The sequence below is a fragment of the Crassostrea angulata genome, chromosome 8, assembly GCF_025612915.1.
Source record: "Crassostrea angulata isolate pt1a10 chromosome 8, ASM2561291v2, whole genome shotgun sequence".
In the NCBI taxonomy this organism is placed as follows: Eukaryota; Metazoa; Mollusca; class Bivalvia; order Ostreida; family Ostreidae; genus Magallana; species Magallana angulata.
This window is the reverse complement of record NC_069118.1, coordinates 53288462-53405015: the sequence shown is the minus strand read 5'-3', so window position 1 is coordinate 53405015 and position 116554 is coordinate 53288462. Positions and strand designations below refer to the sequence as shown.

Sequence of the window (116554 nt, the reverse complement as noted above, 5' to 3'; positions counted from 1 at the left end):
GAGAAATTATAAGTCTGTAAAATGTAATTTGATCAAAATGTGTAAAAGATGAATATTGTTTTCGTACCGGGTCGTTATCTGACTTTTTTTCGGTACATAAATAGGGTTATTTTTATTTGTTTATTTTTGCATGCTAAATACATACGTTGTATCCATGCCCCCATACCTATTTTATAGGTGTGGAATTTCGTATTTTCCATTTTATTATTCTAACAATATCAAATCAAACTGGGTATTTCGCTTTTCATTCTTATTTCATTTAATTCACAATGACAAACCTGTCTCTTTGATACCAATCTTTGATTCTTTCCTTTAATTTACTCACTGTACATGTATGCAAAATAGGCTGAATGTCAGAAAGTGTTGATCTTGTTTTAATATATATATATATATATATATATATATATATATATATATATATATATATATATATATATATATATATATATATATATATATATATACATCTGATGTTTGATCCCCCTTTAAATTAATCGCGGGAAATGTAGTGCGAGATCATTGTGACGTCATACATTAACCCCTATATTCATTTACGTATCTCGACTGAATACGACGGAATGGAAATATGTAAGAAATCTCTTGAGTCTCTCGTGCAGTACTCAAAACGTGTCTTCAAACCTCAAGGCACCGTAAATTACGAGTTATATGTCAGTAATTTTTGGTATTGCACCACGGGAAAAAACATAAGAGAGTATTATGGCATGCAGACCAAAAAAATTCCTGATGAATCTGTAGATTTATCTCGTTCTTTTTCCCGCGAGAAACTGGTTTACTGGTTTTTAGAGTTGTTTCACTAGCCGGCGCTGTGCGCAGACGAGCTGCGCTCTCTATAAAGTTTTATATCAAGAGTAACATTTGTTCTAAACACATAAAATATTAATGAATTGAATTATCAGTGACATAACATTCGATATAAGTCTTTAAGCAAAACAGAGGAAATTTGGACTAATTTTATTTGGACTTCAGATTTTGTCTTTTATTTGATATATTGTTGGCCGTACTATAACATTAAAAGTTTAGACTTAAATTATTAGTCAACATAATGTTGCATTTTTCTCTGTTGATTTTATTCCACTTCTTTATTAAAATATTAAGTATTGCACACACTTCAAAAATATCAACAGATGCTTAAAAATGATGAAAGACACATATCCTAAAATTTTGATCATTGACCTAATATAAATTTTATCCTAGTAGATCCCAGTAAAAAAAGATATATATAATATGTTTAATATTTTTAATAATAATAAGAGTTAACGTTAACATCATTCAATTTTCTGTCAAATTGAATAAAAAAAAAATGGGTATTAGGGATTTGAAAAACTAAAAAAGGAAATTCTGACTAGAATATTCAGAAGAAAAATGTCCATGAAAACTTGCTTTGACTCTATTTAGAGCCACTGCCATTCATAAACCGCATATTATTTTAAAAAGATTTTAGCAATTTGTATTATTTTCACAAATACGTAAAAATTTAGGGATTTTTCTTAAATTTAAAAAAAAATCAATGATTATTCCTTAAAAAGAAGGTCATTGATCTACTTTTTGAAAGAGAAAAACAACACCACAATGCAAGGCCTATAACACGCTACAGATGGTTTTTATTATCAATGCAATATCTCTCAGTTGCAGTTAAGATGTAGTGGACTGAATGACTGGCAGGTTCACTCATTTATGCCAAGTTTGGTTGAAATTCTCAAATTAGTTTTGGAGTCCAAAACTAAGACATTGAAAACGCTGATAAATAAGTAGGCAGTCTACATGTAATCATCAGACTGCAGGTGAGACAAAACAACAAATACAGTGTTTTATTGCTAGCATACACATTTTTAGGTTAAATACGGTTTTGGGTACGATTGAGCATTTTTTCACAGAGTTATGCTCCATGGACTTTATACTACCTATACTGTATACTGCCCATTATGTATGTCCAAGGAAGTAGGCATAAATGTTTCACAAACATCTTGTTTTTTTTAAATCTTTATATGAACATTTTTAATGTAAAAAACTCCCATTATTTGAAGTATACTGACCATTATGTATGTCCAAGGAAATGGGCATAAGTGTTTCACAAACATATCTTGTTTTTTTTTAATCTTTATATGAACATTTTTAATTAAAAAAAAATCCCATTATTTGCAGTTTCCGTTCATTTTCTTCGCAGATGTTTAAGGTTCAATATGTTAATTTCATTTCCATGTATACTGCCTTTAATGTATACTGCCCATTATGTATGTCCAAGGGAGTGGGCATAAGTGTTTCACAAACATCTCTTGCCTTTTTTTAATCTTTATATGAAGATTTTTAATTTAAAAGATAGCATAATTAATATTGCCATTAAGACATTTTTTATTTAAATCAATGAATTTATCATATTATCATTGAACAACAACCTATCATTAAACAGAATGATTTAAAATTTACAAAAGACAACAAAATAATAACATAACGTACATCATTATGATTTTTTGTTTCATTCGTCATGTTTATCTATCACAAAACAGTTTGGCACCTGTCATAACAGTTGGGTTAAAAAGAAAACGGATAATAAATGCGTACAAACGTTCATATAACTGAATTCCTACGGCCTCCTTCACAAGTAAAAACGAAAAAGAAAATCCTATTAGGAATATGAATGTAAAAGATGGCACTTTTCTTTAAACTTCGATTTGTGAAATATTTGCATTTTTCATCGATGTTTGGGTTTCGCTTCATGTTACGTGTTTTACATTTAACTACGAGGCACATCTACTCTGAACATTCTTAGTAAAAAATTAATTTCTAAAATCCTAGTAGAAAACATTCAGCGATTGGTTCGAAGACTTATCTGTCTGTTAACTGTAAATCTTGGATTTTGAATTTTCCGGCTTATTTTTGTGTTTGATAAATGCTCCAACACTGCGGATGAGTTACTATGACACCAGGGTGTAACGGTTGTACTAGCTGATTGAGCTCTGGGACTTTTACCCGGAGGTTTAATATACGGTAGTGTTGGCTCTTTTCTTAACAAACGACTCTGTCCCAAAATCTTCTGTATCTCAGCCGAAAACGAGGCCGGCGAAGACAAGGGCCTTCGGCGAGAATAAGTCAATTTCTTTGCAGGAATTGGTGAAGTCTGTGGTGGAAACGTTGAGGATATTCGAGCCACAAAAGGGATGCTCTCTTCAGAGTCTCTTTCACCGGAAGCACTTTTAGCGTGGTGCCATCTGCGACTCTCCCAGGCGTAACTTCCCACAGAATTGATAGTTCCCTGTAGGTCTGCACTTTTGGACTGTGCTCGACGCTTGTATTTGAGATCGTTGTGTGCTTGTAATCCCATTGAAGACTTTGTTCCCCGACGTAATAAACCAGGTCGTTCTTCGACTTTTTCGTTTTTGTTAATTTCCGAGCTATTAGTTCGTGGGTAAAATAACTCGCATTCATCATCTGTGACCTCAAGCTCAGCAACTCTATCTAAAGTGAGTTCTACTCTCTTGTCCGATCCTTTCGTGTCGGGATTGTCTGTCTTTATTTCGCTAGATTCCTCTACGTGTGAAAGATTCGATAATAAATCACTGTCCCCTCCGGCCAGTAACTCCTCTTCCTCGTCCTCTTCTTCGTCACTGTACATTAAACATAGCGGAGTTGGGGCGGGCGGCCGGCGCATGCGTGGATATCTAGGTGTGATTTTATAGTATTTATGAATTTGGTTATTTTTTACATCAATCATTTCTACAACATTAAGTAATCCTAAATCGTAAGCCATCTGCCGACAAGTTCGTGTGTATTGTAACAGTCTCTTTCCTGTCTTCTCACGGTCTTTTAAATCCTAAAGAAATGCAAAGAAAATGAATTGTAAGAAAACATTTGTTAAAATAAATTCTGATTAAAAAACAACTTATTCGAAAAAAAAACTTCAATTGGAAAACCTATTTTAAATTTATGTCAAGCTATGTCATTAATAATAATTTATGGAGATATTTTTAAAAAAGGATTTGGCCTAAATAAATCACATAGACTCCATGATAATAAAAAGATAAGTTTAATGCGAGGTTTAATATAATTTCAGACTTATCTCTCTTACTACATGTATTATTGTATATGTAAAAATGTTAAAGTGTAGATTTATATAGTAATTAATAATTATTTTACGAATCCTTGATCTGCAATTTAATCCTTGTTCAAGAGCTTAATTTCACAGGGTTTTAAAGTTTGTCAACTACAGCCCTTTTGTACAGTTCACTGCATGATATATGCACATTCCTTCCTGCGCAACACAAGAATGGAAATAAAACCTTGCCAAGTACAATAAATTAACGTAGTAATCTTAATTTTAGAATGTATTCCGGCCGAGATGTATCGTCACTGTAAATGCACTTACTATTAAAGAAAATGTACTTACTATTAAAGTAGTTTCATAGTTGTAATCCACTCCATTGTCAATCAGAAATTCCACCATCTCCATCTGCTGCGCACGCATCGCCACCATTAACAAGTTTTCCCTGTACTGTTTTAACAGAAATATTTTCAATTAGAGGTAAAGTAAATCAAGTCATTTACACTTATCAAAAAACGTTATATAAGTAGTCCACATACTATCTTCCCAAAAAATAGATATACGATTGAAATATGATTTAAAAAAATTATGCTAACCCAAAGCATGTTTATATCGGCGTTTTTCTTGTCCAGTAGATCTTGCAATAGTATGTATTCTCCATTCCTTACTGCGTTATACATGTCCTAGAATAGAAGCATTCAAAATAAGAGCCTTTGAAACTTAAAAGTGTGAAGATCGTGTTCGTGTGTATACACGTTCGGCCTCATCTTCCCTAGCCAAGGGTTTGTGAGAAGCGGTGCGGATCAGAAATCCTTGGTTAGCGAAGATGCTTCGATCTAGAATTAAACAAGAACGAGCTTATTATTATATCCTAATATTATGCAATATAGTATTTCGTAAAATCCTACGATAGTACAGAAGGATGGGCAGTATTGCACCTAACATGGTAGTTGTATGTTTCAGCCTTCAATGTGTTAAACCTTCCACTGAGACCATGTTATGCTACCAGCGTCGCGAGTACACCTTGCAAGACAACCATTACTGTTATACCGGTATCCCTTTTCTATTTTTCTCCGTATTTATTCTTCAATTAAGTCTCAAAATTGCACCGTTTACCAATGAGTCTCAAGTCTTAATCTTTACTAACCTGTAGCTCTTGATTCGCACCGTTTACCGATGAGTCTCAAGTCTTAATCTTTACTAACCTGTAGCTCTTGATTCGCAACGTTCCATCTTTCCCACAAGTTTCTCAATGAATATTTTTGATTGACGCGAAATTTCATTAACTGTTCACATGTTTTCAGAAATTTAAAACATTTTTGCAATGAGATTATGTAAATTATTGTTTTATAACTTTTATACACAAAATCAAATAAATCATTACTACCTCCTTCTCCTCTTCCGTCATTTCCGTAATTTCATCTTCCTCTTCTTCTTTATGCTTTGTTTCCTCTTCTCCATTAAACTTTGCTTCGTCATCGCGCACAACTCTTTCATCTTCATTCTCTTTGTGTATCTCCTCCCCATCTTCTCCTTCCATTAATTCCCTCTTCTTTTTAGGCCATCGCCATTTTTTATGCTTTTGCAGCGCATACCGTTCGTGCCACTTCAGCTTAGGTTGTTCCGACGCCTTTCTGAGCTCTTTGGTAGAAACGTCCTCTTCATCGTCTATTGTTGGAGTTTCGCAGTGTTCTATAATAATACGGACCTGGGACCCAGGGGATGGCTCCACACCTTTGTTGATATCTGGCAAAGTAAGACCCTCTTCACCGTTCTGTTTATCCTGTAAATATAACGGTAGGCAAATCATTGCTCTGCCCCGCGGCCGGAAGAATCAATTCCCGTCTAAATATGGTCTCCCTAAGCAATTAGCAATTATATATACGGCTCATGGAAACCGCCTTGTAATTCTGTGACGAAGCGTTTTTGTTATGTGATTTTGATCACTTCAAGGACGTGAGAGCATGAACTTTAATTACATTAAGTTTAATTAACTAATTCATGGTTTATACAGAGAAGAACGCCCTCTGATTTTTTCAAAGATTGTTAGATAGAAGACTTGATATCATTGTTTCTGGCAATGCCGTGATACGTAACACGTCATAAGAACCACTAGCTGTACTGCAGATCATCAAGTTGCTTGATACTGCACATTTATATCAAATCACGATCAGAATAAATGATTAACAACGACAAGCATGAGAAAAAAATTACTCATATTAGAAACACAAGAATAGGTCTTATTTAGATTTTGAAATCACGCCATATTTTTTGACAATACCTCATGGTCATCTTCCGTTTTTCGGTTATCCTCGGTCTTTTCAGGTCCTTTGCGCTTTGAGTTCCTTCGGGATGTCTTTTGATTTTCTATGACATCTTCCTCTTCACTCTCGATGCTTCTGTCCACAGTCTGTGTATGGGGCATCAACTTTTTCTTCTTCGTCCCAACAATGCTTTCATCGTCACTGTTTTCTACGTCTCCTTCAAACGCCCCTTCGACATCGATTTCTTCTGCGACCGACGCATCATCATCTCCCGAGACAACAGACACATCCTCAATCAGTTCCTCGATCTCTTCGTCACTCGATGCCATGGCTTCACTGTATCATCTGAAATGGTAGGAGAAAAATCATAAAGACTTTTGTTATCAAATCTACCTTTTGTAGGCGAAATAGGAATTAACTAGGACGGAATATTAGTCTGTATTCAATTTTATCTTCATCATGAAGGGGGGGGGGGGGGGGGTGCAGAATAATGGAAATGAATTTTTGAAAACACAAACTAATTATTGTATTATTGACTTAGTAAACAACAAAGAACTGATTAAATAATTGATAAGAAACACGTTCTGTTTGCCAAACAAAGGACGACACGCGCTTAATTGACACGAAGGGAAGCTGCCAGTTTCATTAGAGATTGCGACCTTGATTTAAATGATCTAGACATAAATAATTCACTGCATAATGACGATAAGTCATCTGTGCTACATATCACTGAAATTAACCTTGACAGTGTACATTTAGCCGTTTCACATATATTATTCTATACAAAGCCAAAGAAATCTGTTTATCGCAGAGTTGATTAGATCTTGAAAAAAAATACATTAACATTAAATACCTAATGATATCTGATCAGCCATTTGACTTAAAGCATAAATAAACTGAAAATTGTAATTGTAAATGCCAGTCCTGGAATTAAATGCAATTGCATGAATTTTTGATGATTTTACAAACAAGACCGTTATTTACTACTCATTGACATTTACCAGATAGCCTGGATTTAGTTGTCAATATCGATAACATATATATGTCTCTTTTACATGTGTTGCTACTTCATCCCAAAACATTCCGCAGTTTTTACGCCGCAACACGCTGTATAAACACTTGCGAAATTACTAATGAGCTTTCAAAAATACCCGCTGGCCCATAGAAGTATGAATCGTTTGTTTCAATTACATTATCAGTAAAACGCGATGGTTATAAAGGACTGGATACAAACTTTTATTATAATAACATTGTACACATGCATTAGTACGTATATGTTCAAGAATGCAAAAATGTAACTTAATTTCTTGTTTGATAATTTAGACTATGGTTTGTTACGGGTAATGAACCTATTACATTTTTTTTTTTTGGGGGGGGGGGTCCTTGAATAAGTCTAAATGGGGTTGAAAATCGTTACATACATTGAAATTTCGAAATTTAACAAGCTATCATAAAAAAAACTAAATTGAGCAATGTACGTCGACTCACAGTCCTTGTTTTGTTACAGCTAATCAACTCATCCTTAAACGCATTATATGTGCATGGATTTAAAAAAAAAAATGAATTCTTATTCAACAAGTTAAAGCCCTTCTTTAATGTTTTTGACAGACTTTGTCCCTTTTTACCACACAAAAAAGTGATAAACCACACATGATTATCTTTCCCTTTAAGTTAATTTCCACGTTGGGTCTCAAGCAATGACAAATTATTTAACAAAGTATATCAAACTGATAAAGGTGGCAAATTGAAAGGATTCACAGCAATTGGAGATTCCATGATTTAAACGATCATTGATGATTAAATGTTTGAAAAAAAAATCTATTACAGGTAATTTGAGTTACCCGGTCTGTATTTGTCGAGAGGATTTAAATATTCAGGCACAAAGAAGACCTATTCTCGGTATGGGTCTCACTGCAGAGCATATGACACTTGAACATACTCCAATACATAGCGACCCACAATCTGTATTGCAAGTGAAAAGCGTTGTGTTGTTCCCGATAATAGCTCCTCCAATGGCCGTTTTGCCAGATAGTAAAAAGTTTACCTTGCCAATTCTGAAGTTGTATGTAAACATTAAGGCATTGCTTGTCAAGAATGTACAGTATTTGTTAAGTCAAGGATTCGAACGTGTGATACCAACAACGGTGAAGATTTTCTTTAGAAAGAAACGAAAAGAGTTAAACTACCATTCCTTTGACGAATATCAGACTTTTAACTTTAATTTATTTTATTAGAGCAAAAGGATTAAAAGCTACATTAGCATTTTTCAAACTAAGTAACGCATTCTAGAAAATTGTAAAAACTTCCAACAATTCAAAATCATTAACGCCTCGCACCTAATTTCACCCGCGCTAAATAAACATGTCCTTCGTTTTAATGTTCTATGATTTGTATTTGATAAATATTACACCATATTTGGATTCCCGTTATCTAATACAAATTCATATTAGTGTTTAGATAAATAAGAATGTAAAGTTAAAAATATAGAAACATTCTATTTTAAGTGCATAAAGAATAGACTATTTTGTACAGCCATACCGAGGCCTAGTATCGAAATTAGTCTATTCTTGATTTTAGTTTAGAATTTCACTTACCGTTTTTTAAATCGTTCATAGCATAACTAACACAATCAAGTCAAATAGTAATCGTTTGTACTGATCTGTGAACAGGTATGTGCTAATCCTTGACACAGAATAACTATTAGTAAACACTCAGAATTCGAAGTCAACTTATTCATATCTGTTCCACGAGTAACACAGCAATTGAAAGATATGTACTTATAACTAACAGCGGTCAATTTTGACCGAATGACATACTATCTCTATATACGGGATGAAATTAAATATTTATGTCCTTTAATTACCGAAAATGAAAGAGGTTGTTGTGTTTTGATTACACTGTAGCGGTATAGAAAAGTCATTCCTACCGTTTCATTTGTAGCTGTGCCTCCGTGAGGTCCAGTCAATTACACGCCAATACTGCCGGTGAATTAGGAAGCGAGCAACGTTTATTGACAAATGTTATTTAGTTTTCAATAACTTTAAAGTGGAAAACTTTAAAAAGAGATCGATGAGAGAGAATTAGTCGATCGTATAAGAGCAGGAGCGACAGAGAGAGAGAGAGAGAGAGAGAGAGAGAGAGAGAGAGAGAGAGGTTGGGGATTGAGAGAGATATTCCTAGTGACGGAAACGTACCTCACCGTGCCCACATCCAATCTCCTGTTTTCCATTACCGTTCCCCAGGGTATCTGTATCCAACAGGTGCCCGCTGACACACTTTTATCGGAGGGGGGTTTGATTTTAGCCTTTTAAAACAACAAGCTAAGCATTGATTTGTAGACGAATGTGTATTGATTGCGAGATAAGCAGCAAACCGGTAGACGGACGGAGAATCCAAGGTGTAATACCACTGACAAAAACCCAAAGCTCCAGACTTTCTATAGTTTTCAATTAAAGTCTTTTTCTGTGTACTCTAGAAAACACCGGGTGCCACCATGTCGTATTTATCTTGCCGTCGGTGTGAATAAACATCATACGGGTTGGCAGAACGACTCTTAATCCTTAACACTGTTATCGTTAATAGTAAGCTGGTCAGAGATTAAGGCACACAATCCAAGGAAAGAAAAGACTCCCCCCAAAAAACTGTTCATTTAAATATTCTAATGTACGAGGACAAAAGCTTTATAATACTCGACTATTGATAAGTTTTAAACTCGGTGCATATAGGATGCCCCCTTTAAATGGCCCACTGTGAGCAGACGCAGGGAGCAAATTATTAAAGGTTACATTATTTTGCGCAATGGGTTCACGACAGATTGCACGCGTATACACTTCAAATCTTCAGTTGAGATCAAATACAGATTAGTGTTTTCATTATAGATAACGTTTGCCAAATAGGGAACGGATTATCGGGATTCAAAAAGTTCATTCAAATAAATCTTTATTTTCCCCCTTATCTCTAACTTGGTGGATTGATGTGTTTGAATACGGTAGTTAATGTAGCACTTTAAAAACTGTATTCTGATCTAATGCCACTTTGTTGAACTGGAAAGTAAAATATGTTATTCATTATCATATCGCAATACGGTTATACTAAACTTTAAATATTTTACATAGGATCAAGAGTTTGTTCTAGGCGTGTTTTTCTCATTTTTGGGAGTTGATTTTCATCAACTCTCCTATGCAGTTACTCAGGCAAACCGAAAGTGAAACAGTGTTTGGACCTAAGCACAAATCAACACTGCTGACAACATTTAGTTCTAATCAATAAATTCGATGTAATGAGTTCTTAAGCATTGTTCTTCCAGGAAACTCGTTTATAGATACCTTGTAAATAGTCAGATTTTAAATGGTACGAACAATTTAGATATTTTTTTGCAGAGTTCAATATAGTCTCGTTCAACCAGACGCTCGGCTGTCTCCATAAATCTCCGACAAGCATAGAGTCTCTCTTGCTTGTCGGAGATTGACGGATACAGCTGACAGTCTGGTTGAACGAGAGTAGAGTTCAATTTTGCTTGGATCCATACAATTTTTCATAACTATTTCGATTACTAATACCTAGTTTGATGGAATAATTCTTTGAGTATTACACAACATGATTGATATTGGATTTTCACGAAATTCCTGTAGGATTCATATTATAAAAATGTGCGTAATTCAAATACTTATAGGAATTTGCTTGCCATGCAAAATAACATATCGTTGATTTTAAAATAAATACATGTAGCAATCGATAAAATCTACTCCCGTCAGTACTTCAGTACTTTGATTCAAATAGCTCTCACCATTGTCCATGCTTCTTTTTCAGTCTTTCTATGTCTGCGCGTCTATCCATCTTTCTGTTCATATCTAGCTGCAATTGTTTTTGCCTGTTATATTCTTATATTTGTCACAAAAAAATGTTACATTAAACATTTAAAATCGAAGATTTCTCAACTTATCTATTGCAAGTTTAGAAATCTTTTAATACACCAAAATATAACACAATTTACGTTATGATGTAAAATCGTTTACAGAAAATATGTACGATGGTAAATGAAAATATAGGAAGACAATGCGTCTTTCAATGATACATTTTTCGTAAAAGTCATAACTGACAGATTAATCTATACACCAACATTTATTTTATTTGCGTAGTTTCATTCCATTTGACAAAAAAGTATTTTTGTGTTTTGATTTTAAAAACAGTATGTTTTGTCACCACGGAGCACGGTAACGATCAAAACGTGACGTCAAGATGACGTATGCACAGTTCTTAGATATACCCCATCTTTATATCACGCTTAGTCTCTTGTGCCTTTCACCTTACAATTTAAAATGACACTATACGACTTGCCATCTTATTTGCTCACATCTGTCCAAGAATCATAAGTAAGTTCTTCAAAGATTTCATTTTTTTTAACGTGTGTCTTTTCCTTTACTAAGAAGAACACTAAACGGCAAATGACGTTACTTATTCATATGACCAAATATTTACAGATATATATTTTTTTTTTCGTTTATGTACATCAATTTTTTTTGTTATGTTGACTTTGTATTTTCAATGTTTCTTCACTATTCTTTTTTTGTTGCAGTATTCAGTTTTTAAGTGATGTGAACATCCGACAATTCCGTCAACCGGAGATAGTCTATTAAGTTATTGAACAATTATAACTGCAATTTACCGGTATATATGGATAACAAGCGCCACATATAGGTGTAGTATACAAAATGTTATGGAACACCATAACTGCCTATGTGGCTATTTCATGTGAAGATGATGCTTTATTATATTATAATTTGGTTATATTATGTGAAGATGGTGCTTTATTACATGTATATTATGCTGGAGTTATTTCATGTGAAGATGATGCTTTATCATATGAAAATGGTGCTTTCTTATATGAAGATGATACTTTTTATATGAAGAGCACCATCTTCATATAAAAAGCACCATCTTCATAAAATAAAGCACCATCTTCATATGATAAAGCACCATCTTCATATTAAAAAGCACCAATTTCATAGAAAAAGCACAATCATATAAAAAGCACCATCTTGAATAAAATTTAACAGTTTGATTGTCATGACCCTTTAATTAAAATATATCAAAATAAAGAAAATTTAACCATTGGTTTAAGATTAATTAATGTTTAAGTATGTTTGACAGAGGTATTAATTGATAAAAAATCCTTAATGACGTCATTATATTTGACCTTTGACCTGTTGATATGACCCTGAAATTTGTTTGACATAAAACCTAAACACTGGTAGTGGTTGTGTCCAAATTTCATGTCTTTACTATGAACAGAACACAAGTTACGCATTTTTAAATGATATAAGGCTAAATTCCACACCATCCAAATGAATGTTTCAAAATATTCGAAATGCGTTGTATCCTAAATTTATTTAGACTTGAGTAATTGATGGGTATGATTTATATTTGTTTCTTAAGATAATGGACTGAAATTAATTTTTACATAATATTAAGTCATTATTTTGTGTATTTGAGAAAATATTTCAAATAATTAATTTCAGGGGTGTTTCGTACTACCTTAAGCACCATCTTTGCATCAAAAAGCACCATCCTCATATAATAAAGCGTCATCTTTACATAACAAGACGCCATCTTCGTATAACAATAAAACCATCATCTTCACATAATAAAGCACAATCTTCACATGAAATAACCACAACATAATATAATAAAGCACCATCTTCTTATGAAATAGCCACATAAGGCAGCAATGGCGTTCCATAAAATGTATTTACGAGAAACGTAAGTAGGTTTGCATTTTTTCCTTGCTGTTTTGTTTGTACAGTACAAAGCCTTGAGGTGGTATGGGACGTCTGTTGATATTTATGTGAATTAAAGTATATTAAAATTAAAATACTTTCACCGGTTTAGAATTTTCAAATATTACAAATTAATATTTCACCAAACATTAAAAAAAATTTCGACTGGTAAATTCTTTAAAATCCCCAGTGGGAGTCAAACTCATGACTTACAGTATCGTAGTAAATCTTCTAACCCACTGCGTTAACGCTGTTATATAACAATTCTTGAAAAAAAAACTATTGATAAAATTACACATGACTTTATTGTTTACTAGTATTTCGATATATAGTACTCACAACATGGAGGTGTCCCGTACCACATTAAAACGATTGGTTTGTTGATTGTTTATCATATATAAAACAGACAAATAATCCTTTGAACTTAGGATATTTAATTTAATAATCGACAATCAAACATTGAGCTGTTTGGGAAACTTGCATTTGCTTGTTTATGATCACTAATGCAGGCTATGCTATCAATCGATTGCACATGTTATAAAATTCGGTACATACCCTTTTGCAAATACTTTCTAATGAGAATCCCAACTTTGCATATTCACATTTAGTTGATAAATCGAGGGCAATATTTTTTTCATAGAGTAGACACATTTTCTTCTATAACACATGAAAAACGCGGGTTAAGTAAATTTTAGTTGCAATGATCGCTACCTTCATAACGCGCATGAATCATCAAAGAAAGTATTTTATTTTTTATATTCACATCTTTCTTTAACTAATTAATAAACTGATTATGAAAAGTTAGTAAAATTCACTAAATTACTGTTAATGTACAAACGTACGTTAGCTAAAAGAAACAGCCAAATCGTCTCCTGTGAGACTTTGAGTCTGGCATCGTTATGATTATTTCTTGCAGTCCGGGATTTTACTAAGGTCGCGGTAGGTTCAGACCAGTCGATAAACAGGGCGTGTCAATTTCAGTCCTGTCACTTTCAGCCGCTATAGATTTCGACTAATCGATAAATAGGGCGTGTAGATTTCAGTCACTGTTTCTATAGAGCTATGAATTAGCTATAGGTTTCCGTAGGAAATAGAGGAAATTTTTCTTGGTATATATATATATATATATATATATATATATATATATATATATATATATATATATATATATATATATATATATATATATATATTGCTACGTTTTTCTCTTTAGGCCCCCAGAGTCAACGCTAAGGGATCTCCTTAGGGATGCTCCAGCGTCACAAACGTTTGTGGGTTCTGTGTTTTACTTTAAGAACCAGTAGATGTTAATAAATCTATTGAAGACGAACACAAGTTTCTGTTGAATCAAGTGTATTATACGAACAAGTTGTAAATGTACATCCAAATGGCTCTCTCTCTCCTAGCTCTCTTCCTTCTGGCTCTGTCTCTCCCTCACATTTTCTCTCTCCCCCTTTTATACACTGCCCAGAGACCTAAAAATGTTAGGGCATTAGGGCAGCAGGCTCCGGTACCGAGGCCTGCTACACCATTAGGGCATTGGGGCAGCAGGCTCCAGTACTAGGGCCTACTACACCATTAGGGCACCATAATTAGGGCACCAATTATAAAACAAATTTCTAAACAGTAGTTATTTATAAAACAAGAATGCATAAAACAAAAACACTACATTGGCCCCTCCTTTTAAGACAAGACTTTCACTGTCTTATACAATCGAGAGAGAAAAACTGGACATGAAACATGTAAAATATACAAAAATAGTACAGAAAAGGTTTGGTAAAAGTGATCTTTAACTGATAGCTGCACGGTCCAGTAATTCAAAAATTAAAACAAATATTATACACACTATGATATCACATTGTTCAATGTAATAAAAAAACATACGCACACGCAATAAGAAAACCACTGACTTGAAATCTACACAATACAAAAAAAACCCCAAAATAACTGAACTATATATATAAAAAAAAAACATTCACATATATTAAAAGTCAAAGTCATTACACAAAACAAATATACAGTCTGGATACAGTAAGTCCACAGATTTTCATTCACAAGTATTCCGCCTCCTGGTCTTCTCTTTCATGTTTTTAATAATAACTTCTTCGGGTCCGTCATACTGGTAATCTTTTGGCATCTTACACTGCTTACAGATTTCTTGATCTGTTCCTGTAAGCCTAGACATTGCGTCAGCATTGCCATGCCTATTTCCTGGTCTGTTGACAATTTTCATGTAGAACTGGCTTAGTTGTTGTATCCAACGATGAATTTGACCGTCAGGCCCTTTGAAGTTCTTGAGCCATGTTAGAGAACCATGGTCAGTCCTAATGGTGAATCTTCTTCCAAGTAAATAATGTTTGAATTACTTGGTGAAATATACTACTGACAACATCTCTCTTCGTGTTACGCAATAATTTCTCTCTGTTTTTTTAACGTTCTACTCCTGTACGCTATTACTTTTTCTTTCCCGCCCTGTATTTGAGATAATACAGCTCCTATAGCGAATGCGCTGGCGTCTGTATCAAGAATAAATTCCCCTGTATCTATATCTGGGTACGCTAAAATTGGTTCAGATATTAACTTGCTCTTCAGCTTTTCAAATGCCCCCTGGCAATCTGAAGTCCAAACCCATTTTTCTCTTTCTTTGTTAAGTCATACAAAGGTTTTGCTATTTTAGAATAGTCTTTTACAAAGAACTATATATGATGATAATTAAATTTGGCCCCCATAATTCGCCATTTTTTAAGTGTTTCGGGTACAATAAAATGTTAACTAATTTTTTAGAAGAGTTGATATAAAATATATTTTTCATCTATTTATTTGATTTATTTGCACTCACGGGCAGTATATGACGTCAGAAATCACGCCATTTCTAAAATTCAATCAAAATCAGCCAAAATTTGACATTTTTCTTATCTATTTACGAATGGGAAATATAGAGCGCATGCTTGAAGAAGGAAATTTTTTTTGTCACTTATTAGTCTTGGCTAGATACATCTCTGATTAAAATATTTTATTTGTTCAAGAATGCGCTCTATGTTTTCAGAAGGAAAAACTGCCTGTTTTAAGCTAAAAATGCAAATATGGCGGGAAAAGGTTGTCTTTATAATGTCATATTTCTTAATTGTGGGCACTTGAACCAAAATGAATATTATGTAAACACATCACATACATATCTGTACTAAGAAAACAAAGAATGATAGTAAAATGATGATGTTCATTTTAGGGGGCCATTTTAGACCCTTATCATATACTGTGGAATCATTAAAATTCGTAGGGGCCAATTTTCGTGGATTGCTTCAATTTTACAGGTTCGTTGGGACGTAATTTCGTGTATTCTCGAATACTTACAAAAGGAAATATGACTTTACAATATATATGACGTCCTTATTTATTTATTCGTGGAGGATGTTAATTCGTGGATGAGCGGTACCAACGAATTCCACGAAAATTGAGCCACCACGAAATCTAATGATTCTACAGTATAGTCCTTTCTGTAATAGCCCGTTAACTTTAGAAACTCCGTAATTCCTTCACACAGGATGGGGTTCTGGCCTGTTCTACAGCTTTAGTTTAACTCGGATCAGTTCTTTGAGACTATGTGTCCAAGGAAGTTGATTTCTTTCTGTAGAAAACAGCATTTCTTTGGTTTTAGTTTTAGTCCGGCATCTGACAGTGTCCCCATAACTTTCTCCAGATTTTCAAAGTGCTCATCAAATGTTTTGCCGAATACAACAATATTGTCAAAGTATAACACGGCTGCATGCCATTGTAGATTTGTTAGAGCCTTTTCAATAATTCTTTGGAAGGTTCCGGCTGCGTTACATAGACCAAATGGTATTGTGGTATATTGATAGAGACCTCCCCTCGGCGTAGCAAAAGCTGTTTTTGCTTTGTCTTTCTCAGTCAATGGAACTTGATGGTACGCCATATCTAGGTCGAGGGAAGTAAACCATTCAGCTCCATTAAGAGACTCTAAATTGTCTTCTATTCTTGTCAGGGGATAGATATGCGTCCCTAATTGTTTGTTCATTAAGTTTAGGATAATCAACGCACATGACATGTCCTTCTTCTTAACCATGCCTATCTGAGAAGACCACGGGCTGGAGCTCTTTTCAATCAAACCCTTCTTCTCTAGATTTTAAACATTTTATACAAAGGAATTCGTCTTGGTGGTTCTCTGATTGGTTTCTCGTTATGTAGGTTGATTTCATGGTGTCCAAGGTTAGTTCTGCCTACTTCTCCGGGTTTGGCGAAACAGTGTTGTTTTCTGAGAATGAATTCTCTCAACTTTTTCATTTGTTCTGCATCAAGATTTTCACTACCTTTTTCATAAACATCTTGTAAATGTTCCGGCATTTCTTCTATTGAATTATGTTGAACCCCGACTTCATTTACATCTCTTTTGATGTAACTCATTTTGATCGTTGGTCTGACTTTATATATTGGGGTACTAAATATATATATATATATATACATATATATATATATATATATATATATATATATATATATATATATATATATATATATATATATATATATATATATATCACAGGGCGACAAACCATCTTTAAGCAAGTCCTTAAAGGTGGCTTAAAGGTGACTTAAAGGAGCTTAAAGGCTATACAACCTTTAAGCCGCCTTTAAGTCACCTTTAAGCAAGTGCTTATAGGTCCTTAATGTCCAAACTTCTTTAAGCTACCTTTAAGCCACCTTTAAGCCACCTTTAAGCATCTTTAAGTGGCACTTACGCTCTCTTTACACTGCCTTTACACTGTCTTTAAGTGGCCTTTAAGTCAATATTGATCAAGCTGAACAATAAAAACATATATTAAATGCAAAAGCTCTTTTATAGAGATAGGAGGGGGTCATCCGAGTGATAATATAATTTCCAAGGAAGGGGGTGGGGGTGTTCCAGGCGGTTTTAATCGTCGCTCCATTAAACACAGATCGCTATCATCAGCACCGCTCTGATGGACACAGATTGCCGTTATAAAATTCTTTATAATTTTTGGGGGGTTTCAAAATTATTGTAGGTATGAGCGCAGTCTCTGTATCTTAATATGTGCATAAAACTAATTAAAGTATGTTTGTTTCCTATTATAGATTAATCGGTGAAAAAATCTCTCTCTCTCTCTCTCTCTCTCAGTTCATCCGGTTATTAAACAAAATAAAGATAATGAACCAAAAATGCATGATTTAATTTGTTAATCGGTTTAAGGTTTGTATTTTTTTTTTAATTTTCATTATTTCTAACTGCTAGATACATGTTAAAGATGAAAAGACTCTCAACTGCCTTTGTTATATCGGGCAGGATATTATTGCTTTGTTTGTCTAGACATAGTTTTGTTCGTTTGTGTATATCTAATTAGAGTCTATTGTTTGTCCAACTTAAGAAAACCCTTGGAACTAACACAGAATATACAAGATATACACAGCAGTTGTGTCGTGTGCCCAGGTGCATGTTTGTGTATATCTAATTAAAGTCTATTGTTTGTCCAACTTAAGAAAACCCCTGGAACTAACACAGAATATACAAGATATACACAACAGGTGTGTCGTGTGCCCAGGTGCACGTCAGGGTTTCTAAAGGCGTTGAATCTTAGTATGTACGAGTATACGATAAGTCTAGTGAATAAAAGTTAATTTACATTTGTAATTCATTTTCAAAGTATTATTTCCTAGCTCTGGGTTTCAAAGATGTTACGTCTACAAATTAACGATACATGTATGTAAGAGTAAAATCTTGAGGCTAATTAATTAATGTACCGGTGATCATAAATAGGGGTTGATTATTTTAATATATGTATAAGGGTAAATATGTCAAATATACCCGGCCTGGCACATCATACAATTGTATGTACAAGTCATTTGCAATTGCCACATGCAGTAAATACGTCACCGGTAATGGGTAATTTTGTTTGTTATAGAATTGATAGTTTAAAAATCATGTACATGTACATACAATTACATGTAAATATTTAAACATATTGGAACGGCGCCGCGATCATGAAAACCGGGAAATTGCGGGAAATTGAACAAATACCCTAATAGTATCAATGCATTTAATAAAAGAAATGATTTCATTTTCTTTCTTACATTTTTATAGCTATAAATTAGATGAACGTATATCTACTCGGTTTAATTTATTAACTAAGAAAGCCTACTATAGTGAACCTAACGGTTTCCATTTAGGTATATATTTTTGTTCACTGAAGACCATGAGTTCCGTATTTCATTCTAAATACATGCATGCATGTAATTTATAAATTAGATATAATTGATTGTTACAAACTGAATGGTTTGTCAAAATCTTTTCAAGTAAACACATTCAATACAGTGATTCAATATCCACTGATATATAAGATATAAAAACGCTCATATATATGTAAGTTGCCGTGGCGCAGAGGATGTATGGTGATGCTTGTAAGCTAAGGGTCACGGGTTCAATTCTCGCCGTGGCCGGGTTTTTTTTGTGGTTTTTTTTTTCATTTTTCTTTCTAGAAAAAAAACCGTTTTTATACCTTTTCTTTCATAAAGTTAATACATTTTGTTGGAAATTAAGCACAATATTGAATTAATTTTTTTTTAATGGCTTAAAGGTGGCTTAAAGGTAGCTTAAAGGTGGCTTAAAGGTGTCTTAAAGAAGTTTGGACATTAAGGACCTATAAGTTGTCCTTAAAGGTGGCTTAAAGGTGGTTTAAAGATAGTCTTTAGGCTGCCTTTAAGCCATCTTTACGCTTTCTTTAAGCCACCTTTAAGCAATACTTATAGCTTAAAGGTAGCTTAAAGGTTGCTTAAAGATCGTCTTTAAGCTACCTTTAAACACCTTTAATCTATCTTTAAGGAGGACTTAAAGATGGTCATTCATCCTGTGTATATATATATATATATATATATATATATATATATATATATATATATATATATATATATATATATATATATATATATATATATATATATATATATATATATATATATATATATATTGTACATTTGTATCATAGAATGTCATGTTATCATAATTTAAAACTGATATATAGATGCAGTGATTTTTTTAACAGGAAGCGTGCCCGAAATGTAGACCCAGTTTCCCAATCAAAGTGTACCAGTATGTGAAATCGTGTATAATTCAATCTGGAATTAATGTTTGCTTAAAAAAGGAAATGGAGACAAATCATCCCTCTTTTGATAACTTTGAATTAAGGTAGGGATTCAAAAGGAGGGATAAAAAACTCCTTCCACATTTATTATTGCATGCAGTTTAAATGGCGGGTTTTTTTTCTGTCTTAGGAAAGAACCAACTGTAAATTCTAGATCAACAAATCAAAACTTTTTTTTTTATAATTATGCATGAAAATATATTTATTTTTGTTTTGTAAGGCGTGATATTTTTTAATTTCAATTTATGCATTGAAAAAAAATGTTTAATTGTGTATCAGCACTGGACCTCATGAAATTTAATCTAAAAAAAAACCCGTAAAAATACCACACTTTTAAATTATGTATATCCCCTCAACAGTATTGATTCTAAGTAGATTTTTCATAAAAACGATTGAATACATCGATATTCTTCCGGGATATTTATAAGATTTGAAGAGGCTTACACGGAAGGGGAAATTAAGCTCATCTCTAATATTGTTCGATTCAATTGTTGCTTATATAAGATGTGTCAGTCGTTAATTTTAAAATCAATTAGTAGCAGCCAATGTACATCGGTTGTTATATTTAAAGCTGTTAATTTGCTTGGTTTTGTATCATAAATCGTAAAAAACATACTCTTTTAGTCCAAATACGAACTATTTGTCAATATAGAAGACGTCTCCAAAGACAAAGATAATACTTGATATTCGGGCTTTCTATATATATTATAATAAACTAGAAATGTTAAGGATGCAATTAAAAAGAAATGATGAAAAACACGGAAGTAAAACATACTTGCAATATTTGCTGTTTATTTTCAAAATTCTCCTTTGATACAACAACAGATAATGAGCATTGTCAATTTCATTAAACGTAACCTTTCCTTTCTAGTTACAACTCGCAGGACTGGGATTGAGAAATCAAAGCTCTAAATAGTTTTCTATATTGTTTCTGGGCGTATGGGGGAGGGGGCACTAAAAATTAGGTAGATACAGCTGGAAAATTATTTACAGTTTGGATGTGAACACAAGTTCAAGACTGCATGATATACAAGGATAACAGATTAACAAAGACAACAGGTTTGAAGAAAGTCCATCGTTGCAAACCATGGTTTTGAGTCCACATTAAATAACACGTGGGTCATCGACGATGAAGAGAGTCATGTCAAATTATATGTCTCCATTAAACAGCCAAGTGGATTTCCACTTAAACCACTTCATCTTTGTCTTGCAGTTTTTCTACACACTCAACACGATGACATGTTATATATTATGCGTTTCACAACAAGCAAAACTTGTTTTGGATTTTGATATTCAATGAGAAGTGACCAAATTATGTATCTATTATATACAAATAGAATTGTGATTCTTAAATTAATCATTAAGTTTTATTAAAGCTTCCCCTCTCCCTCTTTTTCTGTGTATTTTAACACTTTCAGGGGGCTGAATGGTAAACAAAATAACCATCAGATCCTTCTAAACATTTAGAGATAAATTGGTGTGCTATAGCCTTTAATGTGGGAAACAAAAAATCCATATATTTTGCATTTAAAATTTGTGTATTTTTCTTTATTCATTTATAATGAGCTCTTCTTTCAAAAGAGATCAATACAGTCTAAAAATGGACACCACAGCCGAGCTCTCTTATAACTAGGACACCTGTCCTTTATTTTAAAGTACATGTTTCCAAGGTCAAGCTGATTTTTTTTCTCAAATTACAGCATTAAGATTGTAAAGCTTGCTGTTTTTGACTGTATTTGATCATGAATCTCTCCCCCCCCTCTCTCTCTCTCTCTCTCTCTCTCTCTCTCTCTCTCGTTATTTTTCCTAGAATATCGTAACTAAGAAGTACTCTTTTAACTTGGTCGTGACACCTGCTGTTCATTTATAATTAGTTTTAACACTAATATTGAAATACTTCATTTGACTGCAGATGTAGCGTATATTTGTACATAAATTTGTAAATCCTAACTTATAAAATCATTAAGCATCGAGTGTTTAACCCTTCAGTCAATTTATGCTTTAAAAGAATATCTGCTAGTCGTTTGTTGCTGTGACAAAAAATCCAAAGTTTGTGATTATGAACATGTTATACCTTTCGCTCTTGAATATTGTTTGATTATTTTGAAAAGGTAGTTTGTATTCTATACTTTATAATGGAGAATACTTGCACTTGGATACATGCTGAGCATTTTTAGATAAACTAATACAATACTTCCTGCATGTATTTTGCACCGTCGTGACGTTAAAGTAAAAAAGAGTTTCTGCTCTCAGTGAAAAACTATTATCAAAGTCAGATAATAAAACATATAGGATTCACAAAAGAATAGACAAACGTTATGATTTTTTTTTATATCTGATGATGAAAATTATGCGTATAAAAATTACAGCTTTAATTAGTCACATTGTGGCCATCTAGTTTGATTTTGGATTATAACCACAAATAACCTTTTATAAAGTACAATCTATAAAAAGTGTATGTTGTACAGTGGACCGGAATATCAACTTTTGGGGATTTGCATGATTTTTTCTTTTCTCCTTTCGAATCTGGTTTTAATTTGAACAAAAACAATTGATAAGACAGGAAAGATGTAGTACTTTCGTATTAGAAAGTCTCATATGTCATAAGAAAGTTTAGGAAAAGAACATATTTTAAAGGAAATAATCACATGTTGGTTCTTTAGTATAAATACACGCGGCAAAATTCTTGAGCCGGTATTTTAATTCTTTTTTCATTAGCATTCTTAGGATGAAGAATAGTTTAACGTTAATTGCTATAGCAAACTTCTCAAATCCAGTTTTCTGGAATAATTTTCTCTTAATTTAAAATAGCTACTTTGGTAATGGAAATGCCAAAGTCTCTACTTTGACACAATACCATACCGAAACCATGTCTAACAACTGTATCAATCAATTAATCATATTCAAATTGTGATAATAATAACGGATCAATATTCTAAAATAAATAATTCAATCAGAAACCTATCCAAAATAATACAGGCAAGTTTATTGGTTGCATATAAATGGTGGTCATTGCTGAAGTTTCTTCGAAAAAAAGCATATGCACATTTGTAATCAGTATAAATGATGATCACTACAACTTTGGTAAAGAATCATTCTGAATGAAAAGACGTAAATATAAGGCATGTAATATCTTATGCAACAAATGAAGTCTTATTGCAGATGAAGGAAATAACTATAATAAAACACAACAAACTTAGTTTTCTTTTGGTTCCCATTATACGAGTCATCCTTTTGTTTTGAGGACATGATTCATCGAAATGATTTCTATATTGTTTGTTTCAAGCTATTTTTGGTGTACTGTGACTGCGAAAAAAAAATGACGACCGTCTTTTGTTTAAACAAAATTTTCATGAAAGTAATGTTCTTAACTGTGGCTGCTCGAAAATAAGTACGGACAACACATGCCCTTATAGTGCCCTTATAGTTACTAAAATGATACATTTTCACACAACAAGGCATTGCCAAAATCAAATTATAATCAAAATCGAACTGGGACAGAAATTATGAAATACCAGTTTGACATTGTGAAAGTCTGAAATACCATATGTTTAAAATTTGATATTCTGAAACCAGCCTTTGCTGTTTTGATTTGTAAAAGAGAGATTATATAATTTATGTAACATTATAAATATGCTTTATATGTGCTTACTAGGTTAATTATAAATTATGTTATTTTATTCGTTGAAATAATATCATAAACCAAGTTAAAATATTAATAGAATCAATTTATTTTATTCATGAGTTTATTTAAAAGTTTGAACTTTATTTTTACCTTTTAAATTCTTGATCGGAAACAAAATATATATTTTAAACAGTCCTTTCCCCCCCAACTGCATTCATAACGCACTAAAACACAATTTGATATCTTGTATTCTTTTTTAAATTGTATTTTTTTTTAAATAGTATGAACAAGTGATTTTTTGTCTTTTTTTTCTAAATAAAAAACGAGTACGTACAATGGAATAGTTATTGCAACCATCTAAAACATATCACAAACTCAGAATTGTATGATTAATAGCAATTATTTCCAATAAACTTGGCATAAATTGCCTTGCCATATAATACACTTATTCTATTACTAAAATGTCCTCTTGTTATGGCAAGGGCTGTATATATTTGAATTTTTTCTCTCAAAATAACAATGATTTTGGAGATATTCTCTCTCTATCTCTCTCTCTCTCTCTCTGTCTCTCTCTGTCTCTGTCTCTCTCTCTCTCTCTCTCTCTCTCTCTCTCTGTCTGTCTCTCTCTGACTTTCAATGAAGTATTTCATCACAAACAATTGTAACATCTGCTGTTTATTTCGTAATAGTTTTATACACTATCATAAGTGACTCTTTCTATCTCTTCCTTTAAATTATCCTATCCGATGATTAGTGTTTTTAACATAGTCGTGACACCTGCTGTTTATTTATAATTATTTTAAAAATCATCAATACACTTCACATTACTCAAAATATAGCTTTGGTTTGTAACATAATTATGCATTCCATCACATGTCAAAATGTTTACACCTCGGTCAATTTCAGATATTCGATGAATTGTTGTAAAAACAAAAATGAATTTTTGTTAATATGTTAAATGGCTGCGTATTCTATTCTCTCTGCTTTTGGCGCAGTGCGGCTTCTGCTAAATTAAACGCATCGCAAAATGTCATATGTATACATGCATGTATGAGAATAGTCACGATCAGAATATGCTAATTTAAATCCACGCCAACTTGTTCAAAAACTTATTTCCACCAAATATAGTACATGCCATATAATATCTTTACGGTATGCTTCTAATGTTTTTATTTAATTAAGTTGGATGTATAAATCCTATGTTGTTGATCGTAATGTAGGACTTAAGTAATTTAAAGTATCAGCTAGCTAAAAACTTCAAACAGAATGTATTGGGCAAGAACCCGTTTATGATAAGTTAAGTCGTAGATGTACTAGCTTTGCTATTTGATAATTGTAAATTGTAGGGAAAGGGTTCGTGAATGCAAAAGCCAACATGAAAGTTTTCACATTTTGAAGACTTTTCCCCCTTCTTTATATTGTTTTAAATTTTGCATTCATACGTAAGTTTTCCCAAACCCGCTTTTGTCAAAACGGAAAAACCTTCAAAAGCCCTTCTTCTCTTTAAATATAGATCTTATGAGGTCCAATAAAGAAAAGTCAGTGCATGATTTCTATGCAATTATACGTAAAGGAATTTTTGTCAAATAGTACACATTATTGACTAATAAAAAGATGAACATTCTGCTTAAAAAGGTTCATGGGTATTAGAACTCACATACATGTTCACGTTTATCGTGTGCTACCAAATAAATCTTGATTCAAATAAAAATTCAGGGGGAGGAGGAAAATTGTTTTCAAGGAATTTCACTTCTAAAAAAGGAAACATCAACATCGTGAACACGATATATCAACCCTCTTAAATAGAAAATTTAATCATTTCAAATCGGAAGTTATCTTGATTTTAGAGCGAGATTTTCCGTCTTTTTATTTTTATCATCTGCCTCTCATGTCGGGATGTTACTTAATTAGATATACAACATTTTTCTGGATGAAACGGACGTTGGCTTAAGATATAGAACATTTTCTTGATTATAAATCTAAAAATTCTTGTCAGCGATTAAAACTCTAATAGCTCTTGGGTTTCAAGGTTTCTTATGAAGTCATATTAATATAGAGAGAACCTTTCTCCCTTCTTTAAAGTAGTCTTTTCTTAATACTAGTGTTTATTCCTTTTAATCCTAATTTTTTAGTAAAGATTTCAATTCAGTTCTCATATGTTCCATTAAGCTATGTATTGTAAACGTAATAGCGAAGGATAGCAAAAAAAAATACATTTTAAACAGAATCAAACTGAAAATATAAAGATTTATTGATTTAAACAAAAAATTAAAAAATAATATAATAATTCATGTTATGAAAGAAAAATAAAACCTATCACATGGCTCTCGGATATGAATAGCCTGTAAATTTCCAATGATAAAACATATATAATGTAAAATAATAATTGGGTAGCAAAAGCCGTACATAGATTTAATCACAAGAAAATTGAAAAATATAACTCAAAGTCATACATTACAGAAAAATAATAAACACCTGTTTTTAAAATATCACACAAAGTCTGACGTTACATTGGAAAAATAAACGTTTAGCAAAGTTAATCCAAATCTTAAAATCTAAAGATATGATAGTAGTGTTAAAAAAAGGTGGATAACAATATGTTATAGAATTCAACAAGTCAAACTACCAATTCAAAATGAACACATCTTTTTATAATAAAAACATAACGGTGATATAATTCACCATATAAATACAAGTGATTGTTTTGCAGGGTCTACAACATATAAATCTAATTAATGTTTCGCACAACACAGTGGAATGTAAATCCGTACATGTTTGGCATGTCAAGAAAAACTTATTGCTTAAAATTGTGTTTGTATAATAATGAAAACAACGTACCCGTTTTCTGTAAGAATATGTCATATATCACACAAAATATAAATAAATTACACATAAAACATATGTAAATGACTTTCCGATGCATCAGATCTAATGATCTTTTTAACTAACTGTTTATCCATGTAGTCTGTAGAAATAGTAGTCACTAAAACTTCATTTTGTTGAAAATACATTCTGGATATGAAGATGTTCAATTGTCCAGCCCAGAAGTATGGAACGCGTGTTCTTACGCAACGGATGGGACTAAATTGGTCCTCCTCTTTTTCCTCGAACTTAGAGACGCAGATATAAAGTCCAAGAGAATCATTGACATTAATGTATTGAACATCAATGCTCAGTGTTACATGTATTTCATAGAATCCAGCTTGCGGAAGAATAAAATATCCATGATCGTACTCCAGCTGAGCTGTAAATCCTATTACGTTTCCTGCGTGCTTCCATTTTAGAATGTCACTTTCGTCGTTAGAACAAACTTTATCAAAATTCATTTCTATTACAGGTTTGCTACTAAATCCTGAAGTTTTCGTCTTTGTCTCTGTGATTGAGTTAAAAGTTATGTCGGTTTGGCGTTGGCTTATGGGATTCATGTCTACTTTCTTTTCGTCGACAGAATGTGAAACTGTATCTTTGACTGCAAAGTGATAAGTCAGCGCAACACTTGATCCTAGGATTGCGATGATAAAAAGGACCAAAAGCAGACAATGGCGTCGTAAGAAGCTCTGTTTCTTCATAGGCAAAAATTCAGTGTTCTCTTCCAAACTTTGATGAAACTCACAAGGGTGAACTCTCTTTGGGCAAATACTTAGCTTAGGAGACGATATTGTACAAATGTCTGAATATTTTCCTGTACCAAAAAAATCATCAGGTTCACCCCTTTGAGTCACAATGGTGGACTGCGATCTTTTAAGCTGTCGTATAGACAGAAAACTGTTTTGTTCCATGCTGATTGTTTACTAATAGGCATTGTTTACTATAATCAAAATATATAATGAAGTTTACAAAATTTCGAATTCTAAATTTAGTTTGTGACCATTGAAAAACCATTAAGGGGGAAAAAGGAAAGGAAACAGTATCTTTCTAGGGGGCCCGTCAAGGGGAGAATAAATTGGGATTAAAGATGATTGAGCTTGAATTAAAACTTTCAATATGAAAAAGCCTTTATAATGATATCCGGAAAATAAACTAAAATTTCATTGAGCCTCATTTGATATTGTAATGCGTATAATCTTACTGTTTTAGATCATAGTATTATGATTTTTGTACGCTAAGCATCACGTCCGGAAACTGGAAAAACTCTCACCGGGTTTGTAAAGTGGTTCGCCGCGATTATTATAAGACCTTTTGAGAAGGTGATATAATATTTCCCGTTTAAAACCAGCATCATTTGACATCTGATTTTTAACTGGATAAAGTTTATTAATAGATAAGCTTGTAACTCTTTTCTTTCATTCGTTTTAGAGACTAAACGATAGAGTTTCAGTTCACCATTGACCATCTGATGATCTTTAATTTAAAGCATCCTATTAAAAAAATAATACCGGACGTGTTGAAATTTAAGAAACTTAGAGGATGGAAATTCGAATGATCTTGATAAGGAAATAATTAAAAGTAAAAAGAAAAGTTTTCTACAGAAAACAAAGATCCCATATATTGTGACACCCACGGAATAGTAAATATATAAATCTTAAAGTCTGTCCCAAGATATTTATGCAGCACATTTGGACAATGTTAATAAGAATATGCATACGTGTGAAAGAAGTGCAATTGAAATCGATAAAAAGGAAAATTTCCAAGATATCTTCATTGACAAATTATCACTTTTTCACTCCAACTTCTCAGGAACGAAAACTGATTTCTTACGGAGATTTATAATGGGGAATGTTTACATCATTTCTCCATTTGGAAGTCACTCGGAACACCTCGCACAATTTTTAAACGTTATCACTTGGGCTTGCTGCAATACAAAATCCCCGTAGACATCACATTTTAAGCCGTGTTTTAAAACCTGATTAGCTAAAGAGGGTGTTTCAACCGACAAATCTTGGAATTTTTTCATTCTTTTGAATGAACATCGTATAAACCCTGAGGTATTTATAAATATCGAATAATTAGGCAAAATTTCAATCGAGAATATCTTGGGACAGGGTATGAATTCGAAATAGTTAAAAAAATACCAGAATATTATTATGCATGTTTTATGTATTAATTGAAAATATGACAATTATCACTGAGTGTAGTTTCCCAGTAATTTTAAAAGTAATGAAGATTGTCAATTTTGTCAATGTGAACAGATTTGTTTAATATAGAAAAATGCAATCCACTTATATATTATACAAAAATTATACAATAATCTTGTTACGTCACACATTATTGGTTGGTTGGATTTTCGGGGAAAGTTGTTGGTAATTACATACTAGTTTTTTTTTTATAAATGGTATGTTTATGCTCATGTTGAAATTATTTTGTGCAACTGGGGAATAAGTTTACGCACTCATCGTTTATAAGATGAATCATTAACGATGTTTGATCTTCATCAAGAAACCTTTATAATTCAATCCCACAATAAAGATTATCCAAGAGTTAATTGACTTTGACTATGTGTTGTATTGGTATCACTGGTATGAGAGCTTACATTATCATCTATGATAATGTTTACTTAACAAACACTCTATGAAAAGTTGTGTAACGTGTTTTGGTCCGTAGATTTGGATAGATCCGTAATCAAGACAATGATTGAAGAAATTGATTGTATACTTAAATATGTGTATATAAAAACCGATCAAGCAGTAATTACTAAAATGATTTGTTAACAAGTACGAGTCAGTATATACAGATATTTAGACTTAGGATTATCTATCCTTAATTTATAAAGGCAAACAAATGTAATTTGGGCGACTGGGTATGTGTCCGGGCAGGTATGTATCCGTAGGCACCTGTCCTATGCGAGTACGGGTCTCGGATGTGTCCCGATCCAGAGATCTGTCCTGTACACAGATAGATCTCAATAAAAATTGTGGAAATAATATAATTAATTTAATTAAATACAAATCCCCTATTAACCAGTATACTAGACACCGTATACTTAATACAACCAGGGTAACTTAATAAACCGCACCGCTTCTGCTTCGATCTTCCCACTTGGAGCTTCCGCTGCAAAACTGTCGACTATCAGCTTAGCAGCGCCTTATATACTAATACGCACCCGAACTACCCTCGGGAGCTATCATTATACATAACGATAAAGTCCGGTTTACGTAATAGCTTGATACATTCCGAGCCCGACTCTTCCGAGCCCGACCTTTAATTGTCACATTACCCACGCCTCTATTCCTCATGCGTCCTCGCAGGATAAAACAATCAAAAGCCGATGACAAAGACTTAAATGAGGAGAAAACATGAAATATGGAAACAATGATAAACTGAGAGAAGCATTGTTTGATTGGACGTATCCAAACCAAATGGAACTTTAACTAAAGTTCACCCTTCCAGTCTTTAAAACATACAACAAATAACATAAGGTCAAGATGAATCTTGAATTAAAGGCTATCTGTCTAAACAGTTCTGTACAAAGTTTCAAAAATCAACTTTCTTACATATTGTAAAACTCCTCTCTCTCCACAATGTTCTCAACGCTCCTGCCGTTCTCATGATACTTGGTTATGGTAACCTCCTTTACTCGCTTCCGGTATCCAGCTGTTTGGGTACTCTTGTCTGCCATACCATTTACAACAGTATCTGTCTGTGTCTCAACGGTCACGCCACCTGGGACAGGATGCACTTCCGTCCTGCAGATGAATTTTCTGGGAGCCTGTACAGGGCTGGGCATAGTGCGTTTCCTATAGATACGTTCAGCCATCAGGTCATTGGTTTCAGTTTGAGGTTCCTCGTCTCTTGGAGTCTCCTCCAACCGCACCTCTGGATCTTCATCCCAGTCACTTTCACTGTCAGTATAATTCGTTGGTGAGCTGCTAGGACCTGGAATGTCTTTCTCAGACTCCTTGGACAGATCGATCTCTGCATGTTTCAATCTCATGTGTTTTGCCATATATTCCTTTTTCTTAAAGGACACATGACATTTTTCACAAACCAACATGCTGCCGGCACACTTTATAACATGAGCTGTCCAGGCATCTTTCCCTTCAACTTCTTTGAAGCACACTGGACATATCTCTTTAGGCTTCTTGGGGGTCACCTTAGTATTTACCATTGTAAATCTGAAAAATATGTAAAATGAACTAACCTTATACAAATGGTCTCAATTTTTATTTTTTTTATTTTTTAATGCAACAAGTAAAAACAAAACAATAGCAGGACTACTGGTCCTATGATGGATATACATACTCTGTGATCAATAATTTATAACATACTGTATATAGTTCTGAAATTCAGGTTCTAGTCCTCCACATAATCTTGTAACCAAGTTGGAGTACGCCTTTCACGTCTTGGTCGGCTCTCAGCAACCAATTCGTCTGTGAATTCAACATTTTTGTAGGATGAACCAAAGTCATCATCCTGTTCTTCCACATTTAGTTCAACATTTGGAGAGTCACTTGACTCTGACTCGATATCCTCGCCTCTGAGTATTTGAGCTTTACAGGCTTTCATCCTGTCGCATTGAACCATTTGTTCCTTTCCATTGCGCCAACGGTTGACCTTGTATAGGACTTCGGAGATCTTTGCCAGGACCTGGAATGGTCCTCGCCAATACGATGTTAACTTTGGTGAACAACCAGTTTTCCTTTGGGGAAAGTACACATAAACTGAGTCCCAACTTTTGAATTGTTCATAGGACATCTTCATGTTGTGATAGTGTTTTTGTCGTAGAATCGCTCCCTCCGAATGTCGCCTCACCAAGTGATGAGCCCGTTCCATCAGATCAAGTAGAACCCAGACCCAGTCATACTTTGGTACCTGTTTCCAAGATGAGGGCATATCATACACGATATCTAACGGGGTGGTGGACTCCCTACCCAGCATAAGCATGTTTGGTGTGAATCCTGTTGATTCATGCTGGGACGCTCTATATGCCATCATTACAAAAGTTATGCATTCATCCCAGTCCCGATGATTATCGTCTACATAGTTACTTAGCATGGTAGCTAAGGTTTTGTTGAACTTTTCTACCATACCATCAGTCTAAGGATGGTATGGTGTGGTTCTTGTTTTTCGGATTTGCAAATGGTGGCACACCTCCCTGAAAAAGACACTCTCATACTGGCGGCCTTGGTCGGAGTGTATTAAGACAGGGACTCCAAACCTACAGATTACTTCTTCTACAATTAGTCTTGCTACAGTTTGAGCCTCCATGTTCGGCACTGGGAAGGCCTCTGTCCATTTGGTGAAGTAATCTGACATCACCAGTATGTAGCGATTCCCTTTATCTGTGACTGGGAACTCCCCAAGGATATCTGTTGCTATCCTCTCCATTGGGTAACCAACTTACAAAGGCTGCATTGGACCTCTTTTTGTCTTGAGCGGAGCTTATCTCCGTGCACATAGGTCACATCCAGCAACATAACTCCGGACATCGCTTTGCAACCCTGGCCAGTAATAAGCTTGCCTAATCTTGTTCAATGTCTTGGTCACCTCAAGGTGACCAGAGGTCTTGGAATCGTGCATCTGCTGCAAGATAAATCTTCGCTGTGAGAGCGGCATAACAATTTGGTATGTTGTATTGTTACTTTCTTCAACTTCCCATATACGACAAAGCAATATATCCTTCAGGACCAATCTACTCCATTGAGCCCACAATGACTTGACCATGTAACTTTCAGCAGTGACTTCGCTGTAGTCTGGCCGCTTACCATCCTCCATCCAATCCTTTACAAGTCTTATATCCCGACTCTCATCTTGCATTTCTACAAGTGTTTTCGATTCAGCAGTGCTCGTGTTTTTGACCTCATGCTTTAATGTCCTGGCATAGTCCTCAGGCACATCTGCTTTCTCCCAATCATCAAAATATCCGCATTGGTTACAAGGAACTCTACTTAGCCCATCTGCATTTCCATGTAATCGCCCCGCTCGATTCTCGATTTCCATATCATATGGCGAAATCACCTCTAGCCATCGAGCCAATTGCCCTTCCGGATCCTTAATCCTAAGCAACCACCGGAGGGAACTGTGATCCGTTCTAACAAGAAACTTGCGTCCATACAAGAAATGCCTGAAATGTTTTAAAAACGTCACTACTGCAAAGAGTTCCTTCGTAGTCACACAGTACCTTCTCTCCGTCTTGCTCAGGACCTTACTGGCATAAGCTATTACCCTCTCTTGTCAATTTTGGATCTGTGACAAGGCTGCACCAATCGCATTTTGGCTCGCATCGGTATCAAGGATGAAGGGTTTACTGAAATCGGGATGAGTGAGGATAGGTGCTGAGGTAAGCTTTGCCTTTAATGCATCAAATGCTACCTGGCATTCATTAGTCCATTTGAAAGCAACTGATGCTTCTGTCAGTCGATGCAGAGGGCGAGTTATTTCAGCAAAGTTTGCAATGAACTTTCTATAATAGCTGCAAAGGCCAATAAAGGACCTTAATTGCGTCTTGTTTACTGGCTCTTGCCACTTCCTAACGGCTCCAACCTTTTCCGCATCCGTCTCAACCCCTTTTTCAGATATAACATGCCCCAGGTATTTGACTTGTTTTGAAAACAGTGTACATTTCCTGGCCTTTATTAGCTTCAAACCAGCTGCTCTCAGCTTCTCAAAGACCAGTTCTAGGTTGTGTAACATTTCTTCAAATCTTTTCCCATACACAATGACATCATCAAAATAGATGAGGCATACCTGCCATTGTAAGCCTGACAACACTGTCTCCATCAGACGTTCGAATGTTGCCGGGGCATTGCAGAGCCCAAACGGCATGACATTGAACTCAAACAAACCTTGCCGGGTCACGAAGGCTGTCTTAGGCTTGTCATTTGGGTCAAGCTCAACTTGCCAGTACCCTGCGTTCAGATCGAGAGTACTGAACCACTTGGCACCATTCAAGTGATTGAGTGACTCATCGATGCGGGGTAAGGGATAGGCGTCTTTCATCGTCACACTATTTAACCGCCTATAGTCTACACAGAATCTTTTGATCCGTCCTTCTTTTGTACCAAGACGATTGCTGACGACCAAGCGCTTGTTGAAGGCTCAATGATACCCCTTTTTAGCATGTCAGAAACGTGTTTGTCGACTTCTTTCTGCATATGAAATGGCAGACGTCTTGGTGGCTGTTTGAGAGCTGGTTGGTTTCCGGTATCGATCTTGTGCTGAACCACTGAGGTTCGACCGACATCCTCATCAGTCTCTGAGAACAAATCTGAGTACCGGATAAGCAAGAATCTCGCTTTGCCCTTATCGTGGTTTCCAAGAACTTTGGTGCTCACTACTGGCTCTAAAAAGTACTGAAAGTGCCATTTTTTACTGATAGTTTCTGATATTTACTGATATTGTACTGTTAGTGCTGAGAATTGCTGATATTTACTGATAATTTTACTGCTGTTACTGATAATTGCTGTTGGTTCTGATATTTACTGACATTTACTGATGCTTTTGCTGTGAGCTCTGATAATTACTGATATTTACTGAGATTTACTGTTGGTACTGAGAATTGCTGATAATTACTGAGAATTACAGGCAGGGGATTTTTAAGAGATTAATTTTAATTACTGTAACATGCAAATTATATTTATTTAAAATTATCGGTAAACAAATACCGGGTATTTTTTAAAAAGAAATATGTAAGATCTAACTAAAGTTTTATCAACAGTAACTTCTTTTTTACAACCACAAAAATTAGATTTGATTATTCTTCTTATAATCTGCTTATTTATTTCAGTGCATATTTTTTCTGTTTGTTCTTGTTCTAAGTTTTATTTTAGCAGATTAACACAATTCAGCACATAAATAAATGAATGTAGAAATTGCAGAATTGCTATACATGTATATCCCATCCCCGTGCGCCAATCCACTCGATACTACAGTGTTACATTGTATATATAGAACAATCCATAGTAAAAAAAATTATAAAGGTTTTAACCACTTTATGTAATTGATAAACATCTATTTAATGATTCTAAATTTTGAGCGATCAACTCTTTAATTGAACGTTGCTATAAAACAGCTCTTGTAAATGCTTTGGTATTTCTTTGTTACAGTTTGCAGCACCTATAGAGCATTGTACTGCCTTCATCTCACTAACAGGAGACAAGTTACCGACCACTGTTCCTGGCTGAATAGTCCTGTTAGTTGCTGACATATTCATAAGACGGAGTGGCACTCTTTCTTGGCGTCGAACCAAAGTCCTAGTCAGCATAGCAGAATCTGATTTTATCAGTTTTTCAGATGGCTCTTTAAGTCCAATTTTCACCGGGAACCCTCCATCCGGTCCTGCACAGATCTTGCCCTCGGTCAATATTTCAGATCTGGGGAGTATTACAACCCTGTTTATCAGTGCAATCTTGTATTCCGGTGCCGTGCCTTCTAAGTGAATAAGGTGTTCTATGCCCGATATAGAAACTTTGTGTGTACGCATGTTTATGATAGCCTTATACTTCACAAGGAAATCTAAACCAAGGATTCCATCCACAGATATATCAGCCACAATCATTTCCTGTAGTATAGATGTTCCATTCAGCGCAAGGCTGATAGATGTTTTACCGTATATCCCTACCGATGATCCGTTGGCAGACAGTATATCTCTGTCAACCTTTTCCATGCGCCAAGTGTCATTTCCTTGTATATTTCCATAGCATACCTTTGATAGCAAGGAAACGGTGGCACCTCTATCAATGAGTAAGTATACATCCATCTCATTTATTCTGGCAGTGACATAGACTCCCGACTCCTTGATAGAATGGATGGTTCTTGAGTGTTCTTCCCCTGTCTTGTATTCATTGCCTTGAGCCCGATCACATGGCTTATGCTCTGTCATACTCATCTTCTTAACGCTATTGTCTGACTGATGGGCCTGGTTAGACGAGTTCGAGGGACAATCTCTTTTCAAATGCTTGTCGGATCCGTACCTGTAACACTTTCATGTACTATTTGCATAAGTATTCCTGGTTTCATCTTTGGTATGCCCTGTATCAGGTCCCTTCTTTTGCATTTGAAACTTCCATTATTTCATATCCTTCATTTCCTTTTGAAGATATTGCATATTTTTCTCCATCGTCTCTATGAATTTATCTATCTTTGAACCATGACCAGACCCAGCCTCTTGATCCACGCTTCTTACACTCTCAGTGCGACGGCTCTCAGCTCTGTAAAACGCTTCAAGCTCAACGGCTCTCTGTATAGCGTCATTTATACTGTTAGGTCTGGCCTGCTTTATCTTCAGACGCATCTCCGCATTATGCAGTCCATCTAAGAACTGTTCTGTGGCCAGGATCTCACGAAAGTCGTCCAGAGCTGTAGGATAGGCTAGGTTAACCAGCCTCCTTATCTCCTGACCCATCTCCGGTAAGCTCTCCGATGGTCTCTGTCTCCTTTCTCTAAACGGAGTCCGATAAAGCGCTAGCTCTGTCTGTTTAATGGCGCAAACCTATCCTGCAAAGCCTTGACCCGTTTTGCATAGTTTTGCCTCCCATCCCTTGGCTGATTACCTAGCACACCTTGAGCTAACCCTCTAAGAGACGAAGCTAAATACAACCCCTTCTCCGTCTCAGTCCATTCATTTAACATACACACAGACTCAAAATGAGATAAGTAGTCATTCCACATGCCTGAACCGTCATAAGTAGCAGGTTTAACAAAATTCCTTGATTTTGCTATCGTCTGATTTTGGCCGTTTGCATCTATCCTTGTGCTTTGTGCAGAGTTCTGCCTTCCGCTTACATCCCTGTGGCTTACATTACCAAGTGCCCTATCCGGTCTCCCTGTAAACGATGTACTCGTCCGTGTTACTCGTCTTGGCATCGAGATGCCAGATACATTTTCCTGCAAACCTAAAAATTGTATGGACTCATTTATCTCTCTAGTGAGATTTTCTATTTGACGTTCTATGTATGTAATGTCAGCCCGTAGACCAGACATTTTGATAGAAGCATATAATAAACTAATCAATTAGACCTAACCCAAATCCCGCAGCTGCCGCCAATTTTGTAAGTGTTTGGGTCCGTAGATTTGGATAAATCCGTAATCAAGACAATGATTAAAGAAAGTGATTGTATACTTATATATGTGTATATAAAAACCGATCAAGCAGTAATTACTTATATGATTTGGTAACTAGTACGAGTCAGTATATACAGATATTTAGTCTAAGGATTATCTATCCTTAATTTATAAAGGCAAACAAATGTAATTTGGGCGACTGGGTATGTGTGCGGGCAGGTATGTATCCGTAGGCACCTGTCCTATGCGAGTACGGGTCTCGGATGTGTCGCGATCCAGAGATCAGTCCTGTACACAGATAGATCTCAATACAAAATTGTGGAAATAGTATAATTAATGTAATTAAATACAATTCCCCTATTAACCAGTATACTAGACACCGTATACTTAATACAACCAGGGTAACTTAATAAACCGCACAGCTTCTGCTTCGATCTTCCCACTTGGGGCTTCCACTGCAAAACTGTCGACTATCAGCTAAGTAGCGCCTTATATAATAATACGCACCCGAACTACCCTCGGGAGCTATCATTATACATAACGATAAAGTCCGGTTTACGTAATAGCTTGATACATTCCGAGCCCGACCTTTAATTGTCACAGTTGCTATAAAAACAATAGTGAAAGGTAGGAAAATGACAGAAGAAGCAAAGAATGCAGCCAATCTTGGACTTTCACTAATTCCAAGAGCTGACCAAGTTGAGTAAATGAAGAGGAAAAAACAAGCGTTATCACAATTTGGTTGTTTAAAAAAATCTACCAAAGTATTAAGAAAATTCTATAAATTTTGAATGACAATGATTGTTATACAAACAAAAATGAATTTCCTTTAGTTTCTGAAGTTAACTTGTTTGATTAAATCAGCTGTAAGTTTAGATGTTTAAGGGCCGATCGGCAGGCGGAGAGGATCGCAAAATAATGTTACTGCCGAGTTCAAGCAAAATCCACCTGATGTAACAGCTAGAAACAATCAAATATGGCGGCGATGTGTACCTTGTTTTTTTAAATATGGAAAAAATTCTTGTATACAACGTCAAATGCCTGTGTCTGAGTTATTCACTCTTTGTCAAAACTTAAAGTAAAAGCCAAAATGGCAAAGGAAATAGTTTGTTTCCCGAACATTGCCGAAAAAAATCATGCTTAATACCATATTTCAAAGAATGAGTGATGTACAATGGACATTCAAATGCTACCTTTGGTCATTATTGTGATACCAGAAATAGAAAACACCGCTTTCTAAATGGCACAAATTTTCTGTCCCAGCGGAGGGAAGCAAAAAATGAACAATTATCTGCAAAACCAAAAGTAACATGACTGAATGATTATGGTGTGGTTTGAACATTTTATATTGTATACTAGTATGATATATACAAAGGAAAAGATTAATCAAATGACTACGTTCTCACACTTAAATGCTTGTATTATCTCCTGTCCATTAAAACAGTGTCAAAACAATACTCAACAACTGGAAAAGTCATAAAATGATGAAATAAAAAAAGACATAAAATGATGTGCAGAATAGATATATGTATATACAAATGCGTTTACATCATCTAATTATGTTTCACTCTTGGGGTTTTGTAACAGTAGATAAAACCATTTTATACAAGATCTTGGACTTTCTGTAGGACGCAGCTACTAGTATTAATTTTTCTTGCGTCAAAACAAGTTCAAAGTGACGCTGGACTCAAGCCAAATATGCACTGATTGCGTAGTTTAAGCTCAAAAGCCAGACAGATCTTGTTTTTTTCCAAGAGCCATTGCTGATTGGCCAACAACGAAATAGACAGGTCTAAGTCACAGCTATGTTTGACAAAACTACCCAAAGTCCAAGCCCTTGGTAATATGGCTCTATATTGCAGCTAACGGTATGTGAAACAACGATATAGAATGAAAAAAGAAAGAATTGTAAGCTTTTGGTCAATGATGATAACACATAATTTTTCATCGTGTTTTTTGTATGAAGAATACGGATATTGAAATAGTGACAATATAATATACAGGCGGGCGGTTGCCAAACGGGAGCACCGTTTGTTAGGATACCTTGAAGTTCTCCTTATTTAGCATTGTTTCAACATTCAAACCTGCATGCAACTAGTCACAAAATTTACACCTGCTTCAGCATAAAGATAATCAAGATCAAATTCTTTATCTGAAGCTACCTTTATTTTCACGCCCATAGTCATCGCCCATAGTCATATTAACTGTTTTAAGTCTGGCTAGGTATGAACAGAATTTACTTCATTTCATAACAAGCTCCTAGAGCCAAACACAATTTGAGTTATTCCAAAATCTGATTCCTGTCTAAGCATCTAAGATACCAGAAATCAAGATTACTCTCTGTATCTAAAGCTCCCTCTGTGATTCATTTATATAGTTAAATCAACCATGTAAGTTTGAACTAGTACTATTATTTATATCAGCATGTGACATGTTCCAAAAAACTTAACCTTTTCCAGTATCCGAAACCGATGGCTAAGGTTCAGCATCCACGCCTGTGGAGTGCATCAGTATTACAAGATGTATCATCTGTCTAAATTCAGTGAAGATTGAACCTTAACCTCATCCATCCAGCATCCGAAACCTATGACTCAGATTTATCATTCAAATCTGTCAAGTGCATCAGTATCAAAAGACCCACCAGCCATGCAAGTTTGAAGTTACGACCAATAATAACAAACATATACATGTAGTTATCAAAGGACACCTGCTCTAAAAACCCTAACCTCCTTCAGCATCTGAAATGCATGGCCCAGATTCAGCATCCAAGTCTTTCAAGTGTATAAGTAGGTTCAGATGCTTCATACATGCAAGTTTGGTGAAGATAGGACAAGTAATAACTTAGATACAGGACCTGCAACACAAACTTTAACCAAGTCCGGACGCCGACGCCGGAAGTATAGCATAAGCTCCACCCGACTTCGTCTCGGTGAGCCAAAAGGGGATTTTAAAGACTTTATTTAACATGGAATGCATAGAAAAGTGGTATTGGAAGACTTTTAATGCACCGATGCACAGTGAAAAGAAGAAAACGGCTGAACTTCGACTCGGCATTAATGTATTCACTGAATCTGAAATCCCTGGAAGCCAAGCAAAATTTGGTATTTTGTTAGTCTAAGAGTGTTAACTAATATTTGTGTTTTCTAAATAATCTAATGAGTAATTTGCTGTATATAAACATAGATTTTTTATGTTTTGCCCGGGTAAAGTTGTGGATTTTCTGTGTAAGTGATGTTGATAACTTGTATATTCTATATATTCTATCTAGGTATTGTCTGTACAGATATTTTCAATAATTTGTACAATTTGTCTAGGTAATAATGTTAACAATTTGTATAGTCTAAGTAGTTACATGTAATAGTATTTTGTCATGTAAATGTCAGCATTGTGTAAGTTGTCCAGGAAATGTCAATACCATGTACTGTCTATTTTGTTAATACCAATGCTTTGTACACCATGTCCGGGTAGTATCAATTTGGATGCTTTTCTCTATTAAGTATATCCAGTCAAGTACTTTCTATTGTGTATCTGGCTCTTATAACTCCTACTCTCTTATTGGTATCAACTGCAATCAATTTTTTCATTAAAAAAAGTAACATATCGTTTTCAAGAAAAACACTAATTATAATTGAGCATTTGTTATCTTCTAAAAGTTTATTACTTTAAACTAAGTCATTCTAGATCTATTTAGATACATCAGGTAGACATTGGAAGATAAGAGAAAGAAACCTTTACTGTCTTATGTTAAGACATGTATCTATATTGTTCTGATATTTTTCCAGTCGACAAGCAATGTTCGAATACTGTTAATGAAGATAGAAGAAATCGGGAAACACGTACGAGGGTCAATCAAAAAAATACGAAGACTTTTGTCATAGCTATGTTACTTAACGTCATATCATTACTAAATTTGGTAGACATAATTTAGCAATAGTTTCAAACAATTTGCAAGAAAAAAAGTAAAGAAATTCCTTTATTTCTAAGAATTATTTAGAATCTATTCCTGCAAAAATGAGGTCACGGCGCACGATCAAAATTTGTGGTATGTCAACAATTAACCATATAATGTTGAAAGTAATATCTCTATAAATTGGGCTTAAAACCAAATAATATTGAAACCTCAAATGAAGTTTTGTCTTGGTATTCTATGTTCCAAATAATGGCGGGATATATTGTTTTGTCGAACAGATATTAGTTACTAAAGACAGATAGTCCTCTGTAGAATTGACTAAAAATATCGACGTCGCCGGACGTCACGGCGCAACGAGAGGTAGAAACAAAACGGAATTAACCCAGGAAAAAGCCGACAAACGCTGTGAAAATGCTCAATGGTGCAAAAAAAAGTCAACAATTATTTGCAAGTTTGTGTTTAAGTGTAATAAATTTTGTGGGGGTGGTGGTAAGTGTATTTTGAATATAAAATAGTCCGAAAGAGAGTAGAATATCTGTAAATATTTGGTCAAAAAATAAGTAACGTCAATCGACGTTCAGGGTTATCCTTACTGTAAACTAAGAGATACATGGTTAGAAAATAAAAACTTTGAAGAACTAACTTCTGATTCTGGAACAAATGTGTGCAAATAAGCTATTAAGTGGTTCAGTGCCATTTTAAATTGTAAGGAGAAAGTCACAAGAGACTAACCGTGATATAAGGACGGGGCATATCTATAAACTGTGCGTGTTTAATCTTGACGTCATGTTTTGAACATTACCGTGCGCCGTGGGGACAAAACATGTTGTTTTTAAAAAGGGGTAACAAAAATACCGTGTCATCAAATGAACTAAAACTTCGCAAATCAATAACATAAGCGTTGGTGCACAGATTAATCTGTTAAGTATGACTTTCATGAAAAATATATGATAGACAGCCACATTGTCTTCGTATTTTCTGATTGACCCTCGTATTTAGCAAAATATACAAGAGAAAAAGTAGATAAACAATTGTCCGACGTTTATTTTTGAAAAGGAAGATAATGTAATCCCAAAAAGGGCTGTAGTCCACATAATTTAGATACTTGGGTTTTTATTTAACTGCATGTAAGCGTACATTTTCATGCAGAAACAAATGTCTGTGTCTGGTATTTTTGGATATACTTGTATTTCTATAAATAATAAAAGCAATTATAAATGATATTTACAATTTTTGACAGAAACATATGTCATGTGATATAACAAGTAATTACTGCTATAAAGTGTAATTAACGACCGCTGGCACAATAAAAAGAAAACAAACTTAGATGTTTCAATATTGATATTTTCAAGACTTATTTAATTTCCTTTCATTAGCACAAAGTAAGGAATTTAGACAAGTTTGAATATTTTTATTACGATCCAATAAAACATTTTCACATAACAAATAACATGAAAATAAATGTTAAATGCATCATGCAATGCAAGCATTACATTTGTTAATTTACATAGTTACATAATAAAAATTGTATCTAATATCATACAATTTGGTTTCCGTTAACTTGATTATCTAAAAATAACATCATATTCTTATAAATTTCTATATATTTGATATATATTAATTTGATGTAACAAAATACACTGCATGCCCTTACACAGTTTTTAGCTCACCTCAGCTGAAAGCTCAAGTGAGCTATTCTGATCACATTTGTCTGTCGTCCGTCTGTCTGTCTGTCTGTCTGTCTGTCTGTAAACTTTTCACATTTTCAACATCTTCTCAAAAACCACTGGGCCAATTTCAACCAAACTTGCCGCAAAGCATCCTTAGCCTAAGGGAAATCAAAGTTGTAAAAATTAAGGACCACGCCCTTTTTCAAAGGGAGATAATTCGGAATTTATGAAAATTTTCGAGAAATTTTCAAAAATCTTCTTCTCATGAACCATAAGACCAGGAAAGCTGAAACTTGTGTGAAAGCATTCTCAGGTAGTGTTAATTCAAAATTGTGAAAATCATGATCCCCAGTGGTAGGATGGGGCCACAATGGGGCATTGAAGTTTAACATAGCAATATATAAATAAATCTTTAAAAATCTTCTCAGAAACTAATCAGCCAGGAAAGCTGAAATTTGTGTGGAAGCATCCTCAGGTACGGTAGATTCATAGTTGTGAAAATCATGACCCCCAGGGGTAGGGTGGGGCCCTAATGAGGGGTCGAAGCTTAACATATGAATATATAGAGTAAATCTTTAAAAATCTTCTTCTCAGAAACTAATCAGCTAGGAAAGCTGAAACTTGTGTGAAAGCATTCTCAGGTAGTGTAAATTCAAAATTGTGAAAATCATGATCCCCAGGGGTAGGATGGGGCCACAATGGGGCATTGAAGTTTTAAATAGGAATATATAGAGTAAATCTTTAAAAATCTTCTTCTCAGAAACTAATCAGCCAGGAAAGCTGACACTTGTGTGAAAGCATGCTCAGGTAGTGTAGATTCAAAGTTGTGAAAATCATGGCCCCCGGGGGTAGGGTGGGGCCACAATGGGGTGTCGAATTTTAACATAGGAATATATAGAGTAAATCTTTAAAAATCTTCTTCTCAGAAACTAATCAGCCAGGAAAGCTGAAACTTGTGTAGAAGCATTCTAATGTAGTGTAAATTCAAAGTTGTGAAAATCATGACCCCTGGGGGTAGGGTGGGACCACAATGGGGGGGGGGTCAAAGTTTAACATATGAATATATAGAGTAAATCTTTAAAAATCTTTTTCTCATAAACTGATCAGCCAGGAAAGCTGAAACTTGTGTGAAAGCAACCTCAGGTAGTGTAGATACAAAGTTGTGAAAATCATGACCCCGCGAGTAGGGTGGGCCACAATGGGGGATCGAAATTTTACATAAGAATATATGGAGTAAATCTTTAAAAGTCTTATTCTCATGAACCATATGACCAGGAAAGCTGAAACTTGTGTGGAAGCATCCTCAGTTAGTGTAGATTCAAAGTTGTGAAAATCAAGACCCCCAAGGGTAGGGTGGGGCCACAATGAGGGATCGAAGTTTAATATAGCAATATATAGATAAATCTTTAAAAATCTTCTCCTCAGAAACTAATCAGCCAGGAAAGCTGTAACTTGTGTGGAAGCATCCTCAGGTAGTGTAGATTCAAAGTTGTGAAAATCATGACCCCATGGGGTAGGGTAGGGCCACAATTGGGGGTCAAAGTTTAACATATGAATATATAGAGTAACTCTTTAAAAATCTTCTTCTCTTAAACTGATCAGCCAGGAAAGCTGAAACTTGTGTGAAAGCAACCTCAGGTAGTGTAGATACAAAGTTGTGAAAATCATGACCCCGTGAGTAGGGTGGGCCACAATGGGGGATCGAAATTTTACATAAGAATATATGGAGTAAATCTTTAAAAATCTTCTTCTCAGAAACTAACTAAACAGGAATCTGATACCTGCGTGGAAGCATCCTCAGGTAGTGTTAATATAAAGTTGTGAAAATCATGACCCCTTGGGGTAGGGTGGGGCCACAATGGGGGGTCGAAAATTTTACATAGGAATATATAGAGTATATCTTTAAAAATCTTCTTCTCAGAAACTAATCAGCCAAGAAAGCTGACACTTGTGTGGAAGTATCCTCAGGTAGTGTAGATTCTAAGTTGTGAAAATCATGACCCCTGGGGGTAGGGTTGGCCACAATGGGGCATTGAAGTTTTACATAGGAATATATTGAGTAAATCTTTAAAAATCTTCTTCTCAGAAACTAATCAGCTAGGAAAGCTGAAACTTGTGTGGAAGCATCCTCAGGTAGTGTAGATTCATAGCTGTGAAAATCATGGGCCCCGGGTGTAGGGTACGGCCAAAATGGGGGATCAAAGTTTTACATAGGAATATATAGAGTAAATCTTTAAAAATCTTCTTCTCAGAAACTAATCAGCCAGGAAAGCTGAAACTTGTGTGAAAGCATCCTCAGGTAGTGTAGATACAAAGTATGTATTATGTTTAATTGTACATTATCCAGATAGTTTGAATTATGACTCCATTAAGCTGATTTTATCATACCTCATGTTTCTCAGGTGAGCGATATGGCCCATGGGCCTCTTGTTAATACTAGTAACATTTGAAGAGAAAGTTTCCCATTGAACTTGTCTTTTTTCTGTTATACAATTGGATTATCTAACAGCTTTACTGTAACAACTTCATTAATATTCAACGGATGTCAAATAAGATCAAAGTATTTAGTTCAAACACTAGATTCAATTAGATAAACAACGAGCAACATTTTTCAAAACTGGCTGGATAAAGGTGATTGGGTGGTTAACAGGTTAACCATTAGATCTGCCTTAAATTTTGACATCTGATATTGTTTGCCATTAAGACTTTAGTAAAATTTAGTGAAGAAAAAAAATTCAAATACTTTAGCTTTAAATTTGAGCATTTCACTGTATCATTGCGCAGCTAGAGCTCTTTGTCCTCAGGAGGTAAATAAATTATCACGACCATTGAGCCGTCTTAATACATAAAAATTTGTTCAAGAAAGACAACAAATGAAAGACATGTAATTTGAAGAATCCAATTCTTCCATTGTTTAAGAAATGGTTTTAAACAATAATATATCGTTAACATCGCTGGATCTTCTTCTAACTTTCTAGCACATACATGCACATTTAACAACGACAACTAGTTAAAATCTAAAAATAAACAAACCCTCGGGACTCTCGTTCATGTTTTAACTTGTTCTTTCCTTGAAGATCATTCCATAACATTTCAAAAAAAAAAACTATACAAAATATGAAATATAATCTGTAGTACACCAAATATATATATGGTCCGGCATTTCTCACTTATAAAACTTTTTTCAGCGTAATAACATTCAGACGAATTATACGACAAAACGAACAAGGAAATACAAATTCAATTTGCCCTACCAGGAACAGGGCGTATTCCTGTCTTTGAATGTAAGTGCTCTACTGTACTAGAAAGAAATTGAAACAAATCATAGTAGAACAATTCGTTATAGGAAAAAAAAGGTAAAGAAATTGTATAATAACTACATTCAAGCACCACGTGACGTTGCCCTTCCATGTGATATCAACCATACCACTGCTTGTAGTTTGGAATGTTGCATTTCGATAGATGGTTTACCTTATTTAATTTCTCTATAAATGCCAATCATTAAATACACTTATTCCCAGATTTGATCAGAATATTGAAATACTGTAGGTATTAAGCTTTCGAGAAGGAAAAAATGCAAAGTTTATCACACAAACAATTTTAGAAACATTTAGGAAAACGAACGAAATTCCAAATATATGTTCAGTATGCGTGCACATTCAAACACTTCGTGAAATTCGCTTTCCCTAAATCCAGGGTTTTCGCCTTTTAAACAAGAATCAGATAAAATCCGAATAAAACAAAAACAGATTAGCGCATTGTAAAGAGGTCCCTGTTAGACATGCATGATTACAGTCCAACTACACACAAACTGAATTCAATCAACACCACAGCAACACGCACATGTGCAAAACGAGTAACATTTGCACCTTCCACAGCAACCTTTGCGCTTTTTCTTTTCTTCTGGTGAAACTTGATTGTTTGTAAAAGACAGAAACACTTGTTCTAAGGTTGTTTGATGCACGGAATAGTCCTCTATTCCCAGGGTCTCACTCGCCTTCTCCATGGCACCGAAAACACTGGACAGCGAAACGGAAGTGTTCGGAATCCGAAAGTGCAGATAATCTTGATGATCATCAAACACCTGACTATCCGGAAATTTCTCTGTGATGAAATTCTTGACAATCGCAGAATCACCATTTTCGGCGGACAGACGGACAGTCAGAGTGTAGCCATTGCCGAATTTGTCCTTCAGGTGTTGAGGGCTTCCGGGACAAACAAATTGTCCATTGACCATTATGACAAGACGGGTACAGAGAGCATCACACTCCTCCATACTGAAAAGAGAAAACAATTCATCAAGTGATAAAGCACCCCCAACTGGGCAAATACATAGCTTATGCATTCAATATACGTTAGCATATACAAACAATGATTTTTAACTTTTATCCACGGAAAAACCTTCGAAAGCCGTTCTTCTCTTTAAATATAGATCTTATGAGATCCAATAAGGAAAAGTCAGTGTATGATTTCTATGCAATTATACGTAAAGGAATTTTTGTCAAATAGTACACATTATAATTGACTAATAAAAAGATGAACATTCTGCTTAAATAGGTTCATGGGTATTAGAACTCACATGCATGTACACGTTAATCGTGTGCTACCAGATAAATCTTGATTCAAATAAACGTTCAGGGGGAGGAATAAAATTGTTTTCAAGGAATTTCACTTCTAAAAACGAAAACACCAAGATCGTGAACACGATATATCAACCCTCTTAAATGGAAAATTTAATCTTTTCAAATCGGAAGTTATCTTGGTTTTAGAACGAGATTTTCCGTCTTTTTATTTTTATCATCTGCCTCTCATGTCGGGATATTACTTAATTAGATATAGAACATTTTTCTGCATGAAACGGACGTTGGCTTAAGATATAGAACATTTTCTTGATTATAAATCTCAAAATTCTTGTCAGCAATTAAAACTCTAATAGTTCTTGGGTTTCAAGGTTTCTTATGAAGTCATATAAATATAGAGAGAACCTTTCTCCCTTCTTTAAAGTAGTCTTTTCTGAATACTAGTGTTTATTCCTTTCAATATTAATTTTTTAGTAAAGATTTCAATTCAGTTCTCATATGTTCCATTAAGCCTTGTATTGTAAACGTAATAGAGAAGGATAGCAAAAAAAATACATTTTAAACAGAATCAAACTGAAAATATAAAGATTTATTGATTTAAACAAAAAATTAAAAAATCATATAATAATTCATGTTATGAAAGAAAAATAAAACCTATCACATGGTTGTCGGAAATGAATAGCCCTGTAAATTTCCAATGATAAAACATATATGATGTAAAGTATTAATAGGGTATACGTAGCAAAAGCCGTACATAGATTTAATCACAAGAAAATTGAAAAATATAACTCAAAGTCATACATTACAAAAATATAATAAACACCTGTATTTAAAATATCACACAAAGGCTGACGTTGCATTGGAAAAATAAACTTTTAGCAAAGTTAATCCAAATCTTAAAATCTAAAGATATATGATAGTAGTGTTAAAAAACAGGTGGATAACAATATGATATAGAATTCACCAAGTCAAACTAACAATTCAAAATGAACACATCTTTTTATAATAAAAACATAGCAGTTATATAATTCACCATAAAAATACAAGTGATTGTTTTGCAGGGTCTACAACATATAAATCTAATTAATGTTTCACACAACACAGTGGAATGTAAATCCATACATGTTTGGAATGTCAAGAAAAACTTAAAATTGTATTTGCATAATAATGAAAACAACGTACCCGTTTTCTGTAAGAATATGTCATATCTCACACAAAATATGAATAAATTACAAATTAAACATATGTAAATGACTTTCCGATGCATCAGATCTGATGATCTTTTTAACTAACTGTTTATCCGTGTAGTCTGTAGAAATAGTAGTCACTAATCTTTCATTTTGGTGAAAATACATTCTGGAAATGAAGATGTTCAATTGTCCAGCCCAGAAGTATGGAACGCGTGTTCTTACGCAACGGATGGGACTAAATTTGTCCTCCTTTTTTTTCTCAAACTTAGAGACGCAGATATAAAGTCCAATGGAATCATTGACATTAATGTATTGAACATCAATGCTCAGTGTTACATGTATTTCATAGAATCCAGCTTGCGGAAGAATAAGATATCCATGATCGTACTCCAGCTGAGCTGTAATTCCTATTACGTTTTCTGCGTGCTTCCATTTTAGAATGTCACTTTCGTCGTTAGAACCCACTTTATCAAAATTCATTTCTATTACAGGTTTGCTACTAAATCCTGAAGTTTTCTTCTCTGTCTCTGTGATTGAGTTAAAAGTTATTTCGGTTTGGCGTTGGCTTAAGGGATTCATGTCTACTTTCTTTTCGTGGACAGAATGTGAACCTGTATCTTTGACTACAAAGTGATAAGTCAGCGCAACACTTGATCCTAGGATTGTCATCATAAAAAGGACCAAAAGCAGACGATGGCATCGAAAGAAGCTCTGTTTCTTTTTAGGCAAATATTCAGTGTTCTCTTCCAAACTTCGATGAAAGTCGCAAGGGTGAACTCTCTTTGGGTAAATACTTAGCTTAGGAGACGAGTTTGTGCACATGTCTGAATATTTTCCTGTACCAAAGGAATCATCGGGTTCATTCCTTTGAGTCACAATGGTGGACTGCGATCTGTTCAGCTGTCGTATAGACAAAAAACTGTTTTGCTCCATGCTGATTGTTTACTAATAGGCATTGTTTACTATAATCAAAATATATAATGAAGTTTACAAAATTTTGAATTCTAAATTTAGTTTGTGACCATTGAAAAACCATTAAGGGGGAAAAAGGAAAGGAAACAGTATCTTTCTAGGGGGCCCGTCAAGGGGAGAATAAATTGGGATTAAAGATGATTGAGCTTGAATTAAAACTTTCAATATGAAAAAGCCTTTATAATGATATCCGGAAAATAAACTAAAATTTCATTGAGCCTCATTTGAAATTGTAATGCGTATAATCTTACTGTTTTAGATCATAGTATTATTATTATTTTTACGCTAAGCATCACGTCCGGAAACTGGAAAAACTCTCGCCCGGATTTGTTAAGTGGTTCCCCGCGATTACTATAAGACCTTTTGAGAAGGTGATATAATATTTCCCGTTAAAAACCAGCATCATTCGACATCTGATTTTTAACTGGATAAAGTTTATTAATAGATAAGCCTATAACTCTTTTCTTTCATTCGTTTTAGAGACTAAACGATAGAGTTTCAGTTCACCATTGACCATCTGCTGATCTTTAATTTAAAGCATCCTATTCAAAAAATAATACCGGACGTGTTGAAATTTAAGAAACTTAGAGGATGGAAATTCAAGTGATCTTTATAAGGAAATAATTTAAAGTAAAAAGAAAGTTTTTAAAGAAAGACCCCATTCTTTTTGACACCCATGGAATTTTAAATATATAAATCTGAAAGTCTGTCCCAAGATATTTATGCAGCACATCTGGACAATGTTAATAAGAATATGCATACCTGTGAAAGAAGTGCAATTGAAATCGATAAAAAGGAAAATTTCCAAGATATTTTCATTGACAAATTATCACTTTTTCACTCCAACTTCTCAGGAACGAAAACTGATTTCTTACGGGGATTTATAATGGGGAATGTTTATATCATTTCTCCATTTGGAAGTCACTCGGAATACCTCGCACAATTTTTAAACGTTATCACTTGGGCTTGCTGCAATACAAAATCCCCGTAGACATCACATTTTTAGCCGTGTTTTAAAACCTGATTAGCTAAAGAGGGCGTTTCAACCGACAAATCTTGGACTTTTTTCATTCTTTTGAATGAACATCGTATAAACCCTGAGGAATTTATAAATATCGAATAATTAGGCAAAATGTCAATCGAGAATATCTTGGGACAGGGTATGAATTCGAAATAGTTAAAAAAAAACCAGAATATTATTATGCATGTTTTATGTATAAATTGAAAATATGACAATTATCAGTGAGTGTAGTTTCCCAGTGATTTTAAAAGTAATGAAGATTGTCATTTTTGTCAATGTGAACAGATTTGTTTAATATAGAAAAATGCAATCCACTTATATATTATACAAATATTATACAATAATCTTGGTACGTCACACATTATTGGTTGGCTGGATTTTCGGGGAAAGTTGTTGGTATTTACATACTAGTTTTTTTTTTTATAAATGGTATGTTTATGCTAATGTTGAAATTATTTTGTGCAACTGGGAAATAAGTTTACGCACTCATCGTTTATAAGATGAATCATTAACGATGTTTGATCTTCATCAACAAAACTTTATAATTCAATCCCACAATAAAGATCATCCAAGAGTTAATTGACTTTGACTATGTGTTGTATTGGTATCACTGGTATGAGAGTTTACATTATTATCTATGATAATGTTTACTTAACAAACACTCTATGAAAAGTTGCTGTAAAAACAATAATGAAAGGTATGAAAATGACAGAAGAAGCAAAGAATGCAGCCAATCTTGGACTTTCACTACTGTGGTTTCATTAATATTCAAGGGTTTCAATTTTCGTGGATATAATGAAAATCACAGTTTCAAGGATACGTAAATTCGTGGCCAATGACCCTATCAATACAAAATATTTATAGAAATTGAAATTCAATGAACAGTTTATTTCGTGGATCAATAACGAAATCCACGAAAATTGGTATTCAAGGAATATTGATGAAACCACAGTAATTCCAAGAGCTGACCAAGTTGAATAAATCAAGATCAAAAAAGCGTTATCACAATTTTTTTTTGTTAAAAAAAAAATCTACCAAAGTATTAAAAAAAATTCGATAAATTTTGAATGACAATGATTGTTATACAAACAAAAATGAATTTCCTTTAGTTTCTGAAGTTAACTTGTTTTGATTAAATCAGCTGTAAGTTTAGATGTTTAAGGGCCGATGGGCAGGCGGAGAGGATCGCAAAACAATGTTACTGCCGAGTTCAAGCAAAATCCACCTGATGTAACAGAAACAATCAAAGATGGCGGCGATGTGTACCTTGTTTTTTTAAATATGGAAAAAATTCTTGTATACAACGTCAAATGCCTGTGTCTGAGGTATTCACTCTTTGTAAAAACTTAAAGTAAAAGCCAAAATGGCAAAGGAAATAGTTTGTTTCCCGAACATTGCCGAAAAAAAATCATGCTTAATACCATATTTCAAAGAATGAGTGATGTACAATGGACATTCAAATGCTACCTTTGGTCATTATTGTGATACCAGAAATAGAAAACACCGCTTTTCTAAATGGCACAAATTTTCTGTCCCAGCGGAGGGAAGCAAAAAATGATCAATTATCTGCAAAACCAAAAGTAACATGACAGCATGATTATGGTGTGGTTTGAACATTTTATATTGTATACTAGTATATATACAAAGGACAAGATTAATCAAATTACTAGGTTCTCACACTTGAATGCTTGTAGTATCTCCTGTCCATTAAACAGTGTCAAAACAATACTCAATAACTGGAAAAGTCATAAAATGATGAAATAAAAAAAGACATAAAATAATGTGCAGAATAGATATACAAATGCGTTAACATCATATAATTATGTTTCACTCTTGGGGTTTTGTAACAGTAGATAGAACTATATATTATACAAGACCTTGGACTTTCTATAGGACGCAGCTACTAGTATCAATTTCTTGCGTCAAAACAAGTTCAAAGTGACCCTGGACTCAAGCCAAATACGCACTGATTGCATAGTTTAAGTCAAAAGCCAGACAAATCTTGTTTATTTCAAAGAGCCATTGCTTATTGGCCAACAACGAAAATGAATAGGCCTACGTCACAGTTATGTTTGACAAAACTTCCCAAAGTCCAAGCCCTTGGTAATATTGCTCTATACATGTATTGCAGCTAACAGTATGTGAAACAACGATATAAAATGAAAAAAGAAAGAATTGTAAGCTTTTGGTCAATGATGATAACACATAATTTTTCACCGTGTTTTTTGTATGAAAAATGCGGTTATTGAAATAGTGACAATTTGATATACAGACGGGCGGCTGCCAAAAGAGTGCACCGTTTGTTAGGATACCTTGAAATTCTCCTTATTTAGTATTTTTTCAACATTCAAACCTGCATGCAACTAGTCACAAAATTTACACCTGCTTCAGCATAAAGATAATTAAGATTAAATTCTTTATCTGAAGCTACCTTTATTTTCAAGCCCATAGTTATATTAACTGTTTTAAGTCTGGCGAGGTATGAACAGAATTTACTTTATTTTATAACAAGCTCCTAGAGCCAAACACAATTTGAGTTATTCCAAAATCTGAATCCTGTCTAAGCATCTAGGATACCAGTAATCAAGATTACTCTCTGCATCTGAAGCTCCCTCTGTGATTCATTGATAAAGTTCAATCAACCATGCAAGTTTAAATTAGTACTATTATTTATATCAGCATGTGACATGTTCCAAAAAACATAACCTTTTCCAGTATCCGAAACCGATGGCTTTCATTCAGCATCCACGCCTGTGGAGTGCATCAGTATTACAAGATGCATCATCTGTCTAAATTTGGTGAAGATTGAACCTTAATCTCATCCATCTAGCATCCGAAAACTATGACTCAGATTTATCATTCAAATCTGTCAAGTGCATCAGTATCAAAATACCCACCAGCCATGCAAGTTTGAAGTTACGACCAATGATAACAAACATATACATGTAGTTATCAAAGGGCACCTGCTCTAAAAACCCTAACCTCCTTCAGCATCTGAAATGCATGGCCCAGATTCAGCATCCAAGTCTTTCAAGTGTATAAGTAGGTTCAGATGCTTCATACATGCAAGTTTGGTGAAGATAGGACAAGTAATAACTTAGATACAGGACCTGCAACACAAACTTTAACCAAGTCCGGACGCCGACGCCGGAGGTATAGCATAAGCTCCACCCGACTTCGTCTCGGTGAGCCAAAAGGGGATTTTAAAGACTTTATTTAACATGGAATGCATAGAGAAGTGGTATTGGAAGACTTTTAATGCACCGATGCATAGTGAAAAGAAGAAAACGACTGAACTTCGACTCGGCATTAATGTATTCACTGAATCTGAAATCCCTGGAAGCCAAGCAAAATTTGATATTTTGTTAGTCTAAGAGTGTCAACTAATGTTTGTGTTTTCTAAATAATATAATGAGTAATTTGCTCTATATAAACATAGATTTTTTATGTTTTGCCCGGGTAAAGTTGTGGATTTTCTGTGTAAGTGATGTTGATAACTTGTATATTCTATATATTCTATCTAGGTATTGTCTGTACAGATATTTTCATTAATTTGTACAATTTGTCCAGGTAATAATGTCAACAATTTTGTATAGTCAAAGTAGTTACATGTATTAACAATAATTTGTCATGTAAATGTCAGCATTGTGTAAGTTGTCCAGGAAATGTCAATACCGTGTTCTGTCTATCTCGTTAATACCAATGCTTTATACACGATGTCCGGGTAGTATCAATATGGATGTTTTTCTCTATTAAATATATCCAGTCAAGTACTTTCTATTGTGTATCTGGCGCTTACAAAGTATAACTCCTACTCTCTTATTGGTATCAACTGCAATCAATTTTTTAATTAAAAAAAGTAACATATCGTTTTAAAGAAAAATACTAATTATAATTGAGCATTTGTTATCTTCTAAAAGTTTATTATTTTAAATTTAGTCATTCTAGATCTATTTAGATATATCAGGTAGACATTGGTAGATTAAAGAAACAAACCTTTACTGCCGTATGTTATTGCATGTATCTACATTTTTCTGATATTTTTCCAGTTGACAAGCAAGTAATGTCCGAATACTGTTTATGAAGATAGAAGAAATCAGGAAAACACGTATTTAGCAAAATATACTACAGGAGAAAGTAGATAAACCGATGCCTATTTTTGAAAACGAAGAAAAAATAACCCCAAAATGGCTGTATTCCACGTAATTTAGATACTTGGGTTATTTTTTAACTGCATGTAAGCGTACACTTACATGCAGAAACCAATGTCTGTGTCTGGTATTTCGGATATACATGGATTTTTATTAATAATAGAAGCAAATATAAATTTTATTTGCATTTTTTTTTGACAGAAACATATACCATGTGATATAACAATTACTATAATAAAGTGTAATTAACGACCGTTGGAACAAAAAGAAAAAAAACTTGTATGTTTCAATATTGATATTTTCAGAGCTTATTTTCTTTCTTTTTATTAGCACAAAGTAAGAATTTAGAAAAAGTTTGAATATTTTTATTACGATTTAATATAACACTTTCACGTAACAAATAACATGAAAATAAATGTTAAATGCATCATGTAATACAAGCATAACATTTATTAATACACATAGTTACATAATGAAAGTTTGTATCCAATACAGTACAATTTGGTTTTCTTTAACTTGATTATCAAAAATAACATCTCATAAATTTCTACAAATTTGATATATCAATTTGATGTAACAAAATACACTGCATGCCCTTACGCAGTTTTTAATACTAGTAACATTTGAAGAGAAAATATTTTTTATTGAACCTGTCTTTTTTCTGTTATACGATTGCATTATCCAACAATTTTACTGTAACAACTTCATTAATATTCAACGGATGTCAAATAAAATCAAAGTATTTCATTAGTTCAAACACTAGATTCAATCAGATAACAAAGAGCAACATTTCTCAAAACTGAGTGGATAAAGGTGATTAGGTTGTTAACAAGTTAACCATTAGATCTGCCTTAAATTTTGACATATGATATTGTTTGCCATTAAGACTTTAGTAAAATTTAGTGCAGAAAATATCCTAATATTTAGCTTTAAAAGTTTAACATCTCACTATATCATTACGCAGAGCTCTTTGTCCTCAGGAGGTAAATAAAGCCGAAAAATGATCACGACCATTGAGCCGTCTTAATACATAAAAATCTGGTTCAGGAAAGACAACAAATGAAAGACATGTAATTTCAAGAATCCAATTCTTCCATTGTTTAAGAAATGGTTTTTAACAATAATATATCGTTAACATCGATGGATCTTGTTGTAACATTCTAGTACATACATGTACATTTAACAACGACAACTATAGTTAACCTAAAAATAAACAAACCCTCGGGACTCTCGTTCATGTTTTAACTTCTTCTTTCCTTGGAGATCATTCCATAACATTTCATGAAAAAACTATACAAAATATGAAATATAATCTGTAGTACACAATATATATATATATATATATATATATATATATATATATATATATATATATATATATATATACATATATATATACATTTTTCATTTACAAAACGTTTTTAAGCGTGAGAACATTCAGACGAATTAAACGACAAAACGAACAAGGAAATACAAATTCAATTTGCCCTACCAAAGAAGGGCGTATTCCTGTCTTTGAATGTAAGTGCTCTACTGTACTAGAAAGAAATCGAAACAAATCATAGAAGAACAATTCGTTATAGAAAAAAAAACGGTAAAGAAATTGTTTAATAACTACATTCAAGCACCACGTGACGTTGCCCTTCCATGTGATATCAACCATACCACTGCTTGTAGTTTGGAATGTTGCATTTCGATGGATGGTTCACCTCATTCAATTTCTATATAAATGTCAATCATTAAATAAACTTATTCTCAGATTTGATCAGAATTTTGAAATACTGTAGGCATCAAGCTTTTGAGAAGAAAAAAAATACAAAGTTCATCACACAAACAATTTGAGAAACATTTAAGAAAACGAACGAAATTCCAAATATATGTTCAGTATGCACGTGTCCTATCAAACGCTTCGTAAAATTCGCTTTCCCTAAATCAAGAATGTCCGCCTTTTAAACAAGAATCAGATAAAGTCCGATTAAACAAATACAGATTAGCGCATTGTAAAGAGGTCCCTGTGTTAGACATGCATGATTACAGTCAAACTACACACAAACTGACTTCAATCCCCACCACAGCAACACACACATGCGCAAAATGAGCAACATGTACACAGTCCACAGCAACCTTTGCGCTTTTTCTTTTCTTCTGGTGAAACTTGTTTGTTTGTAAAAGACAGAAAAACTTGTTCTAAGGTTGTTTGATGTACGGAATAGTCCTCTATTCCCAGGGTCTCACTCGCTTTCTCCATGGCACCAAAAACACTGGACAGCGAAACGGAAGTGTTCGGAATCCGAAAGTGCAGATAATCTTGATGATCATCAAACACCTGACTATCCGGAAATTTCTCTGTGATGAAATTCTTGACGTTTGCAGAATCGCCATTTTCGGCAGACAGACGGACAATCAGTGTGTAGCCATTGCCGAATTTGTCCTTCAGGTGTTGAGGGCTTCCCAGACAAACAAATTGTCCATTGACCATTATGACGAGACGGGTACATAGAGCATCACACTCCTCCATACTGAAAAGAGAAAACAATTCATCAAGTGATAAAACACCCTCAACTGGGCAAATACAAAGCTTATGCATTCAATATACGTTAGCATATACAAACAATAATTTTTTACTCTTACTCAATGGGTAGACACAAAAAAAATCACTTAGAATTGCTTAAAGGACACTTTATCATGTTTTGAGTTCAAAATCAAAACAGTGTGGAAATTCATGATATTTTTCACAATACGAGGTATTTCATAACTTTTCAAGTCTTTTAATCATCAAAACACCGGATAATTAACCCGTTTGGACATACCTGTGAGAAGTTAGAATAAGCGTCCGTCCACTCTCTCGAACTTGTGACAAAACGTTCCACAACTGGCGCCGAGCCCCAGGATCCATTCCTGTTGTAGGTTCATCGAGGAATATAAACGGTGGATCTCCGATGAGAGAAATCGCTGTGCTCAGTTTTCTTTTATTTCCACCGCTAGCAATAGCAAAAACAGGATATTAAGAATGCCTTGTTAAAAGCAATACTAATTAAAGTCATAATAATACTATGATTATATTACTTGAATCATCGACATTCTTTCTTTAAATGATACATTTTGCCACCTCTTTCAATCTCTCTGTCTTCATCTCTCTCCGTCTCTCTCTGTGTGTGCGTGTCTCTCTCTCTCTCTCTCTCTCTCTCTCTCTCTCTCATAATAAATATTTGAACAAACCTGTACGTGCCACATTGCCTAGCAGCGTATTTCTGTAACATTAAAACTTTAATCAGTTCCGACACAACTCGACCAATAAATTGTTCCTGAACTCCGCGCAGACGTGCAAACATAAAAAGGACTTCTTCTCCAGTCATTTGATCAATCAGAGCGTCAAACTGTGGGCAGTATCCCAAACTCTGTTGGACCTGCAATCAAAGTTTACATTTGTCAAGCAGGACTAAAAACAAGCTTCAATTCGTAGATACGTCCCTTATTTTTAATTTTTATTTTATTCTTTATTTCAACTTTTTTAATAGTTATAAGACATACCTCTTTAATGTGATTTTTCACGTCATATCTATCGAGATAAGCGTTTCCCCCGGTAACTATCTCGTCTCCTGTCATCATTTTAAAAGTCGTCGTTTTACCGGCGCCATTTTGTCCGAGCAGACCAAAACATTCCTGCCGAGGTACTCCAATACTGACTCCTTTCACGGCTTGGAAATTCCCATAATACTTGGACAAGTTCTTCAAAATAAGAGCATCTTTTCCTTGAAGTGTGTCGATCTCATTGCCATTAATTCTTTTACGTTCATTCACGACGTCTTCATCCTCCTCCAAGACGTTGTCCCGTTCGGAGTCCACTTGGGCTGTATGAGCCGCTTTGCCTCTCAGTTTGTACATAACCCAGAAGAAGAAATTTAGCTCGGCCATTGTGACTAGCAATAAGTACACAAGTCCTTGGATCGCCATCATCAGTACGTACTTGCCGATGCCGGGGTAAGTCATGCTGAGGTAGTCCAGCACGAACCGAAGGCAACTAGTACCACAGTTATCTGTGAATAGTATTACACTTTTATATAGACATCCATAACTCAATTGTTATGCTCACATTTCTTATTGTGTAATTAAGATTTTGTCGCAAAATCATTTTTGACATGTTCAAAACAACAACAACAATGCAATCTTGGAAAACAAACACAATGCGAATAACGATATCATGTATAGTGTGTATATAATTAATTTAGTTTTTTAAGGGTCAGGGATACTATTTAATTGCTTGTTTCATGGCCTACCTTTTTTAAATTTCATTTTGAGTTGCTTATTCTTTTTTGTAAAAATATTTTTTGGGAAGATAACCGCATCTTAGTCTCTTTATTTGCTTGTTACAACATTTATTGCTGTTTTACTGTTGATGTCGGGGTGTTGGTAGTGTTAACAACATTTATTGCTGTTTTACTGTTGATGTCGGGGTGTTGGTAGTGTTAACAAGTAAATCAAAAATTCCAGCTACAATAAACAACATACCCATACAACAACTTCCTGAAGAAAGCGCGGGAATTTTACACGTGACCTGGTACATGCTTCTCTCGCACGTGTTGATATACTGGTAGTTGGTGTAAATGTTCATTATACTGGAACCCAGGTTATAATGGGGGAACACGATGGCAAACACCCAGTCCAATCCCAGAGCGATGTTTTGTGTTCCAAATGTTGGAAACATCAACATAAATACTGCCAGGGTAGTGGCCAAACCTATTGGAAAACAAACTCTATGTAAAATGGTTTTCAAAACATTTTATCACTTACTGAATTTTTTGTCTTCTTGCATTCAAATTTCTTTAACTTACAGTTCATTTTTTATATATATTGGCGTATAGAATGGAGAGTAAATTAACTTACCTGTCAAAATATTACTCATCGTGATGGTCACCATTCCCGTGGCCGGGGTCTTGAACAAGTAATGAAGGACATAGGTGTAGGGCAGAGACGCCCATCCAAACAGAATGTACACCAGAAAGATCAAACTGATTCTGGATGGATCGCCAAGATAATAAGCGTCTGGTTGGAATGCAGCAAAAACGACCACCATTAACACAGCGGGAATGAGGTAGTTGAAATAATCCCAGACGAAGTTGGCCGACCAGTACGTCACCGAACTGAGTCCACTCACCTAAAAAAGTAAACAATTCTTTTTAGTTCAAGTTAATCATATTAAATCGAAAACAGATCACATGCAACTTAATAATACGAAAAAAAGGAAATTTTATCGAGGCTCCAATTAAATAAGCCATGTTTATTAATAAAAAAAATCACCCCACAATATTCCGGGTTTTGCACAGATGAAATTCGTAAGGCTATCAAACAGCCATCCATTTAGAAAACCCAAAGAGAATGACTTTTGTAATAAGAACTACAACTATTTCAAAGCAAAGAGCAATGTTTGTAAAAAGAAAAAGAAAACTCATATATACTGCTGAGATTTCGGTCATGGACCAACCTTCTGCAGATGCTTCGCTCCAGACATCCGCTCTTTGATCAGAAACAGGATAAAGCTGGTGGTCAGGAAAGCGACCCCGAACAGGATGACAAACGCTATGGAAAATCCATTTCCGGCGAGACCAGCCGCCCTGTTGGAGTTGCCCTCCAGGTCCCGTTTAAACGGGTAGTTTTCTGTGGTGATGCCGTAAGAAGTATTTGACATGTAGGCCTTCAGTATGGCGTCCATGGTGTAGGCCAGGGCGATGCCGGGGCTGTGGAAGGGGTCGCCATTGAAGTAGGTGGTTGTGTTGGCAGCGGCGTCGTCATGGAGACCCACGATGTAGCTCTTACTGAACGTCGACATGCCCACCTACACGTGTAACAGGATCATATATACATTTACAAGAGGAGTAATTGAGAGAATACAAGTTATCAAGGAATTGAAGCAGTCTGGACAGCGACATCTCATTATAACTTTGGGTCGTTTTGTTTAAATAGAATTATTGACCTTAACATGTTAAAACATACACTTAAACACATTATTATTACAAGTATCCATACTACCACTCTGTGAGGAGTCAGATTTAGCCACGAAAGCATTTAAAACCCAAATGTAGCATGAAGTGTTTGATAGGCCTTTATTGGTGTCCAGATTACGCATCAGTTGTAATCAAACCAACCTGTTTCATCTTGTCTATAATGTATCTATCGAAAGAGGATGCCGCCGAGGTGTCTTCTTTGGTCGTAAACAGGTCTTTATACTTGGCGGCGATCGGGTTGGCCGGATTATCATAGAGGGCCACAGGGTTCTCAAACTTGGCCTGGTTTAGATTCAGGGCTGGTTCCTCGGCAAACTCTCTGGCGTTCGCTTCAATCACGAGTGCGAGGATCGTAAAGATGACCGGAAGTAATAGCTGGACGAACGTGACGATGCGGTTCCGCCATGAGTGGATGGCTTTCTTGATTATCATGCTCTTGAACTGTTGCAGGGTCAGCGCCATTCCTTTGTTCTTCACTATCTCTTTATTGAACTCTGAAATTGGGATTCAAGCATAATCGTATAACTCTTTGCAAATGTAACGATATGGACAGTATTTGACCCAAAAAAATATATATATTTGGAACCGCATATATACAACTAAGTGAAAACAAATCTCTATCAAAAGTTTTCTCCTTTTACTGAATCCAAACATTAGTTATTATCAATTAATTTCATTCTATTTACAAGAAGTCGTTCATATTTATTTTTTTTAAACCAAATCATGCTGCTTCATATGGTAAGCAATCGATACATACACCCAATATTCTCACTGAAGCGCACCTGTGTATTTAGACAAGTTTGAATCCTTTTTCACGTCGCCATTCTTTACATCAGTCATTTCAACGTCTCCATTCTCTTTTTCAAATGCCCCATTGACTGCGTGGACTTTGGTCGGCGATTGGGCTATCAAGTGCGCCTGCGCATTGAGTCTTTCAATTTCTTCTTCAACATCTTCCTTTCCGCTTTCTCCAACCCTGTTAAAAGGGTTAGGTATTCTTGTTACACATTAACAATAACTATGAATTGTAAAGTTTAACGTATTCACTTTCATATCATTTATAATTTGAGTTTAATTGGCGCTGTCTACCCCTACACTATATAGTTCATGCACTGACGTCACTAAAACCTCATAGTTGCGTTACATGTATATTGCATATTTGGATTTCATGTTCGGAAAAACGCCGGAACGTCCCAGGAACAATATATAAATAGTGCCTGTTTGGGAGGGTAGCAGTTGAAACTGACACCCCGAGGAAACCATTGTCAACCGACGCGAAGCGGAGGTTGACAATGGTTTTCGAGGGGTGTCAATTTCAACTGTTATCCCCCAAAACAGGCACTATTTATTTTATTATACTGAATGTCTTAAATTTATAGATTGTTTTACTGCTTTTATATAGAAATGATGTGAATTCCACAGCGAACCGTACGAGCATGTAACAATTCGTTGTGTTACCCGTTGCTAAGTGTGTTGCTAACAATGAGGGTAATAGAACGGATAATCAACTGCGTCTAAACCAATCAGATTTCAGTATTTAACATGAAAGTATAATAATTCTAAATATCACCTTTGTGAAGCAATAACGAAAATTCCGTTTACAATAAAAAAAAATTTGCATTTACAATAGGACTCTTAAACCCATGCATTTGTAACGGCATTTCGTAAACAGAATCGAATCACGTAACTACATGAATCACGTGCAATAAAGGTCGGTTAATAAAAAATCGCAGACGACAAATTTCCTGAAATATGTGTTTGAACTCACTTTAGGAAGACTTCCTCCATCGTGGTAGCGGTTGTACCGAAGCTCTGTATACCTAATGATGACTTCTTCTGTTCCACATCCGAAAAGAGATTGGCGAAGCTCTTTGACTGGTCAAACGGTAAGAGATAGGAGAGTTCGGCGCTGATCTCGCTCTCCAGTTTGGCTGTTGGCACGTGAGACTGAACCAACTCTGTCACCTTGGCAACGTTACAAGATGCGTCCTTCACCATAACAAGGTGGTATCCAGCTCCTGAAAAAAACACATAGTGGTCGGATTCATTAGCATTGACTGTAGATTAGAAAGCAAACCGTAAAGTGATAATAATGCACATGCGCGGATCAAGAATATTGTTCAAGGACGATGAATGAGTAATATTTTGGTTTGCTCCATGGACGAGGTTGTTCAAGGCATATTTTCGGTAACTTTACATTGTGATTTTAATAATTCTGAAATTTTCAGAAGATGGAATGAAGGATCACCCTCTTGATCCGCGCATCATGTTATTATGTGTTGTAACTAACAGCATTCTCTAAAAAAAATTTCAAATGTTTATCAAAGATAGAATAATTTTTTTTAATATACTTACCAAATGCCTTTTTCAGAAATAGGGAAGTGCCACAACATTTGACTACGCCCTCTGCCATTATAGCAATTCTGTCTCCAAGGAGATCGGCCTCGTCCATGAAGTGAGTGGACAGAATCATGGTTCGGTTGGCCTTGAACCTCTTTAGAATATCCCAAGTCTGACGACGCGCTGCCGGATCCATACCCGAGGTAGGTTCGTCCAAAATAATTATCTGCGTTCAAATATCAGATTTGTATATTAAAATAAACACACTTGATAAAAAAAAACCGTGTTCTTTAAAGCGAAACTTTAGATAAAATTTAAATGCAAAAAGAATCTTTTACCTTTGAATCTCCGATTATGGCAATTCCTACGGACAATTTCCGTTTTTGTCCGCCTGAAAGATTTCCAGCAGCGTAGTCAGTCTTTACTTCCATTCCTAAAACATTGATCATTTCTGTTACCTTGCTTTCTATGTCTTTGGACGGTGTTCCTTTTAACTGAAAACAAATTTTACATCAGAATTTCTATCGTCCGTATATTATCAAGATGGTTGTCATATGTGAAAAACAACATTCGGAGGTATACCTTGCAGAAATATCGAAGATGTTCTTCGACGGTCATGTTTTCAAACAGAATGTCGTGCTGGGGGCAGAGACCGATACTCTGACGGACCTTATCAATATCAGTCATGATGTCATATCCGTTTACTTTCGCTGTGCCGCTAGATGGAGCCAGAAAACCTGATAGCCGCAAAGAAGAAAAAACAGTAATCTAAATATACAGAACTGTTAATATGGAATGGCGGATCGTCAAATGTTTATTTGTGTAAATTCGTTTGTAAACTTTGGTTAGATTATACATTAGATCCAAGCGGTATCAGCTACCTGTAAGCATTGACATTGTTGTGGTCTTTCCTGCGCCATTATGACCCAGTAAAGCCGTAATCTGTCCCTCATAAATATTCATTGTTGTACCTTCCACGGCCACCTTCTTGTTTTTACCATACCCGTACACCTACAGAAAACCCAAAAGTTTAGTCTACATTGCCGTTGTCATATCTATAGACTTAATGTAATCTGAATCACTAAAATATTAACCCCACCCCCTCCCTTCGAAAGATGGGGGCATAATGCCTTTTCCCTGTCTGACATTATGTTTCTCTGTTGCAACGCGCTAACCTCCCTAGCTTATGCATACATTGTAGCTTTTGAAGGGAAAAAAAATCTGTCATTGATTTTGCGGTTGTCTCTTTATTCCTTGTGAATAGCAATACACTGCATTTCCCCACTACACCAGTGTTAAATTTGTAACATATAAGTCAAGTTATTCACTCTTGTTGGCTTATTATAATAATGCAACTTTTATTTCCATCATCGCCAGAGAAAAAAAACAACTTTAAAATTCAAAAGAGTACTTCAAGTTGAAACCCAGAAGGATGCAATAACTAATGAGGAACCAGTACAGTTTATCTGATTTAATAAAAAATGCAAAAAAAAAAAAAAATTAAACTCTGTTTAAATTTGTCATTACTACATCGTCCTACTACTGTCAACCTTTCACAGACAGGTCTATACCTTTCTGAGTTTCTCTATCGCGATTCCTGCTCTTAGCTCCGGTGGGTCGCGTTCGAAGAATTTTGGATTTCTTGTGTCGTGACGTAGATCTTGATCAAAATTCCTTTCCGTTTTGTCACAGCAACCCCAGTATGACTTCTGTGCACAAAATATTAAATATTTTCATCAAGAATTGCAAAACGTTGTTGTTAAATGAACAAAGAACATTTATTATTTCGGTAGAGTGATAGATTTTGATTTCAATATTTACCGTAAACGGGAAGTAGAAAGGTCGAGGAATGCCAAACTCTCCCGGAAACACGTTTCCGACGTACCACGTGATCAGTATATGGAAGAAGATGTCCATAACCAGAACCAACATGACCCCGCCCAGTGAGAAGTTATCGTCAACAGAGGGCGCTTTGTTGAAGTTGTTCCATTGCGCTCCCTCGCCTGAAATATTCCGCCAAGTATGTTGGATTTAAAAAAAAAATCAAAAATGTTCTACCAAATTCTCGGTTGATTTGACATAGAGGCATAAGGTACAAAATTAATACAAGTTAGGTTACGAAATAACTGACCAGTTCCTTCATGGATTCCGATGATGTTGAATCCCATAGCCATGGCTGTATTGAATGGTAGACATGAGGCAAACTTTTGGCCCTGGGTCATGGTTTCGTATTCCGAGTTGATAAAGAACCAGGGAAAGAAAAATCCAAAGTAGAGAAGGCCTCCCGCATAGGACGCAACGTTCGCTACAAAAAAGAATGGAAACATTTTGAGGCTGGGATGAAACACGTCGTAATGGAGTAACTTATTTGTGTACAAATACATTCACATTTTAAAAATTTTAGATTTTCAAAAATCATTAATTGCTGCTGATTACAACAATGCAACAACCGATGATTATAAGATATCATACCCAAGTCGATAGATTTAAGCAAAACTCACACCTAAGTCGATAGATTTAAGCAGAACTCACACCTAAGTCGATAGATTTAAGCAGAACTCACACCTAAGTCGATAGATTTAAGCAAAAATCATTATCATGACAGAAATATTGATAAGATTTAAAAACCTAAAGAATATATGACGAGAATTGACTTGTCATTAGCCACTGATAAATTAACCTGCATTGCCCATTATTTATCTTTTCGTGTGACTAGCCTCGTCAGAGAGTCTCAATGACAAACAGAACTCACCTTTATTGAAGAAGGTGCTGAGCATGATACAAAAGGTGATGAGGGCCACGTCGTAGATGATGAAGAAGACCAGGATGAGGGAGGGGTCGGAGGCGTTGAGGACACGCCCATTCTCCCCCACAGTCACAAACAGGCACAGAAGGTAGAAGACCGAAGCCAGGAACAGGAATACCATGGCCTTCACGAAGACGGCGCCCCAGTAGACGGCTTCACTCATCCCCATCAACTTCATGGATTCCTGGAATTATATCAAACCGTAAGATAAAGAATTACAGACTATTCTGTTCATTTTACTAATAGATGGTTTCACTCATCCCCATTAACTTCGTGGATTCCTGGAATTATATATTGTACCGTGATAAAAATAGAATTGAAGACAATTGTGTCCAATTTACTTATAGATGACTTCACTCATGCCCATCAACTTCGTGGATTCTTGGAATTATAGGTTATACCGTTTTATAATCATAGATTTGCAAACAATTTTTTTTTAATTTTTACTAAATTATGATATTATAATCGAACTCATTTCCATCGGTTTCGTAGATTCCTAGAATTATGGGTATTCCCTAGTATATTGTTGCAGACGGTATTGTTCATTTTACTTTGATATGGCTTCACTTACATACCCTGGCTTGCCGACAATTCTGGGTTGCTTTTTACTTAAATATAGTCTCATTAATCACCATATATTTTAAACAGGTACCGTTTTAAATGAAGTATAGACTTGCAGACAACTCTATTTACCATACTGTTAAGCTTTGCAGCGTATTTTTTTTTTTTTTTTTGGTTTTGGTTTTGGAATTTTTTGTTGCTTGCATGGTAAGGTATATATAACACAAAATACATATATGATTGTAAATGAGCTTGTGTAACGGGGGGGGGGGGGGGGGTAAACTTAATCTTTTATTTTTTGTGAACCAGCAATATTTTAACAAATGTGTGCAAAATATTGACTTGCTGTTCATTATTAAAATAACAACTAGCATGGTATTAATACATATTTTAATATAAAGTAATATAACCAGAGAAGTATTATCCCTCGTCAATGTTATATTTGATATATTAACAAAACATGCTTCCTATTGCTTGATTACAATGAATCAGCATTCCCGCTTTTCACGCAGATAGAGGAAATAAGACCCAACTCAGCCTACAGAGAGAGAGAGAGAGAGAGAGAGAGAGAGAGAGAAGCTGAGTTCGAAAACAAAGACTATAATTCAGTAGACACACTACTGTGAAAGTATTCGTATAAAACAATCATCGGATGTAACACAATAAAAGGAGGTTAATTTAGAATTACATCAATTTTGTATATGACGTAAAGAAAGGCGATTTTGATATAGATGTACATAATTGTACAATGCATGGAGCGATCAACAGAAAAGGAATGATTTCAAAGACCTTGCAAAAAGCTAATCTCAGAATTGCGTCCACTGCAGTTACCAACACTATGCACGTTTGTGGACAAACTGAAGCCACATTTGCTGAAGCTAAAAAAGCACATTTGATAGAGCTTTTTTTTTAAAGCGAACTTGTTTATGTTAGGCATGTGTACTTGTCTAATAGAAGTTATCCTAACCTAGAATGACCCAATGTTTAAAAGTGTGTGCAAAAGCACATTATCGTTTTTGAAAAGCATACCAATATCATTGAATCTTGCAACTGGGCATAACAAACATTTTGCCATTTTTTTTAATGATTTTGGGAGCAACTTTTGACTCTACTGAACATTTTAATCTTCTAGCTATATTCGCCATCCAGGATATGTCTGCAATTCATATTGCTCTTGTTTGTTAGCGTTAAAAAAGATACTGCAAACACTATATTTTGTTCGGCGACACCCACCCACCAACCCCACCGGGGCCCCAATGGCGGGCCTCTAATTTTTTCACAATAACTTACACATACACATGCGACGAAACCACAAGCACATAAAGTTTGATATTTTTCTTGTAATTAAGGTTGGTACACAAATTCACCATCGGATCTGCCTTAACCTTTGACATAGGATATTTTGGGCATAAACTAACCGGGGGGGGGGGGGGGGGGTCGGGGTATTCTGAGATTAAAACGTATGAAGTCCAGCCCATGTGCTTGTTCACAATCTCGTTTGATATGCTAAATGTAGCTCTGACCAAAACACGTTAAAACAGTCCTACAGTCAAAAGTTATAAGGTTTTAATTTTAAAATGAGATGACCCTCTCCATGGTTTTATAGTGAAGCAAAGTCTGCTCCTCGCTTTTTGTTAAAAATATTAAATTTGAACTTTATGCTTGAACTTTCGTCAATCGAAGACAAAACATTATCCTGAAACTGCCAATATGCATTGCAAAATGTTTCATAACATTCCGTTCCGCTTTTTAAACTGCTTTATTTTGCAACGAATTGAAGTAAAAAACACGTGATGTAATTTCATATGTTTGTGCCTATAAATCGATTTTCTTCGGGTCTATAGATATTATCGATGATTTTCAGGGGCTTTTCTTTCAACCTATTTGCTACACACAATTCTCAGATAAACAATTGTAATTAGATTATAACCATTCAAAAACAGAAATAGACTGCTAATGATATGTATATATGTTCGAGAAAAAATGGAGATTTAAAGTTTCGTAACAACATCATTTAGCTGCATGCTTATAATTGCTCAAGTCTTCAAAACGTTTCAATGCATTACCCCGGTATATGCATTCAATACATATCAAAAATAGAATGCAGTCTCGTATTCGCTTATGCAAGACAGGCCGCATGTTTCCTACAATGAGTGAGACGATAATTTGAGCTTACCTTATTATTGAATTCTCAAAATGTCAAAATATATGCTGCTTCTTTTCTCGATTTTTAACCTGCTATCTTTTTAGAAACGCTAAAATATCTAAATACATGTAGTATCTCTAAGTCAAACATATTTTGTAAAAATACACATATAAAACCATTTTAAGAAGACCTTGGACTTTCAGAAGGACGTAGCTACCTATTTCTTGCGTCAAAACAAGTTAAAAATGACGCGGTTTCAAGCGAAATATGCACCGATTGCGTAGTCTTAGCTCAAAAAGCCAGACAAATCTTGTTAATTTCAGAGAGCCTAGGCTGAGTGGCTGACAATGAAATAGACCGGCTTGCGCCACATTGCTGTTTGACACAAGTACCCAAAGTCCAAGCTCTTGTTAAAATGGTTCTATTTTACTTTATTATGATATTACATGTAAATATAATAGCAATAAATTGGAAAGGCAAGACTACAACGCTCAATAATCAGATTAATACTCTGGTTTTCTTTATCTTCTTTCTTTTATTTTTCTTAATTAGATCCTTAAAAAATTGAGTTTTAAAATTTCAATAGTCCTCTCTCTCCTCTCTCTCTCTTCTCTCTCTCTCTCTCTCTCTCATTTATTGATTTCCATTCATTGCTGATATGAATATTTAATCATCATCTGATGTTTCATTTGTTAAAGGTGTTGATGAAATAACGCTATTAACAGTCATGTGCTTTGGATTTGCGTTGTCAAGTATTTCCGGTACTTTTATGGTATCTCTTTCCTCTTTTGATTTTAATTTCACGCTCATTCTAGGTACATTTATAGAAAGTAATCACCATGCCAAGATCAAATGGATAATTCTAATAATCTACAGGGATTTAAATTCAACAAAGCCCTTAACGTAAACCATGTGCAATTGAAAAAATATTTAACTGGTGTAAATATAATGATCACCAATGTGATAATGTTCCAGTCTACACCTAGTCTAGTTATCATCGCTTGCAAAGTGTTCGATTCGTATTCCCTCATCTCCCGATTAGATTTGGATATACAAATCGGACACTTAGTAACCGAAGATGCACACGCCCCTGGGCCATTTAACATAAACTGAAAAGCTCATATACATTTTCTCATTTGTTCACTATGTATCCTGTAAGAAAATGAAACTGAGAAAAAAAATGAGTTTGTCTAAGTTTTATAAGTATTGGGCTTTCCCGCCATTTTCGTTTACCTTCAGTCTTTTTTCCTTCTCATACGTCACGCCTTTTGTCGTCTGCAAGGCCGTGATGATGAAGCTGAGCATCACAAAGAACGGCAGCCATATTTGTAGCACGCTCAGGAGACCGTCTTTGATGTAAGACTGGTAGGCCATCTTCTTCATGTTGAAGTTGAGGGTATCCAGGGTTGTGGTGCCCGATTGGATGTTTATTATAGCACGACCCACGAGGTACTGGAGGGTCAGGAATCCGGTGGTATAGTAATCTGATTAAAAGAAGAATTTACGCCGTCAAATTTCAAACTTCAGTGATATGTTCATGTATATATCCATATTCTTGGTGGTTAAGTTAAATTTGCCAACATTAGAAAAAAAGGTTGTTTTTTCAATTGGGTGGGGTTGGATTTTTTTTTTTTAAGAAAAAGGGTGGAAATTAATTTAAATTCAAAATAATCTTTATCTTCATGCGACGATACAGTTTTTACTTAAATTATCAGATAGCATAGTAATTCTATTCTATCTTATTGGATCCGCTACTCAAAGTTTGAGTAGAACTTCCGGATTCAGACAATCGAATCTAAATGAAATTGCTAATATCTCTTAATCCGAAGACTAAATAGCTTCTCTCACTCACTCGGTGTCCCTCCCTCGTTTGAGTCATCTCGTGCCCCGGGCGTTCGGAAGAAGGGAAAGGTGTTGGCTGTTTGCCAAGAATCTTCCGGGTTTAAGCGGGTCACTCTGAGCTTATAGTGGACTCGGTTGGGTATCGTGGCGGAGTAATCGTTGGAGGAGGTATCGAACACCACACCGGCCCAGACCTTGGCAGTGTTAATATCTCTGTATGACTCCAGGGCCGCCTCATTCGCAAAGCCTTGAACTGTTCAAAGGAAAGAAAAATACAAAAGAGCTCAAATACGGCTGAAATAATAATGTTTTAGATTTCACTCTTTAGGCACGGGATTAAGGCAAGTGAAACCATGCAAAATTTGATCTTATCCTCGTGTATTGTTATTTGTATTGTATGAATTTTCATTGGTATTGTATAATTTTCATTTGTATTCTATAATTTTTATTGGTATTCTATAATTCTCCATTTGCATTGTATAATTTTCTATTCGCATTGCATAATTTTCATTTGTAATGTATAAATTTTAATTCGTATTGTATGAATTCCATTTGTATTGTACAATTTCTATAAATTGCCTCTCTAGCGAATACAGTATTATAAATTTAACTCTTATTTTTTCTAATATAACGCAATGGGCCTAACCTATATTATATCATCACATGCTAGCATGTGACAACAGATCGGGTATACATGTACTCAAGCGCGTTTTGCAATACTTAACCGATATTTAAACCGCGTGCATTTATATCTTTCATTAGTTATCAAGAAGCACGTGTGTGCGCGTAATTCTAAATATTATGTTTTTTAAACTTTAAAGTACATAATCAATACAGAGAAAATTGCACCGAGAGGGTTATATGACGCATATATTGCACAATACCAGCTTAAGGAGTGGCAGGAAGCAATCTTACTATTTTTGCTTTAGATGTCTCGATGGCCGTGGCCATTCTTAGACTCTGTTGATCTCATTTAAAAGGAAAGCCTTATAATTATAAGAATATAGGAAAATACTCCAAATGGTAAAATATGTGGAGTTTTTCTTAATGTCATGTTGTAAATTTTGAATTTACCGGGTGGCAGTAAATACAAAATTTACAACATGACAGTAACTTAATAATAGTCAATAGCGAAAGACATCAGATCTAAAAAAAAAAAAAAAAAATTATGGAAAATCTGAGGGTTAATTTGTTGACCAACCAGGAAATTTATCAAAATCTATGTATAGTGAACTATACCTTAAACTCAACTTCTGCGAGAATATTTAAATACGATTTAACTACAGACCTCAATACATGTCTACCTTAAACGGGCGACATTACATAATACATAAACAATTATTTCGATACATGATTCAAAACTTTATGTCAAATTGTCAACACTTCAGATTTTTTCTGCATGTAAATTCTTAATGTAGAATACTGTTTATTTATTAAATAGTATTTTTTATTTTATTTTTTTTACCATTCAACATGTGCACAGATACTGTAAGACCGATCTATATATTAACCTTATCTTGATTCTGTGCACGTGCATTCCAAAAATGTGCAATAAACGTGATATCAACAGCCAATTGAAAAACAGTTAACATGCACGTAGCACCGTTTTTGAAAGTGGGCGGGGGGGGGGGGGGGGCAAACTCATCCAAAAAATCTTGACAAGCAAAAAAAAAGGCAAAAAGGTATTTTCCAAAATTCTAAAAATCCTAATCCGTGGGGGGGGGGGGGGGGGTAGTATACCTTTAACTTCAATTTCACCGGTTATTTCCTTATTTTCAATTCAATTTTTTACATTGTTAACTCAATTATTTGTATGTAAATTTAAGGGAAAAAAATTGGGGTGGGGGGGGGGGGCAGCCCCCCCCCCCCCCCCCCCCCCCCGATGTGCTACGTGTTTGCAGTTTACTATTGAGCATAAACCTTACATTTTCGAATGTTGATGGCTTTTTGATCTTAATGAAATAACAATTTTAATAAATCGTTTCTAACCTTGCTGCATGAACAGTTATTGTCATTTCTCCCTTTCATCTTTTTTCTTTCAAATTGATTTTAGCTATATATGCATGTATATGTAAACCGATATGATATTGGTAAAAATATTGGCTTTTTATCTGTCGCCAAAGGCAAAGCAATCCATGAAGATATAAACGTAAGTTTCCTTGCAGGTTAACCATCATTTTCAAATCAATTATTTTTTTTCATGGTTGTATTATAATATAATACATGTTGTTTGCAAAATCCTGTGTTCACTGCACATTCGTTCAGTTCCTTGTCAAATATATTGTCTTTAGAATTTTTTTTTTCAATCTATAGTTTGAATAAAATACACGACAAACTAGTCATGTCATAATTTTGAAATATTGATTACAATTCTAAATATACATAGCAAGTATCCACCACATACAAAAGTATCCACCACATACAAAAGAATCCACCACATACATAAGTATCCACCACATACATAAATATCCGCTCATTTATCCGCTCTTATTCATATTAAGTATTCGCCTAATACATACATATTAAGTATCCACCACAGGCAACTGACGTTATAAATTTTTGTCATAATAAAAAAAATACCATATACCGAATAATACATTAGGCATAGGGTATTTATTTTTATTATGTCGAAAATTATGACGTCAGGAGCATGTGGCTCATATACATGTACATAAGTATCCGCTCACATTTATAAGCATGTGTTCATGTATATGCTAAACAACAAATTAACTTACAATTTATAATCATATGACAAAAGTCAAGCTTATTATTTATTATTTAATTATCCTTTTTCTTGTATACAAAAAATATCAATAATATATCACTCTGTAAACTGGTAAATTATACTATATACTATATTCTATGATTATATTTTATAACACCGCTTCTTGACTTTGTACTTTGGAGAGGGTTTATATAAAAAGGCTTTGTCTGTTGCCTAATCCATTTGATTACTCAATAAAATATGGTTAAATTATAAGCGTCCTTCATACACCCCTCACTCAGAAAACTCCGGATACTTTACCTGTGTAAGGCGACCCTCCTAGTTTGGTCTGGACGTTATTCATGATCTCGGTGGCCTTTGTGGTGTTAGGAGAATACAGGATTTCGTATACAGTTCGGTTAGGAGGTGGATCCAATAATAATGGTTCGTAAATTTTTTCCGCTTTGTTTTCATTTTCGACCAAGATGCGAAGTACGACCAAGAAAGCTGCAAAGGCCAGGGGTAGGATAAACTGAAACACCAGGGAACACGGCTTCCTGCGCGCTAAGAGGAATTCCTTCCCCAGCAATAGGAGAAACTGACCGCCTAGTCCTAATGCCATGTCGTCTGCTTTTCAGAGGAAAAATTCAAGCGTCTCTCAGTCGCTATTTTCGATGGGATTGATAATTTGACTATTTCGATGGAATGTTGACAAAAGAAGACAAGAGAAGCTGTCACAGGTTAATCATATTTGGATCCATGGTCAAAGAGGCTGAGTGAATCCTACCCAGTTTTATAACAAATTGTTAGCTTAAATAGATATACCGGAGTATATTCAACTGCTGGCGCTGAGAGAGATTCTGACAGCGATCGATATATATCCGAGCAAAAGGTGATTCCAGCCTCGCTGTCAGGTATAGCTAGAGTCGGGTGGAGGTCAGGCGTGGAAGCCCAGGGACACACGTACTGGTTCTCTCTGCAGCACGGAGACAAAATCGAGCTTAGAGACGAGTCTCCTTAATTATGCTCGAGTGATCTATAATGTGCAAGAATACAAGATTGTCGTTATTATCGATTGTCATAGTATCAAATAAAACTTTTGTTATTCGCTAATAAAATTTACAGGTAGTTGTGTTTCGTTATACATGCTTACATGCATTCACAGAGAGAGAGAGAGAGAGAGAGAGAGAGAGAGAGAGAGAGAGAGAGAGAGAGAGAGAGATGAATGAACATGTATACGTACCTGCAACAGCTGAATAGGTGAATTTTCAGGGAAATCCATTGGTTTCATAACACAGTCACACAGTTTTACTTTTCCACCCGTTGATAAGTAATCGTTGATAGATACACTCCTCCTCACAGTCGCCTTGTTTCATTGATTCTACACCTATAATTGTTAAAAAAAAAATGTATACTAGCAACGGTCATTAAATGTCATAGCTGTCTTTGGATTTCTGGAAATCCACATACTTCCTTGACGAGCTTAAAAACTGTTACGTGTTCAAATTCCGGCTTATATTAAGAAAAACTTCCAAAGCCTTTAAAAACTACCATATATATAAAGTGCGTGTGCGTTGGAGTGCAACCAGTTCAAAAGATCTTGGGTATTATTTTTACGGATCGATGACTTCACACGGGGTGAAAAACTAGGCCTCACGTTTTGCTGTGTACAGTGTACCCGAGAACAATTAAATGGCATTATACAACAGAATTACTTGATAATGCATATTAATAACCTCCGCAGACATCCATTGGTTGGTAAATTGGTGTCCCTGGGTTTTTTTTAGAGAACATCGTTCACTGTTTAAACATAAAAAGGATTGGGTGTTTACCATTGAGAAATACTCATCTACAGACAGTTTCAAAATCGATGTCCGCCACAGGCTACGCCTATACTTGATATTGATCGTCGTTGCTTTTTTATTTGATTGTTGAATTGCGTACTCATATCGCCTATTTAAACAGTGGTGTTTTTTTCACAGGTAGGTTGCTGCATGCGTCCCTCTTCAATACCTGCCATACAGGTCCTAATGAGCTAAATCTCCAACAAGTTATTTCCCATCAATGTACTTTATATTGACCTTCCTCTGTGATTACTCATTTAAGGCTGGTATTCGTAACGACAATGACGATATCTGTATCATCTTATTAAACTGCATTCAGAGTGTTGTGAAATATTATTTTACAAACAGTTTTATTAGGTAACATGGGCACCAGTCGATATCAATGTGAATTAAAGTCAATTATAATCGAAAGACACAGGTTTAGAATTCTGAAATTTTCAATAATTTATTAAAATATTTTTTAAGAAAAATTTTGGAGGGGTAAAAAAAAAATCTCCAGTCGGTGTTCGGACTCGTGACTTACAGCTTCGTAGTTAACGCTCTTACCCATTGCGCTTCACTGTTAGGTAACAATTTTGGAAACTTTTTAAAAGAAAATAAATTACAAAATTATATTTGTTTTGTTTTTGCTTATTTCGTCACAATAATTCGTTAAGTACGTCACAAAATGAAGGTATCCCATTACACCTTAATACGTGAAAGATATGCATGGGAAGGAAGATGGCTGAATTAATTGACAGTTTACCTGGAGAGCTTACTTTTTAATTAATATAACTATCTATCTCATTGAAAATTTTGCATATCATTATATTATTATTTTGTGTTTCATTTGTATGCATGTCGTTTGTCAAAGAATAATGTAAGATGACAGCTAAATTTCATTCGATTACACGGGTCAGTACAATTTCATGTAGCTGGGGAAATTGAGGAAATAGTTATTTAATATAGGTCGTAAAATCTATATGATGGCCGCTGTGAAACTCAGCTATAGACAATGGTATTTTTTGACAATCCTGAATAAAAGATAACAGTGTATAATTCAAAGTATTAGTAATACACTTTCTGTAGTTTCTGGAACAATAAACTGCGTGACGAATATCAAATTATAAGGGGGGGGGGGGACCATTAGACTTCATTGTTTAAACTCTCAAAACATCATATCAGTGTCAAATTATTTATAAAAAACTCTGACTAAAAACGGGTGATCAAAATTCATGCATTGGGTAAGTTTAAAAGATATATATCTTCCCTAACCGTCATGTGCCATTCGCGTGCGTGTCGAACAGAAACTCGATGAACACGTTATCTGAATAAAACAAAGGCTCGATCCATTATATGATTCTTTTATTTCATTCCATTATTTCCAAACGCCGTACTACTTACTGAACTTTATGTAGAACTCAATATTCTACTGTTCTTTGATACACACCATATGGCTGTCAAAGGAATATTTCAAAATCACAAATTATTAGATCTCTTTTAACAGGAAAAACGAGGAAGGGGGGGGGGGGTAAAATCTTAATAACATGCATTTCTTTGTGCTAATACACAAACAGTTCCGAGTTGTTATATATGGTAAGGTCCTGGTAAGTTGTAAGAATTTGTGTCCAAAAAAACTAACCGTATTTGTTTATACATTAAAATATGATGTGAAAACCAGTAATCTCATAAAATTAGATCTCCAAATGCTCCCCTTTAAATATGATATGTCGCTCCTATATACATACCTACGTAACGACATATCATATAATCAAAGTACTGTCGGGAGTTGATTTTTTTGATTAATCAACGATATGTTATGCAAATTTTTATAATATGAATTCTCGAACTTTTCCGACAAGAATTTCGAGAAAACCCCATATGAATCATGTTGTGTAATATTTAAAGATAGAATTAATTCCATCAAACTGTGTATCAGTAATCGAAATGTTAAGTGTTTCTAAAAATTGTACACGTCTGGATCCAAGCCTGCTTGTCGGAGATTTACAGAGACAGCCGAGCGTCTGGTTGGACGAGACTATATTGAACTCTAGCGTAGGAATACATTCAACTACAAAAAACAATTGAATTTTTCGTACTATATAAAATCTGACTATTTTCAAGGTATTTATAGATACTTTTCTTTTGAAAAACAACGGTACAGCATACAGTACACCGAATTTATCTATTATTTTCAAGATCTACGTCTTGTCAGCGGTGACGATTTGTGCTTAGGTCCAAACACTGTTTCACTTTCGGTTTGCCAGAGTAACTGCATAGGAGAGTTGATTGAAATCAACTCCCAAAAACGTGATAATTGAGGATCTGACTTTATTCAGATTCTTCAAACCAGGGGAGTGTAACAATAAACTTAATTAATCTAAACATCTTTTAATGACGCTAACTGACGAACTTTTCTTGCATCTTTATTTTTTTGGATTTGTGGGTGCGTGTATGTTTATATGGTGGTGGTGGTGGTTGGGGGGGGGGGGGGGGGGGGGTAATCAAAATCTATTTTTCATCACGCAAAAAGATATATTACGTGAACAAAAGTAAATGATAAAAGCCTTTCAACTTTTTAACTCAATATACTGTAATTACAATGAAGATATGATTCATTATTGTACGTTAGAAACTTAAGATCGTCATGCATGCACAATTTTTAGTGAACTCCTGTATTTGATAAAGTTGTACATGCTACAAAAAATATAATGTTAAAATCAAATGCATATCCGATCTTTAATTAAACTGCACAGAATGAAATATTTGGTCTTATCATACCGCCATGTTAGGCATCGTTTTTCAACAACTTGCTGTGAGTATCAAAATTATTCTATTAATAGAATCAACAATCTACTTTGATTTGTTGAAAAGTATGGCATGCCATAGCTGTCTTAGGAATACAAATTACTTAATGTATTGTTATTTATATACTTTAATGTGTCTGACCATTATTATCATTAAGTTAAAGCTGCTTGGTCCGATTTTATATCAAATTTTATGTACGCTTTTAAACGATGGCTATGCTTAGTATATGTATAATAATAGACATTGCAGTAGTTTTACCCGTCAATTATGCCAAATTTCAATGAAGAAAAATACGTACAAAATTTGCTAACAAAACAAAACGACATTAAAAGGTATCGCGTTATTTCGCCTCATGTTAAATTTCACCCCTGACGACGAGACGGGTATGGTTGTATTACGAATTTGACATCGCTTTAAATAAAGGTCGAAATGATCAGACAAATTACAAATAAACATGTGTATGTTTTGTAAGCCAATATTTCTAAAGTCTGCTTTCTTTACAATCGATGCATTGCATGCGGGTTGAATAACCCCAATCATTCGGGGGGCGAAACCATGCGGTTTCCTTTTCTAAACATTCCCGTGATGCATTTTGGTTTGTTTTTTCGTTTGCCCAAAGAGAAATTATTTTTATTTACTTTGAATATTTCTAACTTTGAAAGGAGACTGATTCTGCTGGTGTAAATAGGAGAAAGTCCATAACTTTCTAAGATAAATGATTTGTATGAAAAAAAAATTGATACTGTAATTACAAAAAAATCGGACCAAGCAGCTTTAACACTACATAATAAGCAAACAAAGCATACCGACCCAGTTTCGTGGCCGGGGCAAAATATGTTCGGGAAGCTGATCCAGTGTCTGGCGGACAAACACCGAGACAACCAAAGCACCAACAAACCAAGATCTGTCTCTCTGCACAGAGCGGCAAAAACCAAACAATTTACAATATCGTTTAGAACAACATATGATTTGGTCATTTGCATATAACATGTGACCATAAAACATATTTTATTAAGTCAAATGTGTGTGTGTGTGTGTGTGTGTGTATATATATATATATATATATATATATATATATATATATATATATATATATATATATATATATATATATATATATATATATATATATATATATATATATCACTATGGTCAATGAGATATTTATTTCATGTTCTAAAAAGTACTATTTGAAAGGAGAGTGGTTGTATTTAAGGCATGCAATAGCTGGTTTACTTGTAAATCTGTTTTGGTTTTGTTTTATTCCAATAGCTGCGTTGGGGGGTTTTTTATGTGACGATTGATTATTCCCATTCCTCACAATTTCATGTATGTTAAGTATCTTTTTTTTAACTGTGTCATCTCCTTAATTTCATAAATCCCTTTTTTCACTGATGGTGATGACCGAACAAGAAACACAGCAGCATAAAATTACAGAGAGAGAGAGAGAGAGAGAGAGAGAGAGAGAGAGAGAGAGAGAGAGAGAGAGAGAGAGAGAAGCTTCTAATTAAGGTAAGAATAACGGATTTTGTATCTGTTAGTGTGAAATACAGGTGAAGCTAATTAGAATTCGGTTAAAATCTGATCTTAACCCAATTCTATTCAGAATCCGGATTACATCGAAGGACAAGTTTACAGGAGACAAAGGAAGCGGTATGGAGACTGTACATTCATTATTTTGAATTTCTTCAAAAACTTAAAATTTTAGATAAATAAAAAAAAATTTGAAGGTCAACTGCTTTCGAGGTTTCTGAAATATATGCATGGTAGCTTTCATCTTTTAATAAGATTTTGTAAAGGGAGGATTATCTGAAATAGGAATAACCCTTGGGAGAAGCAATAGCAATGCCCTTAACAGGCACGTAGCACGTAGCATCATTTTTGAAAGTTTGGGGGGGGGGGAGGGGCAGACTCATCCAAAAAATCTTGACACGCAAAAAAAAAAGGGGGGTGGGCGGGGAATTTCCTTATTTTCATATCAATTTTTTACATACTCTCAAAAAAGTGGGGGGGGGGGGGGGGGGGCAACTCCATGATAATTCAAATTTTTATATGTAAATTAAAAAAAAATTGTTGTTGCCAGAAAAAGTGAAGGGGGGGGAGGCAGCCCCCCCCGGCCCCCCTGATGCTACGTGCCTGCTTAATTAATTACTCATATCCTCCCAAGTCAAACTGACTTCTAGGTGTTACGTCACGGATATATTGGGCACACGTGACATTTAAAGCGGAACTAAGTAATCCAGTACTAGGGTAAAACTGTATTCACAATTATAGGACAATGTACTTTCTGACGATCATATGTATCTTAGACATCGGACTTTATGTGTATACATATAACATCATTTACACCGTAAAACTTTGTCGCTTCGTAAAAGAAGTTATTTTGAATAATTCTTTATTTTCTCTACATAAAATCGCGCATCAAATTTTAATTCTTTTTTTTTTAGGGGGGGGGGGGTGAAGGGGTTACAGGTATCTTTGTATTTTCCAAAAAGACTGGTTTTTGGGAGATCGTAGCAGGAAAATAAATATTAAAATCATGTATGACTGAATGAACGTGTCTTCTAATGAAATAGAACGTACTGTTCACCATAAAAGGACAAATTACAAAATTATCTACATAAAATTTTGGCACGTTTTTGTAGCAAATTAAATTTCGGAATAATAGCCCAAGCTCATATTTTTTATTTTTTTACTTTTTTTTTAAGATCAAAAAACAAGGCTAAGCTGAGGCGACCAAGGGACATAACTCTTTAAAAAATATGAACTCAAACTAAATGTTGTCAGTCAGTAAATGTTACACAACAGTCTATGTCAGTTCATGCATGATAACAGACAAATTACGATTTAAATCGACGGCAATTTGACACTCAATGAATATTTATGCCTTTTAAAAAATATATACCAATTCCGAGGTTCAAATGAGGAATACTCAGATCTTTATAAAATATGCAATGAAATTCAAACTTGGATCAAAGTTCTGCCTTACGAATCATTATAAAGTTGCATTGCATTCAGAATGTATTGCAAGTACATGTATTGCAAATACATGTATCAGATTTTATTATATACGGCATAAGCTGTTTTATAACAATATGAATTCACTGATGTACAAGAACATGTATCTCAATATTTAAATATTCATATTAAATACAATACGTTTAAAGCATAGGATAATTTCTGATAATGGGGACCAATAAACATTGACAGGCAAATTTCCGGTCTATTGTTGGTAAAATATTCCCTGCACTGAGCAGGACACATTTTTTTGTAAATTCATATCATTCTACTCTGTGTCTGCTAAGAAGCATTAAATTATAGCATGAATTTGGAAATCCGATGGGACCGGGAGTTATCCGTACATTGTTTACTGGAAATATTATCAGGGGCTTTTTTACAACCATAAGTAATAATGGGATATAAAAGGTAGAAGTGCGCGTTAAATACATGTAGAACCTACCTGAGATTGAGAATTCCGCCGGTATAGCAGATGACGTAGGTTCAGTTATGAACTATTCACAATACCCGTTGTCGGTTGTAGCCGTACACATAGTAATCCGTACAAAACAGGAAATAAACGAAGCAGGATCCTTGTACACAATGTTTAATATCAATCGAGGTTAATAATAAGTGGGTGCATTTTAGGTACATGTATACTTATTAATGGTGAAGACTATACACCTATCCTTAATGTAATAAAACAAAGAAAAATCGATATACAAAATATCTCGAAACCTATGTAACACATGTGGAAAGCTATTGTAACACAATCTGGTGAATAGTTCTTAATTGCGATTATGTTATAAAAAGCAAACTAAAAACACAGAAACTAAGGAAAAAAATATTTGTGGAGTGCGAGGCCATGTAAGATAAGGTATGATAAGTGGTAAAAGTGTGTAGACGGACAGACACTGTCAGACAGACAGATGAGAACGTGGTGCGAGTATATATATACACAAAAATACGGACAAATGAGCCAAATCTAACTAGGTATTCATTTGGAGATCAGTTAACACTACTGGCTAAACTTTTGCGGGTTTTTTTTCGTATTTCCTTGTTTCTTGATATATTTGGATAAAACTTGACATACTTTGAATGGTGATTTCCTTGTTTATTCATCTGTTATATTGTGTTATCATTATTTTATATAAAGAACTCAAAACATCTTGTTTTTGTGCTTTTTACCACGCCCCGACTTTGCCATGTTTTACGATTTACTGTACCACTTTTCGGCTTTGCGATAACATAGTGAAATCCCTGTACATGTTGATTTCATACTCTGCATAATTTAATTTGAGTTATGCCCCTTTTTTCCTAAAGGTGTGATACATAAACAAAACTCATTAAATTGTTCGTTTGATTTCATACGGTAATACACAAAATCGTAGACTTTTCAATACACAATATTGTGCAATCAGACGTTCAACTGCACTATGAATGTCTCAGAATTTAATGAATTCCTTTTGTTTCTACATGTTATATGCATTGATATTATGTCACAGTGGCGTCGAAAGGAAATTGAAAGTGTGGTTGGGGGGGGGGGGGGGGGGGCTAGACAAATCCCCAGAAGTCCTGACAAGCAAAAAAAAAACCTAACCCCTAAAACCTCTAAAAACGGGCCGGGGGGGGGGGGGGGGGGGGTTATACCTATAGTTCCAAAAACAATTCTTACCTGCCAGAATTGTTTTCCCCCAAATCATGAAATTCCTAATCCATGGGGGGGGGGGGGGGGGGGGGGGGGGGGCTTGTAAACCTATGACTCCAACTTCTCAATATTTCCATCTTTTCAAGGTTAATTTAGGAACAATTATCTTTGCTGAGCTAAGCCCCCCCCCCCCCCCCCCAGTTCCGACGCCTGTGTACAGTCAAATCAAAGAAGGTATATAATAACATATGACATATTCGAGTTTTAACTTATTACGTCACTTCCCCCACTGCTGAACGTGCAAAGATGTAAACCTGCGGTAAACAATGATCGTTCAAGCTCATGGTTAAATCATATTCAAGAAAGTTTTCAAGCAAACTTAATTTTCCTTATTCGAAACAGACGACTAAATTCAAAAATTTCGGATAGTCGCGTGCTATAAACTAGTCTTAGCCGATAACTTGTACAGTACCAGTATGCCGCTAGATCTCTTCACAGATTTGCAAACAAGTATAATGTTTTATGAAAAAATGGTTGCAATCTACATATAAATATAAATACATGTACTTCAATCATATTGCAAATTATGAAACGGTAAAATCTTTATATATCGCTGCGCAATTTTGATAAGCATGTATATTAAATTATATAGGCTACTAACCTTGAAAATATTTTCATCGTTGAAAGTCGTTTCAAGGAGAATAAAGCATTAATTTACTCCTCAAGATTGGGTTGAAATTTTGCGATGAAATAATTCTTAAATCCCATGAATGCGCAGGGCCAAAAGAAAAAAACAATTTCCAAATGTTAGTGTTTAGACGTCTTAAAATTATTTTGTACGTACGGTTACTTTTAAATTATGACGTAATTTTTGACGTCATAAAGCAGACCCCTCCCAATGACTTCATGATGGTTATATCTTCGTTAACCTACGGCCAGGGACACCGATTTCATTAACGACTGCATGGTCATAAGATGCTCTTATAATTCGCGGTTTAAGAGATGATATTTAACTGAACTTACGAATCGAAATATCCAATTTACTTGAATTCTCTTTTCCAAGGACGAAATCTTAAACCAGTATTAGACAGCTTTTAACATCAACATATATTAACCAAAACGCAACCCCCACCATCTTTGTATAATCATGATTGTACTTTTTCCGGCATGTTGGATTTGTTTTCATTTCCAACAAGGTTGTTAGTACATGTATGAACTAACACGTAGGGTTAATAGCACATTGTTATCTGCAGCGTAGTCAAGAACTAGTAAATAAAAGATGCATACAGCTTTTTTTTAAACAGATGCTTACAAATTTTGCTGTAATTTGAAGATAAATATTATTTCAATTATGCTTCACAACAATAGCTTTGTATAATTGTGTATCAAGGCTTGTTGGTTAACCCAATGAAAAATCATGTTATAAACCAGTCTGACTGTCATTTTCAATAATTTACAAAGAAAATAAGTAACAAAGTTTCGGTGTTATCTTCAATTTTAACAACGATGCATCAAGAATACTTACTGTCTCTCCAAAAATAGTATATTGATAAAATGCTTTTGGCCTCCTGTTTAAAATGGTCTCAAATTGATCGAATCGTCAGTGCGAAACAAATGGTTGAAAAGAGAACACCAATGAACCCCGTTCATATTTTTTCAGATTTATTCCTTAATTAATAAAAGATGTCACAGTAACTAGCTGTAACAATTATCTGTACGAGGTCACAGTAACTAACTGTAACAGTTTTCTATAATGTTAATAACTTTTACATAATCATATGATCTGTAAGGGTCACGTGGTACACAGGTAACATAATGTAACAATAATTGTTTATAGCGTGTAACATCACAGTATCCAACTGTGGTTATGTGAGGATCACAGTAACCAACTGTTACAATTACCTTTATGGTACTACATGCTTGTAGGGGGTCATAGTAGCCAACTGTAACATTAATTGTTTATAGCGTGTAACATCACAGTATCCAACTGTGGTTATGTGAGGATCACAGTAACCAACTGTTACAATTACCTTTATGGTACTACATGCTTGTAGGGGGTCATAGTAGCCAACTGTAACAATAATTGTTTATAGCGTGTAACATCACAGTATCCAACTGTGGTTATGTGAGGATCACAGTAACCAACTGTTACAATTACCTTTATGGTACTACATGCTTGTAGGGGGTCATAGTAGCCAACTGTAACATTAATTGTTTATAGCGTGTAACATCACAGTATCCAACTGTGGTTATGTGAGGATCACAGTAACCAACTGTTACAATTACCTTTATGGTACTACATGCTTGTAGGGGGTCATAGTAGCCAACTGTAACAATAATTGCTTATAGCGTGTAACATCACAGTATCCAACTGTGGCTATGTGAGGATCACAGTAACCAACTGTTACTATGTGAGGATCACAGTATCAAACTGTTACAATTACCTTTATGGTACTACATGCGTGTAGGGGGTCACAGTAACCAACTGTTACAATTACCTTTATGGTACTACATGCGTGTAGGGGTTCATAGTAGCCAACTGTAACATTAATTTGAAATGAAGTAATAGTAACCGACTGAAACAATTTTCTGTAGGGGGCACTTAATGTAACTTAATGTTAATCTGTAGTGGGGTCATCGTAACAAAGTGTTACAACCTGCTGTGGGATCACAACCTGTGTAACCAACGGTAACAGTTATCTGAGCGGCGTTATCCTAATCTACTTAACAATTATCTATATAGCGCGTCACTTTAATCAACTGTAACATCCATATTCAAGAAGTCTTAGTAACCAACTATAATCAGTAACCGTAACAGTAACCAAATGTAATAGCTATCACTGCACGAAAAGTCGCGTTTAATTTCACCTTAAATGCAATATAAACGTTACGATTATTTAAAATTTAAGTATGTAGTATTACATATTGTGTGCCCGAAAACGTTTAAAAATAATTAGCATTTAATATGAGTTTACTGGATTCCGTAAAAGAACAAATTTAATAATGTCGGAAAAATTGTAAACTTACTCATACATGTACGTACAGATTTAAGTGTTCCGTAAACTAACATTATACCTCTTGTATATAAAACGTATAATTTTCATTAAACATGCTCAAAAAATTAAGTTTAATGGATATATTAAATTTGTTTGGTTAATAAAATTTAATGTTGAATTTTAATTCATTATTTGTTCTCGTTTAATTTACATTTTACATTATAAACTGTCAAAAATTAAATTATATACGGATATCTTAAACTTCCTAAAACATTCAAATAAACGCTTTTATCAACTTACATTATACCTCTTGTTTATGCAACGATAATATTTTGATTAAACCTGCCAATATAAACTGGAATTGTATATATTTTACGTCATTATTATTTTCGTTTATTTAAATAATTATACCACCGCATACAACTTTATATAACTTCAAACATCCAGTTGTTTTCTTTGAAATTGTTTTTGCTATCATTTTTGAAAATTAAAATCACACACAAGTCCACTTAAGATTCGATTTTATTGCATGTTAAAGTCTCAATGATGTAAAAAAATAAATACATGTATTCTTACTGAGCAAAACATTTCAAAGTTTTAAGCATAAAAGTCACAATTTAGAAAATTACAATACGTACGTCATGATCAGATACATATGGAATGGATGCCATTACAATTTCTGATATAGTTCTTAAAAAATACTTAGGTAAAATGTCCAAATTTGGAATTGTGAAATGCACATTTGACTGAAATAATGGAATCTATATGGCCTAGTAGGGAAAAAAAACACAACTGAAACAGACCCATAAAAATTGCTGCATGGTCTGCAAATAACAAATTCTAGCTTAACTTGCGTATTTTCATATACAACATAAATTACAACACAGTCAGTTTTTCTATATAATGCATGTGGATAAAGAAAAGCAATTGTTGAAAGTTTACAATACTGAAGTCATCAATTTTTTTTACTTATTTACTGGTCACTAAAATACATACACACGCACACACAAATTCTCTTTCCTAGTACATGTATTTTGAAAATAGCATGTTTTCATAGAAACATACATACTACATACATACTCTATAGTTCATAACTGCAAATAGATAAGAGTTTCCATGAAAACCACTTCAGAGAAGATGTATATTAACAATCATATTATATGTAATAGCATTGAAAAACCCCTATATATTTATAGATATGATGCATACAAATACCAAATTATACTAAATTGAATGAACAAATTGTTCAATAATAGGATGTACATGTGCATCTCTAATTTTAAACACTTCATGTGATTTTAAAAATCATTTTAATATTGAAAATTTATTATACAGAAAAGAAAAATACATATTCTAATGACCAGACTATTCAGTTAACATTTTGGAACGTATATAAAGTAATTTTAATTTACACAAACTTCCAATGCAAACAATAATTGATTATCAAAATTTGGCGATATGGTAAATTTAAATCATGGAAATTCAATAAAATTCTTCTAGTCTATCCTAATAAGGTCTGGAATAAGATCAAGCATATGCATGTACAAAATTTAAAAAAGTTATGACACTATAAAAATTCAACTCAATCTTACTTATCATAAAAAGAAAACAGTTTCCCCAATATTTTACTCAGAAATGTCTTATCAAGTCTTGTTTATTTCTTGCATCTGTAAGAAACTGACAGGGAAGCCTCACTTGCCCACAAGCAAGAGCAAAAGGATCGGTTAGAGACACCACCTTTCTCTTACTTGGGTATCAAGATCTGCAACTTACTGCCAGCAAAGCCCTTTCAAAATACTCTTTCATTGTCTCCTGCTTAAAATTCACTTTCAATAAAAATTCTTCTAGTCTATCCTATTAAGGTCTGAAATAAGACCTGGCATATGCATGTACAGAATGTAAAATATAGTTATGACACTATAAATATTCAACTCAATCTTACTTATCATAAAAAAAACAGTTCCCCATTATTTTACTCAGAAATGTCTTATCAAGTCTTGTTTGTTTATTCCTTGCATCTGTAAGAAACTGACAGGGAAGCCTCACTCGCCCACAAGCAAGAGCAAAAGGATCGGCCAGAGACACCACCTTTCTCTTACTTGGGTATCAAGATCTGCTACTTACTGCCAGCAAAGCCCTTTCAAAATACTCTTGCATTGTCTCCTGTATATTTTTAACAACAAATTTGGTTGACTATAGAGCTAATTAAGCTAATAAATTATATAAGTGAAACTTGTACAAATATGTAGATTAAAATAACTTGAGATAAAAATTGTATTTTTTCCTTAAATTTTCTAGTCTACGCCCAAGTTTCAGGAACAAGCTCTGAAAGATATACATACAAAAAGTCCTGTATAACTGCCTTTATGTCCATAAAAACTACTCTTTACTCAATAAATTATCAAAAATCTAGTCTTTAACTCTTTACTTAGAACAAAAGAAACAAATTATGATAAAATATTCATTAAAATAACCACTTTATATCACTCATATGTGTTAAGTTTATAATTTGATCTATGATTTTAAACTTATACAAGCCTTTGACAGGGAAGACTCACTCGCCCACAAGCAGGAGCAAAAGGATCGGTCAGAGACGCCACCTTTCTCTTACTTGGGTATCAAGATCTGCAACTAACTGCCAACAGAGCTCCCTTTAAAAATAAATAACTTCCTATTGTCTTCAGTTCTATTATGCTATAGAGATGTATGCACTAATTACTGGAAATAAACTTAAACATATTTGTAAATAAATTGAGTTAAAAAAAGTATGACTTGTTACATGCCAATATGACAAAAATTGAAAATCATAATGGCCAAATTTAATCTGTAATTGATCAGCATAAAAAAAAAATTCAACAATAAAAAAATACACAATGAATATTCTTTTATATAACAATATGAGTTGAACAAGTAATATCAGATCCTGTATTTAAAAAAATACCCAGCATATTTTTAGGTTCATCATACTACAACAATACATCAAGCTATTTTGCAATGATTTTACAGTCATATCACATATTGAGCTTTGCAGTTCTCAAGAAGTGTTAAACAACTCTTTATACATGGATAATAAACCTACATCAAAAAATGAACCTCTTGCGAGGAACAAAAATTGTCCATGGGACGGAGTTAACAATTTTATACAATCAACAATGTATATGTCAAAATGCTTGTATATCAGTAAAATATAATAACTTTCAGCTCAGGTGAGCTAATTATACATGACAGTAGCAACTCTTTTAAAAATCTCAAATGGCCCATTTCTGTTCATTTGATATATTTTCTGGTTTGTCTCTAGATGATTCATTGTTGGTCCTTACACGTCATATAATTTGCCTTTTTGAACATTTGGATTTCAGAGCAGAACTTTTGGTGTCCAATTAAACATTCGTCAGAGCGCCACTTTAGAGATGTGATTTCATATATTGTGTCATCTTCCCAATCATTTTCATATTCTGATGACATCATCAAGTACTCGACAAGAAATACAGGTTCTACTTGTTTCTTTTTCTCCTCATCCCAGGAGGTCTTCTGTTTAAATACATCCTGACAGCCTGTCTATAGTATAACTTCCATTTTCTACAACATATATACACACATAAATACACATGTTTATACACACATATTGTCTTTAAAAAGCCAACATTGTAAAATGTTCAGGCTTTTCTTTTAAATTCCTCAGACAATTTATTTAAGCATTAAATCATTGTTTTTTGAAAGAGGAGTAACAGGCGTTTGTGCATCATGAAAATTTGTCTGCACACACTATTGCAGTTATGAGACTATATATTTCAAAAAACAAGAGATATTTGTGAAACACAATTGTCCCCTTCTTCCTTGGAGACCTCTACAAAGAAATGAACGAAAAAGCAAATAATTGGGATTTTCCCATATCCAAGGGGCATAACTCTGTCAAAAATTGCTCAATTAGACTCTAAATCAAACTTGACCAAAATATTATTATGATGAATCTGTGTGTCAAATTTCATATCAATAGGAGCAACCTCTGCGTTAAAGGAAATTGTTGGTGGACGGGCCGATCAACAACAGCAATGTAGTATTCCCTCCCTTGTCTGAAGGGGGCATAATAACAAGTATTTACATTTCTGTTAATTCTTGCCTTATCTGCAAATGCGATTTATACATCAAAACTCCTTATTAATCTTAAAAGGTAAGTTAAATCAATAGAACAGTCACTGTATATAATACAGCATAAATTAGAACTTCAATACAAGTTCATGATTTTGGCAGTTGTAAACAGTGACATTTGAACATATGTATGGTCTAGACTCTCAAAACATGCAGTGCATAAAATTGGGCATACCCTTGTTTCCTTTGATACAGATCCATTCCTTTCTTGAAGGAATCTACTCTCTCCTTCCTTTATCTTGCATCTATGTAGACAGGAAATATCTGTTTATTGCATCTAAAATATAACATTGCAACAAAAATTAGAATATTATTTGTAAAGTTTTATTTAAATACAAGAGCGCGGGATCTGACAAACACAGGGTTCGACACTAACTGTTTTATGCATTAGTCCAGCCGGACTAGTGCCTGTTCATTTTAACTAGTCCGCAGGCAATTTTATGTGCCCGTCAGAAATAAATTAAAAAGCATTACCACATTTGCCTTATATATAGTATGGAGTTTTTAAATAGCATTTGTAAGAAAGGGGTGCATAATATACACTATGTTTTTCTTACAGGTGTTGCACATGTTTAGTTGTATTGTGCTATGCAGTACATAGCAATGAGCTGCGTATTCACTATCTCTGTGTACTAGGTGTATGCCGCCATTACAGATGTTATAAATAGATCTATGCAAATTAGATCCAGGCTATGAGATACCTTGTTCTTTTCATTGTCTAAGTTCTTTAAAAATCTGTTTAAAATAATAAGCAATTTATCACAAATTATTTAACGTAAAACAATTCATTTAAATTAAACAACTCACAGGAGATTCGTTTCACCTATATTTTTTAAAACACATAAGCGTCCCTTTGCGAAGCTGTTGTTGTGAACACGTGCGCTTGTAACCTATAATTTTCTCGGACATCCCCTTACGGCAAAGAAATAATCAAGTCACCCATAATTAGGGCTGGGACGATACTGTGCTCTTCCGATTCGGTACATATCACGATACATGAGATGCGATACGATACATATCACGATACATTGCAACTAAATGAAAACATGAATAAGGGTTTAAAATTTATTCAATCTGTTGATGTATTACCGCATGTCCAAAGTTATTTTATTATATTTTAAATGAACATTGCACAATTTACAAATTACTTTAGTCTCATATACACTACTTATTCATAAACAAGTAATCCAAAAGTTTACCACACTCCAGATTTAGCTTCCTAACAGTTTTGACAACTTTACGAGGTTTTCCGCCATCTTTGTACTTTCATATTAGGCGCGCGGACTAAAAATAGCCGATTATGAAGCTCGGATACTTTTGGAAAATAAAAAAAGTTCACTTAGGTATCGTTGTATTAATGGTAAATGTATCGATCCAAATATCGTCAAAATAAATACCGTGATGCACCGGTGCACCGGTGGATCGTCCCATCCCTACCCATAATATCCTGCAATACCTCTGTTGTTTTCGCTTGGTAACTCTATAATCAATGCAATGTATCATATGCTAGATAATAAAAATACAGTCAGGGTTTTCCATTAAAATGTCGACAATCACACATCGTTAATTTACACATTTTTTAAGCAAAACTTTTTATTAGTTTGACCGGACTGACTAGACAGAAATTTTGTTAATCCGTATGAAAATCTATTAGTCTGTGACTAACGGACTAAGGTTAGTGTCGAACCCTGCAAACAAAAATTTTTATTGGTGTGGTCTAAGTTATTAATTCTTTAAAAAGTTTTACTTCAATATTTGGTTTCCATCATCAGATTTCATTTTTCACTACAATCCTAGGGAAATTCCATGGGAGTATCCATCATGCACAGCAATCTGAAAGTATGCATTCACAAAATATCATACCAAGGCCATACAATTATATAGTTGCTGATATTGAGATAACTCCTCTCAATACGCTCCACATGTACATTACAGTATAAGCCTGTAGAATACAATTAACAAAAATTTTAGATGTGTACAAATGATTGAATATATATTAATATACAAGCCAGTCACAACATTTATGCTTATCAAATATATGTATGTTATGTCTCAGCAATATTACATTCAAACATGCAAAAAAAAAATCAGTAAGGTATACAGAACATCATGAGTTTTAGGTGTGGAAATCAGGTGTACAACAAAAATGAAAGGCTTTATCACCCAATTCTTTTATTTATTTTAGCCAAAGCTTTGTAAAATGTTGTGTTCAGATGAAGCCTACTGTTTTAATTCCTGTTTTTTGTCAGAGAATGTACCACATAATCCTCTAATTCTTAGCCCCCCCCCCCCCCCCCCCAAACAAGATTCCAGCAAAACCTAATTCAAAAAACATTTAAACAAAAAGCTACAATAGATTAATCACTGAAAAAAACAATCTGCAGCTTCAATTCAGTCATGAATTTTTTCAGGGCTGGGACGATACTTTACTTAGCAGATTTGGTACAAATCATGATACATGAGATGCGATATGATACATATCACGATACATTGCAACTTAATGAAAACATGAATAAGGGCTTAAAATTTATTGAATCTGTCCATGTATTACCACATGTCCAAAGTGATTTCATTATATTTAAAATGAACGTTGAACAATTTACAAATTACTTTCGTCTTGTATTCACTACTTTTCATAAACAAGTAATCCGAAAGTTTTCCACACTCCATATTTATCTTGAATCGATTTGACAACTTTACGAGGTTTTCTGCCATCTTTGTACTTTCATATTAGGCGCGCGGACTTAAAATAGCTGGTATATGAAGCTCGGATATTTTATGAAAATAAAAAAAAAGTTCACTACGGTATCGTTGTATTAATGGTAAATGTATCGATCCAAATATCGTCAAAGTATATACCGTGATGCACTGGTGTATTGTCCCATCCCTATATTTTTTTGCGTTTATATGTTAAATATAGCAAATCAGACCAATATTTTATTGACATCAAATATACTTACATGTACTTGGCTGGGTACACATATTTTAACTTTCTTATTTCCTTTCTTTTGCGATGGATTACTTTCAGAGAGTATTTAGCGATGATTTCCTTCTGCCCCTCCAAGATTTTTTCCTGCCGAAACTCAATCTTTCTCAACTTGAAAAGTGGCCACGATGCTGGTCCTATTCATCAAAATAGTGAAAATAAATCAAAATACAGGCATTGAAGAGTTATTCTAGGCCTCTAAGGGGAATCAAGTCAAGACGTACCCAAACCGACTCGTATACCCAAGCCGACTCTTAATCAATAGGTCACAGATTGTGACTATAATGGGTAGCAATTCTTGGTTAATAGCTACACTCTGTCCCGAGTTTTTTCTTCGTTCACGTTTTCTTGATATTTTGATAATCATAAATACCTATGTGCTCAAATTATGTTCATCCTCAAAATAGATATGAAATATCTTCAGATTATCTGTTTTGAAACACCCCTTTGGCTTTTGCCCCTTCAGATCTCAATATACAACTCAAAATAGTCTATGGGGATTTTTCATTGCACCAGCCATGAAATAGCCTGGATAACGAAAAATTGTGCAAGGTATATATTCCAAGTGATTTCCAGATGGTGAAAAGATGTAGACATTTCCTATTATAAATTTCCGTAAGAAATTTATTTACCTTCCTGTGAACTTTTATGAGTGAAAAATGATGTGTCATTGAATGGAGATATCTTGGATATATTTTCCATTTCATCGATTTCAACTGTACTTCTATTTGAGTGTAGGTGTATTTTTATAAAAAATCATCAAAAAGTGATGGAAGCAATAACTTGGGACAAATTATAATCAACATTGATGAAATTTGAAACTTGTGTGTTTAATCATTGCTCCCCCCCCCCTCCATTCTCGGGTTATTTTTTTATCATTTATTTTTAATTAACTATTTGTTTAATTTATGCTACATTTAAAAACACAATTAACGCAAAAGCTATGTAGAAATAAAATATATACCCCTGGTATAAAAAGCAAAGAATTTGCAATGTCAGCAGACACCATCTTGTAAAATTTGACACCTCGCTAGGAAATCCTTATTATTTATACTTGTTTCTATCATATCGCTGGTTCTATGGTATCGCGGTATTTCTGTTAACTTATAGTAGCACGCGCTGAAATTGACATTTGACGTCGGAATATTTTTAGACATTGAAAACAGACACGTTAAACACAAAACAATAGTTTCTGGAAATATTTTCGTATTGATAGATTTTTTAACAAAATAATATAACTACCACGACATCATAGGACGGGCTCATAACTGAAAAAGTACTGACCGACTGGAAATGATGGTCTTTTTAATTTCATAAGGTGTCAAATGGTGAAAAAATAACTTGTGAATGTGTGGGGGGGGGGGGGGTGAATATGGGGGTTAGGGGTCCCGTCCCCAAGCATCTGCGAGTACAAATACTTATACCGGTAGATAATATGGTAATTTGATAGTTATACTTTCATGTTAAATACTGAAATCTGATTGGTTAAGACGCAGTTAATAATATTTTCTATTACCCTCAGCGTTAGCAATGCACTTAGCAACGGGTAACATTAAAAAATGTTACATGCGCGAAAATTATGCGCGTACGGTTCGCTGTAGAATTCACGTTATTCCTATATAAAAGCAGTAAAAGTTTCTTAAAAATTAAGACATTCAGTATAACAAAATAAATAGTGCCTGTTTGGGAGGATAACAGTTGAAATTGACATCCCTCGAAAACCATTGTCAACCTCCGCTTCGCGTCGGTTGACAATGGTTTTCTCGGGGTGTCAATTTCAACTGTTACCCTCCCAAACAGGCACTATTTATATATCCCTGAGTACCCAAACTCCTTCACCATATGCAGAAAACAGTCCGCGTTTCTCTGCAAATTATTTTTGGCGGTTTTTATTATTTGCAATCACAAAATATAACATGAAACGTTATAATCTATAAAATTATTAACAAAAATATTTTTATTATTATTCAAATAAGCCCTCTGAATACGACGTTTATCACACGTGCTATCATAACTTATGAACCTAACTCCGTCACCCACATGATCTATGATACGCCAGGGAATAAAGACACATTAACAATTTAGTTTAAACTCAACTTGTATCTAGGGCAAGTTATAATAAGTAAAATCGGTGTATACAATTTAAATTGTATTTAATTTCATCAAAGTGAAATGATCGCCAGAATAAAAAAATTGGTCCTTGTAACAACAATCACAATGACCTTTTCAGAATGTATGGATGTCGTTTGATTTCTGTCCTTACATGTTTCAAATATATCATATCAATAATGAATATATTAATGGTTATATTATTTATTTATTGCATTTTTAATAAATGTAGCATATTCTATAATTACCGACACACCGTATATATCTGTAACCCTGTATAAGGCAAAAATTACGACATGAGCGATTTGACGTTATCATCAGTGTAGTGCATAAAGGCTATTGCGGACTGAAAAAAATGTATTAATAACCTTAATAAAAAATAAATTACATGTGTATGTTTCATTTTGACCTCTCTTAAAATGACTGACCACAGTAAATAATCAAATAGGCCCGCATGTCAGAAATATCGTTATTTTAGTGCACCCGTAAAAAGGTGTTAGCTGATTTCACGCAATTATTGTTGCATAAAATGAACAGGGTGTAATTTTGTTATGTTTGAACACATTCTTAAATTTAAACGTTGTAAATTGTTTACATTTGATTGAGGATTTTTGACATGCAAAAAATGACGTCATAATCGCACTTGATTTCAAACGGCGAGGAGTTTCCCGAAAGTGACGGAGTTAGGGTAGTGACGGAGTTCGGGTGCTATGCGATAATATGACATACCCGACAATATTTATTGAAATGAATATCAATATTAAAAAGTTATGACTGTGGGCATAATCACGTAATTTGAAGTTATTTTTCACTCGGACTATTTGATTACAAATCAGTTTGGTTACGAGTTGACTGTACTTCTTACAAGGGAAATAATCATGTTCACAAGGGGAAGTAACTATAAAATTACAAGAGCATGTGTTAATGGGACGCTTGTTTATCGATACCGTAATCACCACCATACCTATTAAACAACTGGTACATACTGGCCGGCTAACCTATCTCCAAGGTGCTGCTACATGTAAGAACAGAAGTTGAGGCAAAGGACTGACGTTGTGGGACTGTTTCGCCATCTTGTTTCTCACGAGCGCTCTACCTGCTTGACATGGTGGTGACTTTTTCTTCCCTTTCGGCACTTGACAATAGTCTTGACAATGGATGTTTTCCTAAAGATTTCGTCGATGTACGAATCTGGTGATTCATCAGTCCAAGAGCACTAAATTCTGATAGATCTACTTCGCTACTTCACTCGAATCCGACATGTTATCTCCATCGCAGCTTGGCGGGTTCAGAATTCTCTCGATTTTTGATTGGCTTAATTTGATTCGCATGCGCGTAGAGGTTAAACAAACTCTCTCTCTCTCTCTCTCTCTCTCTCTCTCTCTCTCTCTCTCTCTCTCTCTCTCTCTCTCTCTCTCATCCTGAATCAATTGTTATAGTCAAATATTTTTTATTTGCTTTGTGAGGTGTTTTTTTTTTTACTACAAATCAAATATTTCCTTGAAGTGATTAATTTAGTGGGGTTTTTTTTTTCGTCCCAAACCCCTTCCACGTACATGTAAGTTCAGAGCTGCAGCATATAATAATATTGGATGCTTTATAATATTTTGTCTGTTTGTATCAGTGTATAAACAATATTTTATTCTAAATGAAAGATGTATTAATGGCACATTAAATTATCACGTATATCTAATGCAAATCAAACTTAGTTAAACTTCAAGTATAAGCAAATTTACATCTAAAGATCAAACTAAAATTATCATAGTTATATATTTTTTCTATTAAACTTTATTATTCTTTTTTGTATATTGTATCTAATCTACTTATACGTGTCTGAAAAAATAATCATTATAGGATGTTTTGTGGTTACCGTCTCGAACCCCTCCCATGATTAAATCAGAACATAATGATCAGATAGTTTGATACATATGGACGATTTTGTGTATTTGCAATAATGAGTACGTAAACAACATTTTATTTTGTATAAAATAACATATTATTGACACATCAATTATCATATATATTTCCTGAATACCAGAAACATTATTAAACTTTATGTATAAATGTATTTACGTATGAATGTCAATTTTCTTAAACGAAACGTATAATTTTTTCTATTAAACTACATTATTCTTGTTGTATATCGCATTAAATCTAATTATACTTTATTATAAAATCCAATTAAGTAAATGACATTATATTTTGCATATGATATAACGTTATACACAAATTATATTAAAAACAAGAAATATAATTTGGTAAACGAATCTATAAAATTATATTAAACGCGACTTTTCGTGCAGTGTATTTGTAGAGGTCACATAAACCAGCTGTATTGACCATTTATTTTGGTTCACAGTAACCAAATGTAATAGCTATCTGTTTCGGGTCACAGTAACCAACTGTAATAGCTATATCTGTTTTGGATCAGAGTACCAAATGTAACAACTATCTGTAAGGGGCCACAGTAACCAACTGTTGCAGCTATCTGTACTGGGTCACAGTATCGATCTGTAACAATTTTCTGGACAGGGGTCACAGTAACCAACTGTTACAGTTATCTGAAGGGTGTCTCAGTAACCAATTGTAACAACTATCTGTATTGGTTCACAGTTACCAACTGTAACAACTTCAACTTCAGCCATGTTTGATAACTCTGAATTATCCGGATTTTGTTTTATGTGTACCATAACTCCGTCTGTCTTTTAAATGGATAAAATTGGTTAGACTTCTAGTGATAATATTAAGATAAGTTATCCAACAAAATGATTGACTAAGTGGCTTCAAGGAGATATACTACTTATAGCTAGGTTATGGGGTACGAGCCCCCTATGCATCGGTACCTTTTCTTAATTTGATTCCACCTTGTATATTAATTCTATTACATCCATCGTGACTACATTTTCATTAACTTTGTAAACTGGTAAACTGAATAAATACCATTAAAAATTTCTTTTTATTTCATTTCATTTATCAAGTATGAAGGACATGCCACATTTTGATGATGAAAATAATACTTTGAGGCCGGGGTCGGAGCACCTTAACCTTTAACAACTATCTAAAAGGGGTGCCGCTAACCAGCTGTAATAACCATCTGTAGATTGTCTAAGTAATTTGAACAGTAACAATTATTTGTAGTGAGTTCATCATAACAAACTGAAATAAAAATATGATGAATTGATGATCTGTAAGGTTCAGTGACCAAATATTACAGTTATCTGTCCGGAGCCACATTCACCAAATGTAACAAATGTCAAAAAGAGTCACAATAACCAATTGCAACTGTAATAGATATCTGTATACAAGTCAACTATAACAAAATTATCTGTGAAGGGTCACAGCATCTAACTGAAACGAATATGTGCCTCAGTTACCAATTGTAACAATTATCTTAAAAGTGGGTTCATCGTATCAATTAATTATCTGTACGGCATATCTCACTAATTAACAATAACATGCAGTTACAGTACCGATCAGACCAAATCTAACACCAGAGTAAACCCCAACTAAACCCCGGGTTTACTATTTGAAAATTTGGGTCCACTCGGGGTTTACTTGGATATTGCTTTTAAGGTCAACAGTACGCACTGAAGTGTGAAGCAGACCCGTCTTTTATCTTACCATCCTACTGTCTGTAATTTATTCCGAATGCACAGTTAGCGTCTGTTTAAATGGGTATACTACTAACTGGGTTTACTCTCTGTGTCCACTCTGGGTTTACTTTGGGTCCACTCTAACCCAGGGTTTAGTTGGTGTTTACTTTCTGTTAGGTTGGGTCTGATCGGTACTGTATCTGTAGAGTGTATCAGTAATTAACGGTAACGGTTATCTGTAGGGTATCTCAATAACAATCTGTAACAATCATAATTATGTAGGGGTTCACAGAATCAAGCTACAACAATTACCTGTATGGTAACCAAATATAACAATGATCTATTTTGGTCACAGTAACAAGCTAAAAGTTATATATGTATATATCAGAAGGGTGTCACAGTATTTATCTGTATGTGATTACATTAACCAACTGTAACAGTTATCTGTTGGGTGTCTCATTAATTATCTGAATGGGATAACGTATTTACCAAATGCAACAGTTATCTGTTGGGTGTCTCAGTAATTATCTGTATGGGATTACATTAACCAAATGCAACAGTTATCTGTTGGGTGTCACAGCAATTATCTGTATGGGATTACATTAACCAAATACAACAGTTATCTGTTGGGTGTCTCAGCAATTATCTGTATGGGATTATATATTAACCAACTGCAACAGTTATCTGTTGGGTGTCTCAGTAATTATCTGTTTGGGATTACATATTAACCAACTGCAACAGTTGTCTGTTGGGTGTCTCAGTATTATCTGTAAGGGATTACATATTAACCAAATGCAACAGTTATCTGTTGGGTGTCTCAGTAATTATCTGTATGGGATTACATATTAACCAAATGCAACAGTTATCTGTTGGATGTCTCAGTAATTATCTGTATGGGATTACATTTACCAAATGCAACAGTTATCTGTAGGGTGTCTCATTAATTATCTGTATGGGATTACATTTACCAACTGCATCAGTTATCTGTAGGGTGTCTCATTAATTATCTGTATGGGATAACATTTACCAACTGCAACAGTTATCTGTAGGGTGTCTCATTAATTATCTGTATGGGATTACATTTACCAACTGCATCAGTTATCTGTAGGGTGTCTCATTAATTATCTGTATGGGATGACATTTACCAAATGCAACAGTTATCTGTAGGGTGTCTCAGTAATTATCTGTATGGGATTACATTTACCAACTGCATCAGTTATCTGTAGGGTGTCTCATTAATTATCTGTATGGGATTACATTTACCAAATGCAACAGTTATCTGTTGGGTGTCTCATTAATTATCTGTATGGTATTACATTAAACAACTGCATCAGTTATCTTTTCGGTGTCTCAGTAATTATCTGTATGGGATTACATTTACCAACTGCAACAGTTATCTGTAGGGTGTCTCAATAATTATCTGTATGGGATTACATTTACCAACTGCAACAGTTATCTGTTGGGTGTCTCATTAATAATCTGTTTGGGATGACATTTACCAACTGCAACAGTTATCTGTTGGGTGTCTCATTAATTATCTGTATGGTATTACATTAAACAACTGCAACAGTTGTCTGTTGGGTGTCTCAGTATTATCTGTATGGGATTACATTTACCAACTGCATCAGTTATCTGTAGGGTGTCTCATTAATTATCTGTATGGGATTACATTTACCAACTGCATCAGTTATCTGTAGGGTGTCTCATTAATTATCTGTATGGGATTACATTTACCAACTGCATCAGTTATCTGTAGGGTGTCTCAGTATTATCTGTATGGGATTACATTTACCAACTGCATCAGTTATCTGTAGGGTGTCTCATTAATTATCTGTATGGGATTACATTTACCAACTGCATCAGTTATCTGTAGGGTGTCTCATTAATTATCTGTATGGGATTACATTTACCAACTGCATCAGTTATCTGTAGGGTGTCTCATTAATTATCTGTATGGGATTACATTTACCAACTGCATCAGTTATCTGTTGGGTGTCTCATTAATTATCTGTATGGGATTACATTTACCAAATGCAACAGTTATCTGTAGGGTGTCTCATTAATTATCTGTATGGGATTACATTTACCAACTGCAACAGTTATCTGTAGGGTGTCTCATTAATTATCTGTATGGGATTACATTTACCAACTGCATCAGTTATCTGTTGGGTGTCTCAGTAATTATCTGTATGGGATTACATTAACCAAATGCAACAGTTATCTGTAGGGTGTCTCATTAATTATCTGTATGGGATTACATTTACCAACTGCATCAGTTATCTTTTCGGTGTCTCAGTAATTATCTGTATGGGATTACATTTACCAACTGCAACAGTTATCTGTAGGGTGTCTCAATAATTATCTGTATGGGATTACATTAACCAAATGCAACAGTTATCTGTAGGGTGTCTCATTAATTATCTGTATGGGATTACATTTACCAAATGCAACAGTTATCTGTTCGGTGTCTCAGTGATCAATTGTGACAATTATCTGGCGGGGGATTACAATTATAGTTGCAATGATTATATTTTAAATAGCTATCACATTGATCTATATCGGTCATTATAAGTCACCAACTATTATAACAATTACCTGTTGAGTTTCAGTCTTAGAAACCGACTATTATCAGTGGGGGTCACATAACTAACTGCAATACATACTGTTTTCTGTAGGAGATCCAAGTATCTAACTAAAACAATTATCTGTAGGGGGTCACAGTAATCAACTGTAGCAATAATACTTCTGTAATGGATTGCATTTACTGATCGTTTTAATTACATGTAGGGGATCACATCAACCAACTGTAACAGTAAAATATCTGTAAGGGATTACATTTAATTTAACCGATTGTAGCAATTATCTGTAGGGGGTCACATTAACCAACTGTAGCAATAATACATCTGTAATAGATTGCATTTACTGATCGTTTTAATTACCTGATGGGGAACACATTAACCAACTGTAACAGTTATATATCTGTAAGGAATTTCATTAACCAACTGTAACTGTTATATATCTGTTAGGGATTACATTGATCGACTTTAATCATTTTCTGTACGGGGCATAGTAACCAACAGAAAGTTATATATCTGTAAGTGATTACATTAACCAATTGTAACAATTATCTGTAGGGGGTCACAGTAACCAAGTGTAACAGTTATATATCTGTAATGGATTACATTAACCAATTGTAACAATTATCTGTATTGGGTCACAGTAACCAAGTGTTACAGTTATATATATATCTGTAATGGATTGCAATAACTGTCCATCACAATTACCTGTAAGGAGGCACAGTAATTAAATGTAACAGTTATACATTTGTTATGGATCACATTAATCAACTGTAACAATTACCTGTCAAGAGTCACCAGATGTAACAGTTATAAATTTATGTTATGGGATTACTTTAACCATCTGTCACAGTTTTATATCCGTAATGGATCACATTAACCAACTGTAACAATTATATCTGTTAGGAGTTACACTATCAAATTCTAACAATTATCTGTAGGGGCTTAAAGTCACAAACTGTAAGAACTTACTGTATGCTATCACATTAACCATATGAAACAATTATCTAAGGGCATGTGTTACAGTAACAAAACTGTGATATGTATGGGTCACAGTAATTATCTGCTCAGGGTCAAAATGACCACCAGTAACAATTATCTCTAGGGGCCATGTGTAGCATGAATAGCATCCGTGATCCAACTGTAAGTGAAGTGTAATCAGTAGTGGTCATAGTATCTAAATGTAACATTTATCTGTAAGGGCTCGCAATAACCGACTGTAACCATTATTTGTAGGATGTCTCATGATCAGTATTAAACCTTGTGAAAAAGTTAACTGTAAATTTAACTGTAACAATCAAGTAAACTCACAGGCATTGCAGTAAGGCGTCACATCAAGCTATTGCAACAGTTGTCTTAGGAGGTCCCAGTAATTAAATTTAACTGATACTAAGCTAGCTATAGAACTGAGGGTATATTTCTGTAAAAGTTTGCCATAGAATTTTAAATTAAGCCACTACACAGAAATGAATAACTGCTAAATGTTGCAGTGTGCAATCAAAGTCGTGCAGAGCTGGTCAAATTAAGCATGGGCTGGAAATATTCTCTTGTAAGGTGTACATGTCCACTTCTCAAAAGAGAACGAGGCTGGAAACATGCAGATTCGATTCGAATCCTACAGTGGGCACTTAATGTTATTAACTGTGACCCCATCACATTGTCTCAGACCAAATGGCTAAAAATGTACATTGTAAAAGAGTATGCTGGTGGTTAACTTGTTGTTAACTGTTTTATCAAGGTGAACATGATGAATAATTCTCATTTACATAGCACCAGTGTGGTATTTGATACGACATCGGTCTTAACTGTTGTATTATTCTCCTTAATTAAGGCTAATTAAACTAATGAATGAAAAATATTTGATGGTTCAGAAATTTTGAGAAAATATCACCAATTGCTGCACACCCAGGGGTCAAAATAGACCTCCCATGGGGAGCCTCTGATATCCGTTCACGTCATCATTTTCCATCTTTTGGTGTGGGTCTATCATGTTTTTTCATGCCACACTTTCTCATCATTTCGGAAGTTCATCCGATCAAATAAGATCAATGTGTATCGCTTTGAGTTGTGTGTATGAATGAATGCAAGTGCGTGTCAAAGAAAGATCGACAGACAGAGAGAAAGGTCGGAAGTGAAAAGGTTGAGTAAGAGCGCATGCGTTGTGAAAAACCAAAATTCAACTCTATTTCCATCTTTCCGTGAGATATGAAAATATAAAAACCAATATAAAACAGTTGTATGAAATACGTTTTGTGTGTTATATCACATTTTAAAAAAATCTTACCAATGTTGAAATAAGATGTTAAAATGAATATATTATTTATATTTTGTTCCTTTTCCGGATTTAATTGATACACATACCGTTTTCTTAGTTTAGAATGACGCCGAAGTGCATCCTGGGACTCTACCTTCCAAATTTAGAAACGGGGGCGACATTTATAAATTGACGTCACTGAAATAAACAATTATTCATATTTCAGAGGTAGGTAATGGTTGGCTGTGATGCATATTTAATGTAATTTATTTTTAGACTATGTAAGATAATTCTTTTCATTCCGTTCGCTAGTTTAAGGCATCCGTTATTCCTGACAGTTAGGCTCGTATCATGTAAGTTGGGTGCGACATGTTTTTACTCTCTTCTCGGATAAAATCTCGCTGAATGTGCCCTTAAAAAGGTTTTCATATCAGAGTTTATTGAGTTCAGTTAGTTTCATGTAGCTTTGCCTTTTTATTTCTGTTAACTTTCACGAGAAAGAGAACCGGTGTAAGAGTCTTTAATCAAATTGACGAAGCGGAACCATACGTCCATTTTGTAGCGCTTCCGCCTCTGATGTTAACATCCCATCCTGTTTCTGACTATATTGTAAGTGAGGAATTCAGTTTAGTCTAGAAAGAAATGAGTAATCCCTTAAGAATTTGTATCGTTAAAACCCTTGAATGGGTGAATTGTTTCGAATTTTCATCTGTACATTATGCTTGTGTTTGTTTTTATGTAATTATGTAGAGAGCAAATTTGATGGAGATGAAAGAGGGGCTTGGTTAATCAGAATCGGTTCACAATGGCGCATATTTGTCTTGTATATTCGGTTTAATGTAGGAGTTTTTGTTAGAAAATGTTGGACAGAAAAGAATATTTTACAGTGTTTTAATTACCTTAAATAGCATGACATTAATATATTCATTTACAGCTACATTGTATATGTAATCGTAGGTATCTAAGGATAAGTGATTTTATAAGTATACCCACATTTATAGCTGTTGAATCTTTATTTTAAATCATATTCATTTATAAATATTCGTAGATCTATCAGCTTATATTCTCAATAAGTAGGTATGGTGATATTTTCATCCAAGATTCTATAAATTAAAAAAAAAATTATCAATTTAATGAAAATATTTTTGAAAATTTATATATACTATAAATTTTTTATCAAACCATACAATAAGATACAAATTTGCAACTTCTTGTCATGGTTTCACATCTACAACTGATATACATTATACATTGTATGTAGGTTATGTGAAGGATGACAGAGATGTGTGTCAATACATGTTTTTATCTTCCTGTATTTTAAGAAAACTGTTAAACCCTAATGTTATATAGTTCTAAGTAACTGAAAGGTGACATCCAGAGAATGAAACACTCACATTGTCACTATTCTAGCTCAGCCTAGGGTTTTTTTTCTGTTGGAAAAAAAGTTGAAGATTTCTTCATGTTCTATTTTGAAAATGAACAAAAAATGTAAAAAAAAGTCATCTGGGATTTTTGTTTTTAAAACGTAGATCTCATCTGATCTGCATGGTCATTATTAAAAGATTTTCGCATTGTAAATGCCTGCAAAAATGACTAAAAGTGTGTTTTCACCTTTATCAATTTCTTTTGATTATATAGTTGAGATGTGTCAATGAACATTTTAGAAATCTTGTGCTTTTTTCCTTATGTGTAGTTATGAATTGACATTGGTTTTCACGGATAGGGGTGTATTTTATAATTATTAAAAAAGTATTAAAAGGCGATTTGTTGTCAAATTTAGAAGGATGAAGGCACACATTGATTTTGTAAAGTGCTAGATATTTTTATATCTCTCATATTTGTTTAGAATACATTTTAACCTGATTTCTGACACTTCTCCTGGTAGATATTTACACTGATCATTTTGATGTGTTTTTTTGTCCAGAGGGTGCAAAACTATTAAATTCCTGTTTGTCATTACCTGAAAAACAAATCAAAGCTCTTCAGGCTTATTTTCTTTTATTTTGAATGTTCTCTCCTTAAAAGGTTTTTTTTTTCAGTGAATAATAAGTAGGAAAGATTGGCTATTTGATAATGATATTGCTAAGCCCTGTATGTTGTTTATAGAAACAGTTAACTGTACTAGTAATTTTAATAGTACCTGTACATGTATTAGTGCACAAGTATATTTTTTTGTTTAAGATAAACTAATAACCTAGGATATAACTGAGAATGCTTAGTATTAAGGGATTAGTTCAAATGAGTTTCTTTACCTGTAACAGGTGACCATTCAGATTTATTTTTTCTACCGTAAAAACTTTTTTATCTGTTTTTGTTTATATCTTGACTTGTAGCCACTCTTCCCAGTAATTAAAATTTAATTGTCATTAATTAGAAAATCACAAAACCAGTGTTTGTGTTTGTTTAGTATTTTAAAGCCCCAGAATCACCAGATATGTGTGAACAGTGACAGGTGTGTATTTGACTGTTGTGTTGTTGTTGATTGACAGGTCCCAGTATAAGATGCGGGAGTACAAGCTGGTTGTACTAGGCAGTGGTGGTGTCGGCAAGAGTGCCTTGGTAAGTACAGCTGTACCGAGACTGATCATGGAGGTCTGTTAACTCTTTATGGTTTCCGAACAACTCCAACCTCGAGCCTCCAGCAAACAATAAGAGCCAAGATTTAATATTAAAAGAATGTAGTTATTTCGGCACAGAGTTGTGATAACTGGTCAGAACTAGCAACTTTGTTAGAGATACCTTAATACTTCAAGTAATATGAAATTACCAAAAAATTTCTAGATGTTTTTGTTTTTAGTGATGTATGGCTACTAATTAAGTGCTTAGATGTACGCATTCTTAATGACTTTTTATTCTTTGTTTTTTTACAGACTGTGCAGTTTGTACAGAACATATTCGTAGAGAAGTATGACCCGACCATAGAGGACAGCTATAGAAAGGTTGGTATCTCAAGCATATAGAGAAAAGTTCATCTACATGAATATATCTAAATCTGTTTTAAGTTTATAAAGATATATACTATAATGTGTTAATTAAATAAGGAATCTTTGAACAGTGATTAAAGTAACTTTAGTTAGTAATTTGCAGATAAAATTAATTCTGCTGTTGAGATCCTGGCATCCTATAGATACTCAACTTGAGTTGCCTCGCTGGTGGTTTTATATTAATGACTATGAAATGGATTCTATTTTTAGCAAGTGGAGGTGGATGGGCAGCAATGCATGCTGGAAATCCTGGATACAGCCGGAACGGTAAGATAGGAAATGTGGGTGACGTCTAACGGGGTGAGGTAGATCACCTAAAGTCTGAGACCTGTGAAAAGTTGTTAGTCTGTATGAGCTCTGTACTATGTTAATGAAATCAGCAGATTACTGTTTTCACTTTTAACAAGTTTTTAGCTCACCTGAGCCAAAGGCTCAAGTGAGCTTTTCTAATCACAATTTGTCCGTTGTCTGTCGTTGTCGTCGTTGGTGTCGTTGTAAACTTTTCACATTTTCATCTTCTTCTCAAGAACCACTGGGCAGATTTCAACCAAATTTGGCACAAAGCACCACAAGGTGAAGGGGATTCAAGTTTGTTCAAATAAAGGGCCATGCCCTCTTTAAAGGGGAGATAAATGAGAATTATTGAAAATTTGTCAGTATTTTTAAAAAAATTTTCTTCTCAAAAAGTATTTGGCCTGAAAAGCTTAAACTTGTGTGGAGGCATCCTCAGGTAGTGTAGATTCAAGTTTGTCCAAATCATTGTCCCCGGGGGTAGGGTGGGGCCACAATTGGGGGATAAATTTTTATACAGGAATATATAGAGAAAATCTTTTAAAATCTTCTTCTCAAAAACTATTTGGCCAGGAAAGCTCAAATTCAAATGGAAGCATCCTCAGGTAGTGTAGATTCAAGTTTGTCCAAATCATGGTCCCCGGGTGTAGGGTGGGGCCACAATGGGGGGATCAAGTTTTACATAGGAATATATAGAGAAAATCTTAAAAAATCCTCTTCTCAAAAACTATTAGGCCAAGAAAGCTTAAATTGGCATGTAACCATCCTCAGATATTGTAGATTCAAGTATGTTCAAATCATGGTCCCCGGGGGTAGGGTGGGGCCACAATAGGGGGATTATTTTTTACATAGGAATATATAGAGAAAATCTTTAAAAGTCTTCTTCTCAAATACTATTAGGCCAGAAAAGCTCAAATTAAAATGGAAGCATCCTCAGGTAGTGTAGATTCAAGATTGTTCAAATCATGGTTCCCGGGGGTAGGGTGGGGCCACAATGGGGGGATCAAGTTTTACATAGGAATATATAGAGAAAATCTTAAAAAATCCTCTTCTCAAAAACTATTAGGCCAAGAAAGCTTAAATTGGCATGTAACCATCCTCAGATATTGTAGATTTAAGTTTGTTCAAATCGTGGTCTTTGGGAAAAAGTCTTCTTTTGAAAACTATTAGGCCAGGAAAGCCCAAATTTGAGTGGAAGCATTGAGTGGAATCATCAATTATATCGAATATTTTAAAATACACAAAAAAGAAGTGTTTTGAGAGATAAGTAATGGTTCAAATGCATTCTTATAAAGATATTATATTTCATTTGGTCTGTAATGAACTTGGTACATGTTTTAAAGTCATGTACAATTATACTGTTATTGTCATCTACAGTAGCAGTTCACAAAAAAAATCAAAGTACTGAAGTACTGACGGGAGTTGATTTTATCGATTATCATATATTTTAAAATCAACTTATCTTGCGTGGCAATTAGTTTCTAGTCTGTATTTAAATTACGCACTTTTTTATAATATGAATTTTAATTAGACTTTTCAGACAAGAACTTAGAGAAAACCCCATATGAATCATGTGTAATATTCAAAGAAGATTTCAAACTTTGTATTAGTAATCGAAACAATTCTAAAAATTGTATGGATCCAAGCACTATTGATATTGAACTCCAGTCTCGTTCAACCAGACACTCGGCTGTCTCCGTTAAACTCTGACAAGCAAGAGAGCCTCTCTCTTTGTCGGAGATTTACGGAGACAGCCGAGCGTCTGGTTGAACGAGACTATATTAAACTCTGGCGTAGGAATACACGAGACTACATAAATATCTAAATTGTTCGTATTATATAACATCTGACTATTTTCAAAGTGTTTATAGATAAGTTTCCTTGAAAAACAATGCTTCAGTAAAAATAACGTCGAATTTTTCTATTATATTAAAGAACTAAGACTTGTCAGCGGTGATGATTTGTGCTTAGGTCCAAACACTGTTTCACTTTCGGTTTGCCAGAGTGACTGCATAGGAGAGTTGATTAAAATCAACTCCCAAAAAAAAATTAAAAACATGTATGTATCTTGTACATGTTTAATACATGTATTGTTAAATCCATTATTGACCACACTGTTATTGTTCCTTACAGGAGCAATTCACAGCAATGAGAGACCTGTACATGAAGAATGGGCAGGGATTCCTCCTGGTCTACTCCATCACAGCCCAGTCCACATTCAATGACCTCCAGGATCTACGGGAACAGATATTGCGTGTCAAGGACACTGATGATGTAAGGGTCAAACAGGATAAAGGTCAAACAGGATAAAGGCATTTGTGGCCACATTGAGAAATGTGTATTAAACGGCCAGGCCCCTTATAGTAATTACAAAACATGTATATATGTAACTGTGTATTAAGGGGTTGTTTCACAGTCTTGATATGGTCAGTTTTTGTAGTAGCATGAAATTTTATGAAGGTTCATTGAAAAGTCATACATCATAACATGTACCTCCTTTTGTGAGCAGTCGACAGAAATGGGAACAATGTGGCTAGCTGCTTGAAAATAATTTTAGCTGTAAATATTTAATGGTGATAAACTTAGATGTTAATGACTTTTCTCTGTGATCTTCTTGACTTATGCTTTTGATAATTATTTATTTTGCAAGATCTGACATGTAAGTCATAGTGATCGAAAAGCAACAAAAATTTGATCAGGCAGTTTGATGCCTGTGGTAAAAAAAATCAACACAAAATCAGTACTATATTGTTATAATCTAAGTTTGATTATAAGTCTGTGTTATGTGTTATATACTAGGTTTTATACTGTGTATTTTGTATGTTGATGGGTGCTTATTTTTGGACCATATGAAATTTCAATACAATGATGACAGTTGTGGCTTATACAGATTATGTACTAGATTATGTAATAAATTATAAAATTCTCCACTATTGACAAGTCAACCTGAATTTAGACCAGTCATCCATTTAAGTACTTTGATCATATTTCAAAATATTTACATTTTAAACTGTCTTTGTCTATGATAAAATTATGAATCAATTGTGAAGCCTATAGCCTAATAATTTCATAAAAGATGAGTGACACTAAATGGGCGTGTCTTATAGTATAACCGAAAACTGCATTGGCTGCGCCGCATAGTAATACATAGCATGTGCTACATGAAAAAATAAAGGTTTTAAAATGTTGTTTTAAAGTATAGATATTGGAAATAATATAAGTAATGAGGAGTCATTCTTTGAATATTATGAGGTGATAATTTCGGTCGGAGCTAATCTATCATAACTTTGGGCTCTATTGGATTTGACCACATCCCGACCGAAATTATCACCAAATAATACTCAAAGAATGATTACTTATTCCTTAAGTAATACAGTGTTTTGTAATTGAATGAATGTATGTTGATAACCAATGCCTTTTTCCGGATTGACAGGTGCCCATGATTCTGGTGGGAAACAAGAGTGATCTGGAGGATGAGAGGGTTGTAGGCAAGGATCAGGGAATGAGTCTAGCAAAACACTTTAACTGTGAATTCATGGAGACCTCAGCAAAAAAGAAGATTAATGTGAATGAGGTAGGGCAGCGTTAGACACAACTATGTGTTTTCTTATTGAGTGTTTTGATTATAGGGGATAATAGTGTGGGAGATGTCCATGACAAACCATTTAGAACTATAGAGATGTGTAAAAGGTTTGAAGATCAATGTTTTGGATTGTGGTAAATGTTTTAATGGTTTTTCAAGAAAGTGAGACTATTCAATAAAGGTTTTATCAACACTTTTGGTAATCTAGGAATGTGGTAAAATGCCTGGGAATAAGGTAAATCATTGAAAGGAAGTAAGATTTCATAAAATGCCATCTACTATGAATCTATGAATAACAGATATTGAGAAAACCAAAATTAGTTTGGAAATTTTTTTTATTTACTTTCATTTGTTATGTATTGTCATTGCTATTTTTTTTTTACAGCCCTGTTAAACAATCTTATCTTAATTTATTAATCAGTTATGATTTATGGTATTTTGTACATGGACAAATGAAATTGACACAGAATTAAGTTTGCATGCATAATAACACAAATTCTTTTTGCAGATATTTTGTGACTTAGTACGATTAATAAACAAAAAGAACCCGGAGCGGCGACCCAAAAACACCAAGTCAAAGTCTAAATGTGCGATACTGTAAACCCATTTATCTTGTAAGTCAAAGGTCATGAACTGGTAGTCAGGGTCAAAGTTGCTATGGAAACCCTCATTGACTTGTACCCTGAGAATTTGATCTGCATGAAATTCTCAGAAACAAAAACGACAACAGTGCCTTGTTTTGTATGAATTATAGATCTTCATTTTTTCTCCAACATTATATTATTAAAGTAGTGAAAGAATTTGAAATTATTAAAGAAAAGAAGGAAATAAATGATTTTTCTGTGAATGCATCTGGTGTCTCGAGTCATTGCTGTTGTTGTTTGGTACAGTCTCGGTCTCCCAGAGTTCCTGACCCCCCTGACTACCATTTATTTACCACCACTGATTTGACATGCCTATCTGTTTACAGGTTTTTTGTGGCTTGGTTAGATTAATCAATAATCGCACCCCGGCCCCGGGCAGATCGCCAGGATCAGGAAGCAAAAAGTCCTGTAGGCTGCTGTAGGCTTGGTGAGGCTGTAGGGTGGGTGAGGCATGCATTTCTGGCTTGTGTCTCGCAGAGTTCTGTCCCTGTACCGGACAGAGCCTGGCCTCAGAATCAGCTTAATTTGGATGTCGCTGGCCACTGTTGTCTAATCTGTATATCCCCCCTGCTTTCTAGTCGTATGGATGTGATGGTAGCAGTGTGCTGTCATTCATCCAGTAACGCAGTATTGTCTGCCTTGCTTAGGCTTCTTCCGTAGTCATTTTGTGTACGGCTTTGTTGTTGGTATTAAATAAATTAGGCATGTGTCTGGAACGTGGTGTAGTCTTTGATTGACCAGTAGTGTCATCTGGAATGTTCCCCACATTTATGTCTAATATGAATAGGGCCCCTTTTCCGTGGAATGTTTTGATGAACTGTGCTATTATAGGCAACAATATGGAAGGTTATATTCCATTTGAAGCATGTGATGATAGAGATATGTATAGTGCTTATTCTCTTTGACTTCTTCTTTAACCTGCTAACATTAAAACTGCATCTTGATTATATATCACAATGGAATGTTACTTATGTATTATTTGATTAACTAATCCGTCCTTAAGAAAAATGCCATAAATTAAGAATAAAATGAGAGTAATTGCATAGGGATATGAAAATTTGGGATATGGGAGTTGGTATGTAATAAAAAAGTGGTAAGAAGTCTGAAAAATATCAAGAAAAATAAAGAATCGGAGGGTCAAATAGAGACATACAAAAATGAAGTTGGCCATAACTGCATTGTAAAAGTTTATCCTTCAATTTTTACAAGTGAATATGAACATGATGAATAGTTTAAATTGGTAGGTCTTTGGGGTTTATATAAAAAATGATATTAGAAACTGTAGATGCTTCATTCATGCCCTTAGGGGTTTGAAAATAATCTCTGGTACTAACATTAAGGTGCTGAAGTTTCCTCCAAATTACAATCATTTCAACTTCTATATAAGTCTTGCAATAGTTTTATGTATTGATTACTTGAGATCAAGATTTATAACTACGGCTGTGATTTATTTATTTCTCGTAAGAAAATTTCTACATACATTCAGAGATAGAACCTTTTTCTATAGTTGTTTATGAAATTAAAATTGCTTGCAATACTTTTGTGAAATACACAATCATTGATGAAATATAGAAAGAAACAAAATCATCGATTCATCAGATTTGAAAACATAGGTAGTCCATTTGCTGTGATAGCAGTTTACCATACTTCAATATCAAATAGATTGTCAGCTCATCAAATAAGAATGCTTGTAACATATTTCTTTCATCAAAAAAGCATACTGCTACTTTGTATAGATCTTACAAAGACATATTCCTCTTAATCTTTATGCTTCTACTAATGATTGATAACAAAAACATTTTCCTCTCATGATCAGAAATCAACAAAACTACCAGGTAGATCATAGAAAAGAATGATTTTAGTCATAATCACATGTAGATCACTTAAATAGGCTGATAGTCAAATAATTTTTTGTATGCATATCAGTGGTCTTGATTTCAGCATTTTTGATATTTTGAAGAAATTGAAAATTTCTGTTGAAATAAGTTGGTTATATTTCACCAGGCTTGACTTTTTTCAGTTCATCTACAAGAGTATATTGATTCAAGTTTTTTTACTCAGAATGGATAAGACACATCAAGTTCTTTAAGTTCGTACTAGTAATGACTTGGGGGAAGGAGATTAAATCATTAAGAAGAAATAAAACTACTTATGAATGAACAGCTATCTTAAGACTCTCTATCACCCTCGTGTTGATAGATATTATACCATGGACTTTAATCCCTAACCTAGGCCTGAATGATCAGCTATCTTAAGACTCTCTATCACCCTCGTGTTGATAGTTATTATATCATGGATTTTAATCCCTAACCTAGGCCTGATATCACATGTCAATGAATAGTGAATGTGTCAGATTTCAGGGCTGAAGAAGTGATGAACTTTAAAATAAAGAAAAATAATGCTTTATAAAAAAAAAATATTTGCCATAAGAATAAAAACATATTTGAATAAAAAAAAATGTAGGTGGTTGAATATTTCATGTAAAAGAACACCTTTTTAAGGACAGATTATTAAATTTTACTTTTACCAGGATGAATTAAATTTTGAATTTTCTGTTTAGATGTAGAATTCTAACAATAATCTTTTAACTTTGTCTTTAGTTTTTACTATTAATTCAAAATCCAATTATTTGCAGTTTTCGTCCATTTTCTTGCAAAAGATACACATATGGAAATGAAAATTGGTATACAAATTTAGCATGATGATAGGTCAAGTTCAAGTTTGGCAACAATCAAGCAATTTTCAAATTAGTTATGCCCCTTGAACTTATTAAAATTCTAATTATATAGTCTTCCTGATCATTTTCTTTGCAGTGGTTGCACTTACTGAAATTAAATTTGGTATACAGATTTATCATAATGATAGCTAGATCAAGTTTGATTTTGGTACAATCGAGCAATTTATGACAGGGTAATGCACCTTGGACTTAGAAGAATTCGGATTATTTGCAGTTTCTGTTCATTTCCTTTGCAGATGTTTCCAAGGAATGGGGGGGGGGGGGGGATAAGTGTTTCATAAACAACTCTTGTTATTATTCACCTAGTACCCTACTTTAATTATCTTGTACCCTCTCCCCTATAAGCTAGCACTACCATACCTAAAGGAGGGACTATTGGTCAACTTGAACCTTTTCAAATACATGTGTGTAATACATTCACCCTCCATTTGCAGAATAGTTTTAGACTTGGACATATAAGGTTTTCTAGATCCTTCTGATTTGTCTTCTATTTAGCAGTGATCAGTCTAAAATTGTAGTCCTGAGACAGAATTGAACATGGAATCAGAATCTGTATGACGTAGCTGATTGGACTCTTTGCTTCCTGATTTGGTTTACTAAGGACAGGAACAGAAAATGACTTTTTCAGACAGTGCTGTAAATTGGCCATTTTTTCTGTTTCATATTTTGCCTTATTATTTTTGCTATGCTTTTTTTTAATCATTTGAGCATAAATCTCTAAAGACATTTTATTTGATTATTTTTTTTATGCTAAAATAATGTTCTGAGAGATGTTTGATAGCCATGCAAATTAATTGCCTGATATCTATATGTGAGGCATGTTTATTAGATTTATATGCTTAGATATTATATTTAGTCTTTGCATTTGAATTGATCTTGTGAAATATGTCCTCAATGAAAATAGAGTACAAAATTCGAATCTGCTCTATATTGGTATATTATAAACAATTAAAAAATCAAACAGTTGTGAAAATTAAAAAAAACGTAACTGGTGTTCAATAGTAAAATGTGAGCATATCTCCTTTGCAGAATTTTGGAACTTAACTTGAAGAGTGGAATGATGAAATAATTTGGATCCACCCCTAACGAACATCATGTGTACCCGGATATTGAGGAGGAGTTAGAGTTCTTGGACTATTGAACATTGCTCCAGCTACAACAGTTCATTGTCTTATGATAGGGGGATTTCTAGATATTTATATTTCTGTATATAGTATATATATGTATAAGTGCATACACCACACACACAAACTCACATAATTAACAGCTTGTAGAGAATAAGCCTTTGGCGGCAAGGGGAGACAACTCTTTGCTCTGGCTTCTGATTTCCCGCTTTCATCTCTTGGAATATGGTAAAGCTTGAAAATGTGTTTTTTTCTTGTAGTCGCCGAAATGAAAACATTAAGTAGGTGATTTTGGACGTATTGTTGATGCTTAGAGTAATGTGCAGTCTTCACGAAAATCGAGTGTTAAGGTATTCAACTAGTCATGTTTTCTTGCCTATATTGGCAATGTGAGGCGAAAAATTTCAGTCCATTTTCTAGCGAAGGAAAGATAAAAGTATTACAGATTCATGCACCTCTCTTTATTGTCTAAGTCACCCATGATCCTGCGTTTTCCTTCTATTTGTTCATACATGTAACAGGGTCCCCCAGTTTGTGTCAATTAACTGGACAGTGTTTTCGTGAGGACTGAGTTTTGTTCAGATATTAAAGGTAGCTTTTGGTGATGTATCTAGGTATTTTAACATTTCTTGATCTGCCATTATTGTTGTCATTCTGTCAGAACACTTCTACTTTATAAAAAAAAAATGAAATACAATAGTTATACATTGTTATTAACGCGTGTGTTTATTTGTATGATAACATTGAGTTCATAGTACTGGGCATAGAAGTAGGTTTATTGTTATAACAACATCTAAAGTGTGCATATTGGTCAACTATGTTTCTTTCTCATTAATTCTCTTTTATCTTAGCTACGTAAGGTATTCTAATTGTGTCCTTGAGATTGTTTTCATTTCTTTCTTTTCTAGGCCAGTGTTTAAATCTTGAGTAAATTGAATTGTTGGGGAATTCTTTTTTGAAATTCATGTGTAGATTTTCACTAACAATGCCTCCAAAAATTGTGAAAATGAATTTTTACTGCGATATTTTGATGTTTTTATGAATGCCATTGATAGAATTATTTTACGCTGTATGTTAACTACTGTCTTAATAATAAATTTGATAATAAAAGGTGCTTAAAGTCGTCTGTTTCTTTAATTATCCTCACCACTCAGCCAGCATGAAGCAATGTACATGTGTTCATTATGTGTACACATATTTTATCAGTTGACAATCCGGGTATAGAACACTGGAGACTACAGGAGGATACTCGAGGAGGTTAAGGTTTAAAGAGCTGATTAAAGTTTTTGGAGCAGGTGCCAACACTCGAGACTATATACAAGATTACGGAGCATTAAAGATTTTCCTTTTATGGGGACATAATTGGTTAGAGTGCGTTTTGATGTGTACGTTAGTTAGACAGGGGCTGCATTGATCTTCCTTCCGTGGGTTTGGGGCGAAAGGTCAAGGGTGGTCGGTGGCGGGTCGACGTTTACAGACTCTAATTAAAGGAGGGGAGTTCAATCAGATTTTAAATTTTAGCTCATGATTTTGAAGCTCTTTGAGGTAGCTATATTGGACGCATGATAAAAGGGTCAATCTGAGATCAATTTGTTTGTTGTTCAACCGTTCATGTGCGAAGGGATTCCTTAAATCACGCAAAATATACATTGGTGCTGATTTTGTGAAGTAAATTGAGGTTAGATGTATAGGTTTTTATATATATGATTCATTTTGAAAAATAAATTGTATTCTTTCCTTAAAAGCATTTTCCCCAGTTTTAATTGTTATAAATTTTTCTTTTTACAAACCATGCATATGTGAGTGTCAAGTTACAAGTTATAAGGAAGATACAGAGCTTTGCTAACAATTCTATGTTTGTACACGGACACCCCTGTGAATGTTAATGTCATTTAAAGAGGTATAGCACTTTTCCCCATTACTTCGCCTACTCCTGTGTTTGGACGGAAAGTACCTGTTACTAAAAAGAGCTTCAGGTACCTAGCTGTCGCAATATGATTTACGAAACCTGGATACACTGTACTGATTTTATAATGGTGTCTGTAACAACTGATTTGTCATAAATTCGGGAAACTCTGTGTATAACAGTAGTTGATACTCTGAATCGTGATAAGTTCAAGCAAAGTGCAATGGATCTAAGTGTAAATAGAGTACACGTACAGTGTTTATTAATGAAGAGATCTGTTTATATTGGGTGTACTCATACTCAGACTGAATTAAACAAGATAATTTTTAAAAACAAGAAGATTAGATACGTGTAACTTAATCTCTCTGTTCTGTTCATGTTTCAATTTACGTGAAAATATACTACTCAGTGGATTCGACCCAGCGACTACAAAATCAAAAAGACCTCTGCGTCACCACTAGGCCACACATCTAACATTTTCAACAGATGCATTTTCAAGATATACATGTATGGCTATAAACATAATTGTATTAGAAAATTTTCCGAGGGGAGGGGGGTTGGATGAATAATTTTGTTTGCCGCCAGGAGAATCTAAGACCTTTTTTTTTTAACTATTTGATT

At 34.4% G+C, this 116554-nt stretch overlaps 6 protein-coding genes and 1 pseudogene across 14 annotated transcripts; 1 reads left to right on the top strand and 6 right to left on the bottom strand.

Moving 5' to 3' along the window:
* Positions 1–2479: 2479 nt before the first annotated feature.
* Positions 2480–10000, bottom strand: LOC128159456 (uncharacterized). 3 transcript variants are annotated; one of them, XM_052822564.1, is made up of 6 exons: positions 9516–10000; positions 6339–6666; positions 5445–5840; positions 4654–4740; positions 4403–4507; positions 2480–3829 (listed from the first exon to the last, which is right to left on the bottom strand). In XM_052822564.1, the coding sequence occupies exons 2-6, from the start codon at positions 6648–6650 to the stop codon at positions 2825–2827; spliced, it is 1905 nt and encodes a 634-aa protein (XP_052678524.1). In that variant the 5' UTR covers positions 6651–6666; positions 9516–10000; the 3' UTR covers positions 2480–2824. The 3 variants fall into 3 exon arrangements, with proteins under 3 accessions (XP_052678524.1, XP_052678525.1, XP_052678526.1); XM_052822565.1 differs by lacking the exon at positions 9516–10000 and adding an exon at positions 9248–9353; XM_052822566.1 differs by lacking the exon at positions 9516–10000 and adding an exon at positions 8916–8939.
* Positions 10001–30318: 20318 nt separating this feature from the next.
* On the bottom strand, positions 30319–30936 carry LOC128161107 (uncharacterized). The gene has a single exon (XM_052824346.1). The coding sequence runs from the start codon at positions 30934–30936 to the stop codon at positions 30319–30321; it is 618 nt and encodes a 205-aa protein (XP_052680306.1).
* A 185-nt stretch (positions 30937–31121) lies between these two features.
* Positions 31122–31760, bottom strand: LOC128161105 (uncharacterized). The gene has a single exon (XM_052824345.1). The coding sequence runs from the start codon at positions 31758–31760 to the stop codon at positions 31122–31124; it is 639 nt and encodes a 212-aa protein (XP_052680305.1).
* Positions 31761–33793: 2033 nt separating this feature from the next.
* On the bottom strand, positions 33794–35655 carry LOC128161104 (uncharacterized). The gene is made up of 2 exons (XM_052824344.1): positions 34900–35655; positions 33794–34120 (listed from the first exon to the last, which is right to left on the bottom strand). Exons 1-2 carry the CDS (start codon positions 35653–35655, stop codon positions 33794–33796), a joined length of 1083 nt encoding a protein of 360 aa, XP_052680304.1.
* Positions 35656–46212: 10557 nt separating this feature from the next.
* On the bottom strand, positions 46213–80950 carry LOC128159447 (phospholipid-transporting ATPase ABCA3-like). Of its 4 annotated transcripts, none has more exons than XM_052822550.1 (23): positions 80817–80950; positions 73969–74112; positions 73047–73761; positions 70032–70274; positions 69413–69663; positions 65419–65656; positions 64798–64971; positions 64488–64669; positions 64238–64375; positions 63548–63677; positions 63249–63403; positions 63005–63160; positions 62682–62892; positions 62095–62344; positions 61109–61302; positions 60468–60820; positions 59807–60157; positions 59209–59479; positions 58834–59061; positions 57856–58361; positions 57544–57731; positions 57135–57305; positions 55706–56843 (listed from the first exon to the last, which is right to left on the bottom strand). In XM_052822550.1, the coding sequence occupies exons 3-23, from the start codon at positions 73345–73347 to the stop codon at positions 56384–56386; spliced, it is 5151 nt and encodes a 1716-aa protein (XP_052678510.1). In that variant the 5' UTR covers positions 73348–73761; positions 73969–74112; positions 80817–80950; the 3' UTR covers positions 55706–56383. The 4 variants fall into 4 exon arrangements, with proteins under 4 accessions (XP_052678512.1, XP_052678510.1, XP_052678511.1 ...); XM_052822551.1 differs by lacking the exon at positions 80817–80950 and adding an exon at positions 74196–74249; XM_052822552.1 differs by lacking the exons at positions 55706–56843; positions 80817–80950 and adding an exon at positions 46213–46687 and having other exon boundaries at positions 73969–74266.
* Positions 80951–90684: 9734 nt separating this feature from the next.
* Positions 90685–95807, bottom strand: LOC128159514 (uncharacterized; annotated as a pseudogene).
* Positions 95808–102788: 6981 nt separating this feature from the next.
* LOC128159508 (ras-related protein Rap1-like) lies at positions 102789–115150 on the top strand. 4 transcript variants are annotated; one of them, XM_052822630.1, is made up of 8 exons: positions 102789–102892; positions 105154–105223; positions 105535–105603; positions 105859–105915; positions 108073–108213; positions 109373–109513; positions 110493–110593; positions 113933–115150. In XM_052822630.1, the coding sequence occupies exons 2-7, from the start codon at positions 105167–105169 to the stop codon at positions 110586–110588; spliced, it is 561 nt and encodes a 186-aa protein (XP_052678590.1). In that variant the 5' UTR covers positions 102789–102892; positions 105154–105166; the 3' UTR covers positions 110589–110593; positions 113933–115150. The 4 variants fall into 4 exon arrangements, with proteins under 4 accessions (XP_052678590.1, XP_052678591.1, XP_052678593.1 ...); XM_052822631.1 differs by having other exon boundaries at positions 110493–110606; XM_052822633.1 differs by lacking the exon at positions 110493–110593 and adding an exon at positions 110031–110136.
* Positions 115151–116554: the final 1404 nt, after the last annotated feature.

What these genes read in the sequence shown, in the direction of transcription:
- LOC128161105 (XM_052824345.1), bottom strand. Translation starts at nt 31,760, where the DNA reads ATGGCATATAGAGCGTCCCAGCATGAATCAACAGGATTCACACCAAAC.
- LOC128159447 (XM_052822550.1), bottom strand. Translation starts at nt 73,347, where the DNA reads ATGGCATTAGGACTAGGCGGTCAGTTTCTCCTATTGCTGGGGAAGGAA. An exon ending in AGGAGGGTCGCCTTACACAG is followed by an intron (nt 70,275 to 73,046) that starts GTAAAGTATCCG and finishes TCCTTTGAACAG; the next exon opens with TTCAAGGCTTTGCGAATGAG. An exon ending in ATGGAGGAAGTCTTCCTAAA is followed by an intron (nt 61,303 to 62,094) that starts GTGAGTTCAAAC and finishes CCCTTTTAACAG; the next exon opens with GGTTGGAGAAAGCGGAAAGG.
- LOC128159508 (XM_052822630.1), top strand. Translation starts at nt 105,167, where the DNA reads ATGCGGGAGTACAAGCTGGTTGTACTAGGCAGTGGTGGTGTCGGCAAG. An exon ending in TAGAGGACAGCTATAGAAAG is followed by an intron (nt 105,604 to 105,858) that starts GTTGGTATCTCA and finishes TTCTATTTTTAG; the next exon opens with CAAGTGGAGGTGGATGGGCA. An exon ending in AGAAGATTAATGTGAATGAG is followed by an intron (nt 109,514 to 110,492) that starts GTAGGGCAGCGT and finishes ATCTGTTTACAG; the next exon opens with GTTTTTTGTGGCTTGGTTAG.
- LOC128161104 (XM_052824344.1), bottom strand. Translation starts at nt 35,655, where the DNA reads ATGAGTATGACAGAGCATAAGCCATGTGATCGGGCTCAAGGCAATGAA. An exon ending in CTGTTAGTGAGATGAAGGCA is followed by an intron (nt 34,121 to 34,899) that starts GTACAATGCTCT and finishes TGGCACTTTCAG; the next exon opens with TACTTTTTAGAGCCAGTAGT.
- LOC128159456 (XM_052822564.1), bottom strand. Translation starts at nt 6,650, where the DNA reads ATGGCATCGAGTGACGAAGAGATCGAGGAACTGATTGAGGATGTGTCT. An exon ending in TGACGGAAGAGGAGAAGGAG is followed by an intron (nt 4,741 to 5,444) that starts GTAGTAATGATT and finishes CTTCTATTCTAG; the next exon opens with GACATGTATAACGCAGTAAG. An exon ending in CCGATATAAACATGCTTTGG is followed by an intron (nt 4,508 to 4,653) that starts GTTAGCATAATT and finishes CTGTTAAAACAG; the next exon opens with TACAGGGAAAACTTGTTAAT.
- LOC128161107 (XM_052824346.1), bottom strand. Translation starts at nt 30,936, where the DNA reads ATGGTAAATACTAAGGTGACCCCCAAGAAGCCTAAAGAGATATGTCCA.